Source organism: Henckelia pumila, chromosome 3 (assembly GCF_033568475.1).
Source record: "Henckelia pumila isolate YLH828 chromosome 3, ASM3356847v2, whole genome shotgun sequence".
Classification (NCBI taxonomy): domain Eukaryota; kingdom Viridiplantae; phylum Streptophyta; class Magnoliopsida; order Lamiales; family Gesneriaceae; genus Henckelia; species Henckelia pumila.
Window position 1 is genome coordinate 18,298,099 of NC_133122.1, and position 144,179 is coordinate 18,442,277.

A 144,179-nucleotide genomic window follows, 5' to 3' on the forward strand; every position below is an offset into this window, starting at 1 on the left:
GTTGCTCAAGGATTCAGACAAGAAGAAGGCATAGACTTTGAGGAATCTTTCGCGCCAGTTGCAAGACTAGAAGCAATCCGCATCTTTCTTGCTTATGCAGCCTTCAAGAATTTTAAAGTTTATCAAATGGATGTGAAGTCTGCATTCCTCAATGGTCTACTTCAAGAAGAGGTGTACGTTGAACAACCACCAGGTTTTGTCAATCCTACTCATCCTCAATATATCTATAAACTTGACAAAGCTCTCTATGGATTAAAACAAGCACCGCGTGCTTGGTATGACACTTTGCTAAAATTTTTACTGGAACATGATTTCCAAATTGGAACGGTCGATAAGACCCTGTTTAAATTTGTAAAAGGTGATCATGTGTTACTAGTACAAATTTATGTTGATGACATTATATTTGGGTCAACTAACCCCAAGTTGTGCTCAAAGTTCTCTAAACTGATGAAGGAGAAGTTTGAAATGAGCATGATGGGCGAGCTAAACTTCTTTCTTGGACTTCAAGTAAAGCAACTTGAAACTGGAATATTCATCAATCAGTCCAAGTATGCCAAGGAATTGGTAAAGAAGTTTGGAATGGAACAATGCTCAACTGTATCTACCCCCATGAGTACATCAATTAAGCTTGATAAAGATGAAGGGGGAATTCCGGTTGAGGTAACCATGTATCGAGGCCTTATTGGTTCACTGCTCTATTTGACTGCCAGTCGACCGGATATCATGTATTCAGTTTGTTTATGTGCTAGATTTCAAGCCGCACCTAAGCAATCTCATTTCATTGCTACCAAACGAATACTTAAATATATTAAAAGAACTACTAATGTGGGTCTTTGGTATCCCAAAGATTCAAATCTTAATCTTATTGGCTATTCAGATGCAGATTATGCAGGTTGTAGAATTGATCGCAAAAGTACAAGTGGCACATGTCAATTCCTTGGAGATAGACTAATTTCGTGGTCAAGTAAGAAGCAGACATCAATTGCTACCTCGACCGCCGAAGCAGAATACCTTGCTGCTGGCAGCTGTTGTGCTCAAATACTCTGGATTCAACAGCAGCTTAATGATTATGGGATTCGGTCGAGTGAAGCTCCAATCTACTGTGACAATACAAGTGCCATAGCCATCACTCACAATCCAGTGATGCACTCTCGAACAAAGCACATTGATGTCAGGCATCACTTTATCCGAGATCATGTCTTAAAGAAGGAAATTAGGCTGGAATACATCTCTACCGATCAGCAAGCAGCAAACATATTCACCAAGCCTCTACCGGACGCTAAGTTTTCATATTTTCGAAATATTCTTGGCTTAGTAGATTTAAGTTAGTATGCATGTGTTTAGGGGGAATGATTGTCAATATGACATTAATAGATTAGCTGTTACGTTGCCATTAATATTGGCATATCATCCGCCTTTAACTAGTCTCTGACAGACTTCGTACTAGCAGCTTGGTGCTTTGAACCAAATGACATTAATTGGGCGCCGTGATTATGCTCTTCAAAACTTTTTGAATTTCAAAAATACTTTTCATGACATCACCCTATGGCCCATAGGTTCCTATATATACTTCTTTACACTCGTATATCAATCTTTCACCTTTGCTAAAAACTTTCATATTGTATTAAACGCTCCATCGAATTACTCTCAAGCTTTTGCTTACTCTTTGCTCGAGTTCTTATCTATAGATATCATGTCGATCCAGAAGACTTGCCTCGCCATCAACTTTGATTCCGTTGTTAAGGCAAACAACGCAGGAATAACTGAGGTCTTCACCATGCTTGAAGCCTCTGGACTGAAGAAATTTCTGGAATGCAGCGCCATCTGCGATTTGCCTGTTTTGAAGGAGTTCTTCGCAACCGCTCAAATCGAGCATGGGACTATCAGATGCTTGATCAAGACAGAGGTCTACTCCTTCAATCAGAAGTTCTTCGCTAGCACATTTGATCTGCCCTCCAGGGGTTTGACAAAATGCACGGATCTTCCAGATGGTAACTGCTCTTATTGGTTGAAGGAGTTCTCAACTACTGATGCTCCGATCAAACTGCCGGCCCAGAAGACATCTCTCAAAGCTCCATTCAGGCTACTGACTAATATCGTGGCCAAGAATCTTCTGGCCAAGGCTGGATCTTACGACAAGGTGACGCTGGAGAAATTTCAATACATGGCTTGTATTGCCTCCAAGATCAACATAAACTGGTCAGACATTCTGTTCAATATTCTATGTGAAATGATCAGGGGGAAAGGGCAATCCGAGGGATTTGCTTTGCAAATCTGCCACATCTTGGGCGTCCTTGGAGTGGACTTTTCCAAGACTGAGCCTCTGCATCCCACCAAATGGCTCAACAAGTCTACGATTCTCAAATTCCTGAACAAGAAAGAGACTGCTGTCGACACCTTGCCCTCAACCGCAAAGGCTATTGCTATCCCTCAACCGCTTTCAACGGTTTCGGTCGTGGCCAAACCAGTCCATACCAAAAAGTCTGCCAAGCGTCAACTAATCATCGAATCTGACTCTGAAGATGAATCACGTGAGAATGTTCCACTGATTCAAGCTTTCAGCAGGTCATCCCCTTCGGTCTCCAAAGCAGCTGTGTCATCCACGCCTGCAGGCGAGAAGAAGAGGCAGCACAAGAAGCTAAAGTCTCTTTCTGGACTTGCTCCTACCCCGCCAACGGTCGAGACTACTACCGTTGTTGCTTCTACTGCTCCTCGTCCTACAAAAGGGGTGATAATCCGGGAAGGTGCCTCATCAGCTCCTGAGGTCACTCTAGCTGATCCCAAAGACAAAGGGAAAGGTGTGATGATCTACACACCCAAGGCTCAACCAGCAGCTACGATAGAACTCAATATGATCATCTCTCACGTACTCCGTACTGTCAAGCGTCATCTACAACGTTTTGACAGATGGCATCACTCCCGCACTCACTTGACACTCGCTCAAATATTTCCTAAATGGAAATCTCTAAACGTCATTGAGCAGAAGATGCTTCTATTTGCTGATACTGAAGACATCGTGGAGGCTCTGGGAAGACGACATCTCATAGACTTGAAGCTTCGAGGAAGCCTGCTATCACTGCTAATTAATGAGCGTGTCAAGAATTTCAAATCCAAGAGTCCTACCGCTGCCGATGACTTTGTGATTTTGACTGGACTACAGGATAGTCTACGTCAAATCACTCAACTACTTCAGCACTTCCAAGCTCTCAACAATGTCAAAACACCAGCTTCAGCAGCCTGTTTGCAAGCTTATGTGCTGGAAGAACAAGTAATGATGAAAACCTTTCTCACTCAAGATCAGGGTGAAGAAGATGTCTATGCTCTTCCTTCTTCAGATGGGATTCTGACCGATCTCATCACTGCTGACCTCTTTCAATCATATGCTCTAAGATCGAGTGTAGCAGCATCTTCATCGGTCGACCCCTCCTCAACCGCAGTCCAAGCAGTTACTCAACCGGAAGCAGTTGTGATTGCTCGCTCCTCTCCCGTGACGACCGCTCTCACTTCTCCCGGTCATTCACAAAATGTTTTAGAAGTGGTTGCACAAGAGACACCTGTCACCTCTGTGACAAAGGCTCCTTGCAGTAGTGAAGCAACAGTGCCCCCAACGGAGATATCAAGCACTATTGTATCACCTGCATCTCCAGAACAGCAAGTGACTGATGCTGATCCAGCACTTCAACCGTCTCCATCTACTGAAAAGTTTATGGAAGATCTCATTATGGATGAACCAAGTGCTGATCCTGGTACTCCACCAACCATATTGACTGCAGTCGAAACTATTATATCTCCAACTGTACCATTATTGGAAGGTCCATCGGGTAGCTCTCCAGCAAGTTCACCCGCACCACATCATCGTGAGTCTAGCCCTGTTTCACCAAGAAATGACTCAGAAGGGCAAATGATTCAGACTGATGATTCTTTAATTGAAGCCATGGCCGCAGCTCTAGATCATACCTTGATAAATCGGCTTCATGAGCTCATGCAAACGGTTAGGTCCTTCTCTCAAGACATAACAAACTCTTCCTTATCGGTCGATAATTCACGCCAGACGATGATTCGGCATTTCGAGACCGTGTCTCGAGACCTCGCTCGTCTGTCCACAGAGATCACTAATCATCATCGCACTCAAATCAACACGCTCTCTACCGTCTCCGAACAAGTTATCCGATCCGAAAATCGCCTTCATAAGCAGTTGAATGATCGGATGGACACTATGCAAGCCACTCTACTTGCTCAAATCGATGCAAAAATAGACACTATGCAAGCCTGCCTTGGCACTCAACTCACTGAGGTCATCCTTCGGCTCAACCAAGGTGATGCCAAAAAGGGGGAAGAAGAGCAACGTAGAGCAGCAGAGGCAAGAAGACGTGAAGAAGAGTCCAGAAGAAAAGAAGAAGCCGACAGAAGAAGAAGAGAAGGCGATAGGTCAGGAGGAGCCAGTTGGTTCAAAAGATGAACAACTTATCTCTTCTTTACTTATCGCAGCCGCTTTCATATTGTACTTAATGAAATTCATTCTCTCAATGAAGTTCATTTTTATGCTTTCATATTGTTCTTGGAGCACTTAAGTTTTGTCATCACCAAAAAGGGGGAAATTGTTGAATCCGATATTTTGGTGATAACAAACAACAACTCATTGTATAGGAATGTGCTGCCAACCATTGTATTTCAGGAACCTACTACAACTTCTACCGAAAGCTTGTCAACCGCCTTTGCTCTCGACCGGCTGAAGTCACAAGCCTATCAACTGGCTATCAAAACCAGCAGAGGATAAATCTATCTACCGAAAGCTTGTCAACCGCCTTTGCTCTCGACCGGCTGAAGTCACAAGCCTATCAACTGGCTATCAAAACCAGCAGAGGATAAATCTATCTACCGGAAGCTTGTCAACCGCCTTTATCTCTCGACCGGTTGAAGTCACAAGCTTATCGACTGGTTATTCAAACCAGCAGAGGACAAATATCTCTACCGGTAGAATGCCAACTGCCTATCTAGATATCTCGAGACAAGTACCTGTGACAAGATGTTCTTTGCAGGATCTTTTATTAAAAGCAGAACCGGCGTTTCAGAAGATTTGTTGACTCCTGCAAATCAAGACAACAGGTTGTACCAAAATGGCAAAAACACAGAATGACTGCAGATAAAGCATTCGACCGTTTATTCCAGTTTTGGATCCTGGAAGTTGTCTGCAGTGTACGATCCTCATGCAGAATCATCAATGCATTTATGAGCATTAAATGTGCATTCAATGCAGCATCAGAACGTTCAAAATAAAGACGTTGATGATTGACCTATATAAAGGGAAGATTGCTCAAACAACAATATGCAGTGAGACAAGACAACGAAGAGAGACAAGCAACTCAGAAAAATTTCAATCACTTGACTAATATCAGAAGTCCTCATCTGATATACTTGAGCACACTTACAAGATCATTCATCTGCTGCTCAAATAAACTCTCGCCTACAGTTCACATATCTGATCGTCAAGGATCATCCTAGGGTTTTCAAGCCTCTCGACCGCTCTGCAGTCTGAGAAGCTCAACTCAACTATACTCAGTGTTGAAGAGACTTGAAGCTGCTCTGAAAGCTTCCACCAGTCTGATAAGAACTGAGAATCTTATCTGTGTAAATCTAGGAGTTTCGGATTAGGCATTGGATAAGTCCTAAGTCTGAAGTGGGTGTATTACAAGACGTTGTAATAACCAAAGTCTTCTAATGAATTCCTTCCTAAGTGGAAGAAGGGGAGACGTAGAAGGATTAAGCCTTCGAACTTCCATAAAATCGTGCTTTAGCATTTACTGCAACTTATCTCACATCCTGCTCATACATTGCATTATAAACTTTGCATCACTAAAACCTTTGAACTATTTCCGCACTATTTAAGTTGTTCAAAACATTTTAGAAGTTGAGAAAACTGATTAAGTGAACTAAACCTCACTTGATCTTTCTAAAGAAGTAGAAGAAAAGTTTCAGAGTGTATTCACCCCCCCCTCTACCCTCTGAACCGATCCCAACAATTTTAATAAAGATAGGTTTTTAGGATAATTAAAATATATAAATAAGGGTTTTTAAATTCAAAATATATAACTTAAACTCTAACTAACAATTAAAATCTGATAATAAATTTACAATCCCGAAATACATAATTAAGGGAATTTTAAAAATACTAAAAAGTCAATATTTTGGCTTATTTTGAATAAAAATGGACTCCTAAAATTATATAAAATTAAATACTAAAAATTTTGAGATAATAAAACTCAAAATAATATTTTAGGGCTCTAAAAAGGCTCATGATATTAATTGGCTAGAAAGTTGTCATCTCGTCCGTCCACGGTCCCGTCTACGCGATAAAATAATTAAAATACTAAAAATCATAAAAATCACTAATTATGGGTTAAATGCTTAAAAATAAATTAAATCATGCACAAATAATTCACATAATTATTTAACCCATAAATCTAAAATTTAAATAATTAAATATCCTAATTATGCATGCGGATTTACGTATTTAAAATATCGGGTGTTACAACAAGAGTTATTAATAGTCTAAAACCAATAAAAATTAATCTCTCTATTATCTTCATATATTATAATTTTCAAAAATAAGTTTAAAAGATCTGGATTGAGAGAATATAGGTATTTGACAATCGTCATTTTGAACTACTCTCTCCTAATTATATAGTCCTACTTTTTTCACACAGATTAAAAAAAATCATTGGAAAAACAAATTTTATACAAACTTCTTATTTTATCCCTATTTAATGTATTAAAAAATAACTGTACAATTTTAAAGATGCAGTTAATAAGAATATATTAATAAAATAATGTAAAAAAAATCGTTCTTGACGAGTTCTTGGAGTGTGGTTCGAGAAGTTGCATCTTTTGAGGCTTTGATGTGTTATTGAGGTTTTTATGAATGTTTTATTTAAACTTTAAAGCATGAGAAGTATAAATTTTTAATTCTATGTCTTGAGGTTGCGTAGAGAAAAATCTTTGAACTTGAGTTGTTTTGATCGAAGGCTTGTAAAGTTTTGATCTAATCATTTTCAAATCTTGAAGTTTTTCAAGTTTCAATCAAAAATTTCAATTATGTAGTTGATTTATGTCAAAAAAGATGTACAAGGATCGAAGAGAGCAAAATAGGGTGCTAGAGTCGTAGCAGCAGCGCCGCAGAATGGGTGATGTTGTATGTGACTTTGTGATGACAATACAAGACGGAAATATCGAGTAGGGGTTTGGGGTTTTTTGGTTCAGGTCGAATCGGGTTGACCCGTAAGCTAACCCGAAAAAACTAATCGGGTTATGATTGGGTTGTTGACCCGAGATGACCCGAATAATTTAATATTATTATTTTTATATAAACATAAGAAATATTTGCTACATTTTTATACATTGTATGTTTGAAATTTTTTATTGTGTATTAATATAATAGATTTTAGTCATTTAATCTTTCTTTTGTACTATTTTTATTTTTTTAGTAAGTATACTTTAAATATTCTACAACTTTCGAATTTAAATTATATATAAGCTTATATTTATTATTATGTGATTAAATTAAATATTATTATTATTGTGTGTTTTGAATTTTTATTTAATTATTTTGTTAAAAATTAAAAAATAATAATAAAATTGTGTTGATCGGGTTAGTCGGGGTTAGCCAAGTTCGGGTTTGGGTTGGCTATTTTCAGGTTGGTTCGGGTTCGAGTCGGGTTCGGTTGAGAAATTTTTAAAAATTATTTTCGTCAACCAGATCCAGACTTACCCGACTCACCCGAAAATGACACCCCTAGTGGATAATCTTTCCAAAATTTATGCTTATAAGAATAAGAGGACGGTCACCCTGGGATGAGCTCCGGGGATGATCTTTCTGACATAGGTGCTCAAGAGAATGTGGAAACGACACCCCTGTGATGAGCTCCGGGATAACCTTTTCAAAATAGGTGCTCATAACGACGGTTGTCACAAATATACATATCTAATTACTCTTAGCCTCACTACTTGAATGATGTAGGTAATGACGATGTTATTAATGTGTTTGGAGTCCAACCTGAAGAGAAGCAGACGATCGGGTTGACGAGCACATGAGCACCATGGTTTATGAACAGTTTAATTGTACACGATTGTTTTTGTTTTGAGGAAAGAAAAATAAGTTTTATTTTATGATTTTCAAAGTACTTAGGTTTTAAATAGATTCATTCGGTGGTGATGCACAATTACTCTTTTTTATTTTTATTGAAACTCAATTACTCTTTTATGAAAGATTTTTATTCCACAAATTATTAAAGCATGTATCTTTACTATCTTTACTATATTATAAAGGATGAGCATCCTATACTAACTGTTTTTTGGTATTGAAAAACACACCACATTTTGTGCCAAATTTACCCCCACATATTGTAATGGTATAATTCAAAACACTGGGCTTATTAGTAATATTAATATCTCTCCAACAGCAACTTCTCACACCCATTTCTGTCGACCGCTTCCACACGTTCATTATTTCAAACGATTAGCTCCTCCGTAGGTAATTACAATTACGGTGCAATTCTTTTGCATATTTGTGCTTTCGTAGATCTTTTATTCTTTGTGGTTTCTTCTGCATATTTGTGGCTTCTTAAGCAGAGATCTATCTCGGTAAGAACCTTTTGTGGTTTCTTAAGTTCGAATGTGCGGAACGATTTTGTGTTGTCTTAATTGAAACATTTATCATGCATGATTAATAAAAAAATCTAATGTTTTGGTAACACCATTATCCACATGTATGGAACCTTGACCGGTTCTCTTGAAGATGATTTTTGAATACCATAATTTGTTACCTGAATTCAACATTTAGCATTTTATGGAATGTCTTTAACTTTATAAACTTTGAAGTGGTGAAAATTCGAAGTCACGTTGTTAGTGATCTCTTTTTTGAAATATCAAAGACTGTTATTTTAGCATGATTAGGAATTGCAAAATTAATTTTGGCTGGTATTTAAGATAATTAATTTAACATGTTCTGTGAGCTGTTTGGTGATCGCGAGGTTGGAATTACCTTTTGGCTGATAGTTCATCAAACAACATGATTTTCTTCCAAGTTTTACTATTATTTTTTTTTTATCAAAGTGATTTTAAAATACCATCTTAAGTCTTACTTATCGTCCAAAAAATTTCTCTTAACCTGTTTGAGAAAATAGGCATCAGAAAACTTTTTTAATAGCTAGCAGATTTCATTGTATCAACTTTCATTTCCTATCTTTATGTGAACTTTTTCCCAATTGAATATTTCATTTCATTTTATTTTATTTTACTAATTTTCAGCGATTCTAGGATGAAAATGAAGCAACAATTCCGCAATTGAAGCAGAAATAGCGCTGAGAATCAATAAGAATTGATCCAGAATCAAAGCAGCAAAGATCTTCTAATGATACCATATTATAAGATGAAAGACTCTTCTTCATCGATAGAGCATATGACAAAATATGAATACAAAGTTAGATTTTATTCTCTGTTAACTATATTGCTATACTTAATTTGGACCACTAACAGGTAAATAGACCACAAGTGCTATCGTTAGTCTGTATATAAATATTCATGCTCTAATTGATACATGTTTTTTTTAGTACAAATTGCATCGAATATCGAAATTACATCATATTGCAACAATAAATAGTGAAATTTACCCGCACAACCGACTGAAGTTATAATATGCTTACTACACTGAAGTTAATCTTCAATCTTCTTTTGGTTGATAGTCTTTTTATGTTGGTGTAGCTTATATATGTGTTTACAATAAATATATTATTCCATGTTTTAGTGTATATTGATATGCCTTTGAAGTTATGTGATTATCTACCAAATATTTATTGATGATATTGTAGATGTGTGTTTTTATTGGAAGCTTAATTTATGAGGTAATTATGCCAAATTTTTTGCATAATATTATTTTATCATGATATATCATTTCATTTATTGAAAAAAAAAAAACAAAAGTTTTTTCATCATAATTAAACCCAACAGTTTTATATTAAAATATAAATGTATCAGTATTACTCACATACCATACATAATAAGATTTAGTTTTTTCGATATTTTTCTTCATGTTTTTTTTTTTTGAAAAAACACCAATATTTTTATTCATGTTGTATGAAGTACGTTTCTATAGATTTTCAATTTTGAAAATAAACTACTAACAATAATTTGATTTTATTTTTTCAATAAAATCAAATACATTGAAAAAAAATGTCTATTGCACATAAAATATATAATATTCATGTTTTGTGTCACACATTCAACGCGTGTGCCACGTCCACTAGTATTAATAATGTTTTCGCGTTTTGAAATGTTACAACTGTATTTCAAACAAGGCTCAATTCGATTTATTGTTCACTTTCCTGTTTACTCGCTTATTACTGCACTAAACTTTTCGCAGTGTTTACTTTTCTTATATTATTTATGTTAAGTCTCCGAGGGTAAATTTTGGATAACTCTTGAATTGATTTCAATGAAGATGGTTACTTTGAATAAGAGGCCAGAAAGACTACGTGATCTAACTCATCAACATACAGGTAATACGTGATTTTTGTTGGAAAATGGGGGCACTCTGTAAACTCGCAGAAAGTCGAGTTTCCGATTAAATATGAATTTTAGGGCTAAATTGAACGGAAGAACTTCGTGTCAAGATTGAATTTTAAAAATAAAATATTCAGTATTTATAATAGATTTTTGTTGTAATCCTTTATTATTCAAAAAATAAAGCGTTTATTTTATTTTTTCTATCTTTATATAATATAATAATTTTTTTATATAAATCATGCAACATATGCCAAAAGGTAATAATAAGTATTAAAGAGAGATCAAGATACAATATTAAAAGTGACGATTGTTGTCGAAGATAAACTTCTCATCAAGATAAACTACAACAATCTTTTGGTGTCACTTGGGCTCCCTGCTGCTCGTCACTTGGGCTCACTTGCTGCTGCTATGCAAACATAGAGCCATAAGTTAAAAGAAAATATCAAACCACAACTCATTAAATATAAAGTTCTTGAATGCATATCACACAATTTCTTTTGCTCTTTCTTCTTCCTAAAAAAGATTATTGAAATAATCTTAAGTTAAGGTGAAACCAAGAAGATGAAAAAATCGAAAGCAGAACATTGACAGAGGAGGTAGTCCTCTTCCACGCCTTCTTCTATAAGAGAAATAATTTTCTCTACCTGAATTACTCATATCTGTAAACATAACAAATATTCTCGAGTTAAAAAATCACGCAGATTATTATCTTCACCTTTTTATATGTTATTTTAAAATCAAAAGGAGCTAAATGAGTTTGTCATCTGACAAAAGTTTGTCTAGAAACATCATGAACATGAATTTTGCAGATCTACAATCAATTTTAATAATAATTTTTTGATTAAATAAATCATCTTGGAATTTCAAAACACATCTAACGATAGCAAAAATTTATTTAGCTACCGTAGCATAATTCTTTTGAGCATTATCCATTTTCCATAATGAAATCGAACAAGATATTATTGTCTTGTTTCAAGATTTATTTGTTTAAGAATTCCTCCAAAACCTATATTAGAAGCATCCGTTTCTATAGTTTTTATTTCCCATTGGGGATTTACTTACATAAGACAATGAATATTTTTAACATTTTCTTTAATCCTTGGAACAACTTTAGCATGATCTATAGTCCAAGGAGAATGATTTTTTTTAAGTGTATCATATAAAATAGTATAGTCATTTGTAAGGTTCTGAATATAAGGAAAAATCAATAAAAGTCGAAGTCGACTCGAGTGAAGAATCGAATGGTGAAAGATATACACCAAAGTTTCTTATAACTAACTGATGGATACGTTTCCAAGACATCCATAATTCAGCGAAAGATACGGTCTTATACATTCGGAACAAGGGAACCTTTTCATCTTCACTCATCTTAAACTAGGACATAGATCATACAAAAGCTAAGATTTTTTTTATTTAAAACATGAGTAAAGATTAGCATATAAAATATTTACATTTTGCAGCTCCGGTTGTATTATTCCCAACTCATCAGCATCTTCCAAATAGTTTCCTCTATCTGTTTCTTCGAAACAGAAACACTGGCCCCTTCATCGAGTAGCACTCGGTAGACTTCCCATTCGCGGTCGCCAATCATATGCCTCCCTATTTCAGCCTATATAAACAGAAGAACTTCACTTGTTTAACATATAATCGATTCTTTGCGCAGTAATGTATTGTAGAAAGGATGAAGCGAATTTACCGAAAATATGGGTCGATCGAGCATCTTTAGAGCGAGAGTTATGTCGTAAAAAACTAGGGGGCGACCCTTGCCAGATAACTCGACTGGATTAGCAACTACTAGCTCGGTGTCAGGGCCACGGCTGATCAATGATACCCTGAGAGGTCTACTGAGTTCTATTTGAAGACGAGACTGCAATGCCTCGTGTTTGCTCGGGTCGATTATCTTCTTGCCATCGGATTGCATGAGGAATAAGTCCAGCTCACAATCTGTTTTCCCTTTCGTAGTGAATCGCCCGTAAGATACCTGGTATGAATAACAAAACGATTATTAAGAACAGTGAAATAATTGGTTGATGAAAAATGTTTTAGAGAAGAAAATTGAGTAACTGAATGTTTTTTTTTTTTTTGTTTTTTGAGAGGAAGTACCTGAATGTTATAATCCTTCAAAGTTCGCATAACGTCGTATAAAAGGCCTTTGTGATCCTGGCAAACTATTTGGACAAGCGTATGAGAAGGGCTCAACAAATTATCGAACGTAATCGACGGGCGCTTGAAAGATGCAGCATTGTTCGAGTGTTCCTCGAGTGTTTTGATATTGAACATGTCTTCGGTTGTTGGGTCCAAAAGAAACGAGGGTCCCTGAGAGCATGCGGTGATTTCAGAACCCACCATTTCTATGTCACAACTTATCATGGCATCCCCAAGAACATCTCCTAGATAGGCTCGGGTATCGTCTTTTCTCTTCTTTGTATGTAGAAGTTCCCTGAAAAGATCATTATTGATAGGAAAGACAAGTTTTTTAGCAGAAGAAGTTGATCAAGTTCAACTCAAGCAACAAAACTCGGCGAAGTATACAGATATAATCGAAAAAAAAAACTACGTGCTTGGTGAAAAAATGGAGATAATGCGAACCTCGTGTCGGTTATGAAGAACAGATCCATCACTCTCCCATCTGGAGTGGTTGACACTTTTACTTTCTTGATCGTCAGCTCAAGCTCGCAAAGAACCTTAGTAACATCTGTCAAAAAATATGTCTAAATATTAACAAATGGATCGAACACGAGTACATCAAACAAGTGCGGCCTCATCCCCTTCTGCCTTTCGACGCTTTAAGAAATCTAATTTGATGTCAATAGAACCAATGATATTAAAAACAAAACTCCCATCAATGAAAGCCGAAAGAATGAACCTACCAACAAAGAACCGATAGTCCTTGTTTCTATTGGCATAACCTCTCCCATTAACAAAGAGATGTTTAGTTCGAATCTCCCCTTTCACACTTACAAAATTAAAAGACTACCAACAAGAAGACTTGCATGGTACATCTACACTATATATGTTTCAAACAAGAGACCTCCCATGCACTAGCATATGATCCCGAGTTTAGAATTGATTTTATTACATGTATAATTGTCATGATATGAATTTCCTGTCTTTTTCTCAAACTTTGATCTTCCTGAGCCAGCTTAGCTAACATCATAATATTGTAAATCATGCAGGGAGTTTATGGAATAGAGCTTACCATGCAAGAGGCCTCTTCTGTCATAGCAACAGAACTTCAAGAGGAAAACATCAGGAGGCTTCCGGGGTTGCGAATCCGACATGTAAAACAAAATCCCAGAAACTGAAGAACAAGATGGGCATGCCCCCATCAATCTGCTCTTCAACAAATCCCATCTGGTACTACCTTTGCCTACCACCCACAACACTATATAGCACCATTTTCCATCAGTAGATACATCTGAAACAAAACCATTCACAACATCAGACAATTCCCACCACGTTTGGAGACCCAACAGGGGACGAGGGGAGTCGCAAGATTTTCGGGTCTATTATCCAAAATCCAAAGAATTTCATGTTCACCCCAAAAAGAAAAATATATAGAAAAAGTTCTCAAGAACCCAGAATTGAACTCCTGGAGCAAGCATTTAGTATAATAAACATCTGTGCACATATATGAATTCTGAAAGTAGAAAAAGCCTAAAACTGAAACACATATATACCAATTCTCACGACAGTGAGTCCAAAGAAGAGAATTATGCGGCAAATATCGCAACCCAGACCAGTCTTATCCGGACAATTCACAGTAATCACACTGGGCTCTCCTTCTTGCTCCGAATGTTTTATCATCACCACATCATCATACAATATGCCCATCTCCCCTGTCTATTCTCTTTCACCTCTTCTTCTTCTTCAAAATTTCTGTCAAAAAGAATGAATCTTTGTGTATATGCAAACAAAAACAATTTGGGTTGGCACTACATTTTCAAGTTTCAACCACAAAATGGAACTTTGTCCCAGCATATGTATCCAGAGATTTCCTTCGTTGCTTGTAAAAACACAGTGGGCTCTCTCCCCAGCAAGTCCTTTTAAGCTGTTTTTATACATTTATCTTTGTTACAGCAACAGGTCTGAAAGTGAAACTGCTGAATAAATTAATTAATTAATTAATAAATATGCGGTCCTTTATTTATCTTTAAATTTCAACTTTTTTTCCAAAAAAAAAAAGTATATATATATCAACTTTTTTTTGAAAATAAATTGCTTTTTATGGAAAAGTTTTATATATATTTGCTAAATACACTTATAAAATATAATAAGGTAGGTGAGAGGGTGGGGGTGTTATTTGGTGAATCAGCAACTCGGGAAAATCGTGTGAAAATAGAGAATAATATAATCGTTTTTTAAATATCAGCGCATCTCTTTTCTAAATTCTAAAAGTAATGATAATTTGATTATTTTTATTTTAACTTAAAAAGTGTTGGGAACAAAAAAAGTTCCATTTTTTGTCCAACGAGAGTATTATTAAATATAAATGTGGAACTATACTTTATTATTATCATTATCATTTCCCGAAGAAAAAAAAAAAGCAATCTAGTTTTTTTGAAAGAAATGGAAAAATTCATTGATTGAAGTAGATTTTATTGTAGATTAACAGTCACGTTCTCATTAAATTTTTCTCTGTGTGTTTCAAAACAGACAAGAATGATATGGTGATCTCAACCTCACGGGGAAAATTTGGATCTTTAAGTCGTTATACACTTTAATTTAAATATAATAGCTTTTATTTTAACACGGAAACAAAATGAAGTATTTTCTCGCACATATTTTATCTCCATCTATTTTGAAACTCTAATAAAATTAATATTTCAAATGTAAAAACCTCTAAAATGATGAATAGCATTATGACATTTAATTTCATAATAATTCGTTTATTTGAGGAATGATGATAAAGTTTGGTAGAATGTTTGTGTTTCCTGATTGGCTAATACAAAAAGAGCAAATATATTAGGAATATACTTAAAGTCATCATATCGTTTACGGAGAAATTGGAGCTAGCATATCGCGAGAAGATGCTCACACCAGTATCTGGTGATTCATCCAGCCGCCACCGGGTTGTACTCTATTGAAAAAAGGTTGTACCCTTGGAAGTCCGTGTCTTATTTTTCCATGTTTAATTTTTTAAAGATTTATTTGAAAGTCGGTCTACTAATTTTTATTACGATGGAGTGTTTGTAAAAATGATGTTTTTTTAAAAATGATTAAATCTATAGATTATAAAAAATAAAAAATATGTTGGCGTTGTTTTGAAACAAAAGTGAAAAATTAAAAATTAAAAATTAAATTTGGGTAGTATTTGATAAATAAGTGATTTTAAAATTAATTTTTTTTTTTTACTAGAATCACTTTTCTAGAATCATATAATCATCATATGACTAATTTTTTTATTTAAATTAAGTTAACATATAAGTTAACATATAATCTGAGTTTAAAAAACATACAAGAGTGATTTTTTTAAGCCAAAAAATCTAACAATCATTTTTTTAATGATTGGAAATACTACCTAAAATTGATTGAAATTATTTTTTAAAAATTTTACATTTATTAGTAATTATTTATAACTAGTAAGTTTGATTTACGCAATAATATTTTTTTTATATAATTACTGAAAATAAAATAATAGCTTTTAGTTTGAAGATGATCTCGAAAATTGTATAATACAAGATCGTGTGCGCGTCATAATCCTATATATATATATATATATATATATATATATATATATATATGTATATATATATATATGTATATATATATATATATGTATATATATATATGTATAATATAATAGTATTTTATACAATATTATTATTGAAAAAAACACAATAACTACATTAGCCATTTCTTATGTAATATTGTCTTCGTTGTTTTGTTTTGTTTTTTATTTTTTGCTAAAATAGCTATAAGAAAAAATGCATATTGTTGGTATATGTAATTGTCTTCTAAACAATTTTAATTATATGCGTTGTATTAGGATTTAGGTTCATGGTGACCGCAAAATAAATTTGAAAAGTACTTACATGATAAGATTTGTACACGATACATTTCATTTCGATAATTTTGAAATGCGTGCATAATTTTTAGTTTATTTAGTTTGTATTTTTATGTAATAATGAAGCCAAGTTGTGTAATGTCACTATGCGTAAAACACTACAAGATGTAGTGCAGTATGTCCCTACTCGTAAGTCGTAACGACTAGCTTATGTCCCCACCAATCATATTTATTTTTTTATTTGGATAAAGTTGAAAATACAAGAGGATGGCAAAAATAATATTCATTCATCTTTCATTTTAATATTTAATATATATATATATATATATATATATATATATATATATATATATTCATATTTAAATGGAGCCAATACTAAATTAATATGGTGCCCAACTAGGCAGCACTTCTTAATTTGTTTTTTTCCTACATGCCACTGAGGGAAAGTTAACAAATCGAACCCATTTAATTATCTAGGTAAAATATTTCACTCACGGTTAGATTCGAACGATGAGACAAACAAAACGATTAATAATTACGTTCATCGTTTTTATAGAGCTTGAGTTAAATGTTTAATGAAACAAAAAAAATAATAAGTTAATGTTTTATCTTACCTATCAAACAATGTCAACTTGTACAAGTTAACCATTTCACAGAAAAGGGTTAGATTATTTATCAATAATTAATTTTGTTATGTTATATATTTGGGTTTTAATTTATATTAAGCACAAATTAGCTAACTGATTCAAATATATAAATTTAATTATTTTAATTTTAAAAATATAAAAGTCACTCGATCCTCCATACAAATGAAAATAAAACCCCACTTGCTTATTCTTGTTTATTTGTCTGTTTATTTTCGAAACGTTAATTGGAAAAGAGAAAAGGTTGATGTGAAATATGGGTGTGGAGTGGGGTTTCTATTAGGTTCCAAGAGGCATGCATGGATTCATTAATTTGGCGACTTTCCTAACTCTTGTGGTGTCGGTTTACTAATTAGCCGTACTGATTATCATAGTTGATGATAATTAAATAGAGAAGTATCTATAAAATACTATGGTTAAATTAATTGGATCTCACATATAATAAAATTAATTGGATCTCGCATTTAATAATTTAAAATTTAAAAATTTACACAAAAAAAATTGATCAGAGACGATTGATTAATAATTGTTTTTAGTGATAGATCCTTTGTATCTTCCACAAGGAGACCAAATATAATGCGAATAGCCCACCAAATATAAGATTTGTCAAAGGTTGCTTTCATTTTTCCCCCAAATTGCAAGAGTGCGACTCTTATAGATCGCAAATAATTATTGGGTATTTGTGATGTAAGACCATGACGCAATTCTCCAGCATTATGATACATATAGGCAATATTTTATTTCTTTTGGTTTGATTTCTATATTAAACGACTCGGATGATCATGCCGCTCAGAATGTGTGCAGATCATGTTACACTTGGAGAAGATCTCCGGATGTAGCATAGTCCTTTCTATGATTCAAGGGCTTAGCTTCACTTTATATGTAATGCATACGATGGAGCACAGTGTCATAGTATCAACTCATTTTTATGCAGTTCGATGTGATGTATAAGTTATTGTGTTAGTGCGAAAGTTTATCCAGTTATCACTTAAGAGTAGTTGATTGTGAGTTTTATCGTCATAAAAAATATATTTCATTTCAATTTTAAAAAAAAAAATTGTAAAAAATATAATCAAATGATATCTTTAATTTCTCTCAAAATAATGATAGTATTATATTATAAAAGTACAATAAACTATATTTTATAGTTATAAAAATATCTCACGGAACATTATAAAGGATTACATATATTATGAACACAAAATTTTTATAAGATGATCTCATGCATTAATTTATAATACGGATTTCTTATTTAAGTATAACAATGAACCAAGTCGTATTAAACTCGTCATGCGGGACATGTTTAGAGTCTTTAGATCCAGTCAAACGAGTTCGATGTGTATATATAAATATATATAAGTTTTCTGATGTAGGAATCAAACCAAAAAATTAAATATTACATATATATAATATAAATATAAAATATATAAGTATTCCCACATTATTAATTATATAATTATATTTTTTAAATTATATAATCGATATTTTATCCATAATTTTAATTTATAATATTTTTGTATTAAAATAATTTTATTTAATTGTGATATGTTTAATATGATATATTCTATGAAAATATATCATTATAAATTTTTTTGTTATTGATTATCAATTGAACACAAATAGATAGATTTTAAATTGTGATAAAAAAAAATTGTCCTCAATATTATTAATATAAATTTGGAAAATAAATGTAATGATATGTTAATTTTAAATTTTTTAAATTTTTTATTGAATAAATCTAAAATTTTATAAATTTATGTTGGGTTCAATAGATCTAATTTGAATTGGACTCGTTAAATTTAGGAGACGAGCTTCGTTCGTTTTGGTATTGTCCAAAAGATTACATGCGAAGGCTATATTGCATCGTCACTAGGGGTGCAAATGAACTGAATTTGTTCATGAGCTTTACAAGTCTGCTCGATAAATATTTGATTCGTATTCGAGCTTATCGAACTCGAGCCGAATTCGAACATGTTCGAACTTTTTTTCGAGCCGAGCTCGAGCCGAAATTATACTGTTCGATAGTTCGCGAATAGTTCGCGAACCTTAATATTTAATTAATATAATATAATTATATAATAAATATATATACATTTCGAACTTTTTTTTGAACATTTCGAATATTTCGAACCATAATATCCGAATAGTTCACGAATAGGTTCGAATATTTCGAGTCGAACTCGAACTCGAACTTTATTTCGAGCCGAGCTCGAGCCAAAATATTTGAAATTATCGAACTTCGAATCGAGCTCGAACTCGAATATACTCTTATCGAGCCGAATTCGAGCCTTAAAATTTAATCATTTTTCGGCTCGATTCGATTCGTTTGCACCCCTAATCGTCACCTTCTTCAAAAAAAAAAATTTAAAAAAAAAACCATCTTGTGTAGAATTAATATAATTTTAAATTCTGTATTTTTAAAAAGCAGACACAATATAGGTTGATGCATCCCTTGATCCCATAATCGAATAGGTTAGGTATTAATGTTGTATATAATAGATACATGTAACGCCAAATATCTGTTTAACTTATTGTGCAAAGAACCCCTAAAAAAAAGGTTTGTTTAGCTTTCAAATGATAAAATAAAATGTAAATAGTGAGAAGTCATTTTCACCTTTAACGAGTAGAGAGGCTTTTTTTTTTTTTTTTTTTTTTTGGGGGGGAAAGACTCCAGAGTCTTTCTTGAGAGTGTGTGTGTGGTAAAATGAAGATTATGTTTCGGAATAAATATTTAATGATCTATTTTTATTTTCAAATAAATATTATATCGAGAAAATAAAAACAAGAACGTCTCAAATTTTGTTTTACGAAGAATTTGCCTTGAGCCATATCCTTAACTCATACGTTTATCACACTTCACCTAAAATTAGGTTCGATTAACGACAATGAATTTTGAAATAACGAAACCAAATTTTCAAAAAGGATAATTTGTTCGTTATCAAAATCATAACCAAACCAACACGAGCGAAACCGACTAATCAATGTTTCTATTTTTTTCTTTAAAAAAATATTTCTATTTTTTTAAATATATATATCTATACATCTATACTATATTATAATGATCGATGGTGTTAGAGTAACCGTTTTTTGTTATTTTAATAGTTGTACGAAATTACCCTACTATTATTCACTAAAAATAACATATCACTACCACACTTTCTCACATTCTTCTTAATATTCTTTTCTTAACTACCTCTTTTGTAATAATTAAAAATAAACCACATCAATATATGTATATATATATATATATGTAAATACATAGGATCGATTTATATATTATATCACACAAACAAAAGTGTGTGCTTGGATGCTAGTGTATATATATTATCAAAGTAACTCTGAATATCAGACCTCGACCGAGAGACGAATCTAGCATGACTAAAAAAAATTCGATTTTGTTTTACTATATACGAAGTTATGAAAAAATCAATATACAACTAAATAACCCTCCAAAGAATTGAAAAGAACACTTTTGCAATCTACCAAGTTAAAATATTAAACTAATAAAAAATAACTTATAGACTCATGAGGTCATAACACCCAATATTTATAACCTAACTAGCACTTATCTTAGAGTTACAATTCTTTATGTATTGCTAATACACCCATGTTCAAAGCCCTCTGTCTCCCAACTTTCTTTTTCTTCTCTTCTATGACATTAATCTTCGAATCCACTCATGTTCCAATATTTTATCTGTCTTTTGCAACGGTTCACCAGATTTGAAATCCTAGATCCGCCCCTATTTCATCCCGAATATGTGATCTAGATGGAGTAAAAAAAACATCGGGGGTATGACAAAAAAATGTGAAAAAGAACATCAATGAAAATGGAAGTGAGACCTAGATGGAGTATAAAATACCTAGATGGACTAGAGAAGACCGATACAAAGCAAATGATAAGCTCCTAACGAAAGTGATGAAATCCTAATTGTAATTATAAATTTATAATTAATCATTTAATCACATTAATAGTCGCTAATTACGAATCAAATTCAATCAATGCACGTGCTTCATAAACCTGTTCTCGTGTCTGGTGGGCTGATCAATCATTTAGGTCCAAAAATTCCATGAAACAAAAGTTTCCAAGCATATTAAATTAGGTAACTTTTTGCCGAACTCCATAATTGCATTATTAAGGAAGTACAGGCATTTTGAAGATTCAACACAACACAAACTAATTGACATCGACCTTTTTTTTCAAGTACTTGTAATATTTTCGATTCATATCTTCATCGGAGAGATTAAATACACGAACAGAAGTATCGATTTAATCTTGCTTGTGATCGTTCATGCCTTCCGGCTCGTGTGCTGGATCTGAAGGGGCCTGGTTGGGTTCACCGGTAACCTTTTGAACAAAGAAGGGATGGTTATTGACGAGGACAAAGAAAAGGTGAAACTTAAAGTTACAAGGGACTAAATATGAACCACCTAACAGCAGAAGGAATTAACGATACCCATAGCTAAAAAAAAGAAGTTAATTATCCCAAATTCAGTTAGCTTGCAGTAGGAAGTGGTACCTGATATGCACATGATGAATAACAAGTATCTAAAATCCTAAATTTATAGTGTTAATTTTCATGCTGGCTGAAGTCCATGATATTTGCTGTTCTTTTAAAGTTTTATAAGGACCGTCATCCCGTTGCAAGCATTTGTGTGCTTGTAATTATTTTACGGAAAATTTGTCTTTGAGTTAATTCAATTAATATAAAAATTGGCCAACTGTTAACAGAGTAGAGACAATTCGATAATTATTAACATCACCCAAAGGTGAAACATGGATTCGGAGGTAAAATAACAATTATCAAAATGCACAGGGATGATAATTCAATCAATTAAAAGCCATACTACCGACCATTACCATGCTTACAGATTATAGATATAGATTATTATAGATTTTAGATTTTAACCTGAGAATTCTAAGATTTTGTAATTTAAACTGCTTAAACTAGCCAATGTCAAAAAGCACAGAGAGGTAGGGGAAGCAAATAAAGGATATCTGAAGTGCTTTGCAATAGCATGGAAAAGGTTTGAGAAACACAGGAAACATATTGCTTTGGAAGTATACTGCTTGCTGAAATTCTTCCAGCACATTTTCCTCATCAAAATCCTTTTTAGTCAAACTTTCACACAAGAAAACCAAGTAAATGAATTTAATTATGCAAATTATTCTTTTCAAAAACACGATATGTTTCTTTTGACCTTTGTTTAAAGAACTCCAGTAATCTAATTAAACTCAACTATCATCTAGATTCCAGCACCTTGCGACAGTTCCTTAATTCATCAAATCATTTACATTTCTACTATAGTAGAGAACTTTTTAATGCAAATGATTACCATAAAGTCTGTCAGAAATTGTAATGCATTCTCGAAAAATTTATATGTTCTTTGTTTCCAAAACTAGAATTTAAGATTACTTCTGGAGTGAGAGTTGATTAGTTAATACTGCGAATGGGCTAATCACATATAGTTTGAATAAATATCGCTTGCATTTTCAAATCCATGCCACCAAACATTTAAAAAATAAAAACTTAACGGACTAAAACATATGTAGACCTCATTTATGACCAGTGCATTTTCTTCATGCAGTCATCACAATTCCTTCATAACTTGCAAAGGGGTTACCGACTAACGGTAAAGAGGTCAGTCTTCACACTCACTAAAACAATGACACGACACAATCGAATGGAAAAATAACCTCTCACATTACACCAACTGTAATTTTTTTACTCTGTTAAGGACAAGTGTACATAGAATTTTTCTACACCCGGCTATATCAGATTAAACTACCGCGGATCATTAGATGGGAAGCCATTGGTTCCAATTATTTAGCCAGCAATCAACCTATGTAGTGATTTCAATTTGTTATAAAAAGCTTCATTCTTTTCAAAACAGCATAACCTTAGACAACTGGCATACATCACGCATCTAGAAATTTCATAGGCACGTACATTACCAAACCAATATCAGAAAGCATAAACGGTTCGCACATATTTCGACTTTTGTGCATTATCCTTATCATATTTCAAGGAAATTTTAGCCCCCAAAAAAACTTTTTTTTTTGTATCTGAACAAACTTTTCCAGCCATGGGAATTATCTCAAATTGAAATTAGTAAATGATATGCTTCATTAATCGCTGGGATACCCAAAAATAACAAAAGCAATACTACGCAAAAAAAGAAAATAAAAATAAAAAAATAAAAAAATCGAAAGCGATGACTTACTGAATTATTAGCTTTGACGTTAGCAGAAGGCTTAAAAGGGCAAGCAGGGGGAGCCCTCTCCGGCTTCCGATATTCCCACCCGAACAATCTATATACCTTCGCCTGAAATAATTGTTCAACAGAAAATCATCATCAAGATACGACTAAAAATCTCTCTATCTCCACAAAAAAAAACCCCCGCAATCAATTTATTCAGATCTCGGAATCGTACAAACCATGATGTAATCGAACAGGATGGGTAACAAATTGACGATCGGGACGAGAAACAGTGGCAACAAACACGCCAAACAAACCTGCCAAAATTTTGAAGAAATTATAGGATTAGAAACAATATAATTAAATCCAAACGACGGAGAGATTTGGAAATTCACCATCTTTCACTTTTCCGTCGGATGGGTTTGATTCTTTGGGGAAGTCAGCGTGTAGACGACGATGTTCCCGGTGTCGCGACTTTATATGTTCCTTTTGATCAACAGATTGGGCTGGGCTATTCGGCCCATCTAAATTTCTATTCGAGATTTTTTGTCGTTTTTTTTTTCCTTTTAAATAGTGAAAATTATTTGGTACACGACTGTTGAAAAAATATTCAATTGCACACTAATTATTGAAAATGGTTTGATTATATATACGATCAAACACAAAATTCAAAATTTTCATTTACTTAATTTGTTTTAAGTCCAATATTATTATCGAATTCAACTAAATACATTTTTCATTTTAAAATTATTTTATTGATTAAAATTATAAAAAAATAAATTCAAAATTTTATTATGCTGTAATAAATAAAAAAATTGTATATCATGCATCCGATATTCAACATGGAATTTGTATATCATAAATGAAAATACACACACATATATCATTTTTAAAAAATCGGTAGTATGTGGAGATTGAAACATCAACATGACATTACGTTAATATTACTTATTGTTTCGATTTACAAACTTTCTGACAAATTACATGATTTTGTTAAATATGTTTTTAATCAAATATATAAATATAAAAAATATTTATTTTTAAATATGTTTAGAAATATAACATAATAAATTATACTTTAGTTCATATATTTTGATTTATCGATAAATTGCAACTTTATAAATACTAGAGACAACACACGCGTTATGTGTGAAATTATATTTTTCCATGAAATATTTTATTTAATCATGATTTATAAATATCAATAAAACGTGGAGTAAGGTATTGTATTTTGTAAATAGAGTACTAATTATGTGACAAAATTAGTAAACAATTTATCAAATGCAGTTATTATACTACTCTTTGTAAATAGAGTATTGTGATTATGTGACAAAATTATGCTTTGGTTTGAAGAAGAAAACCGTTTTCATTTTCTTTTCTCCACTTAATTGACATTTTTTTGTATTTGTTTTAAAATTTGATGGTTGTCATAAGGCCACTTCTTTCCATTTCTTCACGTAATAAGAAGGTATTATAGAGAATTTTTTTTAAAAAAAAGCCACGCTATCTTACCAATTAAAGTGGCGTTCAGATTTAATATAATAGTAAGAGATAATATTTTTTATATAATGAGTACATATCTTTATAATAATATATAATTTAAATATATAATAAATTTATGCTTATAATGTTAATCGATAAAATAGTTTTTAAAATAAAATGTGTATCTATTCAAATTTAACTATAGTATTGAACTTAGAATTAATATAAGTAAAATGTAAAATTGACTTTATAATTCGATCAAGTATTAATGAAATTATTTCAATAGTTCATGTCTCAATTTAACATTTTATCAATAGTTTTTCTATCAAACTAATTTTAATATTTTTAAAAATATTAATTATATTATATATCTTATGCAATTAACATTAAAAGTAAATATCATGTAAGACGAGTATATTCAATTTATATCTATAAAGAAAATTAATATTTTAGGTTAAATAAACAGAATATTCATCTAAAAAAAATTCACCAACGAGACCGTATCATAATAATTTTATATAATATTAATATTTGAATATATCACGGTAGTCATTTAGGTGTTCGTTTTTCTTACATGATGTGTGATGTTTGTTACATAGTTTTAATTTATTAGTTTTAAAAAAATATTCTTTAAAAATAATTAAATCATGTGAGTACGTGAAACCATGTTTTTGAAGCTTAAATGAAAGTTAAAATTGTATTCCTATCTATACATACAATATTTTAAACAGAAACTCATTTGTGACGATTTCACATATAAATTTGCACACACACACACACACACATATATATATATATATATATATTATTTAACTTGACTTATAAAAATATAAATATATAATATTTTATGTTAAAAATATTATTTGATATTAAAAATTTGAGGGGGACTGACTCGTCTTATATTGATATAGACCGCGAATGCGTTTTATATGAGACATACTCGTATATTAATAAAATTATTTTGAGTTAATATAAACTCTTTAATTCATTGTATCATCGGTAAATTAACATAAAAATTAATTAGCACAAACTACAATTGTATTCTTATGTATCAATAAGTTAAAAAAATTCAGAAAAATTAACTTATCTGTAAGCATGTGTATACTTATAATGTATATTTTATATGTTTTTTTAAGCAAACACAATCAAATTACTATATTAAAATGATCAAAACGATCACAAACGAATGAGAGAAGGATCACCACATAAGTTGGTGCCTCGACCCATAAACTAGAGTTAGAACAACAATGTGCATTCCTAGCAACAACATGAGCAATTTCATTAGCTTTTCATGGCACAAACCGCATTATAAACTCACGATATGCATTAATGATATTGACATTGAAACACAATAAAAGCGAATTCAGACAAATCATTTATTGAAGATCCCAACGCATCAATCACAATATTTTATATGTTTTTTAAATTACCAAATAATATTATTTCACACTTATCTAATACAAAATTTTAATATTTAACTCATCTTTCGCCTAAAAAAGTTTATATACATATATGCATGTATATTAAAGGTGTAAAAAATGAACTCAAATTGTCAATCCGATACAACTCAATCAAAAATATTGAGTTTGGGTCAGATCGCGTTAGACCGAAAGCTGACCCGATATGACTTTAAAGATTAATCGGGTTTGGAACAAGTTCGATTGAATTAATTTTTTTAATTATTTTTATATTGTTGTGAAAAAGTAAAAATTTACGATAAAAATTAAATACTTCAAAACTCAAAATATATCAAACTCTACACTTTATAATATTTTTCTCTCAACTCAATTGTGTTTTTCATCACAAATGAAGACCTATTTATAGATCCATATTTGAGATTAGTCCAAAAATTAATACATCATTATCTACATCATCACACACTAATTTATCATATTTTACAACTCAATATTCAATATTCAACATTCAATATTTAATATTCAACATAATAATAATATATTTTTCAACACTCCCCCTTGTGATGATGATAGTGATATGATGACTGTATTCATTACGTGTTTTATACTGCCTCGTTAAAAACCTTACTAGGAAAAACCCAGTGGGATAAAAACCATAGTAAGAAAAAAAGAGTGCAGCCACGTAAACTCTCCCTCATGTTAACATGAGTGATTCTTCACATATTCCGTAGATTGTGCATCCCAATTTTGTATATATGCTTTTTAAATATCGTCGTGGGAAGTGCCTTTGTGAAGAGATCTGATGAGTTTTCACTTGATTGAATTTAACAGATATCAATATCTTTATTCTTCTCAAGCTATTGAGTGTAGGAAAATAATTTTGGGGGGATATGTTTGGTTCTGTCACTTTTGATGTATCCTTCTTTCATTTGAGCAATACATGCAGCATTATCTTCATATAGTGTCACAGGCTTCTTGTCTACTGTCAATCCACACGATATTTGAATATGTTTGGTCATTGACTTTAACCATACACATTCACGACTTGCTACATGTAATGCAATAATCTCGGCGTGATTTGATGAAGTTGTTACGAGTGTTTGTTTCTGTGAACGCCAGGAAATTGCGGTGCCTCCACGAGTAAATACATATACGGTTTGGGAACGTGCCTTATGTGGATCAGATAAATATCCAGCATCAGCATAACCAATGATACTTTGATTGGTGTTTTTTGAGTACAAAAATACCAAATCTGTCGTTCCTCGTAGATAACGGAATATATGTTTAATTCCGTTCCAGTGCCTATTTGTTGGATATGAACTGAATCTTGCCAATAAATTTACAGCAAAAGATATATCAGGTCTAGTGCAATTTGCAAGATACATAAGGGCACCAATGACACTTAGATATGGTACTTCTGAACCAAGAATAACTTCATCATCTTCACATGGACGAAATGGATCCTTTTCTATGTTTAATGATCTTACAACCATTGGAGTACTTAATGGATTTGATTTATCCATATTAAAACGTTTAAGGATCTTTTCTGTATAATTTGCATGGTGAACAAAAAATCCACATTCCTTTTGTTCGATTTGCAAACCCAGACAATACTTGGTTTTTCCAAGATCCTTCATTTCGAATTCTTCCTTTAAGTACATCATAACTTCTTGAATTTCTTTATTCGTTCCAATGATGTTTAAATCATCAACATATACAGCAATAATTATACATCCGGATGTTGTTTTCTTGATGAAAACACAAGGACATATTGGATCATTTACATATCCCTTTTTCATCAAGTGCTCACTTAGCCGATTAAACCACATTCGGCCGGATTGATTTAACCCATATAATGATCTTTGCAATTTTACAGAATAAAATTCTCTGGGTTTTGAACTTTGTGCTTCAGGCATCTTTAATCCTTCAGGGATTTTCATGTATATATCACTATCAAGTGATCCGTATAAGTAAGCTGTAACAATATCCATAAGACACATTTCCAAATTTTCAGACACTGCCAAACTAATCAAATATCGAAACATAATTGCATCCATAACAGGAGAATACGTTTCTTCATAATCAATTTCAGGTCTTTGAGAAAAACCTTGTGCAACAAGTCTAGCTTTATATCTGACTATTTCATTTTTCTCATTTTGCTTTCGAATAAAAATCCATTTGTATCCAACAGGTTTTACACCTTCAGGTGTGAGGACTATAGGTCCAAAAACATTACGTTTATTCAGCGAATCCAATTCAACCTGGATGACATCTTTCCATTTGGCCCAATCATGACGAGTTTTACATTCACCAAAAGATTTTGGTTCATGATCCTCATTTTCATTTATGATGTCACAAACCACATTATAAGAAAATATCTAATCAATATCTTCTATGTCTTTTCGGTTCCATATTTTTCCAGTATTAATATAATTGATAGAGATTTCACGATTCTCGTCAGTTTGTGATTCTGACAGAATATTTTCATCATCATGTGTTTCTTCTGGAACATCATTTTCTATTTATTGATCATCGTGCTTCTTTATGCCTTTTTTTTCCGAGGATTTTTATCCTTGGAACCGACTGGCCTTCCACGCTTCAAGCGTTTTATGACATCATGAGTGTCTTTAATTTGTTTCTTTGGAATTTCAATTCGAGCAGATGCATTTACATCATGTATATATGATTTTGTTATCCCTTTTGTGTCTGCAAATGCATATGACATTTGATTTGCAATTTTTTGCAAGTGCACAATTTGTTGTACATCTTTCTCACATTGTTTGGTCATTGGATCCAAATATAACAATGATGGTACATACCATGTGATTTCTTTTTCGATGTGTTTCTTTTCTCCCCCTAACACTGGGAAGATTTCTTCATTAAAATGACAATCAGCAAAGCGTGCTGTAAACATATCGCCTGTCTGAGGCTCAAGATATCGAATGATTGATGGACAATCATAACCGATATAAATACCAATTTTTATTTGAGGACCCATTTTTTATCGTTGAGGTGGTGCAATAGGCACATACACCATACATCCAAAAATTCTCAGATGATAAATATTTGGTTCTTTACCAAATGCAAGCTGCAATGGGGAGAATTTATAATATGCACTTGGTCTGATGTGAATTAATGCCGCAGCATGTAAAATTGCATGTCCCCATATAGAAATAGGGAGTTTTGTTCTCATAATCATTGGTCTAGCAATCATTTGTAGACGTTTAATCAATGATTCAGCTAATCCATTCTGTGTATGAACATGAGCAACAAGATGTTCAACAGTAATTCCCATTGACATACAATAATCATTGAAAGTTTGGGAAGTAAATTCTCCAGCATTATCAATTCTTATTTTCTTGATTGTATAATCAGAAAATTGATTCCGCAATTTTATTATTTGAGCCATTAATCTTGCAAATGCCACATTTCGAGTTGACAATAAGCATACATGTGACCATCTGCTAGAAGCATTGATCAATACCATAAAATATCGAAATGGTCTACATGGTGGATGAATTGGCTCACAAATATCACCCTGAATGCGTTCAAGAAATATGAGTGATTCTGTTTGGATTTTAGCTGGCGATGGTCTTATAATAAGTTTTCCAAGAGAACATGCTTTACATTGAAACTTATTATTCTGAAAGATCTTCTGGTCTTTCAACGGATGACCATGCGTATTTTCAATAATTTTTCGCATCATTATTGAACCAGGATGTCCCAATCGATCATGTCAATTGGTTAATATTGAAGAACTATTAACCACCATATTTGATTCGATTGACCTTATATGTGTATAATGCAATCCAGTAGGGAGCATTGATAATTTTTCAACCACATATTTCTTTCCTGATTTATATGTGGTAAGACATATATATTTCTGATTTCCATCAGTTATCGTCTCAGTATCATACCCATGAGAATATATGTCATTAAAACTCAACAAATTTCTTTTTGATCCTGGTGAATATAAAGCATCATTTATTAAAAATTTTGTACTATTAGGTAACAAAAAATTTGCTTTTCCACAACCTTCAATCAAGTCTACAGGACCTGATATTGTATTCACCATTATTTTTGTTGGTTTTATATCCAAGAAATATCTTTCATCTCGCAGAATAGTGTGCGTTGTACCACTATCCGGTATACAAATTTCTATGATATTATTTCCATGTTTGCTCATAGCATTTTCCATATCAAACTTCACAAAAATGCAATAAAGAAAAATTAAGTACAATACAAATGCAAAATATAACATGCTTTATAATACAAGAATGTATGAAAAATACAAATTTGTTACAATCTAGTTCCACCAATCTTTTAATCAATGTCTTCGAAATCATTCAAAAAATCTGCAGCATTGAAACTAGTTGAACCAATTAAATGATCACTATCTTCAACAAAATTGGTCTCTTTTCCTTTTCCCTTTGTCGATTCTTTATAGAGCTTACATAGGTGCTCAGGGGTTCGACAAATATGTGACCAATGTCCTGGAGTGCCACATCTATAACAAACACTCTCAGATCTTTTTGAGTGATTTTCATTTTTACTCGTATTTTCATGCTGCCTTTTAGGTGGGTGGTTCGTGACGTTCTTTTGAGATGAGTTATTGAAATAACTATCTCGATTATTTTCATATCCACGGCCACGACCACGACCGCGATAATTTTTACGTCCACGTCCACGCCCACTTCCTCGACCTCGTCCACGACCAAAATCTGGTCTATGCCTTTGATTTTGGTTTTCATTTTTTATTACGACATTTTCTTCAGGAAATGCCGTTGATCCAGTGGGTCGGGATTGATGATTTCTTATTAACAATTCGTTGTTTTTTTCCGCCACAAGAAGACATGCAATGAGTTCAGAATATCTTGTAAAACCACGCACTCTATATTGTTGCTGTAGAGTTATATTTGATGCGTGAAAAGTGAAAAACGTTTTCTTAAGCATTTCCATCTCTGTGACTTCAAGTCCACAGAATTTTAATTGCGAGACTATTCGATACATCGCAGAATTATAATCACTGACTTTTTTAAAGTCTTGGAATCTCAACGTATTCCATTCATCACGTGCGGTCGGAAGTATCACTTCCTTTATATGCTCAAATCTTTCTTTCAACCCTTTCCATAAAATCATTGGGTCTTTTTCTGTGAGATACTCACATTTCAACCGTTCATCAAGATGTCGGCGTAAGAAAATCATTGTCTTTGCTTTATCTTGTGAGGTTGATATATTAATTTTTTTAATGGTATTACTTAGACCCAATGACTCAAGATGCATCTCTACATCGAGAGTCCATGGCATATAATTCTTTCCAGTGATATCGAGCGCCACGAATTCAATCTTTGCCAAATTTGACATGGTGGTACTAGAAAAATAACAATGCATTTTATTAGTTAATTTTCATTAATATGACAATACAAAATAATGGAAGAACGAAGATTACAAGTGCGTGTACAAATAGAGAAAAAGTATGTGGTGGAAAATTGCTGGTGAGTACAAGACTCGTGAGCATGATGATCATAATCGTTATGAAAAATAGCCTTATAAATGTCATCATCTTCATCGTCGAAAAATCGAGGAGAAATTATTTTGAGAGAAAGAATGAATTTTGGTGTGATTGAAAATGAGTTTGAGTGAACATATTTATAGGCAAAAAACTAGCCGTTTTGTTACCGTTTGTGACCGTTGGGGGTAAGAAAAAATCGAGTATGTGATAAATAAAAATTCGTGATAATCATGTGATGCATATAATGATAATCATAATTAAATAATTATGTATATCATATCACATTATTATAAGATCGGTGTCGTAGATAGTCTTTTATATAATATTGTGAAATTATACCAATATAGTTAGTATAAAGTCAGGTATAGTATATCATATCACATTATTATAAGATCGGTGTCGTAGACAACCTTTTATATAATAACATGAAATTATACAAATATGATTATATTGTTTAAGAACCTTAGAGACTTTTATACTTGTCGTATCCCTTACCGGGAGTGTGGGATGTCGTCTTAACATCCCCCAGGATTTATAACAAGTTTTGAAAAAAACTTATTTTTTTTTCATAACATGATATTATATATTAATATATACACAATAAAAATATATAAACAATAAAATAAAAATTCTTACTTGTTGAATATTTTTGATTTCTTCTTGTATTTTGGAGCGTCGAAAATTATAGAGAACCTTCGAACGATCGTGCTGATAACGTGTTGTGAAAAAATAAAAATTTACGGTAAAAAGTAAATACTCCAAAACTCAAAATATATCAAACTTTACACTTTATAATATTTTTCTCTCAACTCAATTGTGTTTTTCATCATAAATGAAGACCTATTTATAGATCCACATTTGAGATTAGTTCAAAAATTAATACATCATTATCTACATCATCATACACTAATTTTTCACATTTTACAACTTAATATTCAATATTCAACATTCAATATTCAATATTCAACATAATAATAATATATTTTTTAACATATATATAGTTTTAAAAAATTTATTACATTTATATATCGTATGTTTGAACAAAATTGATTGTAGATTGATGCAAAATATTTTCACAACTTAATATTTATTTGTAAATTTGTGATTTTTAAATTTTTTTCGACTTTCAAATTTAAAATTATGTATAAGCGAGATTTTTCTTATTATAAGTTTAAAGTAAAATATAACTATTATTATTCTATGTTTCGAAATTTTATTAATTATTTCATTAAATAAATTCGGATTGATTCGAAGTAATTGAATTAAATGGGTTCCGATTCAGGTTTGGGCTGGTTAAAAAAGTATGATTACTTTGTGAAGTATTTAAAATAAAGGGATGTTGACTATTTATTTTAAAAAACAGGGAGTTGACTCATTTGAATTAAAATTAAACCTAATAAATAAATAAATTAAAATAATTAACAATGTCCGCAAAAGAAACGGGAAACCTATAAAAACCTGCAATCTTCTTCATTTTTCTCTTCATCTGGATGCTAGTCCTTGAGCTGTGAAAAAAACCTAATCTATTTCAAACATCTTATATTGCTCATTCATCTGTATTTGAAACAAAATTTTATCAAAGTACAAGCGCAAGTAAGTTTTCTCCATTCTTGTTTTTCAAGAGAGTTTTGTCCATTATTGTTGAATGTAAGCATTTATTTGATTTAAGTCGTTATTCTTTTCATTTAGCAAGTGCAAATAAAAAAAATGATGTGTTGGAATCTGGGTCGATTCAAGGAACCCAAGATTTGGGTAGCTTGGGTTGACCCAAGCCCTGGGTTTACCCAAAGCTTGGGTCGACCCAAGCCTTGGGTTGACCCAAGCTCTAGGTTTACCCAGGGCTTGGGTCAACCCAAGCTACCCAAACTTTGGGGGTTCCTTGTGTAACACCCGGTATTTTTAATTACGTAAATCCGCCTGCATAATTAGGATATTTAATTATTTAAATTTATGATTTATGGGTTAAATAATTATGTGAATTATTTATGCATGATTTAAGTTATTTTTAAGCATTTAACCCATAATTAGTGATTTTTATGATTTTTAGTATTTTTATTATTTAATCGCGTAGACGGGACCGTGGACGGACGAGATGACAACTTTCTACCCAAATTATTTTATGAGCCTTTTTGGAGCCTTAAAATATTATTTTGAGTTTTATTATCTCAAAATTTTAAGTATTTAATTTTATTTAATTTTAGGGGTCATTTTTATCCAAAAAATTAGTCAAAATATTGACTTTTTAGTATTTTTAAAATTCCCCTAAATTATTATTTCGAGATTTTTATTTAGGTGATCAGTTTTTTTAAATGTTTATTTAAGAGTTTAAGTTGTATATTATTTATTTAAAACCTTTTTATTTTAATTATCTAACCTATATCTTAATTAATACAAAATAAAACCTAATATCCCAAACCCTATTCTAGCCGATTGTTTTCCCTCCCATCAGCCGACATCCACCTTCATCTTCTTCTTCTCCATCTAGCCGTCATCCAAGGGAAGCCATAGCCAAGAGGTTCGAAGCTCCAAAAGGCCGTATTTTCGTCCCGTCGTCCCGGAACCGTCCCACGCTCGTGTTAAATCCATACCTACGGTGAAAGGCATGATTTTTCTTCCCTTTTTATCATTATATCAGTGTATAATATGTAGGCTATGGTAGGCATCGAAACCTTTAACCATTTTTCAGAAAACTTGTTGAAAGGTTGTGTTTGCACGCATGGTTCATGATTCACGAAAGTTTTGTTGGCATGGCTTGGTTCGGGGCTGGGGGTTCGGTCAGGTTAGTTCCGCCCGGACGTGGGCTACGTCCGGGCGGCGGCGCTCCGGCCAGGGGCGGCCGGAGCAGGCCGGCAGCAGCCATAGAACGGCTGCTGCACACGGCCGAGGTCAAGAGGGAGGCTAGGGTTCGGGTCTAGGGTTTCTGATGGTTCCGGGTCGGGTCTTGGGTCCGGGTCGGGTCTAAAATAATATGGGTTAAGTTAAGTGGGTCCGGGTCCGGGTTATTTTAATTGGGCTCGGGTATTTTTATTTTTAAGTTTTTAAGTTAATTAGGAATTAAATGGACTAATTAAATTCCCAAAAATTTAATTAGTACCATTTAATTTATTTGGGCTCCATTAAATTATTTTGGGTTAATTTATTTATTTTTGGGCTTTTAATAATTTTTATTTAAATTTTTAAGTTGGCCAGAAATTTTTATGGGCTTGGGAGCCCATGAAAGTTATTGGGCCAGTTATTGGGCTTTTGGGCCCATTGGGCCAGGGATAGTGTTATTGGGCCTAAGCTAGTGTTAATGGGCCAAGTTTTAAGTTAAAGGGCTTGAGTGTAGGGCCAGCAGTCCAGAACCATCCATGAGAAAATTGCATGTGTCCTGATTATATATTTAATTATTTTTATGCATTTAAGTTATTTTAATATTTATATGTTGGTAAGAAAATTAAATTAAATATATATGAAGGACACACAATTTATTTAAGTACATGCATTCATGAAATCCATTTTTATGCTATGATTTAATTTCTATGGTTGAGCAAATAAAATATTTTAGGTGGAAATTGAAGTAGTGTGGCCATTTATGTATGGGCAGTTTCTGCCATTTATGTATGGGCAGTTTTCTGCCATTTATGTATGGGTGGTTCGCCACCAGCCTCGTACGATGGTTTCTTAGACTGATCAGTCGCACTATGGGTCACACTTACGGATAGGACCATTCGATGTTAAGAAAATAAATGCTCAACAACTCAAGTATGTATGTTATGTATTATGTTATTTATGTTTATTCAAGTAAGTTATGTTATGTAATTTTTAAGCATGCTCATTCATGTATATGTATGTATTAGTATTAAATTGATTTAAATTATTTTAAACCCTTGTTAGTATACATGTTGGGCCTCTAGGCTCACTACACTGATATGGTGCAGGTGAGTACGTAGAGGAGCAGGTTACTCCTACCGGTGGTGAGGATGTATGAGCAGCGCTGCAGTAGCCCCGTGACCGTGACAGCTTCTGAGTCACCATTCTTGAGTTTTATGATACATTTTATTATTTTTAGTGGTCGAGATTTATTGGTATATTTTATTAAGTGTTTTTAGTGCATGCACACTTTTAATTATTTTATTTACGTAGTACATTTTTAAATTCTAGGGTTGACTCAGATGTTTATTTAATTTAAAGAATGCATTTTATTTAAGTTTTTAAATTGTTTATTTATTTAGTCATGAATTTATTTTAAGTATTTTATTTAGTGCATATATGTATGGGCATATATGTACATATATTATATTTAGTAGTTAAAAAAAAAAAAAAGAAATTTCCGCATATTTATTTATTAGAGAGTTAGGGTCGTTTCAGTTGGTATCAAAGCACGGTCCTTGGAGGGGTCACTACTGCTATGCGAGCTCAGAAATCCACGCTACCGGTCTGTAAGTTTTAATGTTTATAGTATGATTTAAATTTCTAGAATTTAAGTTAGCCTTAATTTTAAACACTTAGTTATGCAAGGCGATTTACGTAAATAAATATGTGGTGGTGCAGAATGCCTCCCAGACAGGTGAATCGACGTGGGAGACCTCCACATCCGCCTCCACCTCCACCGCCACCTCAGCAGCACCCCATGACAGCACTGGAGCAGGCCAGTGCCACGATGATGGCGGGTATTACTGCCTTGCTGGAGCAGCAGGCGGCCCGTCCCAGACTGTCCCACGAGGAGGACGTCGCAGAGAGGTTCCAGAAGAAGGGGCCTAAGGAGTTTGTGGGGACCACCGATCCTTTGGTGGCTGAGGGATGGATTCGCTCTCTTGAGTCCATCTTCGATTATATGGGGATCACAGACACCGACAGGGTGAGCTGTGCTACGTATATGATGAGAGGTGATGCAGCCCTTTGGTGGGAGGGTGCAGTTAGAGGAGTCCATCTACCTACACTGACGTGGGCTGAGTTCAGGCGTATCTTCTACGCCAAGTATTTCACTGAGGATGTGCGCAGTCGCATGATCCGGGAGTTCATGAGTCTCCGTCAGGGGGACAGATCTGTTGTGGAGTACGTGAGCCAGTTTGAGAGGGGCTGTCACTTTGTGCCCATGATTGCTGATAGTCCGCAGGAGAAGCTGCGACAGTTTGTGGAGGGCCTGAAGGCTGAGATCAGGCATGACGTGCGTATGGCAGACGTCTTTACATATGAGTCTGCAGTCAGCAGGGTCTTGCGTTCCGAGGAGGGACGGAGGGAGATACAGAGAGAGCAGCAGGGTAAGAGGCAGTTTGTGCAGACAGGGTATCAGCGACCATCTTCGCAGCCACCTGCGAAGAAACAGTCTACCGGGCCATCTAAGGGCCCGAATCAGCAGAGGCCTCAGGGGAAGCCACAACAGCAGACTAGGGGCGGGGCCCCTACTCCAGGGAGATATCCAGTGTGTCCGAAGTGCCAGAAGATGCATTCCGGGCAGTGTCTATTGGGAGCAGGAGTCTGCTATCGTTGCAAGGAGCCAGGGCATCAGATTGCCAACTGCCCGCAGAGGCAGAATGTCAGTGGGAGAGTTTATGTGATGCAGGCTGAGGAGGCAGACCCAGATACCTCCTTGATCACCGGTATACCTAACCCCTAGAACTTTTTCAATACTTTGCTTTTGTTTATTATGATTATATCTGAATGCCTGTTGCATGAGTTTAATTATCAGCATGCTAGAATAAGAATTTTGTTTCTTTGTGATTAGAATTAAGGATTTTAGTGTTTTAACCTTGGGAGCATAGTGGTGTGAATTGTTGGGAATCTTCTGCGTGCAGGGAGAATTCTAGTTGGAGGCAACTCCACGTTTGCGTTGCTAGATTCAGGAGCCACGCATTCGTTTATCTCCCGGGATTTTATCAGACGGATAGGCATTACACCAGAGGTTGTAGACAGTGGTTACGATGTTACCATGCCATCCGGACAGATTATCACTACCACTAGTGTCATCAGGGATCTGGCATTGGAGTTGCAGGGACACTCCATTCGAGCAGATCTAGTGGTTCTTCCATTGACTGGGTTTGACTTGATTTTGGGTATGGACTGGCTATCAGTTAATAGAGCTTCGATTGATTTCCGACGTAGGACAGTGTCAGTGAAGCCAGCAGGAGGTGAGATGTTTACTTTCTTTGCATCTCAGTCTAGCAGCATTCCTCAGATGATATCACTTGTTCGTGCGAGGAAACTGTTGCGCCATGGATGTCAGGGTTTTCTTGCTAGTGTGGTCACTACCTCAGATGTTTCTAGCAGATCTTTATCAGATATAGAGGTGGTACGTGACTATCCAGATGTTTTTCCTGACGATGTTGCAGGAGTTCCACCAGTGAGAGAGGTGGAGTTCAGTATTGAGTTGTTGCCAGATACTGTGCCTATCTCTAAGGCACCGTATCGACTTGCTCCTACAGAGATGAGAGAGTTGAAGGAGCAGATTCAGGAGCTGTTGGAGAAGGGCTTTGTTCGCCCTAGCTTTTCTCCATGGGGAGCTCCAGTGTTGTTTGTGAAGAAGAAGGACGGCAGCATGAGATTGTGCATTGACTACCGAGAGCTCAACAGAGTCACAGTGAAGAATAAGTATCCGCTACCGAGGATAGAGGATTTATTCGATCAGTTGCAGGGAGCTTCGGTATTCTCCAAGATCGATCTGCGATCTGGTTACCATCAGCTGAGAGTCAGAGATTCAGACGTGTCTAAGACTGCCTTTAGGACACGGTATGGACACTATGAGTTTTTGGTGATGACCTTTGGGTTGACCAATGCTCCAGCAGTTTTTATGGATCTCATGCATCGTGTCTTCCAGCCGTATCTAGATCAGTTTGTCATTGTATTCATTGATGACATATTGATCTACTCGAGGAGCATTGAGGAGCATACACAGCATTTGCATACAGCCTTGCAGACTTTGAGGGAGCATCGACTGTTTGCTAAGTTCAGTAAGTGTGAGTTTTGGTTGGAGCAGGTGGCGTTTCTAGGCCACATTATTTCTAGAGATGGGATTGCAGTGGATCAGTCCAAGGTGCAGGCAGTGAGGGATTGGGGGATTCCAAAGAATGCTTTGGAGATTCGTAGCTTCTTGGGTTTAGCAGGATACTATAGGAAGTTCATCAAGGGTTTTTCCTCTATTGCAGTACCCTTGACTTCCTTGACCAAGAAGAACGCGAAGTATAGTTGGAGTCCAGATTGTCAGAGGAGCTTTGATCAGCTGAAGGATGCACTTACTTCAGCACCTGTGTTAGCTATGACAGTGCCACATGAGGAGTTAGTGGTGTACACCGACGCGTCCAAGCTTGGTTTGGGCGCAGTACTTATGCAGAGTGGCAGAGTTATCGCATACGCGTCGCGACAGTTGAAGATTCATGAGCAGAACTATCCGACGCATGATTTGGAGCTTGCAGCAGTGGTATTCGCGTTGAAAATCTGGAGGCACTATCTTTACGGCGAGAAGTGCAAGATTTTCACCGACCACAAGAGCCTCAAATACTTCTTCACCCAGAAGGAGTTGAACATGAGGCAGCGCAGATGGCTTGAGCTTGTTAAGGACTACGACTGTGACATTAGCTACCATCCGGGTAAGGCTAATGTGGTAGCAGATGCTTTGAGTCGAAAGTCGTCAGTGGTATCATGTTTGACTGTACAGTTACCACTACAGACCGAGATTCAGAGGTTTGGTTTGGAGTGCTATCCGAGAGGCTATGCACCGAGCTTGTCAGTGTTGACGGTGCAGCCAGTTTTGAGAGATCGGATTAGAGAGGGACAGTCCACTGATGAGGAGCTACAGCGATGGAGACAGAGAGATGAGGCCAGAGGTAGTCTCTTGTATACAGTGGAGGATGGCATCGTTCAGTACCGTGGGAGGATGTGGGTACCGAACGTTGATCAGTTGAGAGCCGAGATTCTAGCAGAGGCTCATGCATCTCCGTACTCCATTCACCCCGGAAGTACGAAGATGTACCGAGACTTACAGTTATTGTATTGGTGGCCCGGGATGAAGAGTGACATCGGGAGAGTGGTGTCAGAGTGCCTGACTTGTCAGCAAGTCAAAGCAGAGCATCAACGTCCAGCAGGACTTCTTAGACCTCTCCCCATTCCGGAATGGAAGTGGGAGAATATTACGATGGACTTTGTAGTTGGCTTACCGAGGAGTACCAGAGGGTGTACAGCGATTTGGGTGATTGTGGATAGACTCACCAAGTCAGCTCATTTCTTGCCGGTAAGGACTACTTACACTTTGACACAGTATGCAGAGCTTTACGTCAGAGATATTGTTAGACTGCATGGCATACCAGTGTCTATCGTGTCAGACAGAGATCCGAGGTTCACCTCAGCGTTTTGGAAGAGTCTGCACACAGCTTTGGGGACTAGACTTTTGTTCAGTACAGCTTTTCATCCCCAGACAGATGGTCAGTCCGAGAGAGTGATCCAGGTTCTCGAGGATCTTCTGAGAGCTTGTGTTATCGATTTTCGAGGATCATGGGAGACTAGACTGCCTTTAGTGGAGTTTACCTATAACAACAGCTTTCAGTCGTCTATAGGTATGGCTCCATATGCAGCACTTTATGGGAGGAGATGCAGATCTCCGGTGCATTGGGATGAGGTTGGTGAGAGGATTTTGTTGGGTCCAGAGATTGTGCAGCAGACAGCTGACATAGTGACGCAGATTCGAGACAGGATGAGGACAGCGCAGAGTCGGCAGAAGAGTTATGCAGATGCCAGACGACGCGATTTGGAGTTCGCGGTGGGTGATCACGTATTCTTGAAGGTGTCACCTATGAAGAGAGTTGCGCGTTTTGGACGGAGAGGCAAGCTGAATCCGAGATACATAGGGCCATTCGAGATCTTGGAGCGAGTTGGCACGTTGGCCTATCGTTTAGCTCTACCTCCAGGGCTAGCGGCAGTGCACAACGTTTTCCATGTATCCATGCTTCGGAGATATGTCTCCAACCCGTCGCATGTGTTGGATTTCGAGCCCTTACAGCTGCCACCAGATCTTGTATACGAGGAGAGACCAGTGCGGATCTTGGCTAGGGAGGAGCGGAGGCTTAGGACGCGGGTCATACCGATGGTCAGAGTCCAGTGGCTGAATCACTCGGAGGAGGAAGCTACTTGGGAGACCGAGGCAGATATGAGGACTCGCTACCCGGAGTTGTTCGGGTAAGTACTTTAATTTCGAGGACGAAATTCAATTTAAGGAGGGGAGAATTGTAACACCCGGTATTTTTAATTACGTAAATCCGCCTGCATAATTAGGATATTTAATTATTTAAATTTATGATTTATGGGTTAAATAATTATGTGAATTATTTATGCATGATTTAAGTTATTTTTAAGCATTTAACCCATAATTAGTGATTTTTATGATTTTTAGTATTTTTATTATTTAATCGCGTAGACGGGACCGTGGACGGACGAGATGACAACTTTCTACCCAAATTATTTTATGAGCCTTTTTGGAGCCTTAAAATATTATTTTGAGTTTTATTATCTCAAAATTTTAAGTATTTAATTTTATTTAATTTTAGGGGTCATTTTTATCCAAAAAATTAGTCAAAATATTGACTTTTTAGTATTTTTAAAATTCCCCTAAATTATTATTTCGAGATTTTTATTTAGGTGATCAGTTTTTTTAAATGTTTATTTAAGAGTTTAAGTTGTATATTATTTATTTAAAACCTTTTTATTTTAATTATCTAACCTATATCTTAATTAATACAAAATAAAACCTAATATCCCAAACCCTATTCTAGCCGATTGTTTTCCCTCCCATCAGCCGACATCCACCTTCATCTTCTTCTTCTCCATCTAGCCGTCATCCAAGGGAAGCCATAGCCAAGAGGTTCGAAGCTCCAAAAGGCCGTATTTTCGTCCCGTCGTCCCGGAACCGTCCCACGCTCGTGTTAAATCCATACCTACGGTGAAAGGCATGATTTTTCTTCCCTTTTTATCATTATATCAGTGTATAATATGTAGGCTATGGTAGGCATCGAAACCTTTAACCATTTTTCAGAAAACTTGTTGAAAGGTTGTGTTTGCACGCATGGTTCATGATTCACGAAAGTTTTGTTGGCATGGCTTGGTTCGGGGCTGGGGGTTCGGTCAGGTTAGTTCCGCCCGGACGTGGGCTACGTCCGGGCGGCGGCGCTCCGGCCAGGGGCGGCCGGAGCAGGCCGGCAGCAGCCATAGAACGGCTGCTGCACACGGCCGAGGTCAAGAGGGAGGCTAGGGTTCGGGTCTAGGGTTTCTGATGGTTCCGGGTCGGGTCTTGGGTCCGGGTCGGGTCTAAAATAATATGGGTTAAGTTAAGTGGGTCCGGGTCCGGGTTATTTTAATTGGGCTCGGGTATTTTTATTTTTAAGTTTTTAAGTTAATTAGGAATTAAATGGACTAATTAAATTCCCAAAAATTTAATTAGTACCATTTAATTTATTTGGGCTCCATTAAATTATTTTGGGTTAATTTATTTATTTTTGGGCTTTTAATAATTTTTATTTAAATTTTTAAGTTGGCCAGAAATTTTTATGGGCTTGGGAGCCCATGAAAGTTATTGGGCCAGTTATTGGGCTTTTGGGCCCATTGGGCCAGGGATAGTGTTATTGGGCCTAAGCTAGTGTTAATGGGCCAAGTTTTAAGTTAAAGGGCTTGAGTGTAGGGCCAGCAGTCCAGAACCATCCATGAGAAAATTGCATGTGTCCTGATTATATATTTAATTATTTTTATGCATTTAAGTTATTTTAATATTTATATGTTGGTAAGAAAATTAAATTAAATATATGAAGGACACACAATTTATTTAAGTACATGCATTCATGAAATCCATTTTTATGCTATGATTTAATTTCTATGGTTGAGCAAATAAAATATTTTAGGTGGAAATTGAAGTAGTGTGGCCATTTATGTATGGGCAGTTTCTGCCATTTATGTATGGGCAGTTTTCTGCCATTTATGTATGGGTGGTTCGCCACCAGCCTCGTACGATGGTTTCTTAGACTGATCAGTCGCACTATGGGTCACACTTACGGATAGGACCATTCGATGTTAAGAAAATAAATGCTCAACAACTCAAGTATGTATGTTATGTATTATGTTATTTATGTTTATTCAAGTAAGTTATGTTATGTAATTTTTAAGCATGCTCATTCATGTATATGTATGTATTAGTATTAAATTGATTTAAATTATTTTAAACCCTTGTTAGTATACATGTTGGGCCTCTAGGCTCACTACACTGATATGGTGCAGGTGAGTACGTAGAGGAGCAGGTTACTCCTACCGGTGGTGAGGATGTATGAGCAGCGCTGCAGTAGCCCCGTGACCGTGACAGCTTCTGAGTCACCATTCTTGAGTTTTATGATACATTTTATTATTTTTAGTGGTCGAGATTTATTGGTATATTTTATTAAGTGTTTTTAGTGCATGCACACTTTTAATTATTTTATTTACGTAGTACATTTTTAAATTCTAGGGTTGACTCAGATGTTTATTTAATTTAAAGAATGCATTTTATTTAAGTTTTTAAATTGTTTATTTATTTAGTCATGAATTTATTTTAAGTATTTTATTTAGTGCATATATGTATGGGCATATATGTACATATATTATATTTAGTAGTTTAAAAAAAAAAAAAAAAAAAATTTTCCGCATATTTATTTATTAGAGAGTTAGGGTCGTTTCACCTTGGGTTGACCCAGGGTGATCCAAGCCTTGGGTCAACCCAATGAGTTTTGGGTCGACCATGGTTGACCCAAAATTCATGGCCAAAACTCTTTTGGTTAACTATAGGTAGTTCTTGTTATTTTGTACCCAGAACTCTTTTGGTTGACCATGGGTAGATCATAGACAGAGCATGTAGTGTTCTTGTTATTTTTTGTGATTAAAATAGTTTTATTCTTATAATTTATGTGAATTTTGTAGGTTATGCCTACGGTAATCGTTGTTCATTTCGATGGTAGATGGGAAGCGAGTGAAGAAAACGTATATAAATGGAATCCCGGATCGAATTCAAAGTTTGCTGTTATTCCAGTATATGATGATTTTTTTTCTTCTTGAAAATTTAAATCGTGAACTATATAGAGCTGAGAAAATAGAAGAGTCTGCCAACCTGAGGTTGAGTTACCTTCTAGAGTTGTCGTGCAACATTCAACCGATTTATATAAAGAATGATCAAGATTTGAAAGCATATCTATATTTTGGTTGTCCGAAAATGAGGCCAGTGGATTATATAACTCGAAAGATTATATATTAAAATCGTTAAACCAGTGGATTCAACTATTAAAAAATGTATCATTATATAAAATACTCGTGAAAATAGGATATACATATGTTATAACTTGAAAGATTATATATTAAAATCGTTCAATCAGTGGATTCAACTATTAAAACATGTATCATTATATAACATACTCGTGAAAATAACGGATACATATGTTATAACTTGCAAGATTATATATCAAAATCGTTAAACTAGTAGTTTCAGCGGTTAAAACATGTATCATTATATAAAATACTCGTGAAAATAGGATATACATATGTTATAACTTGAAAGATTATATATTAAAATTGTTAAACCAGTGGATTCAACTATTAAAACATGTATCATTATATAACATACTCGTAAAAATAACGGATACATATGTTATAACTTGAAAGATTATATATTAAAATCGTTAAACCAGTGGATTCAATTATTAAAACATGTATCATTATATAAAATACTCGTGAAAATAGGATATACATATGTTATAACTTGAAAGATTATATATTAAAATCGTTCAATCAGTGGATTCAACTATTAAAACATGTATCATTATATAACATATTCGTGAAAATAACGGATACATATGTTATAACTTGCAAGATTATATATCAAAATCGTTAAACTAGTAGCTTCAGCGGTTAAAACATACTTCTTAAATTATTGGATTCATATGTTAAAACATGTATCATTGTAGAACATAATTGTGAAATTAACGGATTCTTATGTTAAAACATATATCATTATAGAATACATTTGTGAAATTAGCGGATTCATGTGTTAAAACACGTACGGTTATATCACATACTTGTCAAATTAGCGGATTCATATGTTAAAATATGTACGATTATATAATATAGTTGTGAAATAATTGGATTCATATATTATGTATCATTATAGAACATACTTGTAATATTAACATATTTATATGTTAAAACATGTACGATTATATAACATATTTGTGAAATTAACGGATTCATATGTTAAAATATATATGATTCTATGTCAACATACTTGTAGCATTAGCGGATTCATATGTTAAAATATGTACGATTTTAGAACATATTTGTGAAATTAGTAAATTCATATGTAAAAACATGTACAATTATAGAACATGCTCGTGGATTGTTGAAATATGTACAATTATCAATGAACATTGGACAAAATGGTGTAATTATGAGTCAAAATTATATAATTATCGGTCAAACTTATATAATTATCGATAATCTTTTTATATCTCGAGTCAAGTATCAATCCGCGGATTATAGGTCAACATACTTGTGAAATTATTGGATTCATATGTTATAACATGTATGATTATGGATCAACATACTTGTGAAATAAGTGGATTCATATGTTAAAACATGTACAATCATATAACATACTTGTGAAATTAGTTGATTCATATGTTAAAACATGGACGATTATAGAACATACTCGTGACATTAGTGGATACATTGTTGAAACATGTACAATTATCAATGAACATTGGATAAAATTATGTAATTATGAGTCAAAATTATATAATTATCTGTCAAACTTATATAATTATCGACAATCTCTTTCAGACACGGATCTACTCATGTAGTTTTATTATCTGAGAGACAGTCTAATAAATATATATCAATGAGGTAGATCAACTATATTCATTTATATATGTATTAAAAATTTATATGGTCTAACGTGGTCTATCAAAAAATTTATGTGGTCTACCAAAAAAGTTTATATGTTCTCATTCAAAGCTTTGCAATAGTAGGTTAGACTCAATCACATGCTTACTTGGGTCTGACCATGTGCTTGGGCCGACTCAAACACATGCTTGGGTCTGACCAAGCTTGGTCAACAATTAGTCGTAATCGTCAATCATATAATATAATCGTGAAATTAGTTGATTGATGTGTTACAATATGTATAATCATATAACATAATCGTGAAATCAGTCGATTAATATTTTACATGTATAATCATATAACATAATCGTGAAATTGATCGATTAATATGTTACAATATTTATAATCATACAACATAATCTTGAAAAATAATGGATATATATGTTATACTAACTAATGTTATAGTTTGTGAAATAACTGGATTCATATATTAAAACATGTATGTTTATATAACATATTTGTGACATTAGCGGATTCATATGTTAAAACATGTACTATTATATAACATATTTGTGAAATTAGTGAATTCATATGTTAAAACATGTACGATTATATGTCAAAATACTTGTGAAATTATCGGATTCATGTGCTAAAACATGTACGATTATAGAACATACTTGTAAAATTAGTGAGTTCATATGTTAAAACATGTACGATTATCAATCAACATTAGTGGATAAAAACATGCATGTGAAATTTGCGGTTTCATACGTTAATAGGTACGAATATAAAACATACTCGTGAAATTAGTTGATAACTTGTTAAAAAATGTACACTTATCAATAAACATCAGACAAAATTGTGTACTTACGTGTCAAAATTATGTAATTATCGGTTAAACTTGTGAAATTAGTGGATCAATATGTTGCAACAGATACGGTTATATATCAAAATTATGTAAATATTGATCAAAATTGTAAAATTAACAGCGAAAAAATTATTTAACTGCCTAATTTTTCTTTACAAACAGAAATGTTAAAAATATAGATAAATGTATTACAAACAAATATGTATTATGGAATTGATAATCAGCATAGTCCCTTATGAATCGCATTCCGAATTTAATGAAACATGCTTTTATGAATCGCATTCCGAATTTAATAAAACATGCTTTTTTCGCAGCACGCAATTTTTCTTTCCGCAACGCGTAGATGTGCGCGGCGGAAACTTATTTCTACAGCGCGCAGCACGCTGCGGAAAGATGCAAGCCTGGGTCAATCTGCTTATTGCTCTGGGTCGACCCAAAAATCTTACCTGGATCAACCCAAACATAAATAAAATTTGGTTTTTAAAATTTAATAAATATTTTTTTTATTTTTTATTAATTAAATACAAGACCATATTAGTAAATTACACGTCCAATCCTTTTTTTTTTAAATAAAACAGATTCCAATCCCTTCTGCCTAAATTTCCCTTCAGGTTTGAATCGACCATTTTCGATAACACGTTGGATCAATCCTACCGGAGTCCACCCAATTTGGTGTACGCTGTGCTTGCAAACAACGCTGAGAACTGGCCAGCCGGACATAAATGTCAGATATCCCGAAACCCTAGATCCCAAATTATGTCGCACCGTTCGCAAATGTGGGATCCCGATTATCTGAATTATATATACTACCATGCTCAAAGAGGAATCGAAGGGGAAGAATGGGAGGAACCCGTTATAGCAGAGGAAGAATGGGAAGACGAGGAGGATAGCGAAGCAGAAGAAACCGACGATGGTGCTGAAATGGGAGACCGCGATGGCGTGTCGACGACGGGTCAGGGTTTACATGATGACCATCACGAAGCAGTGAATTTGAACGGTCAGGGTTCTCAGAATTCCGTTGGTGAAGGTGAAAGCAGTGGCCAAAGAAGGAATACTGCGGAGAGTAAGGGGGGTGAAGCGGCGTCTTTGGAGGGTGAATTTAATGGGGAGGAAAGCATCAAAGCAGTGTTGGATAAGGGTGAAATAGAGGGATTGCACTGTCCCATTTGCTTTGAGGCTTGGTCTATCGGGGGAGATCACCATGTTTGGTGTGTACTTTTACTCATTCGCAATTATCACCTATGTTTTTACTCAGTTTTGTTGCCCTCATTATTTTTTATTTTCTAATTTTTCTGTCAAAACATTAGTTGTTTGCCATGTGGGCATGTATACGGGTTGTTTTGTATCAAGAAGTGGTTGCTTCGTCGAGGCTCGAGCAAGGTATTTTTTTTTTGTATTACTTGAAGTTACCTGTTTTCTTTGGGATTTTATTTAGGATATTACTCAGTTGAATCATTTTTTTTATTGTGTTTATTTTCTTGATTTTTTCAATACTGCAGTGTCCTCAATGTAAAAAGAAATGTGGGATAAAGGACATAAGGCTACTCTACACAGCTCAAATTGTTGCTATCGATGGAGAGCTAAAAATGGTGGTACTCTGGCCTTGGCTGCAAAGCAACTATCATCCATTGAAGTCTTAGATAGTTAAATAACTTAACTTTGATTTTTGTTTGGTTTTATTCTAAATATGCAGAAAGTTCGATCTCTTGAAGTTAAATGTGCTTCTATCGAGCAAAAGGTGAGAGGAAACTTGAATAGTTTTATCTTTTTCTTCTTTTTTTTCTTTTTTTTTTCTCTGGTATCCCCAGTTATTGTTATCAACCGTTGCCAAGACAGTGTGACAAAGGAAAATAGAGAAGTGGGCTTAGCATGGTAATTGAAAAGAGAAGTGAATAAGCTGAAATTCTGCCTGGAAATTCAAGTTATTATCGTCATCACTGTGTTTTCCTGGTTGTTATCAATATCTAATTGCAGAATTCAGACTTATCGAAGAAGGAAACTGAATGGAAGCAGAGAGAAGCCGATTTGTGCAATCAAGTGCAACAACTCAAAAAGGTACCTATTTGCCTGAGATAGCAAATTTGTTCTCTCTCAAGTCTTACCAATTACCTCTGTTGCCTGAATGTTGCATATCTGGATAGCTGGGAAACTATAATATTACCTTACCTAGATCTGTAAAGTTATATTCTCTGGAGTACGTTGACATAATGACATTCAAACTGCAAAGTGGGACCCATGATTTTATTAGGAAAGAAAGGTCACAGATGGTTCTTACTTGATTCTCTTCTGATCTACTGTATCATTTGATCAATATAATTTGCTTATTTCAAAGCTTTTTATGCATTAAAAAGATTGGTTTTTGAAATTTTTTGGATGTGATTTAATTTAACTCTTGGTTAATTTATTATCAGAAGCTTTTTATATAACTTATTATTTATACCAATCAAATTTCTTTCCGTAAAAAACATGTCTTCGTCCACAGCTTCATGCCTCAATATCTAACACTTTTTTTTGTCACGAACTTTTTATTCATGTGAGACACTGAATTATTTGGCTGACTTCATTCCTTATCTTAGTTCTCCATATTTTATGACTGACTTTATTGCTTAATCTCAAACTTTGCTCTTGGAGAGGACACACGACTTAGAGAATTTACTTACAGAAGTGGAAAACAGGGCATCACGGCCATCAGCGTCCAATTGGAACTGTCAAGGAGAATCCCCTTTTGGTAATCTTGCATCATATAATTTGATAGTTTATGCCATTTTCTGCTTTTAGATTTTTGATCCGTGAGGGCAGAATTCCATTCTACTTCCCCTGCAGGACTTAATTTTGGGCGCAAGTTTCCCTTGCAAGGATGTTCAAGTAAATTTATAATGGAGGTTTGAACTCGTCGAGAACTCTTTTATTTCTATATTAATATAATATAATATTAATATAATATAAACATACTACTAAACAAACTATATGTTGAAGGACTTTGTTACTCCAGTAATAAAGTCAAAATTGGTACCCGGTGAACATTTGTATTTGAAATGACGATTTTGCCTGAAGAAGGTTTTTATATTAGCCTAGATTTTGTTTTCTTTCATTTTTTTCTTCTCCTTTTCTAAGAACTGTTTTAACTTCTACTAATATTTCTGGTGAAGTTCACCTCAGCAATACAATTTGTTTTTTTTCCCCCATTGGTAATTCGACATTATCTTGCTCGAAGGAAAGTATTGGAAATATTTTTTGATTTGTAGGAATCACATGTGATATTACGGAGATTACAATAAATATGGTATTGATGAGTCGAGGCTACTTCTTCCAATCAATTTCTCACAATAATTTCTCACTTATATAATATTATTCTTCTCTTGTTTCTTTACTTTTATAGCATTATTAAAATTTGAACATGGTAAAAGAAGGGGTCGACCTGCTTAAAATTTTTCGACAAAATCCATTACATGCTTCCCCTAGTGCATATCGTTTGTCCTTTTTTATTATCACATGATTGCCATTCCTTGCAATTTACAATTTAAAGTGTTTATGCAATATATTTCATCGCATGGCATCGTTACGATTTGTTATTCTGGGTCTGTTTCTCATATCTACTGAACATGGCGGTAATCAATCTTCCACAAGCACACGATCATGAATCGCATTCATATCTATATATCGTTTAATGTTCAGTTTGATGGGGAGTGTTGGAAGGTTATTGTTGATCTGCATTAATCATACTTGATATTATTAAAATTATGAAATTTTTACTTAATATAATATTATTACTTGGTTACATTGGTATATTATATAATTTTGTATGTCAAAAGTATGATGGTACTCATAAAATAAAAGAGAAATAAGCTTTCACATTTTGACTTGTGCATAATGTTGGCCTTTTGGCCAATCCACACTTCTTTTTTTCTTCTTGTTCCCCCCTTTTTTTGTGTCGGATCTATTATTATTATATTTTTATTATTCAAAATGTATTGGATATTAGGTTCCTAATCAAGATTTGTATTTTTGTAGAAAGACCATGAAGTTGTTGGTGCTCGTCTCTTTGACATTAATTCTTCCAGTAAAATATGTGTAATTGCTCGAAGGCTGTCAGGATTGGGAGGATTGCATGTATTAACAAAAGTAAGGTTCTTTTTTTTTCGGAAATTGACGAAAAACAAAATTTTCATTGTCTTCTGGAAATTGAATTTCTTCTCTAGAATATATTTTGCTATTTGCAAGTAACTTCGGGTAGTTGAGTCAATAATCGGTCTATAAGACACAGAGCACGTTGGCCAAAGTATGGACTAAATTTCAAGTTGCCCCTTAACTTTTCAGATGAGCTTATGTGATTATGACATGGAGGACATCCTGCTCCCTTCGGGCACAAAAGCTGTCAAGGACTTGCAGGTTTCTCCTCATTCTGGACTTGTGCTTTTAGCTTCCTTGGGGAAGAAACTATCCATCCTTAGGTAGAAGCCTCTCCATCATCTTTCAACCCAGTAAAACGATTATTGTACTATCCATGTTTCTATTCTGAATGATATTTTCATCTATTTTGATTTGTCTTTTCAGCACAGAAAGCAATAATACCATTCTCACCTATAATTTACCGGTAATAACATTCGCCATTTTGCTTGTTACTTTCAGTTTATTATTAAATTGTTTTTTTTCTCTGTTATAATATTCTGCCCGTTGAAATGCTGATTGATTTTGAATCCTCAGACAGCTGCCTGGTCTTGTTCATGGGATGTGTGCAGTCAACATTATGTCTATGCGGGCTTGCAGGTTCTTAAATTTTTCTGGTGTCTCTATCTGCTACCTTGCTATTTTGCATAATCCAATTCACTTTTTATATCTCACAGAATGGCACCGTGTTGCAATTTGACATGCGCCTCACCTCAAGACATGTGGAATCCTTGACTGGATTGACAGGAAACCCAATTCACACAGTACATTCCCTTTCACCTGACCCAAGTCTCAAATTTGGTGTCAAAAGTGTTCTCACCGCATCTTCACTTGGCTTGTGTCATTGGAACTTTGGTTCATATGAAGAAAGGTATCTTTTTTAAGTGAATTTGTAGGTTGCTAACTCGGCGCGTTTCCCTTTTGTTGAACATCTGACGCCCCATTAATTATAGAATTATATTGGAAAATATATCCTTGAGATGCTACTGATTCTTGTGAACAGATCAGTTTCTGGATGTACGTAGGTTATAGATTCTGGAGAAGTATTTGATTGTTTGAGATTCTGTTTTAAAGTGTTTGATCCCTCTTACGTAGCGTTTTGCTTATCATGAAATTTCTAGAGTATTTGTATATCAACACATAATTTGCTCTTTTATTTCTGTAGTCATCTATTACATATGAGATCGAGTTCTTACACTGTAATGCCCCAATTGATTGGATTCAATCACAAATTTTATAATTTCCCCCACCTTTCTGTAGGCCATATTTAATTCCTGAATCCAAGGAGCACGGAGTTTGTATATCTCTTACTTATTGTTCTGCTACGGACGATGTCGTCGCATCCTTTCGTCCCAGAGTTGAGGTGTCCGGTGACCTTGACATGTCTCAACCAGTACTCACTGCATCTTCTTCTTTTGCCAACGGACAAGGAGTACGGGGAAGTCATGTCCATTTCAAGAAAACAGGTTCGACCTACCAAAAATTAGGGGTAACTTGTGCCAATGTGAGTGATATTCGACTGCCTAAATCTGCAATCATAGATGCGGTCTCTGAGAACCCCATGTTTGCATCTGGGGATGAAGAGACAGGTGAACTCGTGCTGCAAAATTTACCATCCTTCAATGCTGTCGAACATCTCAAGCCTAGAAAATGTCCTGTTCGTGATATCAGGTTCACCCGTGCCTTAGGTTCAGGTTTTCTTAGCTGTTTGAGTGAGGATTCGTTGCAGATATTCATTTCCAAACCGTCCTAGAGGATTATGATAACTTTTGCCGATTTTGTGTTTATGCCTTTGAGATAAATGTGCTTCATATGTAGCTATAAACTGGTTCATTTATTTATGGCTTTAGTTTATTTTTCGGATTTTTCAAGATTTTTACCATTTGTGAGCATGAATTTCTTGGTGGAGTTTGTGCTATTGTTAGAGCAGGACCCTAATACGAAATCTAAATCTCTAAAATTTACATGGATACGGTTCATAAAAATACATGGACGTCATATAATGAAATTAAACATGTAATGAATTTTGTTGGATCCTTGTTGTATTAAATATTAATGCAAAAGTTTCGTTTCTTTGTTGCGACTTGCGACATAGTAAGGTTGGTTTCTTGGACTTGTCATCTTTTTTGAGGAATTTTCTTAGGTTGACGATGATTTCATTTCGTTGATTGTTTGGAATGATTAAAATTTAAGTGAATTTCATTTTATTAATGCGAACGTCTCGTTACATTCGCAGAAATTTCTAATTGACAAGACATTTTACGAATGGTTGAGTTATCCCTTATTCCATTCGGTGGCTTGAAAATTATAATGAGTACTTAGGTGTTCGTGCCGTGTATTTGTATAATTTTTTTTTTAAATAAAAAAAGAAGGTAAACGTAAATAACTTATTTCGTTTGAAAGATTTTCGATTTTATCGGTCAAAAAATTTACAATACTAATTAATTTGTAATATCAAATATTTGATGACCAAAAGCATTTATTTTTTTTAAAAAAAACATTCGTATTCGGTGATATATTCCATAAATTAAACAGAAACCATTGTGCTACTAAATTTTTTATTTATATATTTTTTTTTAACCCTGGAGTCATATCCTTGATGAGTTCTTGTGTTTTGAAATTGCAATTTTAATGACATAATTTATTTCCATTTAAATATGGGTAATAACTAGGGCTGGATCGGATCGAGATCCGTCCTATGATCTTCTTACCCAATGATCTCTAAAAAAAAATTAGGAGACTTTTTTTCTCCTGATCTTCTACCACATACATTTCGAGACCCGAATATTTTACATTTCGTTCAGGTTGGAGAGGATATCCGACATATTTAATGTTTTGTTAAAAAAATCCAATTTTTTTTTATTTTTTTTTAAAAAATACTAATTAGAAAATTATATTTCTAAAGAAAAAATAACTTTTCAAGTTAAAACATATAAATAATAACTTTTCAAGTAGGAGATCAGGAGAAAAAAAGTCTCAAAAATACTAATTAGAAAATTATATTTCTAAAGAAAAAATAACTTTTCAAGTTAAAACATATAAATAATAAAAACTTCAAGGTTTTTTCAAAAAAATAATGTCATATTGTGTATGGTGTAATTATTAATAAAATATTAGAGACACAAACGAGAAAATATCATCTCTTATTTCCATATAATTACTAGATGTTTTTTTGTTAAACATATGGGAAAATATAATCTCTTATTCTACATATGTTCTAATTAAATAATTATAGATATAAAGTAATTAAATTATTAACTAATTTTTAACAAATACACAAGAATAAAATATAATAGTGATTCTATTATTCGATCATTAAAAAAATACACAATTTTGATTTTTTAAAATATTTTTTATTTTTTATGTGAATTAAGTTCACAATTAATTGCTATATAGGCTAAAGCTCAATAACATTTAGCTCAATATATTATTAAAATCATTAATAAAATATATTATAATATTATTTTGGGACAGGTAGGAAATCTTGTCGGGAAAATTTTTTATTCCCCATCTCTCTCTCGATATAAATCGGAATAGAAAAAATCCCAAAACTTCAAATTAAAAAAATGTCGGATCGTAACGTTTTCGGGACGGAATTGAAATTTTTCTAGTGTTTGTTTGTTTGTTTGAACTTACCCTATGAAACAATCTATTAACCTATACTCCATATTTATAGATGCCAATTGCCAACTACACACGTCTACACCCCCGAACAGTAATTTTTTCTTGCCAACCTAAACATAATTATCTTTCCCTTCACTCCATTTCAACATTGCTCAAATGTTCATTTACACGAAAAGGCCCTCAATTTACATGTGCAGCAAGCAATTCATTTTTTTTTTTTTGTTTCTTGTTTAGAAATAGAAGTGTCTACATAGGATAATAATATGAATACAAAATCATAAGAAAATGAGCGAGGTACATGAAGGTTGAGTTTGGATAAAAAAAATCAGCAACTTAAAAACGTGTTTAAAATAAATTCAGTTTTTAAAAATGTTTTTATTAAAAAAGTAGAAACAATTTTGATGTTTTGGATAAATGGTGAAGGTGAACACTATTTTTCTTCTTATTATTAAAAAAGAATTAAACGCAAAACAAAATGCTAGAAATTCTAGCTTCAATTTTTTTTTCCTCGAAATAGCCTTGTAACCAAGCATGATACACACACACAAATATATATATATACATATATATCTATTATATTTACTACTATTATGTAAGAGACCCTAAGTTGATATTTTGGTATGACAAATAAAAATATAAAATAAATATAAAAAACACACACATAATAAACCACTTTCCTCCACTATCTCAAATATTTTTTTTCATTTAGTTATTTCTCTCATTTTTGCTCCCAAATTTTGTATCTAATATATAGTACATTCATTTTATTTAAAAATTAATAATAGTTTATGTTTATTTATCTATTTTCAAATTTTAAATTATTTAAAAAAACTAATGGAATGAAAAATACCTAATATAAGTAATGATGGTTATCATTCTTGACCCAAAAAAAATATTTTTTTTACTATATATTGATTTAGATTTTTTAAATTAAAATTACGTATAATAAAAAAAAATTTCGTCACACACATAGTGTGTACAAATATGCTAATATATAATATGTTTTAAAGAAACCAACTTTTGTTTAAAAAAATGTTTTTTCTCCGTTGGCTTCTACAACCAAATAAGACGCTAGTTGGCACTTATTTGTCTAAATTTTTTTTTTTTTCCCTTTTTCATTTGTTCCAAAAATATAATCTAAAATTTTTAGATTTAGCAGCAACTTTTCTTACTATTTTTTATTATTATCATTGTAGTCTTTCTCTGTTTCAGAGAATGTTTGGTTAAATTTATTAGAAAGAGCTTATAAGTTTTTAGAATTTAAAATTGTTTTACGAGCTTATAAGCTGTTAAAACTTATTTTAAAATAAAGTGTTGAAGTATTTGAGTGAACTTATTTAAACAAATTAAATATGTTGATATGTTTGATATTATAAGATATTTTTATTGTCAAAATTATCAAAAAAAGTATAATTCTATGAAAATAATGTTTCGAGTTATAAATATACAAAAATAGTTTTAGAATAAACCTATATTAAAAAAATAAAACTATTTTAATTTAGAAAAATTTATGTGATTTGGAATTTATTTTTAAAATAATACTTAATATTTAATTGATGGATTATATGATGTAGATTTATGAAAATATTCAAGAATATTTTAGATATATAGAATGTTAAAATAATATTTTTTTTAAAAAAACGTAAGGTGAGTTTTATTTTTTTTAAAAATAACTTATAAGCCGTCAAACAGATTATTTTGACAGCTTATAAGCTGAAATTTTTTTTTTACAAAACAAAATTTAAGAGCTTATAAGCTCCACCACATACCTTCTAAATTTTAGACAATGTGCTCCAATCATTTGAATAAATTAAATAAAAATAAAATAGGAAGTTTTAAGTTTTACTTTCAATTATTTTCTGGAAGAAGTATTAATTATATATTATATATTATATAAATAAATACGTACGTATGTTTGTCTTTTGAAAAAAAAAATTTCACATTTGATCCAATACAGCATCTATATGGATTCCATGGATAAATGGCACTAAAGACGAGACACTGCCTGCGATATATGTGGTGTGCCCAGGCCAATTGGACGATAATATCCCAATGAAATACAACTATGATCTCTCTACTTTGAGACCAGTCCAAAAATTCCATATTTAAACCCTTTTCGAGCATGAAATTACTCTCAAATTCACATAAGTAATCACCAAAAATCAATCTGTCTAGACAAACGATTCTCTCAACTTTTTTATTTTTATTTTCAGAAGTTGTTCCGCCGAATTCCGATTTCTTGTTTTCTCCAAGCCTAACGAGAAAGAGAGTCCTTTGTTAAACTTCTTGAAGGTAACATCTTTCTTGATTTATTAAAAAGATTTTATTTAAATGAGGTTATATGTTGCTTTTATAATTCTCTGTCACTGAAAATTATGGAATCCCAATTATTTTATACCTCAAAGGGAATGTGGATTTGGTTGTTGACTGCGTATCGCCGTGCTTGTGCGTGTGTGCGTGTTTTCTCAATTGTTTTCTCGAGGCCGGTTTCGAAATCACGTTGTTAAAGTCTTTCATTTGTAAGTTTGTAACTCCATGTTCTTTATTTGACATAAAGTTTGAATCTTTGATTGAACGTGTTTATTGTCTTTAGAAATTCACAGGTACCCATTCATTTTTACCTCGAAAGGTAGGTGAGTTTATCGGTTATATCTGGAAGTTTTCATGAGTGCCCGATGAGAATACGTTTATTTAAGCATTCTAAACTTTTTTTTTTTTTTTTGAGGGAAGCATTCTAAACTTTTATTGAATTTTAATCGGCCCACGATTTGAATATTCAGCACGTCTAATCGTCTCCGTGTTTTTTCCCTTCTTCTTCCAGTTTCTTGACTTTAAGCGGCTGCGGCTAAAGAACATAGTTTTGTTTGTATTTCTTTTTTGACAAGCAGTCGAAAATGGAGATCGATGAAGCAATGAGAGGAATCGATGATAGAAGGTTGAAGACAAAGTACAACAACGCCATCTATGTTATCCAAAGAGCTCTTGCTCTCTACTCGTATACCCAATTTCCTTTTACTTTTAAATTTGGAATCTGTAACGAATTTTCTTGTGTATCACTGTTTCTTACTGGGAAGGAATGATTTTTTGGACGTGTGGATGAATGGACTTCAATTTTTATACGTTGAAGTGGGTTTTATGTATCAGTCCTTTGGAGGTTTAGCTGTTAGACATTGGTACTGATTTGATGGTGGCTTTGTCAAAACGCTGTGTGATATTGATACGCTTCCAGCAATTATCAGGCGCATTATTTTTATTTAAAAGAAGAACACTGTTTTGAGAAATCGGATTTTTTGTGTTTGAGGTCATCTCATGTTTGGTATGATAACTGGGAGTGCCCAACTGCTGTTGACTCTATTTTTCATATATATTCAAATGTTTTTCTATTATATGTGCCTAAAGGAAATAAGCATGCTAAAAATCAAAATTGGTAAAGTGACTCCGTTTTATTCTGTTTAAAGTTCATTTCACTGAAGCATTGTAACGGTCTGGTTTGTGTCTCCTACGACACAGAATGTAGGAGCACAAAACACGAGTCAATAGTTAGAATATTGTTTTTTAGACTGGAGATAGTGTCGTTTGTTTAGCTTATCATCGGTGTACCGAATATACAAAGAATCGTCTTGTTCCTTGCGAGCTTGATCAGTTTTGGGAATCACAAGTTCTTGTTAACCGAGTTTGTTGTAGTGAAACGGTTCAGTTATGAAACAATCATATCTTTATTCACTAGCAAGCCAAGTGAAACTAAAGAATAAAAGGGTCCCAAATGAGAATTTTCTTTAATTGGTAGTTTAAAATCATAATTTAATTTTCAAAGAAAGCTAAGCACTAAGGTATTGCATTTAACAGTGTGGAAGAGGTTGCCTTCAGCTTCAATGGAGGAAAAGATTCTACTGTAAGTTGTTTTACACTCTTGTGCCATTTCTGCCAACCAACTTCTTAAATCTTTTGCTTACTTAATGCTATAAATAAAAACATCATATTTATGTTTGCAGGTTTTGTTGCACCTTCTTAGGGCAGGCTACTTTTTGCACAAGGCTGGAAAGAATATGTCCACTGGAGACAGCGGAGATGCTGAAATCACATTTCCAATACGGACAATTTATTTTGAAAGCCCGTCCGCTTTTCACGAAATAAACTCATTCACCTATGACACTGCGCTAGCGTATGTGATTATTTCCTTTTTTTAATATGATCAACGTTATCTTTTCTTCGGCTTTTCTGGTTGATCCTTGTCTCTCCTTCATGTTAATGTCTATGTTACACTCAATTTATCATATGAATTACATACTGTTGGATGTAGATTTATTCTTTCAACTAGATTCTGAGGAGAACTAATGATTGATGATTTTGGTTCTACTTTGGCAGTTACAAATTGCAAATGGACATAATTCGCCAAGACTTCAAGACTGGTTTGGATGCTCTTTTAAAAGCTAAGCCTGTTAGAGCTATTTTTCTCGGTGTCCGAATTGGTGATCCTACTGCGGTAGATACAGAACTTCTTTATTATCAGATTTCAAAACCTAAACACTAACAAGTTAAAAGTACGGGAATAGAGATTACACTTTCTTATTATAATTTCAGATAGGGCAAGATCAGTTCTCCCCTAGCTCACCTGGATGGCCGTCTTTCATGAGAGTGAATCCCATCTTAGATTGGTCATACAGGTCCGTTTCCTAAATTGAAGTTGTATATATGCTTTTGAGATCATTGTGCATCTGTATTTTCTCAACAAGTCACAAGAGTTTTTAAAGTGGTGTTTCTGTCCTATTGAATCGGTGGTCTTACCTTTCACTATTTATATGACAGAGATGTTTGGGCTTTTCTCTTGGCCTGCAAGGTCCAATACTGCTGCCTGTATGATAAAGGGTAAATTACGCCAAATCCCTTTCCAGAAGCTCATTATGAAATGTGTGATTCTTGAAATTTTTGCTGTCAAACATTCTCAAAGTTTTACCTGTGTTTCGTTCCGTAATTCTTTGCTGCTGGTCTGAGATTTAATTTTTAACTTCCCTTATTTTGTGTCATATGGTATTCGATGTCGATATAATTGGTGACATGGTGTATTGTTATGAAATGCTGCAGCTACACTTCAATTGGTAGCATTCATGACACTGTTCCTAATGCACAGTTGTGCCATGGAAAGTCGAGCAATAGTGAAGAAAGATTCAAACCTGCCTATCTGCTCCAGGATGGAAGATTGGAAAGAGCAGGGAGAGTTAAAAAATTTACTTGTCAGCCATTATCTGCTGTTAGCAATGGCTTGAAATGTGAAAATTCACATTGGAAAAGCATGTTCACAGCCTCAGTTATTGCTGTGGGAGATGAAATTCTGTAAGTTATTGTCGATAATATTTTTTTCATTTTTCAAAACCACATATTATGATATTTGTGATCCCCTTTTTGTGGTCCAGAAGGTCGTCATTAGGTAGGTTTTATAATATTTGTCGAAAGTCAAGTAGGCTGAACCCACACTTGCTTTCTCCTACTTGTCTGCACATTGCTCATGCTCTCCCACTGCTACCATTTGATGATAATTTATGCTCAATGAGTCAATGAAATCAGAAATATGTTCTGTTCTTTAAATTTATTTCCCCCTTCCAACACGACGCTTATTTTTTTAAGAACCCCAGCGTCACGTTGGATACTATTAATTGCGTTCAGTTGTTGAACAAAGTATTGATTGGCAACCTTCTTTCTGGCCATTTTAAAGGAACAAATATAAAAAACCAGTGCTACACTATCGTCTTTCGTCTCTCTGCTTACGAGTCTCCTTGGAGATTCTTTTTGCTTCATGATTGGACTCTTATGATACATGTGTGACTGGTAAAACTTAAGTCTTTTGGTGTAGTGGTCCTTTTGATGTGAGAAATTTTGATTTAAAAAAGCGAGCTTACATTTCATTCCTATAAGTAAAATATGTTTTGACTGAATTTCTAGATTTACCTTGACTACCAATTTGATTACTGTCATTTTGTAAATAATATTTTCTGTTGGCTCCATAGCTCAGGTTTGGCTCTGTTGAGGATCGTTTGGGTACAGTATTGTGTCGAAAGCTTCATTCCATAGGTTGGGCTGTTTCACATGTTGCTGTCATCCGAAATGATGTAAATTCTTGTTAATTTCAACATTTATTATTGATGCATGTTAAGCTTTGAATACTTCTGTTGTTGACATTTTCGTTTGTATTTCTAGAATAGATAGGAGACATCCGATATGAATAGAATCTCTGTTTGATTTTTATTAATATTAGTACAAAGTCATAAACGCATTCATCGGTTATTCGACTTAGCTGACTGGTAGTACATATTAAATTGCAAATGCTGAACAAAGTAATTGTCACAATTAAATTGGAAAATGTAGAGAATCATTCTTGATGGGATATAACTATGTCTTGAATTCTATTTGAACGGCTTTGCACCCCCCTTTTTTATGTTAGTGCACATATGATGCTGAAAATTTATGATGCTGAAAATTGTTCGGTCATGTTCTGTATCTCTATTATTTATGTAAGAAACGAGATTCATTTTCTAAATATAGAGGGTACGATTGAAGTATAAAACATCCTTTTTGACCAATCTTTTTAAATATAGATTGATAACCAAATTTGCACACCTAGTCTCCCACACCAATTAATTATCTTGTGATGTTCTGCGTCCTATTACATTTCCCTTCACAGTTCTAAAAAAATATTGAGATCTAAACAAATGTGAAGATTCCCTTATGTTGACCTAATGCTGGTTTGACTTATTGCCACTGTTCTAGATTGATTCTGTTGCCGATGAGGTTGAGAGATGGAAGTCTACTAATGATATGGTAAGCATTTTGCATTGGAGATTTGTGTGCCTTTGGTTTGTATTGAGGTGGGGTAGCAGTAGCATGCGGGGGTGGTTCCAGAATGGGGACAGGATCACAAGAAGAGGCCGATTGTCCTCCAAAATTGAGCATTTTTCTAAAATTCCATTTATCTAAGTCTCATGCCCAACTTTGCTTGATCAGCCACTGACAATGTGTTTCGTGAAAGCATTCAGATTTGTGATTCAACTTAATCTTCTTCTTCTTCTTCTTTTTTTTTTTTTTTTAATAAAGTGATTCAACGTTCAATGTCATAAAGTAATTGTTGCTGCAGGTTTTCATATATGGAGGGTTTGGTCCCTTACTTTCAGATGTCACCGTTGCTGGTGTTGCTAAAGCATTTGGTGTCCGTACGGTACATTTTTTCCACTGTTAAGATTTTCAACTCATCGGATTTACGCGTGAAATTTAATGTATTTTTCTCACCTTTCTTTGCATCATAATGTCTTGAAGGCCCCTGATGAAGAATTTGAAGAATATTTAAGGCATCTAATAGGTGAAAACTGCACTGGAGATAGAAATGAGGTAATATAGTTATGCAGCTCCATCAAACTTCGTGAGAAGTGATGAGCACAGTACTTCTTGTCCATGTTCTCACTATTAACCTCATCTGTTTTCATCTTCCAGATGGCTCAGTTACCTGAAGGCATCACCGAGTTGGTGCATCACGAGAAGTTGAAAGTGCCATTGGTACGTTGAATCTTGTTGAATAGATACCGTAACTCTCATTACTAGATTGTTTTGAGTATCATGATGCCATCCATGACCATATACATTAGTGAACTCGATTTATTTTAGCTTGGGAAATATCTTGTTTTCACTACTTTTATCTGGTTAGTAGTTTGCTACATCTAATTTTTAACCTACTCTTTCCAAATTCAATTGCTCCTCCATATGCTCTCGTAGGTAAAGTGCCAAAACGTGATTATTCTTACTGCGACAAATGTGGTCGAGCTGGAACGCGAATGGGATTGTTTGATTGAATTGATGGCATCTAATGGGCTTTCAGTCGCAGAAAAGTTTTTGTCAAAGAAACTGGCAACAGCTCTTTCTGACGTGAGTATCTTTTCTCTCTTCTTGAAGGAGGATCAAAGTTGATTCTTCGACCTTTAACTCGAACCTGTGATCATTGATGACTGAAATCGTATTATTGTGTGATAACAAGTACCCTGTCCTGTATCCTAGATTTGAATAATCTAGTTGCTTTTGTTACTACGAATTTTCGCTGTTTTGGTACAACGATGCACTGTCTCCCAACATTCTTGATTCGATGACATTCTAGTTACCTCAGCATGACTGGCAAATAATCTCTGATGCAGGTGGAAATTTCTCAACCACTTTCTAAAATTTGTTTGGAATTTCCCGATCAATACGTCGGTAAGAACCATTTACTTGCAACTTACATCTTATCTTCTCCACGCAACTTCTGGATTTTTTTTTTGCTGATATCATTTCCGGGTTCTGAGGACTTGAAGGGGCATATCGTGAATCAAGAGAAGGCCCTCTGATCATCACCTTTGAAGGAAAGGTAAGGATTTCAATTTGAGTTCAAAATACCGAATCCTTTTACGAAACAGATCATACAGTAAACGATATATTCAAAAAATACCACCGTATCATCATCATCATTTGCAGGATGAAGCAAGAATCATGGCAGCTGTAGAAGCAATGCGCGGGAAGTTTAAACCAGGGGTGCTGTCTGAAATTGACCGAGTAACAGACTGACTTTTATTCGGGTTGCACACAGTGGAAACTTCGAGATGAACCTCCGTACTATAGCAGGAAAGTAAATACGGTCACCGGGGTTAACTCATGTAGGGAAGTTTTGCATGATCATCGTTAAAGGCTAAAGCAAGTGGCCTTGTAAAATGACTGGAAAAAGTGAATCCCTCATGTATTATTATGAGGAGAATTAAAGCTATTCATAAATATATACAACATATAGACCAATTGATATGTGTACTGTATTTATATTATGGTGCAACATTTTCAAGAATATGCGAATCATTTTATAGACGTGAAATAATTCTTGGCAAGTTTGTGGTGTTAGCTGCAAACCAGTCCGCTGCGTACGCACATTAATTTATTTAGTTTTGAAATAGAAATATTATATTATTGTGTAAAAGACGCAGTAAAAAAAATTTCTTTAACTAAAAAATAATATAAAACTCAATTTTTTTTCCCTTAAAAGAATCACCCTCCCAAGAAGAGGTAATCAAGCAAACTTCGTGCAATTGAAAAATGATAGATATAAGTAGTAAGAGGTGTTTTTGTCTATCCATTAATTTGACTATGATGTCTATTCTAAGAAGTTAATGTATTATCGTATAGTAAGTATAATATAATATAGAAAATAAAATGATATTTTCAAATAATTTATATTAGATCAGTTTTGATCCCACGCACCCTAGGGCCTAGGGTGCTGGGATCCACGTGCATCTGTGCCCAAAACAATTTTGATTGTCTTGAAAGTTTCACGGTAGGGTCGTCTCGAAAATACGAATCCAACGATGTATCATATGATATAAATTTCAATCTCGATGGTCGGAGATTTGAAGATGATCAGAAATTAGATGAAATATACAATTTTTGACCATCTTCACACTCCCGACAATCGAGATTTAAATTTATATCATATGATATATGGTTGAATTTTTATTTTCGAGATGATCCTACCGTGAAAATTTCAAGACAATCTAAAATGTTTTGTGTATGGGTAAATTGGTATACGTGGATCCCCGCACTCTAGATGCGTGTGATCAAAATTCTATATTTGATATGCAACCGCTCTTTTATTAGAGTTGTAGGTAATCTTCTATCCCATTTATCTTATCTATCTTATCTTCATGATATATATATAAATTACTAACTTATATAGGAGTTTGACTTCTAGTAGGAATACGTTTTAATAATAAAATCTATAAATACGGTAGAGAATTAAGAATTCATTCTACTTACAAAAAAAACAAACAAACGAAGTCTATTCTTCTCATCATATTTTGATTACTAATCTACCATGGAGACGGAGCATCTCTTTTATAGTCAGATGCATTTTGCGATGCTGAAAATCGACGATGAAGCTAAGAGACGAGTGATTAACGCGCCAGCGATCAATAAATCGAGTTCCAAGAAGTTCAAGATCCTGGGTGAATATGGGAGAGCAGACGAGTATGAAGCGCCGTTCACTGCGATCGGCAAGGGAACTTACGGCACGGTTTACCTAGCCCGGGAGAAGAAAACCGGCGAAATCGTGGCGATGAAGAAACAAGTCCACGGATTATCATCGTTGAGAGAAATCGACATTCTACAATCTCTCGTCGGTCGGCCGTGGTTCGTCGAGTTCAAACAAGTTGTGGTGGATGAACGCAAGGACGACGATGATCATGTGTACGTGGTGATGGAGTTCGTCGAAAACGACCTCAAACGGTATATGGATGGAATGGCGTGGGCTTTCGCGGAAGACGAAGTCAGGTGCTTGATGAGACAGTTGCTAGAAGGGGTCTCCTTTCTTCACCGAAATGGGATCATGCACAGAGATTTGAAGCCCTCCAACATCCTTGTGAACGACAATTGGGGATTGAAAATATGCGACTTCGGATTGTCCAAACGTTTCGAAACAAAGTTTGGTAGCCATTCTCGTCGGGTAGGCTCTCTGTGGTACAAAGCCCCGGAACTGCTCGATCATGGAGTGGAGAGATATTCGTGTGCCGTGGATATGTGGTCCGTTGGGTGTATTATGGGAGAGATGTTGCTGGACCAAGTGCTTTTCAAAGGGACGTCGGAGGAGGAACAACTGCAGATGATATTAACAAAGCACGTGGATGAAGACAAGTTTTTGTTGGTTTCTGAAGAGGGGATTCATCTACTTAAAAGTATGTTAGATTTGGATCCCCATAGTAGAATAACGGCAGATCAAGCTCTCAATCATGAATGGTTCAGATAAAGATTTTAGAGTTTTTTTTTTAATTTTTATATTATGTAACTCTATATATATGGGTTAGTCAGGTAGAAGATTGAAATTACAAGTTCATGTTATGATGTTTAGCTGATAATATTGAACTAGATTTATCTAAAATTAATGACATCATTCCATTCTATTAGACTCGATTATTACTTACCTTGTGTATATGTGTGGATCATCAAAATTAGTTTCTGAAATTAGTTTTTATTTTTTATAACATATGGCTCCATGTTCAAGTTGTCTTTGTAGTTAGATATATGCAACTGGTTCGTTGGAGTGAATGAACTGGAGAAACTTAATTTGCAAAATAATTGGAGATAATGGAATCTCAGATATATATATGTATATGTTGATTAATTACAACATTGGATTAGGGTTGGGGTGGTGGTGACATGTTACTGGCCATGCATATATAATGAATTAAAACGAACGTTAATATATACTTCATTTAAATAAGATGTATTAATAAATAAATGATACAGCTTTTAAGAATAGTAAATTATGGTTTTATTTGTAAATTATATATTTTTAATATCAAAATTCAAAAATTTAAATGGTGAAAACCAAACTGAATCATTGAGTACTCTTAGGCCATCTCCAACCCTGCGCTAAAAGCACCATTTTAGCGCATGGAAAATGCTCCAACGGGGGCGCCAAATTCTGCGCCATTTTGGCGCCCCCAAAGGCCTGCGCCAAATTTGGTGCATTCATTTTATTTTTTTTAATTTTTTTAATTACCTTTTATTTGTTTTTTTAAATATTTAAATATTAATTAAATATTTTTGGTATTATTTTAATAACTAAATATTAGGGAAAAAAATATAATCATTTAATATAATAAATAAATAAGTATTTTTAATTTAATTTTATTTAATTTTTAACATTTAAATAATTATTAAATAATTATTTTATAATTAATTTATTTTGTAATACAAGTGCAAATAATTAAACTACAAATATAAATTGGACTACAAATATCAAATTCGAATACATAAAGGAATACTACTAGTTGAAAATTAAAATACAAATACAAACTGAAATACATAATCAATCTAGAAGTACGTAATTGAAATACATGATGAAAACACACATGCAAATTAGAACACATAATTCAAAATACAATTAAAATGACATCATTGAAACACAAAGACCAATTGATATGTGTACTGTATTTATATTATGGTGCAACATTTTCAAGAATATGCCAATCATTTTAATTTATTTAGTTTTTGAAATTGAAATATTATATTATTGCGTAAAAGACGCAATAAAAAAAATTCTTTAACTAAAAAATAATATAAAACTCAATTTTTTCCCTTAAAAGAATCACCCTCCCAAAAAGAGGTAATCAAGCAAACGTCGTATATATACTTTAGCACAAGTTGCCCTTGATTTAAAATCCTAGAATTACTAGAAATATGATTGATAAATATTGAATATTTATCTGTATCACAGGCAAAAGTTCTGTTGCATGCATAAGTACATCTAAAAATAAATAAAAATTTTAAATTGAAAAATGATATATATAAGTAATAAGAAATATTTTTGTCTATCCATTAATTTGACTATGATGATTATTCTAAGAAGTTAATGTATTATTATATAGTAAGTATAATATAATATAGATAATAAAATGAATATTTTCAAATAATTTATAGAATAATGCTAGAGGAACAACCAATATATCGTACAACAATATTTACAACAATTATGTCGTGATATTTTGCTATTATTTCGTGAGATTTTGATATGATATCGTGAGATTTTGAATTCAATGTATCGTGAGATTTGATAAATTAAAATTTTGTATTGAATTTTTTGTGGTGTAAAAATTATTGTACAAATTTGGTTGTACATTTTTAGATAATAATCTTCTCTCCCATTTATCTTATCTTCATGATATATATGAAAAAATTGTTTTTTTGGTTCTTTGTGTTTCTCACTTTACGATGAATGGTGTTATTGTTCAGATTTGGATAGTTTGAAGTTGTTCTTAAACATCACAATCGAAAGGTAAAAGTGGACTATTATTTGAATGAGACTATAACTCGAGATGGTTTGTATCGAGTTTTCTTAAATCACATACTTATTTGCTTGTTTGCTTTTATGTGTTTTTTTTATGAATTGTTGAATGAGTCCTTGAGGTCAATGAATGTTATATCGATGTATATGTTGCATTCATCTTGTGAGACTTGTTCTTTGATTTTAAAATGAACGAAAACGTTCGAATAGACGATTTGAGGAATTATGTAGGTAATCTATATTTTCATATTTTAGTTTTAGTTCGTTATTTTTATTTTATTTTTTGGAAATTTTAGTTTTTTTTTCGATGTGGCGCTGATGTGACACCAATGCATTGCTGATGTGGAGCTGACGTGTACAATGCCACGTAAGCATTTTCGAATAAAAAGGACAGAAATTGCCAAAAATAAGAACATGCAACACTAAAATTGAAATATGAAAATAAAGAAGACTAAAATCGTAAAATGATAAAGATGTCAGACCACAGTTTTTCATATATAATAACTAATTTATATAGGAGTTTGACTTCTAGTAGGAATGCGTTTTTATAATAAAATCTATAAATACGGTAGAGAAGAATTCATTCATCATACGTACAAAAACAAACAAACGAACGAAGTCTATAATTCTCATCATATTTTCATTAATAATCTATCATGGAGACGGGGCATCTCTTTTATAGTCAGATGCATTTTGCAATGCTGAAAATAGACGACGAATCTAAGAGACGAGTGATTAACGCGACAGCGATCAACAAATCGAGTGCCAAAAAATTCAACATCTTGGGTGAATATGGGAGAGCGGACGAGTATGAAGCCTTCACTGCCATCGGCAAGGGAACTTACGGCACGGTTTACCTAGCCCGGGAGAAGAAAACGGGCGAAATCGTGGCGATGAAGAAACAAGTTCATGGATTATCATCGAGATCATCGTTGAAAGAAATCGACATTCTACAATCTCTCGTGGGTCGCCCCTGGTTTGTGGAGTTCAAGCAAGTGGTGGTGGATGGATACAATTATAAGGATGTTTACGTGGTGATGGAGTACGTCGAAAACGACCTCAGAGGGTTCATGGACGGAATTAGTACAGAGGGTAAATTCATGGAATATTGGGAAGTCAAGTATTTGATGAAACAGTTGCTAGAGGGGGTCTGCTTTCTTCACCGTAATGGGATCATGCACAGAGATTTGAAGCCATCTAACATCCTTCTGAGTGGCAACGGCGAGCTGAAAATATGCGATTTCGGGTTGTCCAAACGGTTCGAAAGAGAGTTTGATAGCCATTCTCATCATGTGGGAACTTTGTGGTATATGGCCCCCGAGCTGCTGACTACTGAGGCGACGGTGTATTCTTGCGCTGTGGATATGTGGTCTGTGGGGTGTATTATGGGAGAAATGTTGCTGAACCAAGTGGTTTCGCAAGGGAATTCCGAGAATGAACAGCTGCGGAAAATAACCAAGGCACTGACCAAGAACCAATTGTTTGATAGATTTTGTTTGATTATTTCACCCAAGGGACTTCATCTGCTGAAAAGGCTTTTGACTTACGATCCTCAAAGCAGAATCACGGCCGCTGAAGCTCTCGATCATGATTGGTTCAGAGAAATTTGAATTTAATTACCTTTTCTTTTTATCATGTTATATAAGCTGCTTATGCAATTCTCTTGTGATGAGTTTGTTGGTGTAGAAGATTGAAATCTCAAATTTCATGTGATAAAAGTTTAGCTAGCTATCATTGTTGAATATCAGTTGTAATTAATATATTGGAAAAAAATTGTTAATTTTAGTTCTACATGTTTGTCACTTTGCGATTTTGATCATCTATATTTTCAAATTTCAATTTTAGTCGTCTATCTTTAGTATTATTATTTTATTTTTGCAATTTTAATTCTTTTTCTAATGTGGCGCTGATGTGACACCAATACAGTGCTGATGTGGAACTGACGTGTATGATGCCACGTAATCATTTTTGAATAAAAATGACTGAAATTACCAAAAATCGAATCATGCAATACTAAAATTAGGCCTGTAAACGAGCCAAACCGAGCCGAACTATAGCAAAATTTTAGTATTCGAGTTCGAGCTCGAGTTCGAATTGAGATATTCGAAGTTCGGCTCGAAGCTCGAATTTTTTTTTATTTTCGGCTCGAGTTCGATTCGTTAGAGAGTTCGAGTTCGATTCGAATATATTATATAATATTATCTATATATAATATAATATTATTTATAATATAAATATAATATTTTATTTAATATATATTATATATTATATAAAATATTATATATTTATATTATATAAAGGCTCGCGAACTTTCGAACATAAGATTTTAGGCTCGAGTTCGGTTCGTATAATAGTTCGAGTTCGGCTAGAGTTAGAAAAATTTGAATCCGAATCGAATATTTTTTCGAGCCGGCTCGAAAAGTTCGCGAACCGGATCGGCTCATTTACAGCTCTAATTAAAACTGAAATATGAAAATATAGATGACCGAAATCACAAAGTGAAAAACATAAAGTACCAAAATTGCTAGGTTAAGCGTGCAAGGGTAAGATCGGATCTTAACGGGTAATACTGTCTCACCTGAAAAGGGATATGAGACAACACCAAAAGTAAGAGACGCTCCTCCCTAGACTCACGATCTTAACAACCCGACTCATCTTCGCTAACACTAGTATAATGAAATAAAGTTGCACCTTGGCTAAAACCAATAATGTTTGTCTTAGTGATAAACGTTTGATCCTGACAACAAAATTTTTAAAACTATTTCCAGTTTTGTTCTCTAAAATATTAAATAAAATATAAAATTATTAAAAATATTTTCCAATTTTTTAATGTAAATATTTCGTCGTGAATTTTTAGTATATTTAATGTTATTAAATTGACATTATGATTATATATGTATCTTACTTCGAATTTTAATATAATATTGTTAACATATGTTCTAAAAAATAGTTACAAATTTTAACCAAGGTATATTCATTTAGATGAATAACAAATTTTTTGAGTTTTGGAAAAAAAAATTAATAATGCATTCATTAAAATTTTGAGAAAAAAATAATATATGAATTTTTAGATATCTTTTTTTCTATTTTTTTAATGATAACAGTTTCATTTAACCAAAATATCGAATGCATTGGTATAGAATTCGATTTAATGACAAAATATTGGTATTTTCATTTCAACGTTATCTCAAATGACATAAATATTTTTTATATAATAATTCATTTAAAATTAAATATATCTATAACATTATTAGAAATATATTGTGAGAATATATATTTTATTTAATTATTTGTATTTTTATTTTTGAGATAAATATAAATGTATATAATTATTTATTTATTAAACATAATTGAATAGTTTTATTATAAATAAATTATTTGTCTATATTTTATTATTATTATTATTTTTAAGGGATTTGTTGATATTTTATTACTACACGCTCATCCATATTTTTATACTAATTTCTAGGTTTTGCAATCGCAGGGCAACTTGTGCAACAAGATAATTTACCCAAGTTTTATTGATTACTAGAATCTAACTTGTGATGCGGAGTGATATTTTATATAATTTTTGCAACCTTTTAGACGAAAATGTCCCTTCTTATCTTCAAGATTAATCCAATAACAAATTTGGTAGTTATATTAGATTTAGGAGTCATCTTCTAGCTAGGATTTCCTTTATGTGTTTTAAAATCTATAAATAGTTCTTTCATTCTAAAACAAAAAAAGTGTGGACAAATTCCCAAGCTATATTCAATATTGTTTCATCATATAATTTACCATGGTGACCGTGGATTATCAAATGCACTTCCCCAAGCCAAAAACACCGTTAATCACCATAGATTATCAAATGCACTTCCCCAAGCCAAAAATCGCATATGAATCCAAGGGAGGGATCGAATTCGGGAGAGCAGATGAGTACGAACTTTTGCAGGAGATCGGTCGAGGAAGCTACGGCAGAGTTTACCTAGCCCGGGAGAAGAAAACCGGCAAAATCGTGGCGATGAAGAAACAAGTCCACGGATTCTCAAGATCATCGTTGAGAGAAATCGACATTCTACAATCTCTCGTCGGTCGGCCGTGGTTTGTTGAGTTCAAGCAAGTGGTGGTGGATGAATACAAGGATGTTTACGTGGTGATGGAATACGTCGAAAACGACCTCAGAGGGTTCATGGACGGAATTAGTACAGAGGGTAAATTCATGGAATATTGGGAAGTCAAGTACTTGATGAGACAGTTGCTAGAGGGGGTCTCCTTTCTTCACCGAAACGGGATCATGCACAGAGATTTGAAGCCCTCCAACATCCTTCTGAGTGGCAACGGGGAGCTGAAAATATGCGATTTCGGGTTGTCGAAACGGTTCGAAAGAGAGTTTGATAGCCATTCTCATCATGTGGGAACTTTGTGGTATATGGCCCCCGAGCTGCTGACTACTGAGGCGACGGTGTATTCTTGCGCGGTGGATATGTGGTCTGTGGGGTGTATTATGGGAGAAATGTTGCTGAACCAAGTGGTTTTACAAGGGAATTCGGAGAATGAACAGCTGCGGAAAATAACCAAGGCACTGACCAAGAACGAATTGTTTGATAGATTTTGTTTGATTATTTCACCCAAGGGACTTCATCTGCTGAAAAGGTTTTTGACTTACGATCCTCAAAGCAGAATCACGGCCGCTGAAGCTCTCGATCATGATTGGTTCAAAGAAATTTGAATTTAATTACCTTTTCTTTTTATATATGTTATGCTTATATATGCAATTCACTTGTGATGAGTTTGTTGGTGTAAATCGCAAAATTCATGTGATCAAATTTTAGCTATCATTGTTGGATATAATTAAGTTGTAATTAATTTTTTATATAGTGTCATATAAACTCTCTCACACTACCACTGTCTATAAATATTTGGTTAGAAATTTATACAAACTAAAATTAGGTGAAAAGCTAGTGATTGATGACAAGTGAATTATCAAATAAAATAAGTTTATATATAGGCCTGTGAAATAATGCTTGGCATGTCTTTGTCTTTAGCAAACAGTTCCTCTATATTATTTAGTTTTTGAACATCTAAATAAAAATAAAAAAATTATTTAATTTCAAATTAATGATGCAATACAAATATTTTCATCTCTTATTATAAAAACACAGTTTTTCTCAAATATGGAAAGTTCTAGGCCAAATTAATTATTAGTTAAAAAAGAAAATTATAGCTGTAATTATTGGACAATAAATTATCATCAATTTAAATAAGACAGCCGTAAACCATGTACATTAAATTACCATCAATTAAGTAAAGCTGTCTATACAAATTGTGCAATGTTATAAATATATTATTATTATAGATGATTATCTTATTTAATATGTGATCAATATAAATATGTAAAGATAATATTTGTACAGATTTGTATCTTGTAATTTTTCCCTATAAATAGGGGTGATTGAGTTCAATGAAATTTGCACCTGAGTATTGACTCATATGATTATCTCTTCTCTCATGAATTCTCTCTATTCATGTCTCTATTCATCTCTCTTATTCTTTTATGATTTATAACACGTTATCAGCACGATGTTGTAACCAACTGAGAATGAAAATAATTCTCATTTTATTGATGCTATTGGAATAGCACAATCAATTTTATGAGAGATGTTCATTGGTGCTCTAGAAGTAGCACAATGAAATAATTGATATATCGGTGCCCATGAAATATCATGAATATGTTGATGGCTATAAAGTAGCACAACATAATTTTATATTGAGAATTCGAAGAAATTCATGATCATGATATAATGAATTGAGAATATTGAGAGATTCATGATTACAATTTTGATATTTGAAAAGATATTCATGAATTCATGATATAATATATTGAATATTGAGATATTCAAGATTAAGATCTGACATAAGATCAAATATATTAAGAATCTAAAGAGATTCCTAGTTATAATATAATATATTAAGAATCTGAATAGATTCATGATAAAGATGAGATATATGATTTCGTATATTGAGAAAGTGAAGAAATTATGATTGATATCTGATATGATATCAAATATCTATAAATATCATTGAAGAAATTGTTCTCATGTCATAATATATCAATATTGAAATATTGATAAAAAAGATACAAGATTTGATAATATTCTTGAAGAATATTAATATAAGATCCAAAATTTGGAAATATTCTCGAAGAATATAATGTAATGCCCTTTTGGTTGTTGAGATCTTATTAATTGAGAAATTTAATACAATTTCTCAAAGAATATCGATATATGATCTAAAATTGTCAATATCCATAAGAAAAGATTATTAAATATATATGTAATATATATATCAAAAGATATTGACTTGATATCGATTCAAATCATATATTTGTTTTTAATGCTCTAGAAGAAGAATGATATATTATTTGTCACTATTTTTATGAATAGCGACTTGATGTTCAATGATGAACTGCATAAGCTATTGATTGACGATTATGAATTTGCGGTAGTAAGATCGCAACACTATCAATCGAAAAAGAAAAATAAACGTTAAACCCAATGAATTGGATCATCATCTATATTGGGCAACGACGACGATAGATTGATGGTAGCCTATGCATTATGATATTAATGGGTTAATATATGACTAACTTCAAGCCATTTTATTTATTTATTGAACTAATTTATTTTTGACAAATTATGTTTAAACTAAATTTTGAAAAACTCTAGCATGTGTTTTGATTCACATAAATTATTTTGATGATATAAAATAATAACTACATATTTTGTGAATCTATTAGTCAATATATTGCATGAGATATTGATTATGCAATTTGGTGATAAAATTTTTGATTTGAGAAATTTTATATTTTAAGGATATATTGGGTTGTTACATCTTTATTCCGTAAAATTTTGATTATGGATTTTAAATTCCTCAATTTTGATTGTGGATATAAATTTTGAATTTTTTCAATCATTTGATTAAGCTATCATTTTTTAAATGAATGATAGATTATTTTTATCACATGTTATTATCTTACATGTAGGAACATGAATTTAATGTAAAACGATATTCGTGATAAATTGAATGTTATTGTTGAAGGTAAACGATATACTTGATGCATAAAGGTATTTGAAAAGGTACGTCTGATATTTTATTCTTTAATTATAATATCTTATTTATAGTATTTTGTTCAAGGAAAGACAATTATGAAAGTTGTCTGATTATGTGGTCCATTCTTTTAAGTGAATGTGATAGTGCCAATGAACACAGTTGATACACCGTAGTTTAATTCTTCAAGGAAGAATATGTCATTCCGTATGAAGCAATATATGAATTTGGCAAAAACTATTGAGATATACGTCATAATCAAGTATTGTACTAAACGTACATCGGTATCTCGTATCACTATCGTACCTGAAGTACGTAAAAGATTTATTGATATATATCAAGCAAGATATAAAAGTTTGTGGAGAACATTGATATCTACCCAAATAATATGTTTCATCGGATATTGATTGGATGTTTGAAAGATCTAGAAGATCGTTTGAGTGACGATGAAAATAATGACGTGCTTGATATTATAAAATAGTGATAAACATTGACGTATATGGATTTTTGAATCTAGTAGATATTGATTTGGTTTAAATAGTATATTACAAATCAATATTTCTAGAAGAGCTAAAGAGCTCCAAAAGTATCATTGATACAAATACTTTCAGAGTTTGATATAATGGATTTAATTGAGCATTCAAATTATATAAATAGTTGAAAAACTATTGATAGTGCACAAAGTTGTTAATGAACAAGCCAAAAGTTCCTGGATCGATAAATATGGATATTTTTGAATCAAAGATCCAGAAGATTTTATGAATTTTTATTGGCTTATCAAATTTGATATCACTATCATAAAAGCTCAAATTGATAGAAGTCCCCATTTTATCTGGAATGAATAAATAACGTGGGTCCACAAAGCACAACATGATGTTTGCGAAAATACGTATTGAGAAAAATTTCCAGAATATGTATCAAGACAAGCTTGATCAAAAGAGGATATACATATCAATTTTATGATTATAAATATGTTGGTTTAGTTGATTTATTTTGCCTCCAATCAACTATTAAACCATGAGAATAAATGCGTCATATTTGGGGATATCTGAATGATATATTATAAATATTATGTCAAATGATTATGTACTGAAAGTTAATGTTTGTGCGAGAAATGCACTACAATAAATCTCTTGAAGGGATTGTAAATATGTTGGAAATATATTGAATCTTATGATCAATTATATATCTTGAGAAATGAGATTTTATGACGCGATATTCTCATTTATTATTCTTGTAAAACAATGTTTCCAACATTGAGGGGAGGAAATAGAAGCTACAAGAATATTTGAGATCGATCCCAATGAAATATAAAGTGAACATGATGTTCAAAGTTTAAATCTCAAATACATTATTTGATCTTGTGTATAAGATCGTTTAGCTTCATTTATGTTCGAGTTGAATAATTTAAATCGTCTTTAGTGATGAAGAACCCCTTTAAAGAAAATGTGTGAATATCTCAATGTGAAAGGAATAATGGAGGTTGGTCGTTATGAAATAAATTAATGTCCTGCATAACCATATGTTGCGCTGATTGATTTGATTGACTAGGTGACCGTAAAATTTTAAAAATGTTTTCCAATTTTTTAATGTAAATATTTTGTCGTGAATTTTTAGTATATTTAATGTTATTAAATTGAAATTATGATTATGTATCTTACTTCGAATTTTAATATAATATTTGTTAACATATGTTCTAAAAAATAGTTACAATGTAACCAAGATTTATTCATTTAGATGAATAACAAATTTTTCGAGTTTTGGAAAAAAAAATAATAATAATGCATTCATTAAAATTTTGAGAAATAAAATGTCGGGGATCGGTTGTGTGTGTAGAAGAGGGGGGGGGGGGTGAATACACACTTTACGCACTGGGTAAACCTTCGGATTAACGCAATAGCTTGCAAACTACGTTATTCAGGTAAACCACATAGGCAAGCCCCGTGTGACAGGCTAGTTCAAAAAGGTGTTGGTAGGGGGAATCGAACTCCTGACCTCTGGCCAAGAGTTCATCTACTCCACCAACTTAGACACCTCCTTAGGGGCAACTTTTGTAATTTATTGTTATGAGGTTAAGAAAATGTTAATCTTCTTAACTAGAATTTTCTCAACTTTCTACATGAATAAGAGCTATTAAAAATTACTGCGAAAAACGACTCTCATTAAACTAGATGACAATAGTGAAAATATGATGTGATGCAGTTATGTAAATGTGCACAAAGTTGTTTATGGATGTACTTCGGAGCTCAATCTCTTACGTCACCCCTTCTTTCTCACGGAAATGATACACTAGAAGACTTTGGTCATTACAATATCTTGTAATACACCTAATCCAAGTTAAGACATAATTATCACTGCCTAAAGTGAAACTCCTAAATTTACACTGATAAGATTTCTAAGTTTTTAACAAACTTCTTTGGTTGATGATGATGAATGCCTAAGTTTCTGAAAGCTTAGAATCTCAAATTCTTGGAATGTAATTAGTGTTCTTCAATCAACAGCTTGGATTTGAGTAACCTGGAAAGATCTCTTAGAAGATCAGATGTGCTTCTGCTTGAGCGAAGGGTTGAATGAGCAATAAAGTGTTGAAACAGTTTGAGTGCTCGTCTGTTTTTTATAATGCGATGGCGTATATCTTTTCTGCTTCGTATATATAGTTCGAATATTTATATCTCAATCTTCAACGTTTCTTTTTCTTTTTGTCAACGGTAAGAAACATCTTTTCAGACAGATATAGAGCAGACAATATTTCTCTTTTTGTGGAGTGAAGTCTGCTCGTCTTCAAAATATCTGTACTTGAAGTTTCTTTAATCACGTCCATTCAATATGTCTGCATCATAAATGCTATTAATGGTCTTTCGAGCTTTATCAGACGGCTCCTTAAATGCTTTGTCTTTTCGCATTTAAGTTGTCTTGTCAAGGATCCGTTACTAAGCATTTGTGCCTTTATGAAATCGGTAGACATCCTTGAGACTTGTATTCTGGTTGACATCAATTCTGATAATATATGTCTAAGATCGGTTGACGTCTGAGAGTCAGTTGATATCTGTGAATCGGTTGATATCCATGAGTCGACTGATATCTTTGAATCAGTTGATATCTTCAAGTCGGTTGACATGCTTAGATGGGTTGATATTTTTCGGTAGGCGTTTTCCTTTTTGTACATGTAAATGGCGGTCATATATACTACAACAATGATATATTGTTTTGTTATCATCAAAAGTAAGCATTCAACATAAAATAATATATGAATTTTTAGATTTTTTTCTATTTTTTTTATCATAACAGTTTCATTTAACCAAAATATCAAATGTACGTAATGGTAAAGAAGTCGATTTAATGACAAAATATTGTTACTCTCATTTGAACGTTATCTCAAATAACATAAATATTTTTTTATATAATAATTTATTTAAAATTTAATATATCTTTAACATTATTATAAATATATTGTCAAAATATTTTATTTAATTATTTGTATTTTATTTTTGAGATAAATATAAATGTATATAATTATTTATTTAATCATAATTGAATAATTTTATTATATAGAAAATATTTGTCGATATTTTGTTATTTTAAGGGGATTTGTCGATATATTTTTATAGTACTCATCCATATTTATACTAATTTCTAGGATTTGCAATCCCAGGGCAACTTGTGCAACAAGATTTACCCAAGTTTTATTAATTACTAGAATCTAACTCGTGTGATGCATGGATTGATATTTTATATAATTAATTATCAAAATTAATTAGTAAGTATAAACATTTGAATAATTATTTAAAATTATCCGTAGTTTTTTTTTTAAAAAAATCATAAGTCATCTTGATTTTATTTTTATACAGGAGAGAGATACATGCACGCGAGGTTTTATCTCTATGCTTTGCGACCTTTTAGACGACGATTAATTAACCGTACGTGAAAATGTCCCTTCTTATCTTGAAGATTAATCCAATAACAAATTTGGTAGTTATATTAGATTTAGGAGTCATCTTCTAGCTAGGATTTTCTTTAATGTGTTTTCAAATCTATAAATAACCAATATATATATAATTCTTTCATTCTTCTAAAACCAAATTATTAATTAAGAACCAAAAAGCTAGTGTGGATCGACAATCCCTTGCTACGTTTCCTATATATAATATTCTTTCTTTCATCATATAATTTTATCATGTTGACCATCGATTATCAAACCCACTTCCCCAAGCCAAAAACACCGTTAATCACCATAGATTATCAAATGCACTTTTTCAAGCCAAAAATCGCGTGCAGGAGAGCAGATGAGTACGAACTTTTGCACGAGATCGGTCGAGAAAGCTACGGGAGAGTTTACCAAGCCCGCGAGAAGAAAACAGGCCAGATCGTGGCCATCAAGAAACAAGAAGTCCATGCATCTTCTTTGAGAGAAATCGACATTCTCCGGTCCCTTGTCGGTTGCCCGTGGTTCGTCGAGTTCAAACAAGTTGTGGTGGATGGACGCAAGGACCTCAGACGAAATATGGATGGAATGGCGTGGGCTTTTGCGGAAGCCAAAGTCAGGTGCTTGATGAGACAGTTGCTAGAAAGGGGTCTCCTTTCTTCATCGAAACGGGATCATGCACAGAGATTTGAAGCCTTCAAACATACTTGTGAACGACAACTGGGGATTGAAAATATGCGAATTTGGATTGTCCAAACGTTTCGAAACAAAGTTTGGTAGCCATTCTCGTCGCGTAGGCTCTCTATGGTACAAGGCCCCGGAGCTGCTCGATCGTGGAGTGGAGAGATATTCATCTGCCATGGATATGTGGTCCGTTGGGTGTATTATGGGAGAGATGTTGCTGGACCAAGTGCTTTCAAAGGGACGTCGGAGGATGAACAGCTACAGATGATATTAACAAAGCACGTGGATGAAGACAAGTTTTTGTTGGTTTCTGAAGAGGGGATTCATCTGCTTAAAACCATGTTAGATTTGGATCCCCACAGTAGAATAACAGCAGACCAAGCTCTCCATCATGAATGGTTCATATAAAGTACCGGATGCCATGCATATACTCACGCATGATACCATATTTTAGAGTTTTTTTTTATGTTATATATGTAACTCTAGATATGTGGGTTAGTCTATCAGGTAGAAGAATATTGAGATTATAAGTTCATGTTATGATGTTTAGCTGATAATATTGAACAAGATTTATATAAAATGACATATTTTGGACTGTCATTCCATTCTATGAGACTCGATTACGTACCATGTGTATATATGTGGAATTATTTTTTATTTTATTATTTTTTACAACATATGGCTCCATGTTCAAGTTGTCTTTAATTTGTGATTAGATGCAACTGGTTCGTTGGGGTGAACTGTTAAACTTTGCATAAGTAATAATTGTTAAAGGCTAAAAAGCAATTTCCCTTACAAAATGAATGGAGATGATGGAATCTCAGATATGTGTATACGTTGATTACAACATTGGGTTTGGCCATGTTACTGGCGGCCATAATGAATTAAAACGAACGTTAATATATACTTCATTTAAATAAATTGTATTAATAAATCAATTATACAGCTTTTAAGAATAGTTAATTATGGTTTTAATTGTAAATTATATATTTTTAATACCAAAATTCAAAAATCTAAATGGTGAAAACCAAACTGAATCAATGAACACTCTTACATCTCACTTTACAAGTTTCAATCTTATGCCATGTGGATTCTGAAATTGATTATTTTGTTTAGTAGCGCTCCCTATTACACTTGTGTTCGTGAGATGTTTTGGGTTCCATGATGATTAGTTTTAAATAGTTTGTGGGAGAACTTAAAAAGTTGAGAAGTGCTTTTTAAAAAAATATGCTGAGGAGTGCTGAGAAGTGCATCCCAAAAACTCTTCCAAATTACCATATATGAAAAGCAAAGTTGTTTTTATATTGTTGCAAGTTTAAATGTATTTCTGTACCTGTCTTAATATGCCCTAGCTTAGCTTGGCGCTTATTGTGTTCAAAGTTTATGTTTAGTTTAGTGTTAGAGTATTCGATCAAGAGTAGATTTATACAAATAAAATAGATGATTTATATGCCACATGATCGATCACGTTCACAATAAATATTCATCAATCAACTGTTACTAGGAACGAGTACGTAATTTCATAATCATTCTAAATTGGGAAAACTGCAATTTTGGTCCTTTATGTTTGTCGCTTTGCGATTTCGGTCTTCTATGTTTTCATATTTCAAGTTTAGTCCTGCATGTTTTGATTTTTGGCAATTTCAGTCCTTTTTATTCGAAAATGCTTACGTGGCACATTACACGTCAGCTCCACATCAGCACTGCATTGGTGCCACATCAGCGCCACATCAGAAAAATGATTAAAATTGCCAAAAAATAAAGATAGCTGACTAAAACTTAAATCTAAAAATATAGAGGACCAAAATCGCAAAATGACAAGCATACAGGACTAAAAAAGCAATTTTCCCTTCTAAATTTTACCTGTGTTTCATTCCATAATTCTTTGGTGTTGGTCTGAGATTTAATTTTTAACTTCCCTTATTTTGTGTCATATGGTATTCTATGTCGATATAATAGGTGACATGGTGTATTGTTATGTAATGCTGCAGCTACACTTCAATTGGTAGCATTCATGACACTGTTCCTAATGCACAATGCCATGGAAAGTCGAGCAATAGTGAAGAAAGATTCAAACCTGACTATCTGCTCCAGGATGGAAGATTGGAAAGAGCAGGGAGAGTTAAAAAAAATTTACTTGTCAGCCATTATCTGCTGTTAGCAATGGCTTGCAATGTGAAAATTCACATTGGAAAAGCATGTTCATAGCCTCAGTTATTGCCGTGGGAGATGGAATTCTGTAAGGCTCCGCTTAGATTGAAGTATCTGAAGGTTTTCATATATGGATGGTTTGGTCCCTTACTTTCAGATGTCACCATTGGTGTTGCTAAAGCATTTGGTGTCCGTACGGTACATTTTTTCTAATGTTAAGATTTTCAACTCGTCGAATTTACGCGTGAAACTTAATGTGTTTTTCTCACTTTTCATTGCATCATAATTTCTTGAAGGCCCCTGATGAAGAATTTGAAGAATATTTAAGGCATCTGATAGATGAAAACTGCACTCGAGATAGAAATGAGGTAATATAGTTATGCAGGTCCATGAAACTTCGTGAAAAGTGATGGGCACAGTTCCTCTTCTTGTCCACGTTCTCACTATTAACGTTGTCTGTTTTCATCTTCCAGATGGCTTAGTTACCTGAAGGCATCACCGAGTTGGTGCATCACGAGAAGTTGAGAGTGTGCACCATTGGTACGTTGAATCTTGTTGAATAAATAAATACCGTAACTCTCATTACTAGATTTTTTTGAGTATCATGATTCCATCCATTACCATATTCGATCCGGTGGATATGTGGTTTGTGGCCGTAAAAGAGCTGGAACACCAAATCTTAACAGATAATACTATCTCTGTTGGGGACATGGCCGACAGTAGGAAAATGATAAGACTGATCTCGAAAGAGGTATGAGACAACAACAACAGTAAGACACGCTCCTCTTTAGACTCATGATCTTAACAACCCGACCCATTTGCGCTATCACAAGTATAGGAAAATAAAGTTGCACCTTTGCTGATAGCTATAGCTTTTGGCCTAGCTAGTGGTAAGCGCTTGATCCTAAAAACTGGTATCAGAACCAAGGTCATGAGTTCGAGTCTCCCATCAAGCCTACATGTAATTATACTTCTTGGGTTGGGGTTGGGGTGGGGGGGAAGGGGGTTGGGTGGGTGTGAGGAATGTGAGGTTAAGCGTGCAAGGGTAAGACCGAATCTTAACGGGTAATACTGTCTCTATCGGAAAGGGATATATATGAGACATCACCAACAGTAAGACATGCCCCCCCCCCCCCCCCCCCTAGACTCATGATCTTAACAACCCGACTCATCTGCGCTACCACAAGTATATATAATGAAATAAAGTTTACACATTGGCTAAAACCTAAAATTTTTGGCTTAGTGATAAACGCTTGATTGACAAAAAAATTTTAAAAATATTTCCAGTTTTGTTCTCTAAAATATTAAATAAAATATAAAAATTTTAAAAAAATGTTTTCCAATTTTTTAATGTAAATATTTCGTCGTGAATTTTCAGTATATTTAATGTTATTAAATTGATATTATGATTATGTATCTTACTTCGAATTTTAATATAATATTTGTTATCATATGTTCTAAAAAATAGTTACAAATTTTAACCAATATTTATTCATTTAGATGAATAACAAATTTTTGAGTTTTTGGGAAAAAAAAAATTAATGATGCATTCATTAAAATTTTGAGAAATAAAATAATATATGAATTTTTAGATATCTTTTTTCTATTTTTTTTTATTCTATTCAAGTTGTACGTCTTTGTAAATTAGATATTGCAACTGGTTCGTTGGAGTGAACTGGATAAACTTTGCATAAATGATAATTGTTAAACACTACAAGAAAAACACAAAAAGACAACAGATTTTTTTCGTTGTCGTAGGGGGTGAAAAACCGTTGTAAGTGATGGTGTTGTCAAAACTCTGCCCCTACGACAACGGATTTTATCCGTTGTCATTGCCAACGACATCTGATAAAATCCGTTATCGTAGGCATAAATCCATTGTCTTTGAGGAAAACGACAACGGATAGGAGCGTAGTTTTGACAACACCATTAATTACAACAGTTTTTCAATCCCTTCTGTTGTCTTTTTCTATATAAAAAACAAAAAAAAATAAATATTTTCATATAAATTTTAATATTATAAATAAACCAAAATTTAAAATTTCATAAATAAAATTTAATATACAATTTTTTAGTATTACAAATCAAATTAAAATTCTAATTCAATGCTCACTACAAATGATATCGACATGGTGGTCCGACCCTTTGCATCCTTGATGGTGTAATTAGCTCCAGCTCACATCAGCTACTCTTTGATCTTCGGTTTATTACCCTCTGAAGCAGACATCAATAACAAAAGTTAAATAAACTTGAAAAACAAAGTCTACTAGTTATCATTTTGATATAATATTGAACGAACACCTATCTCTCTTTCACGAAATGTAATTAAACCACTCACTTGATTATTGACGTCTTTAGCAGTCTTTATAGCAAGACGTGCATGCCGGGGACGCACCTAACCACACAAAGACAAGTCAGGTCAAATAAATTCAGAAAAATTATTATGTGCAAGTCATTTGTATACCTCAGCATCTAAATGACTTCATTCAATTGCCTCTGATAGCCTTATTAGTGCCTCCAGTTGCCTCACGATCATCCAATACGCAACTCTACTACCAAGAGCTGCATCGCCTCTGCGAAGTGAGAAATATGATTCCACCAAGCATTGTCTAGCTTCAGAGGTTAGCTGCATGATAATATAACCTGACATTTTGGCATAAACTTATCTTGAATTTGAAAATTACATTTCTGCTATGCAGGGAAGAACAAACCTTTGGTTTCAAAGTCTTTGCATATGAGATGTAGTGTTTCAACTGTCCGGTAGTAAATGGAGGAGCAAGTGAATTTTCGTGCTTTTGATGAACTCTCACGATATGATGAGCAATGTGGAAATCAGTTTCGTCATCAAGTTCATAAATCATAACATATACAAGGTCGACATATATCTGCACACAGTATATTCCTCTCTATGTTGATACTCTGTTGGAGAGGGTTCACAGGGCGGAGCCACAACGAGTGGAGTGATTACTTTTGACGACCAACCTGTGATAAATATGATCAAATCGATACTTGAATACATTATTGTCCCCTTCCCAAAGGAAAAGGCAAAAAACGAAAAATAACATCAATAACACACGTGTCAAGTATGATAGCATAGGGCATTGCCCTCCATCTAAGATAAATGCTAACACATCAAAACTACACAAAATCTAGAGTTTTGTATGTAACCTTCATGCGCCTATAACTGCATATATAATCATGGAAGAGGATTCGCCTCTTCGAATCGCCATTTAAGATTATCATCTGCTAACAAGATGAATCACCAGGAGATCTCAGAGTATGTTTTACTACATAAAATCAAAAGTAACATAATTATTTATCCATATTAAGGCGATCTTATTCTCACTCAAGATACAGAGCTCCAAATTTTGGAGAAGGGTTGAGTGTCATTGGGGGCGGAGTGGACAGGGGTAGACTCGAAGGCTTCCTTCCTGCGGTTGCATTTCTCTCCTCTGCAGAGAATGAGATTACACATCACAAAACGACGTTTAAACAATATTTTTAAATACCTTCTTTTAGAAAAAAAAAATAAAGCAGACGTGTGATAAACCAGCTCTAATGTAAGTTAGATACAATATTAAAAATAAAGAAGACCTGTGATAAACCCACTAGACTCAAATAGTAATGTTGAATCACAATCGATACAATAAAAGCCATAATTTTCAACTCATGTAACCAGCAATGACCAATATTAACAAAAAATAGTATACATATCAGCAAAAATCACATCATAAAAACCACATCATCCTTTCAAAAAAGAAAGGGAACCAAATTATCAACAATAAATCATCATCTCATCAAACCTTAGTTAAAAATTAAAAAAAAAAGGAATGTACTTACAGATATCAACCGAGCAGTTATTGTTTCTGTATTGAACTGCAACCTAACAACACATGACACTCTAGGTGACACAATATCCTTAAAATTAAGATTAGAAAACCTAAAAGAATTCAAAGGGGTTGGAAATAAGGTTAAAGAAATACCAATATATTTTCCTTTGGCCACATTAGTATAGTCGTGCTTCATTGAGTGGAATTCTCCATCATTTAGTTCAGGAACTTCAGCTTCAATAATTGCTGCCTGGGAAAGCAAAATGAAATTCATGTGTTTTCCTATTCAAACATATGATGCTAACGAGGCAGACTGTATTGGATTTGGAGAACTTTTATAGGCATTCCCTAATAAAGAGGAAACTACCAAAATAAATATACACTCAAGAAATTCAAGATATTGGCGAAAAAAACTCCGTACCAACCAAATATGACGTTGGAGTTTTTAGCATGTTAGCGTTAGTAAATAGATAATAAGAAACAAGTCTAGTGGTATTAAAACTCTTACTTTCAAATCTCAAAAAAAAAAAAAAAAGGTTCTTTGTTTCATGAGACATGTCTTATGAGATTCATGAATTGATTCCCCATAATGATGCAAAAAAATCCAATTTTAAATGAAACGAGAATTATCAACTCAGAATAAATGCGAAAATGCAGCTGTGAATTAATTTTTTATTTGTTATCAATAAGGGGAGAAACTGACTGATTCTGATTAACTCAATGGTGACAAAACTAATTTGACTTCTTGATAAGATGTAAAATACAAACTACAATTTCGACAAACTACAATTGTGATTAGAAAATAAACCTCAAGAAAAAAAACTAAATGGAAGCAGCAAAGAGAAAGTCAAAAGGTTGATCTCTTTACTAAGTTAACCATAACAACTAGAAAAACTCATACCGCCAACTGTCTCAACGTGTCAAGTAAATTGGAACGTTCCTTGAAAAGAGCTTGAAACTGTACGTCCTTGTATGCTCGAAAATTCCAAGAGCATGATCTGCTCAGAGTCTTCAACAAGCCAATGGTCAATCCAGCACAAAGGATTCCAATCAGGGTAATGCGCAGACTCCCATGGAAAGCAAACTGAGTCACAAGAGCTATGGTCGAAACTCGCATAATTCAACCCCCACTCAACCAAATTTCGCCACTAAAATTCGTAATTTTAGAAATCAAACAAACTCAACCCCAAATCGTAAACTCAGGCACACCCACACAATTTTGAAATCAAACAAGTACATAAAATTTTTGATTTTTATTTGAAATCGAAAGGGAACATAATTGCTGATAATTTCTGATCCTTGATTTCTCGGCATCGGAGCTGTGCTGGATCGAATGCGATGGACTGAGGCATAGGGTTTGGAGTTTTCATTTTTTTTCTTTTGTTCTTTCTTTGTGTTTCGGTAGCCTCTTGTTTATTTTATACGTTTTTTTTTTCTTTAACAAAACAAACAAACAAAAAAAGAAAAGAAAAGTCTAACTAAAATGTGGACTTAAACTATTATAAAAAAAAATAGAAAAAGACAACGGTAAAAACAAACCGTTGTCGTAGAGCTTAAAAAACGCACATAGACAACAATTTTAAAACTGTTGTCGTAGACCCTATCAAAAACACGCACATAGACAACGGTTAATTAAATCCGTTGTCGTAGGCCATAAAAAGCCCGCTCATAGACAACAGATTAAAACTGTGGGCTAGGGTTGGGGTGGTGGTGACATGTTACTGGTCATAATGAATTAAAACGAACGTTAATATATACTTCATTTAAATAAGATGTATTAATAAATCAATTATACAGCTTTAATTTTAAGAATAGTTAATTATGGTTTTAATTGTAAATTATATATTTTTAATGCCAAAATTCAAATATCTAGCTAAATGGTGAAAACCAAACTGAATCCATGAACACTTTTACATCTCACTTTACAAGTTTCAATCTTATGCCATGTGGATTCTGAAATTGATTCTTTTGTTTAGCACAACTTCCTATTACACTTGTATTCATGAGATGTTTTGGGTTCCATGATGTTTAGTTTTAGAGCGATATATGGAAAGCAGAGATGTTTTTATATTGTCATAAGTTTAAATGTATTTTTGTACCTGTCTCTTTATATGCCCTCCGCTTGGAGCTTATTGTGTTCAAAGTGAACATACCCCATGTTGTAACCTGTCTAAAGATGAACATACCCCATGTTGTACCTGTTTTGTGTAGTATAAATAAGATCTAGAAAGAGAGGGGCTCCTCCAAAATTTCTAGATAATGGTCATGATATTGAATCATGGTTGGTATTACGGAAGTGCTTGGAAGCGTGGGGATGTGGGGAAGACATGCTCCTGAGTAATAGGCGATGTATGCTTAGAGTTGACTCAGTCTTAAAATCTCTGGCGGCTTTATGACCATCTCTACTATGTCTTGCTAGCTTTCCAGGCCATCTATCTGTCTTTGGGCCCTTGCTACCCTTACTTGGGCAATTTGAGCTTGGACCCCCATTCCTACCCGACTTCCCGGAAGAATTCTCGAGGCTACTTCTCTAACACATCCATTTTCGACCAGCACCCTTCACTTCCTAGGAAACAATACCTCGATCCTTATTCTTTTTTAGATGACAAATTATGTCTTGACTCCAAAACTTTAAAATAACCTTGAAATCTCGGGATATCATATTAGATAATAGATTTGTCATGAAAAATGTACAAAATATGGATTTACCTTTATGATCGATTTGAGTTCATGGCCGAAAAGTTCCATGAACTTCAAATCCACTTCAATGGATGTTGACTTTTTTAAAATCTTAAAAACATAAGCAGAGCCAACTCGATCAAGAGTTGTAGTTGAGAGGCGAGAAATGACGAGAAGGCCGAAACTTGCATTCTCGTAAAAACAAAACAAAATAAAAGACAAAGATATCCCAACATATATGTAATATTGACTACTAGCACCTAGATGAGTTTCATTTCAATGAATATAGTTCAAACTTAAGATACATGTGTCGGTTTCTTTTGGGCAATTAAATGAAAGATAACAAGAAATAATAAAAAAAAACATAAGTTTCGTTTGGATAAGTACTTTAAAAACGTTTTTAGTATGAAAAACTTAAAGTATTTGTTTGGACAAGATTTTTTTAAATGTTTTTGAAAAGTAATTTTTTTTAAAAAAATGATCTCTGAGTATAGTTTTTAAAGAATAAATGAGATGTGTGTTTTTTTATGTTTTTAGAATTGAAAATTTGATAAAATAAAAACATATTACTTTTTAATTGTAAAAATATTTTTATGAAATAGTAGTCAAAACACATATTTATTCTTAAAAATTTTGGTAAAACATTTTATAAAAATATTTAAAAAAACGTGTTTTATATAAGTAGTTGTTCAAAAAGAGTCATGATCGTCAAGAATGTTTGTTTTTTTCTTAATTCAATCCGCATTGAGCTTTATTGCATAATAATAAATAGCAACGGTGCATACGCATTTGTGTGTGTAAAATAAAAACTATCATGTATATGAATTTTGATGCTTAACAGGTTAGGTTAATTAGAAAAAAAAAAAAAAAGAACTGGAATCGACAAAATGTGTTATTGGAGATGTGAGGATAGTAAGTACGAAACATGGAGAAAAAAAATTGAAGAGAAGAGATATTTTGGGTATATTGAAAAATAGATCATGATACCAAGTTAGTTATTCTAATGTTTTTACACTAAATAAATAGTAAAAGATGATAATAATAATAATAATAATAATAATAATAACATAAAAAAGAAAATAAAAAATGATAAAATTGATTGGATGGGCTGGACATTTTTTAACCTAATCTAAAATAAAAGAGAACAAAATTTGATGGGGTGCTCCGAGAAAACCATTGCATCCTATTTATAACGAAAGAACAACACAGTGAAATTCGAATTATTGGGGAAAAATTTGGGAGCCATGTTTTGGATCAGGTATGGTTTTCTTCTGGTAATCCTCGTTGCTATTCCAATTCCCCTCATAATCTCGATCAAGACAAATTCTTTTTTTCTTTTTAGGAGTGGTGTTCATAGTTTTTTAACTAGGCTTGAACAAAGGCTTGAGCAAAACTCGAGAAAGGAAATTCTTTGTGCCCCTCGAGTTCGGCGGTATTTATCCGATAAATTATTTAAGAAAATAAAGCTATTTTTCATACTTGATTGATGGGTTTTGTGTTTATAGATTTTCTAAGATCCCTTTCTTGGAAAACATTCGTATTGATGGCACAAGTAAATCCTCTTTTTCTTATTGACTTATTTATCTGCAATTATGCGTTGCATGAGCTCCCTAATTCTTTTCGAAACCTCATTTTGATTTTGATTTTGATTTTGATTTTGATTTGGAGACAGGATCGAACGAGCTTGGTATAACTGAATATGTAGGTCTAAATTATGTTGTACATTTTCTTTAGACCTAAAACTTGATTTTGTATTTGCTATTTGAAATGAGAGATGCGTTATTTCCATTTGCTTGCGTGGAAAACCCCAATAGCTTAATGTTTAATTTCGTTTTGGCAGTTGATCTTTTATATCTGCCACTTTCTTAACTCCACCCACCGCAATATTTTATGGTGTTTCACTTTTTTTTTAAAAAAAATAATTTATTTGCAATGTTCCTCTTCTTAAGATATGTTTTACTCATTTCAGCTCTTAAAACCGGTGGCCAAACAACCCTCATAGTTTACATGGTGTACGATCTTGTATGGTAGGTCGTGTTCTGAATCTTCTGCTTGCTGTCTGATTACTACCAAAAATATATGTACATTTACAGTTTTATATTATATATATATATATATGATCGTTGAATGATAATCACTTGATGAAATCTAATATATGGAGTTTTTTTCTGGGTGCCAGTGACTTTAGAGAAGAAGCAATCGACAGGTTCGTGTACTTTTTTGCACTTTTTCATTGCGATTTTGTCATACTTATTGCCTTATAACCTTTATCAATTACTAATGGAAGCATGATCTATGAGCACTTTGATTTTTTGGGCTTCCATGATATCTGATTGATTGCTGTTTCGACCTGATTTTTGCTTTCTGTATATTTTGGTGATGATGTTTTGAATGATTATAATCTCTAGGGTCTAACAAAAAGGGCCCAAAGTGCTTGTAAACTAGAATTTTGTGAGCATTTGCTAGCTTTGCTAGGGCAAGGATAAAAAGGAGTTTATTTGCATTGGTCGCCTCAGAGTGCTAATGTTTTGTTGAAGTTACTGTAACTCTCTGTCAATGTTCTGCTTTCGATTTTTCATCTTCTTGGTTTCACCTTAACTTAAGATTATTTCAATAATATTTTTTAGGAAGTAGAAAGAGCATGAGAAATTTCGTGGTATGAATTCAAGAACTTTATATTTAATGTGTGGTTTGATATTTTCTTTTAACTTATGACTCTATGTTTGCGTAGCAGCAGCAAGTGAGCCCAAGTGACACCAATTGGTGTAGTTTATCTTGATGAGAAGTTTATCTTCGACAACAATCATCACTTATAATATTGTATCTTGATCTATTTTTAATACTTATTATTATCTCTTGGCATATGTTGCATGATTTTTATATAAAAAATTGTTATATTATATTAAAATAGAAAAAAGAAAAGAAACGCTTTATTTTTTAAATAATAAAGGATTACGACAAAAATCTATTATAAATACTGAATATTTTATTTTTAAAATTCAATCATGACACGAAGTTCTTCAGTTCAATTTAACCCCCTCAAATTCATATTTAATCGAAAACTCGACTTTCTGCGAGTGAACAGCAGGCCCCATTTTCCAACATATATCACGTATTACCTGTATGTTGATGAGTTACATCACTTAGTTTTTGTGGCCTCTTATTCAAAGCAACCGTCATCATTGAAATCAATTCAAGAGTTATACAAAATTTTTCTCTTGGAAAGGTAAATTTAACATAAATAATATAAGAAAAGTACAAAATGAGAAAAGTTTAGTGCAATAATAAATGACTAAACAAGAAAGTGAACAATAAATTAAATCGAGATTTGTTTGAAATATAGTTGTAGCATTTCAAAACGCGAGAACATTAATTTATCGTTCACTTTCTTGTTTAGTCATTTATTATTGCACTAAACTTTTCTCAGTGTTTACTTTTCTTATATTATTTATGTTAAATTTACCTTTCCAAGAGCAAAATTTTGTATAACTCTTGAATTGATTTCAATGATGACGGTTGCTTTGAATAAGAGGCCACAAAAACTAAGTGATGTAACTCATCAACATACAGGTAATACGTGATATATGTTGGAAAATGGGTCCTGCTGTTCACTCGCAGAAAGTCGAGTTTTCGATTAAATATGAATTTGAGGGGGTTAAATTGAACTGAAGAACTTTGTGTCATGATTGAATTTTAAAAATAAAATATTCAGTATTTATAATAAATTTTTGTCGTAATCCTTTATTATTTAAAAAATAAAGCGTTTCTTTTCTTTTTTCTATTTTAATATAATATAACAATTTTTTATATAAAAATCATGCAACATATGCCAAGAGATAATAATAAGTATTAAAAATAGATCAAGATACAATATTATAAGTGATGATTGTTGTCGAAGATAAACTTCTCATCAAGATAAACTACACCAATTGGTGTCACTTGGGCTCACTTGCTGCTGCTACGCAAACATAGAGCCATAAGTTAAAAGAAAATATCAAACCACACATTAAATATAAAGTTCTTGAATGCATACCACGCAATTTCTCTTGCTCTTTCTTCTTCCTAAAAAAGATTATTGAAATAATCTTAAGTTAAGGTGAAACCAAGAAGATGAAAAATCGAAAGCAGAACATTGACAGAGAGTTACAGTAACTTCAACAAAACATTAGCACTCTGAGGCGACCAATGCAAATAAACTCCTTTTTATCCTTGCCCTAGCAAAGCTAGCAAATGCTCACAAAATTCTAGTTTACAAGCACTTTGGGCCCTTTTTGTTAGACCCTAGAGATTATAATCATTCAAAAAATCATCACCAAAATATACAAAAAGCAAAAATCAGGTCGAAACAGCAATCAATCAGATATCATGGAAGCCCAAAAAATCAAAGTGCTCATAGATCATGCTTCCATTAGTAATTGATAAAGGTTATAAAGTGTTGGTCCCAGGTGCGGCATCACGAGATAGAAACTATGAAAATTGAAGAATAAAATAGACACCAAGATTTACGTGGAAAACCCCCAAAAATTATTAGGGTAAAAACCACGGGCAAGATCAAAAGATTCCACTATAATATTTGGAGAATTACAACCTCTTTCTGTGTTTCCAAAGAGACACTCACTCTCTTATACAGGAGAAAACCTATCTCACAAATATATATAGAAATAATTAAGGAAAGAGGAGAACTCAAGAATCTGAGAAATGAACTTGAGATGGGATGATTTCGAATGCTGGGAATGCATCTATTTATAGATGCCAAAATCTGAACCTCAGGTATGAATACACGTGAAGGAAAATCAGAATGAAATTGCCTTCAGCTACACGAATTTTCTTCAGCTGCACATGGAATTTGACTAAATGCATATGAATGCATTAATTATGCCACTTGCCAACATTTTTCCCACTTGGAGATTTGATTGAAAATCAAACACATCACCACACATCCTTTCAAACTTGTCATTCCTGCTGCTTACGTTTCTGCTAGGCCACTTGAGGATCTACACCACTCAAACTTATCTGTGTTCACTGGCTTGGTCAGAAAATCAGATATGTTATCCTTCGTATGGATCTTTAGCATGTCCACACTTCCTTCCTCTACTACTTCTCGTACAAAATGATATTGAACTCCAATGTGTTTAGTCCTGGAATGAAAGGCTGGATTCCTTGCAATGTGCAAGGCACTCTGACTGTCACAAAACAGAGGAATCTTTTCTTGTTTGTGCCCAAGCTCCTCCAATAACCTTTTAATCCATATTGCCTCCTTGAAAGCTTGAGTAGCTGCCATGTATTCTGCTTCCGTTGTAGATAACGCCACAACTGTTTGCAGTTTTGAAACCCAGCTGACTGCACCTCCTGCAACTGTAAACACATAACCAGTAGTAGATTTTCTCTTATCTGGATTACCTGCGTAGTCTGAATCCACATAGCCCCTGAGTGTAAAATCTGATCCTCCAAAACATAATGCAGCTTCCGAGGTACCCCTAATGTATCTAAGGATCCTCTTAACTGTGCTCCAATGCTCTTGTCCAGGATTCGCCATATATCGACTGACTGCTCCCACTGCTTGTGAAATGTCTGGTCTTGTACAAATCATAGCGAACATTAAACTTCCCACTGCTGATGCATACGGTACTCGAGATATCTCCATCTTCTCTGCTTCACTGCTAGGACACATCTCAAAAGATAACTTGAAGTTAATAGGAAGAGGGGTTGAAACTGACTTACTATCTTGCATGTTGAAGCGCTGAAAGACTTTCTTCAAATAATTTTTCTGGGAAAGCCAAATCTTCCTATTGCTTCTGTCTCGGTGAACTTGCATCCCTAGAATCTTGTTTGCTGGTCCCAAGTCCTTCATATCAAATTTCCTAGCCAACTGTGCCTTCAATTCTTGGACCCGATCTTTTTTGGGGCCTGCTACCAACATGTCGTCCACGTACAACAGCAAAATGATATAATCATCATTACCAAACCTCTTGAAATACGTACAAGGGTCTGCACTGAGTCTGTTGTACCCAAGGCTCATGATATAGGAATCAAATCTCTTGTACCAACACCTCGGCGCCTGTTTGATACCGTACAGAGATTTGTTCAACCTGCAAACCAAGTTCTCTTTGCCTTTTTCTGCAAAACCTTCGGGCTGGAGCATATAGATTTCTTCTTCAAGATCTCCATGAAGAAATGCCGTTTTCACATCTAGCTGTTCCAGATGTAGGTCAAACACCGCACACAATGTCAATACTACTCTGACTGTTGAATGTCAAACCACAGGAGAAAATATCTCATTGAAGTCAATACCTTCTTTCTGAGCATACCCATTGACAACCAATCTCGCACGATACCGCTCCACTTGGTTATTGCCATCACGCTTGATCTTATAGACCCATCTGTTACCGATAGCTTTCCTCCCTCATGGTAGTGTAACAAGATCCCAAGTTTTGTTTCTGTCCAATGCTTCCAATTCTTCCTGCATCGCTGTCATCCACAGGGATACATCCGAGCTTTGAGTAGCCTCATGGAAACTCGATGGCTCACCATCCTCTGTTAATAGACAATATGCAATGTTGCTTTCAGTGACATAATCTGAAAGCCAACCTGGTGGTCTTCTCTCTCGAGTTGACTGTCTCACTTTGGAAACCTTTGACTCAACTGGTTCTTGTTCCTCGTGCTCTGGTACTGCTTTACAAGAAACTTGATCTTCGTCTGTCTTATTTTCCACCTGAATGATAGTAGTTTCTGAATTCAGTGTGCCTTTGTCTCCCTTCATTTTATCTTTCTCGAAGATAACATCTCTGCTGATGATAAGCTTGTGGACAGTAGGATCCTACAAGAGAAACCCCTTTACTCCATCAGCATAGCCCAAGAAGATACACTTTCTGGATTTGGAATCCAACTTTGATCTTTCTTGTTCATTTTACAACACGTACACCGGACTTCCAAATGTATGTAACCGAGAATAATCAGCTGGCTTGCCAATCCACACCTCCATTAGAGTCTTCAAATCAATCGCCACTGAAGGAGAACGATTGATGATATAAGAAGCGGTTTTGATTGCTTTTGCCCAAAATGACTTTGGTAGACCCGCAGTACTCAACATGGTCCTTGTTCTGTCCAACAAAGTTCTGTTCATCCGCTCTGCCACTCCATTCTGTTGAGGCGTGTAAGCCGTCGTGAACTGTCTTTTGATGCCCTCATGCTGACAGAATGCATCAAATTCATCACTGGTATATTCTCCTCCATTGTCAGTCCTCAAACACTTGATTTTCTTATCAGAATCAAGTTCAACCCGCGCTTTGAAAACTTTGAAGACTTCGAAAACATCTGACTTCTTCTTGATTGAATACACCCAACATCTCCTAGAGAAATCATCAATAAACGAGACAAAATATCTCGCTCCTCCTAGGGATACCACCGGTGCTTGCCAAACATCAGAATGAATCAACTCCAATATGCCTTTGCTTTTGGCAGTAGATGTGCCAAATTTTAATCTGTGTTGTTTACTGGTAACACAATGCTCACAAAAGGGTAGAGTCACTTTTGTAAGCCCCGGCAACAGCTTCCGTTCAGAGAGAATCTTCATTCCTCGTTCTGACATATGTCCAAGATTTCTATGCCACAACACTGTTGATTCTTCTCCCGAACCAATTGATGCAACAGCTAGTTCCGCCTCTTTGTGTGTTTCCCCCAACAATACATACAGATTTGCAGCAACCTTTTCCGCCTTCATAACCACAAGCGCGCCTTTCACAATTTTCATGATCCCTTTCTCAATACGAGTTTTGCACCCAATATCATCCAATTTCCCCAAAGACAAAAGATTCTTTGTCAGGCCCTTCACATGTCGTACCTCCTGTATGGTGCGGATAGTACCATCAAACATTTTAATTTTAATGGTACCGACCCCAGCGATTTCCAAGGCATGATCATTTCCCATGAATACAGATCCTCCTGAGACTGGTTCATACTGATCGAACCATTCTCTCCTTGACGTCATATGTCACGTCGCTCCTGATCCATAATCCATGCATCACAAAATTTGTGTCTGCCTTCTGCAACCGTTGCTGCTTCACTGAATAATATTTCACCACTGCCTGAAGTACTGGCCACATTTCCTTGAGATCCCTTATCGATGCTCTTCGTACACTCTCTCTTGAAGTGCCCTTTACCGCCACATTTAAAGCAGTAAATATTCTTCTTCTTACTTCTTAACTTGGATCTACCATATCTGTAGCTCCCACTGGAGTCACGCTCCGTCAATCTTCCTCTCGTCATCGGTAAAGCCTCTGCTTGCTTCGATGTTGCCAACCTATCTTCCTTGTTCCTTCGACGACTCTCTTCTCCAAGAACCGCAGTTAAGACATCGTCAAAATTTAAATTATCCGAAAGAACATTGTTGGTAACATTGATGATGAGCTGATCGTATGAATCTGGTAGACTCTGAAGAAGAAGCTCCGCACATTCTTTTTCCTCTATTTTATGCCCCATAGACGTGAGCCGAGAAAATAGAGTATTCAGTGTATTGATATGGTCGGTCATCAATGAGGATTATGCCATCCGAAGAGTATAAAGCTTTCTCTTTAGGAAAATTTTGTTATGTAGTGACTTGACCTCTTACAATTTTGTCAGAGTATCCCAAATAACTTTTGCGCTTTTTATTTCAGAGATGCTTGACAAAACTTCATCCGCTATAGCCAAGTGCAAATTGGCAACAGCGTTGTGATTCATCTCGTTCCACTTTTGATCGTCCGTGACATCCGCCGGTCTATCTCCAATAGCTGCCAAGCAACGCTCCTTTGTTAGAATTGCTTGCACCTTCAATTTCCACAGCAAAAAATTGCTCCCGTTGAAATTTTCTATCTCATATTTTGCCGTCATCTTGACTACAAGAATCCTGCCTTATAAAATCTTCAAAAAATCTTTTTTGATGTGGAAGATCAGTCAAAGCTGCGATCACAGAGCATACTCAGAATTTTAAGAAATTTTATGCCAAGGCTCTGATACCACTTGTTGGTCCCAGGTGCGGCATCACGATATAGAAACTATGAAAATTGAAGAATAAAATAGACACCAAGATTTACGTGGAAAACCCCCAAAAATTATTAGGGTAAAAACCACGGGCAAGATCAAAAGATTCCATTATAATATTTGGAGAATTACAACCTCTTTCTGTGTTTCCAAAGAGACACTCACTCTCTTATACAGGAGAAAACCTATCTCACAAATATATATAGAAATAATTAAGGAAAGAGGAGAACTCAAGAATCTGAGAAATGAACTTGAGATGGGATGATTTCGAATGCTGGGAATGCATCTATTTATAGATGCCAAAATCTGAACCTCAGGTGTGAATACGCGTGAAGGAAAATCAGAATGAAATTGCCTTCAGCTACACGAATTTTCTTCAGCTGCACATGGAATTTGACTAAATGCATATGAATGCATTAATTATGCCACTTGCCAACATAAAGCAATAAGTAAGACAAAATCGCAATGAAAAAGTGCAAAAAAGTATACGAACCTGTCGATTGCTTCTTCTCTAAAGTCACTGGCACCCAGAAAAAAAGCTCCATATATTAGATTTCATCAAGTGATTATCATTCAACGATCATATATATATATATATATATATATATATAATATAAAACTGTAAATGTACATATATTTTTGGTAGTAATCAGACAGCAAGCAGAAGATTCAGAACACGACCTACCATACAAGATCGTACACCATGTAAACTATGAGGCTGTTTGGCCACCGGTTTTAAGAGCTGAAATGAGTAAAACATATCTTAAGAAGAGGAGCATTGCAAATAAATTATTTTTTTAAAAAAAAAGTGAAAAACCATAAAATATTGCGGTGGGTGGAGTTAAGAAAGTGACAGACATAAAAGATCAACCGCCAAAACGAAATTAAACATTCAGCTACTGGGGTTTTCCACGCAAGCAAATGGAAATAACGCATCTCTCATTTCAAATAGCAAATACAAAATCAAGTTTTAGGTCTAAAGAAAATGTACAACAGAATTTAGACCTACATATTCAGTTATACCAAGCTAGTTTGATCCCGTTTCCAAATCAAAATCAAAATCAAAATCAAAATCAAAATCAAAATAAAATGGGGTTTCGAAAAGAATTAGGGAGCTCATGCAACGCATAATTGCAGATAAATAAGTCAATAAGAAAAAGAGGATTTACTTGTGCCATCAATACGAATGTTTTCCAAGAAAGGGATCTTAGGAAATCAATAAACACAAAACCCATCAATCAATAAATCGCAGTATGAAAAATAGCTTTATTTTCTTAAATAAGTTATCGGATAAATACCGCCGAACTCGAGGGGCACGAAGAATTTCCTTTCTCGAGTTTTGCTCAAGCCTTTGTTCAAGCCTAGTTAAAAAACTATGAACACCACTCCTAAAAAGAAAAAAAGAATTCATCTTGATCGAGATTATGAGGGGAATTGGAATAGCAACGAGGATTACCAGAAGAAAACCATACCTGATCCAAAACATGGCTCCCAAATTTTTCCCCAATAATTCGAATTTCACTGTGTTGTTCTTTCGTTATAAATAGGATGCAATGGTTTTCTCGGAGCACCCCATCAAATTTTGTTCTCTTTTATTTTAGATTAGGTTAAAAAATGTCCAGCCCATCCAATCAATTTTATCATTTTTTCTTTTCTTTTTTATGTTATTATTATTATTATTATTATTATTATTATTATTATTATTATTATTATTATTATTATTATTATTATTATTATTATTATCATCTTTTACTATTTATTTAGTGTAAAAATATTAGAATAACTAACTTGGTATCATGATCTATTTTTCAATATACCCAAAATATCTCTTCTCTTCAATTTTTTTTTCTTCATGTTTCGTACTTACTATCCTCACATCTCCAATAACACTTTTTGTCGATTCCAGTTCTTTTTTTTTTTTTTCTAATTAACCTAACCTGTTAAGCATCAAAATTCATATACATGATAGTTTTTATTTTACACACACAAATGCGTATGCACCGTTGCTAGTTATTATTATGCAATAAAGCTCAATGCGGATTGAATTAAGAAAAAAACAAACATTCTTGACGATCATGAATCTTTTTGAACAACTAATTATATAAAACACGTTTTTTTAAATATTTTTATAAAATGTTTTACCAAAATTTTTAAGAATAAATATGTATTTTGACAACTATTTCATAAAAATATTTTTACAATTAACAAAAGTAATATGTTTTTATTTTATCAAAGTTTTCAATTCTAAAAACATAAAAAAACACACATCTCATTTATTCTTTAAAAACTATACTCAGAGATCATTTTTTTAAAAAAATTACTTTTAAAAAACATTTAAAAAAATCTTGTCCAAACAAATACTTTAAGTTTTTCATACTAAAAACGTTTTTAAAGTACTTATCCAAACGAAACTTATGTTTTTTTTTTTTATTATTTCATGTTATCTTTCATTTAATTGCCCAAAAGAAACCGACACATGTATCTTAAGTTTGAACTATAGTCATTGAAATGAAACTCATCTAGGTGCTAGTAGCCAATATTACATATATGTTGGGATATCTTTGTCTTTTATTTTGTTTTGTTTTTACGAGAATGCAAGTTTCGGCCTTCTCGTCATTTCTCGCCTCTCAACTACAACTCTTGATCGAGTTGGCTCTGCTTATGTTTTTAAGAGTTTAAAAAAGTCAACATCCATTCAAGTGGATTTGAAGTTCATGGAACTTTTCGGCCATGAACTCAAATCGATCATAAAGGTAAATCCATATTTTGTACATTTTTCATGACAAATCTATTATCTAATATGATATCCCGAGATTTCAAGGTTATTTTAAAGTTTTGGAGTCAAGACATAATCTGTCATCTAAAAAAGAATAAGGATCGAGGTATTGTTTCCTAGGAAGTGAAGGGTGCTGGTCGAAAATGGATGTGTTAGAGAAGTAGCCTCGAGAATTCTTCCGGGAAGTCGGGTAGGAATGGGGGTCCAAGCTCAAATTGCCCAAGTAAGGGTAGCAAGGGCCCAAAGACAGATAGATGGCCTGGAAAGCTAGCAAGACATAGTAGAGATGGTCATAAAGCCGCCAGAGATTTTAAGACTGAGTCAACTCTAAGCAGACATCGCCTATTACTCAGGAGCACGTCTTCCCCACATCCCCACGCTTCCAAGCACTTCCGTAATACCAACCATGATTCATTATCATGACCATTATCTAGATATTTTGGAGGAGCCCCTCTCTTTCTAGATCTTATTTATACTACACAAAATAGGTACAACATGGGGTATGTTCATCTTTAGACAGGTTACAATATGGGGTATGTTCACTTTGAACACAATAAGCTCCAAGAGGAGGGCATATAAAGAGACAGGTACAAAAATACATTTAAACTTGTGACAATATAAAAACATCTTTGCTTTCCATATATCGCTCTAAAACTAAACATCATGGAACCCAAAACATCTCATGAATACAAGTGTAATAGGAAGTTGTGCTAAACAAAAGAATCAATTTCAGAATCCACATGGCATAAGATTGAAACTTGTAAAGTGAGATGTAAAAGTGTTCATGGATTCAGTTTGGTTTTCTCCATTTGCTAGATATTTGAATTTTGGTATTAAAAATATATAATTTACAATTAAAACCATAATTAACTATTCTTAAAATTAAAGCTGTATAATTGATTTATTAATACATCTTATTTAAATGAAGTATATATTAACGTTCGTTTTAATTCATTATGACCAGACATGTCACCACCACCCCAACCCTAGCCCATAGTTGTAATCCGTTGTCTATGAGCGGGCTTTTTATGGCCTACGACAACGGATTTAATTAACCGTTGTCTATGTGCGTGTTTTTGGTAGGGTCTACGACAACAGTTTTAAAATTGTTGTCTATGTGCGTTTTTTAAGCTCTACGACAACGGTTTGTTTTTACCGTTTTCTTTTTCTATTTTTTTTTATAATTGTTTAAGTCCACATTTTTGTTAGACTTTTCTTTTCTTTTTTTGTTTGTTTGTTTTGTTAAAGAAAAAAAAAACGTATAAAATAAACAAGAGGCTACCCAAACACAAAGAAAGAACAAAAGAAAAAAAATGAAAACTCCAAACCCTATGCCTCAGTCCATCGCATTCGATCCAGCACAGCTCCGATGCCGAGAAATCAAGGATTAGAAATTATCAGCAATTATGTTCCCTTTCGATTTCAAATAAAAATCAAAAATTTTTTGTACTTGTTTGATTTCGAAATTGTGTGGGTGTGCCTGAGTTTACGATTTGGGGTTGAGTTTGTTTGATTTCTAAAATTACGAATTTTAGTGGCGAAATTTGGTTGAGTGGGGGTTGAATTATGGGAGTTTCGACCATCTTTCTTGTGACTCAGTTTGCTTTCCATGGGAGTCTGCGCATTACCCTTATTGGAATCCTGTGTGCTGGATTGACCATTGGCTTGTTCAAGACTCTGAGCAGATCATGCTCTTGGAATTTTCGAGCATACAAGGACATACAGTTTCAAGCTCTTTTCAAGGAACGTTCCAATTTACTTGACACGTTGAGACAGTTGGATGTATGAGTTTTCCTAGTTGTTATGGTTAACTTAGTAAAGAGATCAACCTTTTGACTTTCTCTTTGCTGCTTCCATTTAGTTTTTTTCTTGAGGTTTATTTTCTAATCACAATTGTAGTTTGTTGAAATTGTAGTTTGTATTTTACATCTTATCAAGAAGTCAAATTAGTTTTGTCACCATTGAGTTAATCAGAATCAGTCAGTTTCTCCCCTTACTGATAACAAATAAAAAATTAATTCACAGCTGCATTTTCGCATTTATTCTGAGTTGATAATTCTCGTTTCATTTAAAATTGGATTTTTTTGCATCATTATGGGGAATCAATTCATGAATCTCATAAGACATGTCTCATGAAACAAAGAACCTTTTTTTTTTTTTTTTGAGATTTGAAAGTAAGAGTTTTAATACCACTAGACTTGTTTCTTATTATCTATTTACTAACGCTAACATGCTAAAAACTCCAACGTCATATTTGGTTGGTACGGAGTTTTTTTTTGCCAATATCATGAATTTCTTGAGTGTATATTTATTTTGGTAGTTTCCTCTTTATTAGGGAATGCCTATAAAAGTTCTCCAAATCCAATACAGTCTGCCTCGTTAGCATCATATGTTTGAATAGGAAAACACATGAATTTCATTTTGCTTTCCCAGGCAGCAATTAGCTGAAGTTTCTGAACTAAATGATGGAGAATTCCACTCAATGAAGCACGACTATACTAATGTGGCCCAAGGAAAATATAGTGGTATTTCTTTAACCTTATTTCCAACCCCTTTGAATTCTTTTAGCTTTTCTAATCTTAATTTTAAGTATATTGAGTCACCTAGAGTGTCATGTGTTGTTAGGTTGCAGTTCAATACAGAAAAAATAACTGCTCGGTTGATATCTTTAAGTACATTCCTTTTTTTTTAATTTTTAACTAAGGTTTGATGAGATGATGATTTATTGTTGATAATTTGGTTCCCTTTCTTTTTTGAAAGGATGATGTGGTTATTATGATGTGATTTTTGCTGATATGTATACTATTTTTTGTTAATATTGGTCATTGCTGGTTACATGAGTTGAAAATTATGGCTTTTATTGTATCGATTGTGATTCAACATTACTGTTTGAGTCTAGTGGGTTTATCACATGTCTTCTTTATTTTTAATATTGTATCTACCTTACATTAGAGCTGGTTTATCACAGGTCTGCTTTATTTTTTTTCTAAAAGAGGGTATTTAAAATATTGTTTAAACGTCGTTTTGTGATGTGTAATCTCATTCTCTGCAGAGGAGAGAAATGCAGCCGCAGGAAGGACGCCTTCGAGTCTACCCCTGTCCACTCCGCCCCCAGTGACACTCAACCCTTCTCCAAGATTTGGAGCTCTGTATCTTGAGTGAGAATAAGATCGCCTTAATATGGTTAAATAATTCTGTTACTTTTGATTTTATGTAGTAAAACATACTCTGAGATCTCCTGGTGATTCATCTTGTTAGCAGATGATAATCTTAAATGGCGATTCGAAGAGGCGAATCCTCTTCCATGATTATATATGCAGTTATAGGCCCATGAAGGTTACATACAAAACTCTAGATTTTGTGTAGTTTTGATGTGTTAGTATTTATCTTAATTGGAGGGCAATGCCCTATGCTATCATACTTGGCACGTGTGTTATTGATGTTATTTCTCGTTTTTTGCCTTTTCCTTTGGGAAGGGGACAATAATGTATTCAAGTATCAATTTGATCATATTTATCATAGGTTGGTCATCAAAAGTAATCACTCCACTCGTTGTGGCTCCGCCCTGTGAACCCTCTCCAACAGAGTATCAACATAGAGAGGAATATACTGTGTACAGATATAGGTCGACCTTGTATATGTTATGATTTATGAACTTGATGACGAAACTGATTTCCACATTGCTCATCATATCGTGAGAGTTCATCAAAAGCACGAAAATTCACTTGCTCCTCCATTTACTACCGGATAGTTGAAACGCTACATCTCATATGCAAAGACTTTGAAACCAAAGGTTTGTTCTTCCCTGCATAGCAGAAATGTAAATTTTAAATTCAAGATAAGTTTATGCCAAAATGTCAGGTTATATTATCATGCAGCTAACCTCTGAAGCTAGACAATGCTTGGTGGAATCATATTTCTCACTTCGCAGAGGCGATGCGGCTCTTGGTAGTAGAGTTGCGTATTGGATGATCGTGAGGCAACTGGAGGCACTAATAAGGCTATCAGAGGCAATTGAATGAAGTCATTTAGATGCTGAGGTATACAAATGACTTGCACATAATAATTTTTCTGAATTTATTTGACCTGACTTGTCTTTGTGTGGTTAGGTGCGTCTTCGGCACGCACGTCTTGCTATAAAGACTGCTAAAGACGTCAATAATCAAGTGAGTGGTTAATTACATTTTGTGAAAGAGAGATAGGTGTTTGTTCAATATTATATCAAAATGATAACTAGTAGATTTTGTTTTTCAAGTTTATTTAACTTTTGTTATTGATGTATGCTTCAGAGGGTGATAAACCGAAGATCGAAGAGTAGTTGATGTGAGCTGGAGCTAATTACACCATCAAGGATGCAAAGGGTCGGACCACCATGTCGATATCATTTGTAGTGAGCATTGAATTAGAATTTTAATTTGATTTGTAATACTAAAAAATTGTATATTAAATTTTATTTATGAAATTTTAAATTTTGGTTTATTTATAATATTAAAATTTATATGAAAATATTTATAATTTTTTGTTTTTTATATAGAAAAAGACAACGAAAGGGATTGAAAAACTGTTGTAATTAATGGTGTTGTCAAAACTGCGCTCCTATCCGTTGTCGTTTTCCTCAAAGACAACGGATTTATGCCTACGACAACGGATTTTATCAGTTGTCGTTGGCAACGACAACGGATAAAATCCGTTGTTGTAGGGGCACAGTTTTGACAACACCATCAGTTATAACGGTTTTTCAGCCCCTACGACAACGGATAAAATCTGTTGTCTTTTTGTGTTTTTCTTGTAGTGTTTAACAATTATCATTTATGCAAAGTTTATCCAGTTCACTCCAACGAACCAGTTGCAATATCTAATTTACAAAGACGTACAACTTGAATAGAATAAAAAAATAGATATCTAAAAATTCATATATTATTTTATTTCTCAAAATTTTAATGAATGCATCATTAATTTTTTTTTCCCAAAAACTCAAAAATTTGTTATTCATCTAAATGAATAAATATTGGTTAAAATTTGTAACTATTTTTCAGAACATATGATAACAAATATTATATTAAAATTCGAAGTAAGATACATAATCATAATATCAATTTAATAACATTAAATATACTGAAAATTCACGATGAAATATTTACATTAAAAAATTGGAAAACATTTTTTTAAAATTTTTATATTTTATTTAATATTTTAGAGAACAAAACTGGAAATATTTTTAAATTTTTTTTTGTCAATCAAGCATTTATCACTAAGTCAAAAATTTTAGGTTTTTGCCAATGTGCAAACTTTATTTCATTATATATACTTGTGGTAGCGCAGATGAGTCGGGTTGTTAAGATCATGAGTCTAGGGGGGCGTGTCTTACTGTTGGTGCTGTCTCATATATATCCCTTTCCGATAGAGACAGTATTACCCGTTAAGATTTGGTCTTACCCTTGCATGCTTAACCTAACATTCCTCACACCCACCCAACCCCCTTCCCCCCCACCCCAACCCCAACCCAAGAAGTATAATTACATGTAGGCTTGATGGAAGACTCGAACTCATGACTTTGGTTCTGATACCAGTTTTTAGGATCAAGCGCTTACCACTAGCTACGCCAAAAGCTATAGCTATCAGCCAAGGTGCAACTTTATTTTCTTATACGTGTGATAGCGCAAATGGGTCGGGTTGTTAAGATCATGAGTCTAAAGTGGAGCGTGTCTTACTGCTGTTGTTGTCTCATACCTCTTTCGAGATCAGTCTTATCATTTTCCTACTGTCAGCCATGTCCCCAACAGAGATAGTATTATCTGTTAAGATCTGGTGTTCCAGCTCTTTTACGGCCACAAACCACATATCCACCGGATCGAATATGGTAATGGATGGCATCATGATACTCAAAACAATCTAGTAATGAGAGTTACGGTATTTATTTATTCAACAAGATTCAACGTACCAATGGTGCACACTCTCAACTTCTCGTGATGCACCAACTCGGTGATGCCTTCAGGTAAATAAGCCATCTGGAAGATGAAAACAGACAACGTTAATAGTGAGAATGTGGACAAGAAGAGGAACTATGCCCATCACTTCTCACGAAGTTTCATGGACCTGCATAACTATATTACCTCATTTCTATCTCGAGTGCAGTTTTCACCTATCAGATGCCTTAAATATTTTTCAAATTCTTCATCAGGGGCCTTCAAGAAATTATGATGCAAAGAAAAGTGAGAAAAATACATTAAGTTTCACGCGTAAATTCGACGAGTTGAAAATCTTAACATTGGAAAAAATGTACCGTACGGACACCAAATGCTTTAGCAACACCAATGGTGACATCTAAAAGTAAGGGACCAAACGATCCATATATGAAAACCTTCATATACTTCAATCTAAGCGGAGCCTTACAGAATTTCATCTCCCACGGCAATAACTGAGGCTATGAACATGCTTTTCCAATGTGAATTTTCACATTGCAAGCCATTGCTAACAGCAGATAATGGCTGACAAGTAAATTTTTTTTTAACTCTCCCTGCTCTTTCCAATCTTCCATCCTGGAGCAGATAGTCAGGTTTGAATCTTTCTTCACTATTGCTCGACTTTCCATGGCATTGTGCATTAGGAACAGTGTCATGAATGCTACCAATTGAAGTGTAGCTGCAGCATTACATAACAATACACCATGTTACCTATTATATCGACATAGAATACCATATGACACAAAATAAGGGAAGTTAAAAATTAAATCTCAGACCAGCACCAAAGAATTATGGAATGAAACACAGGTACAATTTAGAAGGGAAAATTGCTTTTTTAGTCCTGTATGTTTGTCATTTTGCGATTTTGGTCCTCTATATTTTTAGATTTAAGTTTTAGTCCGCTATCTTAATTTTTTGGCAATTTTAATCATTTTTCTGATGTGGTGCTGATGTGGCACCTATGCAGTGCTGATGTGGAGCTGACGTGTAATGTGCCACGTAAGCATTTTCGAATAAAAAGGACTGAAATTGCCAAAAATCAAAACATGCAGGACTAAACTTGAAATATGAAAACATAGAAGACCGAAATCGCAAAGCGACAAACATAAAGGACCAAAATTGCAGTTTTCCCAATTTAGAATGATTATGAAATTATGTACTCGTTCCTAGTAACAGTTGATTGATGAATATTTATTGTGAACGTGATCGATCATGTGGCATATAAATCATCTATTTTAATTGTATAAATCTACTCTTGATCGACTACTCTAACACTAAACTTAACATAAACTTTGAACACAATAAGCGCCAAGCTGAGCTAGGGCATATTAAGACAGGTACAAAAATACATTTAAACTTGCAACAATATAAAAACAACTTTGCTTTTCATGTATGGTAATTTGGAAGAGTTTTTAGGATGCACTTCTCAGCACTCCTCAGCATTTTTTTTTAGAAAGCACTTCTCAACTTTTTAAGTTCTCCCACAAACTATTTAAAACTAATCATCATGGAACCCAAAACATCTCACGAACACAAGTGTAATAGGGAGCGCTACTAAACAAAAGAATCAATTTCAGAATCCACATGGCATAAGATTGAAACTTGTAAAGTGAGATGTAAGAGTGTTCATTGATTCAGTTTGGTTTTCACCATTTAGATTTTTGAATTTTGGTATTAAAAATATATAATTTACAATTAAAACCATAATTAACTATTCTTAAAAGCTGTATAATTGATTTATTAATACAACTTATTTAAATGAAGTATATATTAACGTTCGTTTTAATTCATTATGGCCGCCAGTAACATGGCCAAACCCAATGTTGTAATCAACGTATACACATATCTGAGATTTCATCATCTCCATTTATTTTGTAAGGGAAATTGCTTTTTAGCCTTTAACAATTATCACTTATGCAAAGTTTAACAGTTCACCCCAACGAACCAGTTGCATCTAATCACAAATTAAAGACAACTTGAACATGGAGCCATATGTTGTAAAAAATAATAAAATAAAAAATAATTCCACATATATACACATGGTACGTAATCGAGTCTCATAGAATGGAATGACAGTCCAAAATATGTCATTTTATATAAATCTTGTTCAATATTATCAGCTAAACATCATAACATGAACTTATAATCTCAATATTCTTCTACCTTATAGACTAACCCATATATCTAGAGTTACATATATAACATAAAAAAAACTCTAAAATATGGTATCATGCGTGAGTATATGCATGGCATCCGGTACTTTATCTGAATCATTCATGATGGAGAGCTTGGTCTGCTGTTATTCTACTGTGGGGATCCAAATCTAACATGGTTTTAAGCAGATGAATCCCCTCTTCAGAAACCAACAAAAACTTGTCTTCATCCACGTGCTTTGTTAATATCATCTGCAGCTGTTCATCCTCCGACGTCCCTTTGAAAAGCACTTGGTCCAGCAACATCTCTCCCATAATACACCCAACAGACCACATATCCATGGCAGATGAATATCTCTCCACTCCACGATCGAGCAGCTCCGGGGCCTTGTACCATAGAGAGCCTACGCGACGAGAATGGCTACCAAACTTTGTTTCGAAACGTTTGGACAATCCAAATTCGCATATTTTCAATCCCCAGTTGTCGTTCACAAGTATGTTTGAAGGCTTCAAATCTCTGTGCATGATCCCGTTTCGGTGAAGAAAGGAGACCTCTTCTAGCAACTGTCTCATCAAGCACCTGACTTCGGCTTTCGCGAAAGCCCACGCCATTCCATCTATATACCGTCTGAGGTCCTTGCGTCCATCCACCACAACTTGTTTGAACTCGAAGAACCACGGGCAACCGACAAGGGACCGGAGAATGTCGATTTCTCTCAAAGAAGATGCATGGACTTCTTGTTTCTTGATGGCCACGATCTGGCCTGTTTTCTTCTCGCGGGCTTGGTAAACTCTCCCGTAGCTTTCTCGACCGATCTCGTGCAAAAGTTCATACTTATCTGCTCTCCCGCACGCGATTTTTGGCTTGGGAAAGTGCATTTGATAATCTATGATGATTAACGGTGTTTTTGGCTTGGGGAAGTGGGTTTGATAATCGATGGTCAACATGGTAAAATTATATGATGAAAGAAAGAATATTATATATAGGAAACGTAGCAAGGGATTGTCGATCCACACTAGATTTTTGGTTCTTAATTAATAATTTGGTTTTAGAAGAATGAAAGAATTATATATATATTGGTTATTTATAGATTTGAAAACACATTAAAGAAAATCCTAGCTAGAAGATGACTCCTATATCTAATATAACTACCAAATTTGTTATTGGATTAATCTTCAAGATAAGAAGGGACATTTTCACGTACGGTTAATTAATCGTCGTCTAAAAGGTCGCAAAGCATAGAGATAAAACCTCGCGTGCATGTATCTCTCTCCTGTATAAAAATAAAATCAAGATGACTTATGATTTTTTTTATAAAAAAAACTACGGATAATTTTAAATAATTATTCAAATGTTTATACTTACTAATTAATTTTGATAATTAATTATATAAAATATCAATCCATGCATCACACGAGTTAGATTCTAGTGTAATATGGATGAGTACTATAAAAATATATCGACAAATCCCCTTAAAAAATTATAATAACAAAATATCGACAAATATTTTCTTTATAATAAAATTATTCAATTATGTTTAAATTAAATAAATAATTATATACATTTATATTTATCTCAAAAATAAAAATACAAATAATTAAATAAAATATTTTGACAATATATTTATAATAATGTTATAGATATATTAAATTTTAAATAAATTATTATATAAAAAAATATTTATGTTATTTGAGATAACGTTCAAATGAGAGTAACAATATTTTTTCATTAAATCGACTTCTTTACCATTACGTACATTTGATATTTTGGTTAAATGAAACTGTTATGATAAAAAAATAGAAAAAAATCTAAAAAATTCATATATTATTTTATGTTGAATGCTTACTTTTGATGATAACAAAACAATATATCATTGTTGTAGTATATATGACCGCCATTTACATGTACAAAAAGAAAAACGCCTACCGGAAAATATCAACCCATCTAAGCATGTCAACCGACTTGAAGATATCAACTGATTCATAGATATCAGTCGACTCATGGATATCAACCGATTCACAGATATCAACTGACTCTCAGACGTCAACCGATCTTAGACATATATTATCAGAATTGATGTCAACCAAAATACAAGTCTCAAGGATTTCTACCGATTTCATAAAGGCACAAATGCTTAGTAACGGATCCTTGACAAGACAACTTAAATGCGAAAAGACAAAGCATTTAAGGAGCCGTCTGATAAAGCTCGAAAGACCATTAATAGCATTTATTATGCAGACATATTGAATGGACGTGATTAAAGAAACTTCAAGTACAGATATTTTGAAGACGAGCAGACTTCACTCCACAAAAAGAGAAATATTTCTGCTCTATATCTGTCTGAAAAGATGTTTCTTACCGTTGACAAAAAGAAAAAGAAACGTTGAAGATTGAGATATAAATATTCGAACTATATATACGAAGCAGAAAAGATATACGCCATCGCATTATAAAAAACAGACGAGCACTCAAACTGTTTCAACACTTTATTGCTCATTCAACCCTTCGCTCAAGCAGAAGCACATCTGATCTTCTAAGAGATCTTTCCAAGGGTTACTCAAATCCAAGCTGTTGATTGAAGAACACTAATTACATTCCAAGAATTTGAGATTCTAAGCTTTCAGAAGCTTAGGCATTCATCATCATCAACCAAAGAAGTTTGCTAAAAACTTAGAAATCTTATCAGTGTAAATTTAGGAGTTTCACTTTAGGCAGTGATAATTAAGTCTTAACTTGGATTAGGGGTATTACAAGACATTGTAATGACCAAAGTCTTCTAGTGTATCATTTCCGTGAGAAAGAAGGGGTGATGTAAGAGATTGAGCTCCGAACTACATCCATATACAACTTTGTGCACATTTACATTACTGCATCAAATCATATTTTCACTATTGTCATCTAGTTTAATGAGAGTCGTTTTTTGCACTAATTTTTAATAGCTCTTATTCATGTAGGAAGTTGAGAAAATTCTAGTTAAGAAGATTAACATTTTCTTAACCTCATAACAATAAATTACAAAAGTTGCCCCTAAGGGGGTGTCCAAGTTGGTGGAGTAGGTGAACTCTTGGCCAGAGGTCAGGAGTTTGATTTCCCCTACCAACACCTTCTTGGACTAGTCTGTCACACGGGGCTTGCCTATGCGGTTTACCTGACTAACGTAGTTTGCAAGCTATTGCATTAATCCGGGGGTTTACCCAATGCGTAAGTGTGTATTCACCCCCCCCCCTCTTCTACACACACAACCGATCCCCGACATTTTATTTCTCAAAATTTTAATGAATGCATTATTATTATTTTTTTTCCAAAACTCGAAAAAAAATTTATTCATCTAAATGAATAAATCTTAGTTACATTGTAACTATTTTTTAGAACATATGATAACAAATATTATATTAAAATTCGAAGTAAGATACATAATCATAATATCAATTTAATAACATTAAATATACTAAAAATTCACGACAAAATATTTACATTAAAAAATTGAAAAACATTTTTAAAATTTTACGATCACCTAGTCAATCAAATCAATCAGCGCAACATAGTTTGACGCACTAGAACTTCCTAAGAGATCACTCATCCTAGTAATGATATCACCCTTGCAAGCTTAATCCTATAAATTTTATATTTTATTTAATATTTCAGATAACAATGAGAACTATATATAAAGCTATCACAAAAACTCAAAATCATATATAACTGAAATTAAATGAAATGACATAACCAATACAGTTAATTATTTTTTATAACATGTTAAAATATATATTTATATTAAAGTTTTACTTAATATTAGTATAAATAATAACATAAGTCTACCGTTATAAAAAATTCAAGATGACACTATTTTTTAGTAAAAAGTTAGAAACGTAATATTATATATTAACATATAAGGCATCGTTTGACTCGAGTATAAATAGTCCATGTATAACTTATCTTATCCAATCACTCGTTCTTCTCATCATATTATTTATCTATCTATTAATTATTTATTTTACATCTATCAAATCATTAATAATTTATTTTATATCAATCAAATCATTAAATTTAAATTATTATATTACCCCTATAAATAATATTATTCATATTTTATTTATTTTTAAAAGAACAAAATTGTAATTTATTATTATTATATAAAATTTAATCAATCAAATCAAAATCAAATCAAATAACTATAATAATCTATCAATCAAATCAATTACTTTATTAACTATCATTTAAATTTTTTTTATTACATTTTATTATTATTTAGTAAAAAGTTGGAATCGTAAAGAAAATTAAGAAGGTATCTCAAGAGACTTAAAACAGTGTGCATGTTATAAATCATAAAATAATAAGAGATATGAATAGAGAGAATTCATGAGAGAAGAGATAATCATATGAGTCAATACTCAGGTGCAAATTTCATTGAACTCAATCACCCCTATTTATAGGGAAAAATTACAAGATACAAATCTGTACAAATATTATCTTTACATATTTATCTTGATCACATATTAAATAAGATAATCATTTATAATAATAATATATTTATAACACTCCCCCTTAGATGATTATTTGCACAAGCAATCAATTTTTCAAAATCTCCATTTGGCAAGATTGATGTTCGGGAACTTCATCGGGACTCAAATGCTGCCTCGTTAAAACCTTGACAGTAAAACCTCGTGGAAAAATCTGAACGAAGGAAAAAGAGTACAACAACATATGCTTTCTTTGGATGTCTTCCCGACGATAGATGCGCCTCGTTAAAACCTTATCAGGAAAAACTCAATGGGACAAAATCCTAATGAAGGAAAAAGAGTACGACATCTCGTGATACTTGTTAATTGCCTCATTAAAAACCTTGTTATGAAAAACCACGTGGGAAAAATCATAGACAAGAAAAAAAGAGTACAACTTTAATTGTTGCCCCTCTTGCAAGCATCACTTTTAATTATTAACTCTTAATATTTCAATCTTATGCACTTATTTGCCAAAAATTGATTTAGATGCTGATTTTGCCATAGGCATGGTACTTCAAGACCAAATATCTTTTCTTCTTCTTCAAGTTGGCAAAAACAATATTTTGAGCATCGAATCCTTCGATGATGTTTCAATATTTATCACCATCAAATCAGTGCATCCACGATAAGTGCAAATATTTTCTCATAATCCGCTTGAAATACTTTGAGAAACTTTGCTAATATTTGCTCATATTGCCACATATCATTGTTATTGAAAGTTCAACAAGTTGTAGTTCAAAATAATCATCATTTTGCGTAATAGAAAAACACACGAATGATTATATCATTTTGATCCCAAATAATTTGGGAAATCTCATATTTTAATATACTTGTTATTCTTCATGAATAACATAATCCAAATTGGATTCATTAAAAATAATTGATCGTTCACGCTTCTAGCGTTCTTTTTCATTTACTTGCAAGTAATATAAGATATGGTTCTGCAGGACATTAATTTATTTCATAACGACCAACCTCCATTATTCCTTTCACATATCTATTCACACATTTTCTTTAAAGGGGTTCTTCGTCACTAAAGACGATTTAAATTATTCAACTCGAACATAAATGAAGCTAAACGATCTTATACACAAGATCAAATAATGTATTTGAGATTTAAACTTTGAACATCATGTTCACTTTATATTTCATTGGGATCGATCTCAAATATTCTTGTAGCTTCTATTTCCTCCCCTCAATGTTGGAAACATTGTTTTACAAGAATAATAAATGAGAATATCGCGTCATAAAATCTCATTCCTCAAGATATATAATTGATCATAATATTCAATATATTTCCAACATATTTACAATCCCTTCAAGAGATTTATTGTAGTGCATTTCTCGCACAAACATTAACTTTCAGTACATAATCATTTGGCATAATATTTATAATATATCATTCAGATATCCCCAAATATGACGCATTTATTCTCATGGTTTAATAGTTGATTGGAGGCAAAATAAATCAACTAAACCAACATATTTATAATCATAAAATTGATATGTATATCCTCTTTTGATCAAGCTTGTCTTGATTACATATTCTGGAAATTTTTCTCAATACGTATTTTCGCAAACATCATGTTGTGCTTTGTGGACCCACGTTATTTATTCATTCCAGATAAAATGGGGACTTCTATCAATTTGAGCTTTTATGATAGTGATATCAAATTTGATAAGCAAATAAAAATTCATAAAATCTTCTGGATCTTTGATTCAAAAATATCCATATTTATCGATCCAGGAACTTTTGGCTTGTTCATTAACAACTTTTTGCACTATCAATAGTTTTTCAACTATTTATATAATTTGAATGCTCAATTCAATCCATTATGTCAAACTCTGAAAGTATTTGTATCAATGATACTTTTTGAGCTCTTTAGCTCTTCAAGAAATATTGATTTGTAATATACTATTTAAACCAAATCAATATCTACTAGATTCAAAAATCCATATACGTCAATGTTTATCACTATTTTATAATATCAAGCACGTCATTATTTTCATCGTCACTCAAACGATCTTCTAGATCTTTAAAACATCCAATCAATATCCGATGAAACATATGATTTGGGTAGACATCAACGTTCTCCACAAACTTTTATATCTTGCTTGATATATATCAATAAATCTTTTACGTACTTCAGGTACGATAGTGATACGAGATACCGATGTACGTTTAGTACAATCCTTGATTATGACGTATATCTCAATAGTTTGTGCCAAATTCATATATTGCTTCATACGGAATGACATATTCTTCCTTGAAGAATTAAACTACAGTGTATCAACTGTGTTCATTGGCACTATCACATTCACTTAAAATAATGGACCACATTAATCAGACAACTTTCATAATTGTCTTTCCTTGAACAAAATACTATAAATAAGATATTATAATTAAAGAATAAAATATCGGACGTACCTTTTCAAATACCTTTATGCATCAAGTATATTGTTTACCTTCAATAGTAACATTCAATTTATCACGAATATCGTTTTACATTAAATTCATGTTCCTACATGTAAGATAATAACGTGTGATAAAAATACTCTATCATTCATTTAAAAAATGATAGCTTAATCAAATGATTGAAAAAATTCAAAATTTATATCCACAATCAAAATTGAGGAATTTAAAATCCATAATCAAAATTTTACGGAATAAAGATGTAACAACCCAATATATCCTTAAAATATAAAATTTCTCAAATCAAAAATTTTATCACCAAATTGCATAATCAATATCTCATGCAATATATTGACTAATAGATTCACAAAATATGTAGTTCTTATTTTATATCATCAAAATAATTTATGTGAATCAAAACACATGCTAGAGTTTTTCAAAATTTAGTTTAAACATAATTTGTCAAAAATAAATTAGTTCAATAAATAAATAAAATGGCTTGAAGTTAGTCATATATTAACCCATTAATATCATAATGCATAGGCTACCATCAATCTATCGTCGTCGTTGCCCAATATAGATGATGATCCAATTCATTGGGTTTAACGTTTATTTTTGTTTTTTGATTGATAGTGTTGCGATCTTACTACCGCACATTCATAATCGTCAATCAATAGCTTATGCAGTTCATCATTGAACATCAAGTCGCTATTCATAAAAATAGTGACAAATAATATATCATGCTTCTTCTAGAGCATTAAAAACAAATATATGATTTGAATCGATATCAAGTCAATATCTTTTGATATATATATTACATATATATTTAATAATCTTTTCTTATGGATATTGAAAATTTTAGATCATATATCGATATTCTTTGAGAAATTATATTAAATTTCTCAATTAATAAGATCTCAACAACCAAAAGGGCATTACATTATATTCTTCGAGAATATTTCCAAATTTTGGATCTTATATTAATATTCTTCAAGAATATTATCAAATCTTGTATCTTTTTATCAATATTTCAATATTGATATATTATGACATGAGAACAATTTCTTCAATGATATTTATAGATATTTGATATCATATCAGATATCAATCATAATTTCTTCACTTTCTCAATATACGAAATCATATATCTCATCTTTATCATGAATCTATTCAGATTCTTAATATATTATATTATAACTAGGAATCTCTTTAGATTCTCAATATATTTGATCTTATGTCAGATCTTAATTTTGAATATCTCAATATTCAATATATTATATCATGAATTCATGAATATCTTTTCAAATATCAAAATTGTAATCATGAATCTCTCAATATTCTCAATTCATTATATCATGATCATGAATTTCTTCAAATTTTCAATATAAAATTATGTTGTGCTACTTTATAGCCATCAACATATTCATGATATTTCATGGGCACCGATATATCAATTATTTCATTGTACTACTTCTAGAGAACCAATGAACATCTCTCATAAAATTGATTGTGCTATTCCAATAGCATCAATAAAATGAGAATTATTTTCATTCTCAGTTGGTTACAACATCGTGCTGATAACGTGTTATAAATCATAAAAAAATAAGAGAGATGAATAGAGAAAATTCATGAGAGAAGAGATAATCATATGAGTCAATACTCAGGTGCAAATTTCATTGAACTCAATCACCCCTATTTATAGGGAAAAATTACAAGATACAAATCTGTACAAATATTATCTTTACATATTTATCTTGATCACATATTAAATAAGATAATCATCTATAATAATAATATATTTATAACAGTGCACAATTTGTATAGACAGCTTTACTTAATTGATGGTAATTTAATGTACATGGTTTACGGCTGTCTTATTTAAATTGATGATAATTTATTGTCCAATAATTACAACTATTATTTTCTTTTTTAACTAATAATTAATTTGGCCTAGAACTTTCCATATTTGAGAAAAACTGTGTTTTTATAATAAGAGATGAAAATATTTGTATTGCATCATTAATTTGAAATTAAATAATTTTTTTATTCTTATTTAGATGTTCAAAAACTAAATAATATAGAGGAACTGTTTGCTAAAGACAAAGACATGCCAAGCATTATTTCACAGGCCTATATATAAACTTATTTTATTTGATAATTCACTTGTCATCAATCACTAGCTTTTCACCTAATTTTAGTTTGTATAAATTTCTAACCAAATATTTATAGACAGTGGTAGTGTGAGAGAGTTTATATGACACTATATAAAAAATTAATTACAACTTAATTATATCCAACAATGATAGCTAAAATTTGATCACATGAATTTTGCGATTTACACCAACAAACTCATCACAAGTGAATTGCATATATAAGCATAACATATATAAAAAGAAAAGGTAATTAAATTCAAATTTCTTTGAACCAATCATGATCGAGAGCTTCAGCGGCCGTGATTCTGCTTTGAGGATCGTAAGTCAAAAACCTTTTCAGCAGATGAAGTCCCTTGGGTGAAATAATCAAACAAAATCTATCAAACAATTCGTTCTTGGTCAGTGCCTTGGTTATTTTCCGCAGCTGTTCATTCTCCGAATTCCCTTGTAAAACCACTTGGTTCAGCAACATTTCTCCCATAATACACCCCACAGACCACATATCCACCGCGCAAGAATACACCGTCGCCTCAGTAGTCAGCAGCTCGGGGGCCATATACCACAAAGTTCCCACATGATGAGAATGGCTATCAAACTCTCTTTCGAACCGTTTCGACAACCCGAAATCGCATATTTTCAGCTCCCCGTTGCCACTCAGAAGGATGTTGGAGGGCTTCAAATCTCTGTGCATGATCCCGTTTCGGTGAAGAAAGGAGACCCCCTCTAGCAACTGTCTCATCAAGTACTTGACTTCCCAATATTCCATGAATTTACCCTCTGTACTAATTCCGTCCATGAACCCTCTGAGGTCGTTTTCGACGTATTCCATCACCACGTAAACATCCTTGTATTCATCCACCACCACTTGCTTGAACTCAACAAACCACGGCCGACCGACGAGAGATTGTAGAATGTCGATTTCTCTCAACGATGATCTTGAGAATCCGTGGACTTGTTTCTTCATCGCCACGATTTTGCCGGTTTTCTTCTCCCGGGCTAGGTAAACTCTGCCGTAGCTTCCTCGACCGATCTCCTGCAAAAGTTCGTACTCATCTGCTCTCCCGAATTCGATCCCTCCCTTGGATTCATATGCGATTTTTGGCTTGGGGAAGTGCATTTGATAATCTATGGTGATTAACGGTGTTTTTGGCTTGGGGAAGTGCATTTGATAATCCACGGTCACCATGGTAAATTATATGATGAAACAATATTGAATATAGCTTGGGAATTTGTCCACACTTTTTTTGTTTTAGAATGAAAGAACTATTTATAGATTTTAAAACACATAAAGGAAATCCTAGCTAGAAGATGACTCCTAAATCTAATATAACTACCAAATTTGTTATTGGATTAATCTTGAAGATAAGAAGGGACATTTTCGTCTAAAAGGTTGCAAAAATTATATAAAATATCACTCCGCATCACAAGTTAGATTCTAGTAATCAATAAAACTTGGGTAAATTATCTTGTTGCACAAGTTGCCCTGCGATTGCAAAACCTAGAAATTAGTATAAAAATATGGATGAGCGTGTAGTAATAAAATATCAACAAATCCCTTAAAAATAATAATAATAATAAAATATAGACAAATAATTTATTTATAATAAAACTATTCAATTATGTTTAATAAATAAATAATTATATACATTTATATTTATCTCAAAAATAAAAATACAAATAATTAAATAAAATATATATTCTCACAATATATTTCTAATAATGTTATAGATATATTTAATTTTAAATGAATTATTATATAAAAAATATTTATGTCATTTGAGATAACGTTGAAATGAAAATACCAATATTTTGTCATTAAATCGAATTCTATACCAATGCATTCGATATTTTGGTTAAATGAAACTGTTATCATTAAAAAAATAGAAAAAAAGATATCTAAAAATTCATATATTATTTTTTTCTCAAAATTTTAATGAATGCATTATTAATTTTTTTTTCCAAAACTCAAAAAATTTGTTATTCATCTAAATGAATATACCTTGGTTAAAATTTGTAACTATTTTTTAGAACATATGTTAACAATATTATATTAAAATTCGAAGTAAGATACATATTGTGGGGACCCGAGTTCTAATCTCTAACTTCAATACACTAAACCAAATAATCATAATTAATAGCCAAGCATCAAAGACTAAATAAAATAAAAAAATTTTCTTTTTTTAAAAGTGGAGCACCTCGCTCGATCGGTGAAAAGAAACCGATCGAGCGAGCCCTGAAGCTCAACTTCTCGGGTTGGGAATATTTTGGCCTCGCTCGATCGGTCAATCTTCACCGATCGAGCGAGCCAAATTTGCTCACTTCTCTGCCTCAGAAATGAAGGCCTCGCTCGATCGGTCAATCTTCACCGATCGAGCGGGCTCATTGTGCAGAAAATAAACAGAAGATCTGTTGCTGTAAAAAACAAGTCCCTTCAATTCTTTTCCATCTAGTATCACCTCATGCATAATCTATACATACTCATAGGCTAACATGCTTTCTAACATGATATAGTTGAAGAAGAACAAGATCACCATATACTAAAATATAATCTCATGCTAGAATCACATATCATACAAGAATCATTGTTATACAAGAAGGATTAGGCTACAACATGTTGTCTTAAGGATTTACATACATCATCTCAAATCCTATGAACATCAACAAGACTACAACTTAATAACCAACAAGTCTTGATAAGAGTAGCTACAACATGATCATTTTCTTGCAGCTAACATATATACTTGACAACTAAACTCGGATCACCACTCTATTCTCTCATTCCTTGTTCTTCAAGCTCGCTTCTGCCCTGTTCCACTCCCGCCTATTGCCATGACACATACAACATAACAATAGCCGGATAACTCCGGTGAAAAATATATTTCCTAGTAAAAGCAACTAACATGCAAATCATGTCATATATATCAAACTCAGGATATAATTAAAAGACAATGCATGTTTTAAAAACAAATACTTTCGAATCATTTCTCATTTCGTCCATTGGGATCCCGAGAAGAAAATATCATAGCTAAACCACCGATACTCCCAATCGAGGTGGGGCTACTTATTCTACTTCTCTAGACTTTGAAGCCACCATACATGCAAATTGGATGCTAGGCTAACTCAACCACCTAGGCCATACACATATAGTTCCTCAAATCGTCTATTCGAACGTTTCAGTTCATTTTAAAATCAAAGAACAAGTCTCACAAGATGAATGCAACATATACATCGATATAACATTCATTGACCTCAAGGACTCATTCAACAATTCATAAAAAAACACATAAAAGCAAACAAGCAAATAAGTATGTGATTTAAGGGAACTCGATACAAACCATCTCGAGTTATAGTCTCATTCAAATAATAGTCCACTTTTACCTTTCGATTGTGATGTTTAAGAACAACTTCAAGATATCCAAATCTGAATAATAACACCATCATCTAGTTTAAAAATCTGCTCAAGCTACAGCCCAACTTCAAAGCAAAATGCTACCAACCTTGTGCTTTCTTCTATCGGTTTCGAAGTCGGACTTCTCGAATTGACGTCCCCTATTTATAATCTAAAATCACAGCATATGTACCATGGAAATATCAGCTTTAGCTCATGTCAATGGCATCTCAAACATAAGCAAGCAAAACAGCTTCAATTCACAAGTTTGACGGAGTAAAGGAAAAAATTCGGCAACCGAAACTCAACTATATCAAAGCTCACAAATATAAACAACATATATCAGCTGCATATCAACTCAAACCCATCATATCAGCAAGCATATGATTCGAATATTGACTGGGAAATCATAAGAAACTGATCCAACATCCATTCTTCAACCCAACTTCAATATAACAAAGTATAGAAGTTCAACAACATCATTTCATAATCACATCTGATCTCTGCCATTTTCGAACTATTAAACCATGAAGAATCAAAAGAAAACTTACATCAATTCGAAGGTATCGTTTCAAGGAGTCCGGAATACTTTTCGAAATCGAATTCGGATAACCGAAACTCAAGATATTGCAATTTAAAGATGAAAAATGAAACATGGAATTCTTGACTCTTCTCCCTCGGTTCTTCCTTCTGAATTTCTGATGAAATATGATGGTATACACGTGAAGACTTAGAATCAAAACAAGTGTCCACCAAAATTTCCACTATTTGCACTTTGGCCCCTCAAGTCTTCAATAAATGCAACTCAGTCCTCAAATTTTCAATTCATTCAATTTCAATCCTAATCAATTTAAGAATATTAGAATTTAAATCAAAACTCCAAATATTCTCAAATTAAATATTCTCGGATTAAAATTAAATAATTCCGGGCGTTACAATTCTCCCCCACTAAGACACGATTTCGTCCTCGAAATCTCAAGTACTAACAGCACATAAGATATATCAGATAACATAAAACTAAAGGAGAACTCACATCATTGAAACATCTCTGGAAATCGTTGCCTCATGTCTGATTTCGTCTCCCAAGTTGCTTCTTCAATACCATGACGACTCCACTGAACTTTCACAAGCGGAATAGTCTTTGTTTGAAGTTGCTTGTCCTTATGATCAAGAATCTGAATTGGCTTCTCAAAATAACTCAAGGTTTTGTCGAGTTCAGCTTCATCAGACTGAAGCACGTGAGATTCATCAATAAGATATTTCCGAAGCATCGATACATGAAAGACATCATGTATTCCAGATAAAGCCGGAGGTAGAGCTAATCGGTAGGCAAGATTGCCTATTTTCTCAAGAACTTCATACGGACCGATATAATGTGGAGACAACTTCCCTCGCTTGCCAAATCGTACAGTGCCTCTGAACGGAGAAATCTTCAGAAACACCCTATCCCCCTGTTCAAAAGACAAAGGTCGACGTCGAACATTAGCATATTTGGCTTGTCTGTCCCGAGATGTCTTCATTCTTCTCTGAATAAGCTTCACCTGTTCAGTCATATCTCTAATCATATCAGGCCCAATATCAGGTACCTCTGAAATATCATCCCAGAAAAGAGGTGATCGACACCTTCTACCATACAAAGCTTCAAATGGAGCCATTTCAATACTCGATTGATAACTGTTGTTGTACGAAAATTCACAAAGAGGTAATGAATCTTGCCAACTCGTGCCAAAATTAAGCACTATAGCTCTCAACATGTCTTCCAATGTCTGAATGGTACGCTCAGACTGTCCGTCTGTCTGTGGATGATAGGCTGTGCTCAAGTGTAACTGAGTACCCAAAGCACTCTGTAAACTGTGCCAGAAGTGAGATGTAAATCGAGGATCACGATCTGATACAATAGACTTCGGCACTCCATGTAATCTGACGACTTCTCGAACATAAATCTCTGTCATCTGGTCATGTCTATACGTCATACGATAAGGAATAAAACACGTTGATTTCGTCAATCTATCGATAATCACCCATATAGCATCGCAACCTCTGGAAGATCGAGGTAACTTCGTCACAAAATCCATGGAAATATGATCCCATTTCAATTCCGGCATTGATAAACTCTGTAACAAACCAGACAGTTTCTTACTTTCAGCCTTCACCTGTTGGAAATTAAGACATCGAGACACAAAATCAGTGATATCAGACTTCATTGGTTTCCACCAATATCGAGTCTTCAAATCGTTGTACATCTTCCTCCCACCAGGATGAATACTATAACGACTACAATGCGTCTCTTTCAGTAGTTGTTGTCGCACATCAGAAATATCAGGCACTACAAGGCGATTGTTTACATACAAAATATCATCTCGAACCTGGTATTCAGATACATGCCCTGATCGGACTTTCTCAATCGAATTCTGCACATTCTGATCAAGTTTCTGAGCTTCTTTAATTCGCAACAGTAACGCTGGTTCAACTTGAATTTGATAAAGTCGAAGAGGCGGACAATTCGTGTCAAATACTAATCCAGAAAGGCAACATTCTTCAATCAAATGGGATATACCAATCGTCGATAAAGACAAAGAACATACCTTTCGACTCAGTGCATCAGCAGCTGCATTCGATTTTCCCGGATAGTATCTAATCTCACAATCAAAATCTTTAAGCAAATCAAGTCATCTCCACTGTCTCATATTCAGTTCTGAGTGTGAAAACAAATATTTCAGACTCTTGTGATCAGAATAAATCTCAAACTGTTCCCCGTACAAATAATGTCGCCAAATATTTAAAGCAAATACGATGGCTGCCAATTCAAGGTCATGAATCGGGTATCTGGTTTCGTGAGGCTTCAACTGTCTCGAGGTATAAGCAATCACATGCCCTCGCTGCATCAATACACATCCCAAGCCTCGATGAGATGTATCACAATAAACAGTGAAACCACCAGTACCTGAAGGAATCGTCAAGACTGGTGCACTGGTCAATCGCTTCTTCAACTCAAGAAAACTGGATTCACAGGCTTCAGACCAGATAAATGGAGCATTCTTCTGAGTTAAATGAGTAATCGGCTTCGCAATACTAGGAAAATCTTTAATAAAACGGCGATAATACCCAGCCAAACCCATGAAACTACGAATTTCAGGAACAGATGTGGGTCTTGACCAACTGATTACTGCCTCAACTTTACTTGGATCAACAGATATATCATCTCCGGATATGATATGTCCAAGAAAAACAACCTGTTTCAGCCAAAACTCACATTTCGACAGTTTAGCATACAGTTTCTCAGATCTCAGAGTCTTCAACACAGTTCTCAAATGCTCAGAATGATCAATCAAATTTTTCGAATATATCAGAATATCATCAATAAATATAATAACGAAATCATCGAGATATTTCTGAAACACACGGTTCATCAAAGCCATAAACACAGCTGGAGCATTCGTCAGACCAAACGGCATAACTATAAACTCATAGTGGCCATACCTGATTCTGAAAGCAGTTTTCGGAATATTAGAATCTCTTACTCTCAACTGATGATAGCCAGATCTCAGATCGATCTTGGAATACACAGCAGAACCCTGCAACTGATCGAATAAATCATCAATACGAGGCAAAGGGTATTTGTTCTTTACCGTTGCCTTGTTTAGTTGCCGGTAGTCGATACAAAGTCTCATGGAACCGTCTTTCTTTCTGACAAATAATACTGAAGCTCCCCAAGGTGAAACACTAGGTCGAATGTATCCCTTGGCCAGTAAATCTTCCAACTGATCTTTCAACTCTTTCAATTCTACTGGTTCCATTCGATAAGGTTCTTTAGAAATCGGTGCAGTACTTGGCATCAGTTCTATATTGAAGTCAATCTCATGATACGGAGGTAATCCAGGAATGTCATCCGGAAAGACGTCCGCAAATTCACTAACCACTGGCAAATCTGCCAGGTTCGGGCTAGTTTTCAGAACATCAACTGTATAAACAATAAATCCCTCTGCTTCTTTCTGCAAAAGTCGAGTCATAGATAATACTGAAATCAGAGGAATCTTAGCACGAGAACCCTTACCATAAAATTTCCATTCTCCAGTCATCTCGGGTCTAAATCTCACTACCTTCTGGAAATAGTCTACGATAGCTCTGTACTTGTTTAGCATATCAATCCTAATTATGCAGTCAAAATCAGACAAACCAAGCACAAAACAATCTAGGTCTATCTTGTTACCGTCATACTGTAGCACACAATTCTTAACTATCTGTATAGCAATAAGACTTCTCCCCAAAGGTGAAGAAACAGATACTACAACAGGTAATGATTCAACAGGAAAAGCATGTAATGATGCAAATCGTGCAGAGATAAACGTATGGGATGCACCTGTATCTATCAATACATATGCAGGATAACCACAAATAAAACAGTTACCTGCAATCACATCATCCGGTGCTCCCTGTGCCTGTTCCTCCGTCAGTGCAAAGACATGAGCTTGTTGTCTCGGGGGTTGACTACCTGCCTGACTCCCTCCTGGCCTTGGCTGTTGCTGTGGATGGGATGGTTGAAAGGAATGGACAGAAGAGGCTTGCCTCGCAGGTTGAGCCACTGATCGGGATGACTCTGCACCTCGTGATTTTCCAGAACCTCTCTGAGGACACATCCTCGCAAAATGGCCAGGCTGATGGCATATATGGCAACTCCCAAATACACCTCGGCACTGATCCGTCGTATGACTTCCACCACAACTATTACAAACCACTCCAGACTTCGGTTTCGAACCACTTGAACTCGATGAACTGCTCCCTGATCTCTTAAACTATTTTTCCTCGAGCTTGCCAAAACTTCTTTTTACCACTGCTGCTACCACCAATTTCAAATCGAGAAGATTGTTGTGAGATTGGAGCTGGAGGTTGTGACTGTCTCGGAGGCTGAGCGATATACGAAGCTCCTCGCTGCTGTATCAAACCAGCTTCCGCTCCCTTAGCATTGTTCAAACCCTCAGCAAAAGTATTCGGTCGCTTTGTGTTTACTAGAGTAAAGACCTCCGGAGTCAGTCCATTAATGAACTGATCAGCCATTGCCTCGTCACTATCGACAACATGTGTAGCGAAGCGCAGTAAGGTAGAAAACTTGGCAGCATATTCTTCAATATTTAAGTTTCCCTGCTTCAGATTGGCAAATTCAGCACCCTTGTCCTTGCGGTAAGACACCGGGAAGAAGAGTTGGTAAAACTCAGTTTTGAAGACTGTCCAGGTGAGTACAGTTCCTCTACGCTCCAAGGCTTTCTTGGTAGTGAACCACCAACTCTTTGCAACCTCATGCAGTTGGTGCCCTATCAACCGAATTCTCCGCTCATCTCCATAATCAAGTGAGTCGAATAACATTTCCATATCATCAAGCCAGCCCTCACATTCAACTGCATTCTCAGTACCCTTTAACGTCGGCGGTTTGTAAGATTGAAAGCGTTTGAGCAAAGTTTCCATTGGAGTCGCTGTCATATCTGTCATATCTCGAGAAGTACTTCCCTGTTCATTACTTGGAATCGCAGCTTGAGGCACAGTCGGTGTTACTACTGTCTGTTCTGGCAGAGGAGTATGAACTGTCTGCTCTGGTATAAGAGTAGGAACCTGTGGTCTAAGAGGAGGTCATCCTGGTCGTCGAGACATATCTAATTATCAAAATGGTTAGGATACCATAATCATCAAATCTATCTCAGTCCTCCTCCGATCATCTTACCTCTGATCAAGACTCGGTTCTGATTTAATCGTAAATAAATAATCGAAGTACTCATACAAGACATGCTTCCAATCAATTCATATAATCAGGTAGCATGACATTAATAACAGAACACATGCTCTAATCGCGTCAGATAATCCAAGAAGCATGTGTCTTAACCAATCGTAACAACATACTTTCAACTAAAATTACCAAAATCAAATAATTAAGTACTTGAAAGTAAAGCATGCTAGCACTTAGAATATGTAACTCAATCATGTAAATTACTCAAATAAATAAATCATATCATGCTAACATACACAAGCAAGGAAGATAACTCGATCTACCTCACTCGCTATCTACCTCAGTCCAGAATTTTCTCGCTTTGATACCACCTGTTGTGGGGACCCGAGTTCTAATCTCTAACTTCAATACACTAAACCAAATAATCATAATTAATAGCCAAGCATCAAATACTAAATAAAATAAAAAAAAATTTTAAAAGTGGAGCACCTCGCTCGATCGGTGAAAAGCAACCGATCGAGCGAGCCCTGAAGCTCAACTTCTCGGGTTGGGAATATTTTGGCCTCGCTCGATCGGTCAATCTTCACCGATCGAGCGAGCCAAATTTGCTCACTTCTCTGCCTCAGAAATGAAGGCCTCGCTCGATCGGTCAATCTTCACCGATCGAGCGGGCTCATTGTGCAGAAAATAAACAGAAGATCTGTTGCTGTAAAAAACGAGTCCCTTCAATTCTTTTCCATCTAGTATCACCTCATGCATAATCTATACATACTCATAGGCTAACATGCTTTCTAACATGATATAGTTGAAGAAGAACAAGATCACCATATACTAAAATATAATCTCATGCTAGAATCACATATCATACAAGAATCATTGTTATACAAGAAGGATTAGGCTACAACATGTTGTCTTAAGGATTTACATACATCATCTCAAATCCTATGAACATCAACAAGACTACAACTTAATAACCAACAAGTCTTGATAAGAGTAGCTACAACATGATCATTTTCTTGCAGCTAACATATATACTTGACAACTAAACTCGGATCACCACTCTATTCTCTCATTCCTTGTTCTTCAAGCTCGCTTCTGCCCTGTTCCACTCCCGCCTATTGCCATGACACATACAACACAACAATAGCCGGATAACTCCGGTGAAAAATATATTTCCTAGTAAAAGCAACTAGCATGCAAATCATGTCATATATATCAAACTCAGGATATAATTAAAAGACAATGCATGTTTTAAAAACAAATACTTTCGAATCATTTCTCATTTCGTCCATTGGGATCCCGAGAAGAAAATATCATAGCTAAACCACCGACACTCCCAATCGAGGTGGGGCTACTTATTCTACTTCTCTAGACTTTGAAGCCACCATACATGCAAATCGGACGCTAGGCTAACTCAACCACCTAGGCCATACACATATAGTTCCTCAAATCGTCTATTCGAACGTTTCCGTTTATTTTAAAATCAAAGAACAAGTCTCACAAGATGAATGCAACATATACATCGATATAACATTCATTGACCTCAAGGACTCATTCAACAATTCATAAAAAAAACACATAAAAGCAAACAAGAAAATAAGTATATGATTTAAGGGAACTCGATACAAACCATCTCGAGTTATAGTCCCATTCAAATAATAGTCCACTTTTACCTTTCGATTGTGATGTTTAAGAACAACTTCAAGCTATCCAAATCTGAACAATAACACCATACATCGTAAAGTGAGAAACACAAAGAACCAAAAAAACAATTTTTCCATATATATCATGAAGATAAGATAAATGGGAGAGAAGATTATTATCTAAAAATGTACAACCAAATTTGTACAACAATTTTTACACCACAAAAAATTCAATACAAAATTTTAATTTATCAAATCTCACGATACATTGAATTCAAAATCTCACGATATCATATCAAAATCTCACGAAATAATAGCAAAATATCACGACATAATTGTTGTAAATATTGTTGTACGATATATTGGTTGTACCTCTAGCATTATTCTATAAATTATTTGAAAATATTCATTTTATTATCTATATTATATTATACTTACTATATAATAATACATTTATAACTTCTTAGAATAATCATCATAGTCAAATTAATGGATAGACAAAAATATCTCTTATTACTTATATATAGCATTTTTCAATTTAAAATTTTTATTTATTTTTAGATGTACTTATGCATGCAACAGAACTTTTGCCTGTGATACAGATAAATATTCAATATTTATCAATCATATTTATAGTAATTCTAGGATTTTAAATCAAGGGCAACTTGTGCTAAAGTATATATACGACGTTTGCTTGATTACCTCTTTTTGGGAGGGTGATTCTTTTAAGGGAAAAAATTGAGTTTTATATTATTTTTTAGTTAAAGAATTTTTTTTATTGCGTCTTTTACGCAATAATATAATATTTCAATTTCAAAAACTAAATAAATTAAAATGATTGGCATATTCTTGAAAATGTTGCACCATAATATAAATACAGTACACATATCAATTGGTCTTTGTGTTTTAATGATGTCGTTCTAATTGTATTTTGAATTATGTGTTCTAATTTGCATGTGTGTTTTCATCATGTATTTCAATTACGTACTTCTAGATTGATTATGTATTTCAGTTTGTATTTGTATTTTAATTTTCAACTAGTAGTATTCTTTTATGTATTCGAATTTGATATTTGTAGTCCAATTTATATTTGTAGTTTAATTATTTGCACTTGTACTACAAAATAAATTAATTATAAAATAATTATTTAATAATTATTTAAATGTTAAAAATTAAATAAAATTAAATTAAAAATATTTATTTATTTATTATATTAAATGATTATATTTTTTTCCCTAATATTTAGTTATTAAAATAATACCAAAAATATTTAATTAATATTTAAATATTTAAAAAAACAAATAAAAGGTAATTAAAAAAATTAAAAAAAATAAAATGAATGCACCAAATTTGGCGCAGGCCTTTGGGGCGCCAAAATGGCGCAGAATTTGGCGCCCCCGTTGGAGCATTTTCCATGCGCTAAAATGGTGCTTTTAGCGCAGGGTTGGAGATGGCCTAAGAGTACTCAATGATTCAGTTTGGTTTTCACCATTTAAATTTTTGAATTTTGATATTAAAAATATATAATTTACAAATAAAACCATAATTTACTATTCTTAAAAGCTGTATCATTTATTTATTAATACATCTTATTTAAATGAAGTATATATTAACGTTCGTTTTAATTCATTATATATGCATGGCCAGTAACATGTCACCACCACCCCAACCCTAATCCAATGTTGTAATTAATCAACATATACATATATATATCTGAGATTCCATTATCTCCAATTATTTTGCAAATTAAGTTTCTCCAGTTCATTCACTCCAACGAACCAGTTGCATATATCTAACTACAAAGACAACTTGAACATGGAGCCATATGTTATAAAAAATAAAAACTAATTTCAGAAACTAATTTTGATGATCCACACATATACACAAGGTAAGTAATAATCGAGTCTAATAGAATGGAATGATGTCATTAATTTTAGATAAATCTAGTTCAATATTATCAGCTAAACATCATAACATGAACTTGTAATTTCAATCTTCTACCTGACTAACCCATATATATAGAGTTACATAATATAAAAATTAAAAAAAAAACTCTAAAATCTTTATCTGAACCATTCATGATTGAGAGCTTGATCTGCCGTTATTCTACTATGGGGATCCAAATCTAACATACTTTTAAGTAGATGAATCCCCTCTTCAGAAACCAACAAAAACTTGTCTTCATCCACGTGCTTTGTTAATATCATCTGCAGTTGTTCCTCCTCCGACGTCCCTTTGAAAAGCACTTGGTCCAGCAACATCTCTCCCATAATACACCCAACGGACCACATATCCACGGCACACGAATATCTCTCCACTCCATGATCGAGCAGTTCCGGGGCTTTGTACCACAGAGAGCCTACCCGACGAGAATGGCTACCAAACTTTGTTTCGAAACGTTTGGACAATCCGAAGTCGCATATTTTCAATCCCCAATTGTCGTTCACAAGGATGTTGGAGGGCTTCAAATCTCTGTGCATGATCCCATTTCGGTGAAGAAAGGAGACCCCTTCTAGCAACTGTCTCATCAAGCACCTGACTTCGTCTTCCGCGAAAGCCCACGCCATTCCATCCATATACCGTTTGAGGTCGTTTTCGACGAACTCCATCACCACGTACACATGATCATCGTCGTCCTTGCGTTCATCCACCACAACTTGTTTGAACTCGACGAACCACGGCCGACCGACGAGAGATTGTAGAATGTCGATTTCTCTCAACGATGATAATCCGTGGACTTGTTTCTTCATCGCCACGATTTCGCCGGTTTTCTTCTCCCGGGCTAGGTAAACCGTGCCGTAAGTTCCCTTGCCGATCGCAGTGAACGGCGCTTCATACTCGTCTGCTCTCCCATATTCACCCAGGATCTTGAACTTCTTGGAACTCGATTTATTGATCGCTGGCGCGTTAATCACTCGTCTCTTAGCTTCATCGTCGATTTTCAGCATCGCAAAATGCATCTGACTATAAAAGAGATGCTCCGTCTCCATGGTAGATTAGTAATCAAAATATGATGAGAAGAATAGACTTCGTTTGTTTGTTTTTTTTGTAAGTAGAATGAATTCTTAATTCTCTACCGTATTTATAGATTTTATTATTAAAACGTATTCCTACTAGAAGTCAAACTCCTATATAAGTTAGTAATTTATATATATATCATGAAGATAAGATAGATAAGATAAATGGGATAGAAGATTACCTACAACTCTAATAAAAGAGCGGTTGCATATCAAATATAGAATTTTGATCACACGCATCTAGAGTGCGGGGATCCACGTATACCAATTTACCCATACACAAAACATTTTAGATTGTCTTGAAATTTTCACGGTAGGATCATCTCGAAAATAAAAATTCAACCATATATCATATGATATAAATTTAAATCTCGATTGTCGGGAGTGTGAAGATGGTCAAAAATTGTATATTTCATCTAATTTCTGATCATCTTCAAATCTCCGACCATCGAGATTGAAATTTATATCATATGATACATCGTTGGATTCGTATTTTCGAGACGACCCTACCGTGAAACTTTCAAGACAATCAAAATTGTTTTGGGCACAGATGCACGTGGATCCCAGCACCCTAGGCCCTAGGGTGCGTGGGATCAAAACTGATCTAATATAAATTATTTGAAAATATCATTTTATTTTCTATATTATATTATACTTACTATACGATAATACATTAACTTCTTAGAATAGACATCATAGTCAAATTAATGGATAGACAAAAACACCTCTTACTACTTATATCTATCATTTTTCAATTGCACGAAGTTTGCTTGATTACCTCTTCTTGGGAGGGTGATTCTTTTAAGGGAAAAAAAATTGAGTTTTATATTATTTTTTAGTTAAAGAAATTTTTTTTACTGCGTCTTTTACACAATAATATAATATTTCTATTTCAAAACTAAATAAATTAATGTGCGTACGCAGCGGACTGGTTTGCAGCTAACACCACAAACTTGCCAAGAATTATTTCACGTCTATAAAATGATTCGCATATTCTTGAAAATGTTGCACCATAATATAAATACAGTACACATATCAATTGGTCTATATGTTGTATATATTTATGAATAGCTTTAATTCTCCTCATAATAATACATGAGGGATTCACTTTTTCCAGTCATTTTACAAGGCCACTTGCTTTAGCCTTTAACGATGATCATGCAAAACTTCCCTACATGAGTTAACCCCGGTGACCGTATTTACTTTCCTGCTATAGTACGGAGGTTCATCTCGAAGTTTCCACTGTGTGCAACCCGAATAAAAGTCAGTCTGTTACTCGGTCAATTTCAGACAGCACCCCTGGTTTAAACTTCCCGCGCATTGCTTCTACAGCTGCCATGATTCTTGCTTCATCCTGCAAATGATGATGATGATACGGTGGTATTTTTTGAATATATCGTTTACTGTATGATCTGTTTCGTAAAAGGATTCGGTATTTTGAACTCAAATTGAAATCCTTACCTTTCCTTCAAAGGTGATGATCAGAGGGCCTTCTCTTGATTCACGATATGCCCCTTCAAGTCCTCAGAACCCGGAAATGATATCAGCAAAAAAAAAATCCAGAAGTTGCGTGGAGAAGATAAGATGTAAGTTGCAAGTAAATGGTTCTTACCGACGTATTGATCGGGAAATTCCAAACAAATTTTAGAAAGTGGTTGAGAAATTTCCACCTGCATCAGAGATTATTTGCCAGTCATGCTGAGGTAACTAGAATGTCATCGAATCAAGAATGTTGGGAGACAGTGCATCGTTGTACCAAAACAGCGAAAATTCGTAGTAACAAAAGCAACTAGATTATTCAAATCTAGGATACAGGACAGGGTACTTGTTATCACACAATAATACGATTTCAGTCATCAATGATCACAGGTTCGAGTTAAAGGTCGAAGAATCAACTTTGATCCTCCTTCAAGAAGAGAGAAAAGATACTCACGTCAGAAAGAGCTGTTGCCAGTTTCTTTGACAAAAACTTTTCTGCGACTGAAAGCCCATTAGATGCCATCAATTCAATCAAACAATCCCATTCGCGTTCCAGCTCGACCACATTTGTCGCAGTAAGAATAATCACGTTTTGGCACTTTACCTACGAGAGCATATGGAGGAGCAATTGAATTTGGAAAGAGTAGGTTAAAAATTAGATGTAGCAAACTACTAACCAGATAAAAGTAGTGAAAACAAGATATTTCCCAAGCTAAAATAAATCGAGTTCACTAATGTATATGGTCATGGATGGCATCATGATACTCAAAACAATCTAGTAATGAGAGTTACGGTATCTATTCAACAAGATTCAACGTACCAATGGCACTTTCAACTTCTCGTGATGCACCAACTCGGTGATGCCTTCAGGTAACTGAGCCATCTGGAAGATGAAAACAGATGAGGTTAATAGTGAGAACATGGACAAGAAGTACTGTGCTCATCACTTCTCACGAAGTTTGATGGAGCTGCATAACTATATTACCTCATTTCTATCTCCAGTGCAGTTTTCACCTATTAGATGCCTTAAATATTCTTCAAATTCTTCATCAGGGGCCTTCAAGACATTATGATGCAAAGAAAGGTGAGAAAAATACATTAAATTTCACGCGTAAATCCGATGAGTTGAAAATCTTAACAGTGGAAAAAATGTACCGTACGGACACCAAATGCTTTAGCAACACCAGCAACGGTGACATCTGAAAGTAAGGGACCAAACCCTCCATATATGAAAACCTGCAGCAACAATTACTTTATGACATTGAACGTTGAATCACTTTATTAAAAAAAAAAAAAGAAGAAGAAGAAGAAGAAGATTAAGTTGAATCACAAATCTGAATGCTTTCACGAAACACATTGTCAGTGGCTGATCAAGCAAAGTTGGGCATGAGACTTAGATAAATGGAATTTTAGAAAAATGCTCAATTTTGGAGGACAATCGGCCTCTTCTTGTGATCCTGTCCCCATTCTGGAACCACCCCCGCATGCTACTGCTACCCCACCTCAATACAAACCAAAGGCACACAAATCTCCAATGCAAAATGCTTACCATATCATTAGTAAACTTCCATCTCTCAACCTCATCGGCAACAGAATCAATCTAGAACAGTGGCAATAAGTCAAAACACCAGCATTAGGTCAATTAAACTCTTCATAAATCATGGTGCTCATGTGCTCGTCTGCTCTTCTTCAGGTCCGACTCCAAACTCATTAATAACATCGTCATTACCTACATCATTCAAGTAGTGAGGCTAAAGATTCAACAAAAAAATACATATGAAAAACATGTTGGTTTTGGAACTTAAAATAGAACATGCAATGAACATATCATAAAACTTTCGTATAAGAGTGATGAGATATGTATCTTTGTGGCAACCGTCGTTTTGAGCACGTATTTTGAAAAGATCGTCCCCGGAGCTCATCACAGGGGTGTCGTTTTCACATTCTCTTGAGCACGCATGTCAGAAGCATCATCCCTGAAGCTCATCCCAAGGTGTTCGTCCTCTTATTCTTAGGAGCATGAATTTTAGAAAGGTTATCCACGAAACTCATTCCAAGGTGTCAATCTCATTCTCGTCATTTCCGTCTTGTATTGCCATCACAATTCACAAAGTCACATACAACATCACCCATTCTGCGGCGTTACCGCTACGACTCTAGCACCCTTTTTTGCTCTTTTCTATCCTTGTACATCTTTTTCGACATAAATCAACTACATACTTAAAAAATTTGTTGAACATTTGAAAAACTTCAAGATTTGAAAAGAATTAGATCAAAACACCACAACTTTACAAGCTTTAGATCAAAACAACTCAAGTTCAAAGATTTTTCTCTACGCAAACTCAAGACTCAAAAATAAAAATTTTATACTTCTCATGCTTTAAAGTTTAAATAAAACAATCATGAAAACCTCAATAACACATCAAAGTCTCAAAAGATGCAACTTCTCGAACCATACTCCAATAACTCGTTAAGAATGATTTTTTTTACAATTCTTTACTAATATATCCTTATTAACTACACCTTGAAAAGTGTGCAATAATTTTTTAATACATTAAATATGGATAAAATATGAACTTTGTATAAAATTTGTTTTTCCAATGATTTTTCTTAATCTTTGTGAAAAAAGTAGAACTATATAATTGGGACGGAGGAAGTAGTTCATAATGACGGTTGTCAATGACCTATATTCTCTCAATCCTAATCTTTGAAACCTATTTTTGAAAATTATAATAGATAAAGAAAATAGAGAGATTAATGTGTATTGATTTTAGACTATTAATGACTTTTGTGGAGTTTAAAAGTTCAAAAATGAACATACCTCATGTTGTACCTATTTTGTGCGGTATAAATAGGATCTAGGAATCTTCGATTTCTTGATAGCGGTCACGATAATGAATCATGGTTGGTACTGCGGAAGTGCTTGGAAGTGTGAGGATGTGGGGAAAACGTGCTCTTGAGTAATAGATGATGTCTGCTTAGGGTTGACTCAGTCTTAAAATCTCCGCCAGTTTTCTAACCATCTCTATTATGTCTTGCTAGCTTTCTAGGCCATGTATCTGTCGTTGGGTCCTTACTACTCTTACCTGGTCAATTTGAGCTTGGACCCCCACTCCTACCCGACCTTTCTGAAAGAATTCTCGAGACTACTTCTCTAACACATCCATTTCCGACCTGCGCCTTTCATTTCCTAGGAAACAATACCCCGACCCCTGTTCTTTTTTCAGATGAGAGATTATGTCTTGACTCCAAAACTCTAAAATAACCTTGATATCTCATGATATCATATTAGATAATAATTTGTCGTGAAAAAAAGTACAAAATATGGATTTACCTTTATGATCGATTTTAATTCATGGTCGACAAGTTCCATGGACTTCAAATCCACTTCAATGGATGTGGACTATTTTTAACTCTTAACAAACATAAGCACTTCAAGAGTTGTAGTTGAGAGGCGATAAACGACGAGAGGGCCGAAACTTGGACTCTCGTTCAAAACAAAACAAAATAAAAGACAGAGATGTCCCAACACATATGTAATATTGGCGACTAGTACCTAGATGATTATTTCAATTACTATAGTTCAGACTTCAGATGCATGCATCGGTTTACTTTTGGAAAATTAAATGAAAGATAACATGAAATAATAAACAAAAATATAGATTTCGTTTGGATAAGTACTTTAAAAATATTTTTAGTCTGAAAAACTAAAAGTATTTGTTTGGACAAGATTTTTGTAACTGTTTTTGAAAAATAATTTTTTTTAAAAATAGTCTCCAAGTATAGTTTTTATAGAACAAATGAGATATCTTTTTTTAATGTTTTTAGAATTGAAAACTTTGATAAAATAAAAACATATTACTTTTGAATTGTAAAAATATTTTTATGAAATAGTTAACGATCAATTTTCACAATAAATATTCATCAATCCGCTGTTACTAAGAACAAGTACATAATTTCATAAAAAAATTCAAAGTACACCGGAACATACAACTTTCAAATGACAACCGAAGACACAACAAAACAGGGAAAAGGAAACAACAGGCATCCGCATTTTCTCATGGTTTCAGTACTATCGCTCAGCTTAAAGACAAAAAATAAGAGTAATCCCAGGAATCCTACGAAAAAGAATAATATTGTTACTATATCCTTCCAATCTTGTTTATTTGTCTGCAAACTGTATCGTTGTGGGGAGAAACGAATTTGCAGAAGTGCCATTAAGCTGCAGCCCGTGAACTCAAGCCTTAGGCTTCAGAATCTTGACGGTTTCCCAGGTGAAGTCTGTATCGTCACGACCAAAATGACCATAAGCAGCAGTCTTCTGGTACCTGAAGTTGCCACCTCTCTTCAAGTCAAGGTTAATGGCAATCATTCCGGGCCTGAAGTCGAAGCTCTCCTTGATAAGAGCAAGTATATCCTTGTCTGGAATCTTCCCCGTCTTGTAGGTGTCAACGAACACCGAAAGTGGTTCTGCTACACCGATTGCATAGGAAACTTGCACAATGCAACGGCGAGCAAGTCCTGAAGCCACCACACTCTTTGCTGCCTGCCTAACGACATAAGCACCGCTCCTGTCCACCTTGGTCGGATCCTTGCCGGAGAAAGCACCACCACCATGAGCACCCCAGCCACCATAGGTGTCGATGATGATTTTCCGACCAGTGAGTCCTGCATCGCCATGGGGCCCACCAATGACAAATCGGCCAGATGGGTTGAGATGGAAGATTGTGTTTTCATCAAGATACTGGGCAGGAATCACAGGTTTGATAACGTGCTCTTTCAAATCGCTTGCAATCTGGTCGTTTGTCACAGTTTCGTCATGTTGGGTTGAGATGAGGACAGTGTGGACTCTGAGAGGAACCATGGCACCACCATCATTCCTGTACTCAACAGTAACTTGTGTCTTACCATCAGGTCTCAACCATGGACAAGTCTTGTTCTTTCTGACTTCGGTAAGCTTGGCTCCAAGCTTGGTGGCGAGGACATGTGTGAGTGGCATGAGCTCTGGTGTTTCATCAGTGGCATAGCCAAACATGTGGCCTTGGTCACCAGCTCCGATTTCCTCTGGTTTCTTGGTGAGATGACCATGAACTCCCTGGGCAATGTCAGGACTCTGCTGTTCGATATTGACAAGGACCTTGCAATGGTCAGCATCGAGACCAACATCTGGAGATGTGAACCCAATGCCTCTGCAGGTATCCCGAACAATCTTTTCGTAGTTCACATTAGCCTTGGTAGTGATTTCACCAAAGACCATCACCATATTAGTCTTTGTGCATGTTTCACATGCAACTTTGCTTTCTGGATCCTGCTCTAGGCAAGCATCGAGAATTGCATCCGAGACTTGGTCGCAAAGCTTGTCAGGGTGACCTTCATTGACAGACTCAGAGGTGAACAAGAAGGTATCCATATAGAGCCTGAAAAACAATGGGAATCACAAATTAGCTTCTGCTATGCTTCAGTCAATTTGAATAACTATGAAACACGAATTCTTTCTTATTCCAAAGTGACTCCAATATGACTCTAAAGGGAACAACGAAACATTTAGCAGAAGTAAAAAAAAAACCTAGCGTTTGTTGCAACCCATAGCTATAATCATTATTACACACACGATAAAAAGAAAAATCATTTTACAGGCAATCTGCAGTAAACTTGGTGACAAATTGACAATCCTTTGGATCTTCATAAACCTATATCAGGTACTACAAGATCAACTCTGGATTCATAGATACTCAAAAACCAAAAAGGAAATCAAATCTGATCGAAATTCATAGATAAGAAGTACCTTTGCTGAATGGATGAACAGAGCATGTTAAATAGTAAATAGACGTTAATATCCAAGGAGATCATAGATTTGACAGCATACATTTCGAAAAATGAACTTCCCCGATAATTATACAACATTTGTCACATTAATTAGCAATACGCTTCATTAGATTATATGAAATACAGAAATCCTACCAGGCCAAAATCATGATAACAACATATATCAATTAAATGTCCCATCATTTACTGCCAGATTACGCTCATTATTAATCGAATAAAATATCTAGTCTAGCTATAAATGGCGCACAAGATCCGGATCTCAGAAGCAACGCCATCCTCAGATTTAAAGAAATCTACATTATACAAACAACGAATCGAAGGCAAAAAAATTGGGAATCAATCCGAAAGCACGACACCGTAGTTCATTAACATAGAAATGAGAAACGAGCTCAGATCTAACCAATAACAAAAAAAAAAGCATCAACAGCAGATCTAATCGAAAAGAATTCGCACCTTTTTGGGATAATAATTGAATCCTCAGATCTTCAAAGAGAGAGATATGAAAGCGCAAATGAAATGAGAATGGTTTTCGTGGGGGCAGACGAGGTGATATATATATGCGTCCGAAGACAAAGGGATGCGGCTGATTCGCTCTCACTTTCTCTCTCCCACTTTGCGGTTGGTTAAAAATTGACATTTCATTACTGTTCACAATAAATAACTATTATAGATATCATCATATTATATAATTTTATTCTATCTTTCAGGTTGCCTCAATAAAGTGATCTTTTTGGGTGAGTTGATGAAACTCCTCCAACAGAAGATGAGCTGTTGCTGACCTGAAACCACGAACAAGAGTGTTAAGGGGGCCGAAAGGTGTTCCGGCGTATCCCCTCCGACGCTCAAGTCAGATGCTAGGATAGCGAAATATAGAGAGTAGTGCGTGCACACGAGTGAAGAATTAGAATCCAAATAATGAAGGTAAACCTGGTATTTATAGGAGAGAGCTCCGCATTTAATGCCTACCTTCCTTATCAAGAACCCTAGAATCCCGGGATCACAATCCCGAATATCTAGGCTAAGATCTCACTCGAATCTTACCTTAAACATTGATCCTAGCATCCTAGCTAGCTCACCAAGGTGGCCGAACAAATCTACCAAGCTCACTTCCTAATCCCCTCAGGGCTGAGCTGAGCTCCCAAATTTCCGAACTGATCTGGGAATTATGGCGAGAGATCCTGGCCGAGCTCCCGAGCTGAGCTCCCTAGCTGAGCTCCCGACCTGAGCCGGGAATTATGGTGGGGAAGCTTAGCCGAGCTCCCGAGCTGAGCTCCCGACCCGAGCTGGGAATTATGGTGGGGAAGCTTGGCCGAGCTCCCGACCCAAGCTGGGAATTATAGCAAGGGGCTTGGCTTAGGTCCCAACCTCCCGAGCTGCCGAGGCTGAACTCCCTATCTCTATCGTAGCTTGTCAAATAATAGTCTTTGGAGCTTAGGGTCATCGATGAGCTGAGCTAATTGCCTCCCGGGGTATCACAAGTCCCCCCCCCCCCCCCTTGAAAGTCGAACTGAGGTCAAAGACTCGAAATTCGTTGTTTTTGTTTTGAGATGACCCTAAGAAAATGCCGAACTGAGGTGTACGACTGATGCTCAGCTGTCATTCTGACAAGACGTACTTTGTTCTGACATCCCAACGGTAAATTTTCAAATTCCAGAGAATCTGAGCCATCCATCTGTCCCAAAATCAACGATCCTGATTCCTCCGTGCTTTCTATAAATAGCCCCCCACTGTAAAAATTTCATTTTACCCTTCTCTGATTCTCGTTCTCCGATTTTCTCTCCTCTATTTCCTTTCCTGAGCTGTCTTGTTGCTTCAGATTTCTTTCCCTCCCCAGGATTCCGAGCTTCCTAAGTAAGTAAAACCTTCCATGGCCACTTCTTCCCGAGCTCACTCTGGGAGCTCAGATGAAGTATTCCGTGAGGTGGATCAATTTGATTCCCTCGCTCTTACTTCAGCAGGAGAGCCTAAAGGCAAGGATCATGCTGAACCCACTAACTCGGCTCAGGATGATGCCCTGGGTGATGACCCTGAGGCATCTGCAGTACCCTGGTATGAGCTGTACCCTTCCGAGTTAGATGCTTCGGATGAGGACAAAATAAGAGCTCTATCCCATGCCCCTGGGGATTACGAATTCATCATTCCTGACCTCGACGACCGAGCAAACAACCCCCCCGTGGGATATTATACTTTTTATGTAGATCAATTGGAGGGAGGTCTTAGGTTTCCCCTCCCTCCCTGTTCCAACAGCTCAGCAGATACTATGAGCTACACTTAGGGCAGTTCACCCCTAATTCTTTCCGAACTCTTTGTAGTTTTGTAGTACTTTTTAGGACTCTGGGTTTTGAGGTCAATTGTTTCACCATTTGCAATTTTTTGCTCCCTAAACGTTCTGAGGAGGGCCCTTTTTATTTTTCCTGCTGTCCCAATTGCAAGTTTTTCAAGGGCTCTCCTAGTTCAAACAAGAACTGGAAGAATAATTTCTTTTTTGTCCATCCTTCCGAGGACTGGGATATATGCTCGGTCTGGAGGGAGGCTCTCCCCCTTTTACCTGTTCCCGTCCCGGGCTTCCGACAAGGGAAATTGTTTACTGAAGCCCAAAGGGCTATAGGGGGAAGGTGCTTTGCTACTTCTGCCCTTCTGGCAGAAGATCTGCTCTGCCATCACGGGCTCAGCTCGGCTGATGTCTCGGTCCGAGGAAACTTAGGTATGGCCCTTCCCCCTCCCTTGCTCCAATTTATTAGTCCTATCACTATCATTATTTCCTTAACTGGCCTTCCTTCTTTCTTGTATAGAAAAAAGAGTCATGGACGCTGCCATGAAAAGAATGTTGGAGAAAAAGAAAACAACAGCTCAGCCAGGGAGCAAGGCTGGAGGAAGCTCTGCCAAACCCACAGCTGCCTCCTCCTGAGCTGCTGCTGATGTCTCCGAGCCTTCCACTTTTCTTTCCAAAGGCTCCAAGAGGCGTGCTACCTCCAGCCCCCGCCCCGAAGTAGTAGAGCTGGATTCGGGAAAATCTACGATTCCCGAGGTAGTGCCTCTTCGACAGTTCAGGTCGGAGAAGCCCCAAACCCCCGTGGTCTGATGCCGCTCCAATTTCTTTGACATGTATCATGTTGAACTTCGAATAGTGGGGGTAGGACCTACCCCAACAGCCGGCTCATTCCTTCGAGACATGCTTTCTCAAGCCGATGCTGACTATGTAAAGAACCTTGGTTGGGCTGAGCTCTTACAACGCTCCAATACTGCTTCTGCTGAGGTGACTTATACTTTATTCACTTTGTTTAGTACTTTATACTCAGCTCATAACATTTTCTCTTTTTCCTATGCTAGGCTGCCGCTCTGAATGCCGAAGTGTCCCTCCGAGCTTCTATTGCGCGGAAGCAACTTATCAAGGACACCAAAAGTTACGAGGCTCATGTTGCTGATCTGACCCAAAAACTGGAGGACACTAACCTCTCTTATGAAAAGAAGGTGGCCAATCTCCAAGCTCAGCTGGAGGAGATGAGGATGGGTTTCCAGGCCGAGAGGCTGAAGTATCAGAGTGACCTCCGAGTCTCTGAAGTGCAGAAGGAAGTCCTCAAAGGGGAACTCAAAGGATCACAGGTTCAGCTCGCCCAAGCCGTTCAAGAATTGGAAAAGTCCCGGACTGAGCTGACCAAAGGAATTGAGGGTTTTAAGGAAATCTTCCTGAAGTCAGATGAGTATATGGACGAAGTGGCTGTCCAAGCCTACAGCTATCTTGCCAAAGGATTCCAGGGCTGCACCGACCAATTCAGGGCGGCTGGCTATCCTCCTGAAGGGACCCCCTTAGACTTTCTTGACTTGGATGGGTTTGCCCTGGCTGTCACTTCCGGAGAGGCAGCAAAGGAGGATGAGGGCGAGGCTGAGAGGGGCGAGGGTGAGGGTGAAAATGAACATTAATTTTTTGTACTAGTGGATGTAAACACTTTTGATTTCCTTCTTCTATTATGAGTGCCCTTGTTTTATTATTACTATTATTTCTTAGCTGACCTCACCAAAGGGATTCTCAAAGTATTCCCAAATAATTGTCCTTGGAGATGAGCTTAGCTAAACTCCATGATACGAGACACCATAAACACTTAAAAATAAACCCGCACCCGAAGGGGGCCCTAGCTGATCTCCCTAAGGAGAGCAAAATTAACATTTCAAAATAAGCTAATACCCGAAAGTAAACTGGGCTGAGCTCCCTGAAGGGAGGCAAAATGAACATTTCAAAAATAAGCTAACACTCGAGGGTGAGCTGAGCTGAGCCCCCTGAAGGGAGGCAAAATGAACATTTCAAAAATAATCTAACACTCGAGGGTGGGGTGAGCTGAGCTGAGCCCCCTGAAGGGAGGTAAAATGAACATTTCAAAAATAAGCTAACACTCGAGGGTGAGCTGAGCTGAGCTCCCTGAAGGGAGGTAAAATGAATATTTCAAAAATAAGCTAACACTCGAGGGTGAGCTGAGCTGAGCTCCCTGAAGGGAGGTAAAATGAACATTTCAAAAATAAACTAACACCCGAGGGTGAGCTGAGCTGAGCTCCTTGAAGGGAGGTAAAATGAACATTTCAAAAATAAGCTAGCACCCGAGGGTGAGTTGAGCTCCTGCACCGAGCTGAACTCCTAAGCCGAACTAAGCTCCCGAGCCGAGCTGGCAAATATGCCAGGGATTCTTGGCCGAGCTCCCGACCTGACTTGACTTATATTACCCGAAAGCTTGAATGAGCTCCCGACCCGACCTGACTGATGTTACCCGAAAGCTTGAATGAGCTCCTGACCTGACCTGACTGATGTTGCCCAAGAGCTTGCATGAGCTCCCATCCTGACCTAACTGATGTTACCCGAGAGCTTAAATGAGCTCCCGACCTGACCTGACTGATGTTACCCAAAAGCTTGAATGAGCTCCCGACCTGACCTGACTGATGTTACCGAAAGCTTGAATGAGCTCCCGACCTGACCTGATTGATGTTGCCCGTGAGCTTGCATGAGCTCCCATCCTGACCTAACTGATGTTACCCGAGAGCTTAAATGAGCTCCCGACCTGACCTGCCTGATGTTACCCGAAAGCTTGAATGAGCTCCCGACCTGACCTGACTGATGTTGCCCGAGAGCTTGCATGAACTCCCGTCCTGACCTAACTGATGTTACCCGAGAGCTTAAATGAGCTCCCGACCTGACCTGGCTTATGTTCCAAGTACTAGATGTGTTTCAGTTAAAATGTGACTAAGGTGATGAGCTGAACCAAAGTCAAGGGCCTAAAAGGCGTGACTAAGGTTATGAGCTGAACCAAAGTTAGGGGCCTAAAAGGCGTGACTAAGGTGATGAGCTGAACCAAAGTCAGGGGCCTAAAAGGCGTGACTAAGGTGATGAGCTGAACCAAAGTCAGGGGCCTAAAAAGCGTGACTAAGGTTGTGAGACCTCAGTTCTAAACATCTACTAAACTCGGATTGAACAACAATAAGCATATAAGATCCAAGACTTGAAAGTAAAGCAACAAACACAAATAAATTTTTTTTTTAAAAGGCCTCGCTCGAGCGGCAAGGCACGCTCGCTCGAGCGAGAAAGTTTCTGTCCGACAATCAATAAAAAGCTCGCTCGAGCGGAAAGGCACCCTCGCTCGAGCGAGCAACGCTCTGGCTCACACACTAAAGAACGCTCGCTCCAGCAAGCACCAACTGCCGCTCGAGCGATACCAGTTCTGTGTCAAAAATAAACCAGCACTTTTTCAACTTTACAAAATGAAACCAATCCATTTTTCATCAAGTATTCATGCCCAAAACAACATTCAAACATACATGGTTCATAATACATATGACAACCACCTGCAATCCATGATACTAGCATATTTGATACGACAAAACAACGAGTTCGAAACTAAACATGCTATGAAACATAAACTAGATTGGCATGCTGATTCGACTTCTAAACCGAGTCTCATTTCTACTTCTTGCCCTCGAAGCTAACCATGCCTCTTTTGACTTGTTTCTGCCCCACCTGTTACCAAGTACACATACAAAACAAATCAACAGCCGGATAAACCGGTGAGAACGATATTCCCAGTAAAAACAACATAACAAGTAATACAACAATACACATGCTTTCAAGACAAAAACGAAATCAATAACAACATAATGAAATGCATGTCTTTAAAACGGGATATCAAAGCTGATAAACGAGGGATTACTGTTGTGCTTTTGGGATCCCGAGGATGAGATCATGTGACGACTCACCGACTCTCCCAATCGAGGTGGTGCCATATATCTCACTCCTCTAGACTTTGAGCAACCATAATGAGTATGCTAGCACTAGGTGATACGACTACGACCTAGGCCACTCAATCATAGTTTTCAAACGTCCAAACAAAAAGGGCGGTTCTGCCCACTGAAATCAACGTAGGCTCAAGATGAATGCATAACAAAAACATAAAACATAAGCCACATAGTCAAAAGAAAAATCAATCAACAAGACACAAGTTCCTCATTCTAGAACAAGTGTAGATGCAATATGTGATTTGAAAGGGAAACTCGAGAACCAACTGTCCCGAGTATGCTATCCCGCTACGATGACTGCTTTACCTTTCAATGCAGTAGTTCCAACTCTGAAAAAGCTACA

The 144,179-nt window shown here is 34.3% G+C and overlaps 11 protein-coding genes and 1 long non-coding RNA gene across 16 annotated transcripts; 6 read left to right on the forward strand and 6 right to left on the reverse strand.

Annotated features, from left to right (window-relative positions):
• Positions 1 to 11,761: 11,761 nt before the first annotated feature.
• LOC140891014 (ACT domain-containing protein ACR10-like) lies at positions 11,762 to 14,605 on the reverse strand. Its single transcript, XM_073299220.1, has 6 exons — positions 14,238 to 14,605; positions 13,757 to 13,975; positions 13,147 to 13,252; positions 12,661 to 12,997; positions 12,254 to 12,538; positions 11,762 to 12,166 (listed from the first exon to the last, which is right to left on the reverse strand). Exons 1-6 carry the CDS (start codon positions 14,389 to 14,391, stop codon positions 12,029 to 12,031), a joined length of 1,239 nt encoding a protein of 412 aa, XP_073155321.1. The 5' UTR covers positions 14,392 to 14,605; the 3' UTR covers positions 11,762 to 12,028.
• Positions 14,606 to 21,217: 6,612 nt separating this feature from the next.
• LOC140892202 (uncharacterized) lies at positions 21,218 to 23,875 on the reverse strand. Its single transcript, XM_073301011.1, has 4 exons — positions 23,802 to 23,875; positions 23,646 to 23,723; positions 23,431 to 23,532; positions 21,218 to 21,553 (listed from the first exon to the last, which is right to left on the reverse strand). Exons 1-4 carry the CDS (start codon positions 23,802 to 23,804, stop codon positions 21,476 to 21,478), a joined length of 261 nt encoding a protein of 86 aa, XP_073157112.1. The 5' UTR covers positions 23,805 to 23,875; the 3' UTR covers positions 21,218 to 21,475.
• A 23,245-nt stretch (positions 23,876 to 47,120) lies between these two features.
• On the forward strand, positions 47,121 to 52,545 carry LOC140887448 (uncharacterized). Its single transcript, XM_073294695.1, has 13 exons — positions 47,121 to 47,745; positions 47,845 to 47,917; positions 48,037 to 48,126; positions 48,231 to 48,275; positions 48,512 to 48,592; positions 49,169 to 49,265; positions 49,361 to 49,419; positions 50,549 to 50,659; positions 50,855 to 50,988; positions 51,092 to 51,131; positions 51,242 to 51,304; positions 51,382 to 51,575; positions 51,965 to 52,545. Exons 1-13 carry the CDS (start codon positions 47,294 to 47,296, stop codon positions 52,455 to 52,457), a joined length of 1,932 nt encoding a protein of 643 aa, XP_073150796.1. The 5' UTR covers positions 47,121 to 47,293; the 3' UTR covers positions 52,458 to 52,545.
• Positions 52,546 to 56,291: 3,746 nt separating this feature from the next.
• On the forward strand, positions 56,292 to 63,192 carry LOC140886843 (uncharacterized). 4 transcript variants are annotated; one of them, XM_073293724.1, is made up of 18 exons: positions 56,292 to 56,620; positions 56,734 to 56,847; positions 57,150 to 57,323; positions 58,175 to 58,220; positions 58,321 to 58,490; positions 58,694 to 58,811; positions 58,910 to 58,992; positions 59,135 to 59,194; positions 59,411 to 59,659; positions 60,336 to 60,432; positions 61,091 to 61,141; positions 61,455 to 61,535; positions 61,634 to 61,705; positions 61,808 to 61,870; positions 62,087 to 62,236; positions 62,500 to 62,557; positions 62,656 to 62,708; positions 62,816 to 63,192. In XM_073293724.1, the coding sequence occupies exons 3-18, from the start codon at positions 57,223 to 57,225 to the stop codon at positions 62,903 to 62,905; spliced, it is 1,542 nt and encodes a 513-aa protein (XP_073149825.1). In that variant the 5' UTR covers positions 56,292 to 56,620; positions 56,734 to 56,847; positions 57,150 to 57,222; the 3' UTR covers positions 62,906 to 63,192. The 4 variants fall into 4 exon arrangements, with proteins under 4 accessions (XP_073149825.1, XP_073149826.1, XP_073149824.1 ...); XM_073293725.1 differs by having other exon boundaries at positions 57,217 to 57,323; XM_073293723.1 differs by lacking the exon at positions 56,734 to 56,847 and having other exon boundaries at positions 56,293 to 56,620.
• A 1,004-nt stretch (positions 63,193 to 64,196) lies between these two features.
• Positions 64,197 to 65,123, forward strand: LOC140888172 (cyclin-dependent kinase G-2-like). The gene has a single exon (XM_073295860.1). It carries the CDS (start codon positions 64,197 to 64,199, stop codon positions 65,121 to 65,123), a length of 927 nt encoding a protein of 308 aa, XP_073151961.1.
• Positions 65,124 to 67,819: 2,696 nt separating this feature from the next.
• LOC140888173 (cyclin-dependent kinase G-1-like) lies at positions 67,820 to 68,773 on the forward strand. The gene has a single exon (XM_073295861.1). It carries the CDS (start codon positions 67,820 to 67,822, stop codon positions 68,771 to 68,773), a length of 954 nt encoding a protein of 317 aa, XP_073151962.1.
• Positions 68,774 to 70,944: 2,171 nt separating this feature from the next.
• On the forward strand, positions 70,945 to 71,874 carry LOC140888175 (cyclin-dependent kinase G-1-like). Its single transcript, XM_073295862.1, has one exon. It carries the CDS (start codon positions 70,945 to 70,947, stop codon positions 71,872 to 71,874), a length of 930 nt encoding a protein of 309 aa, XP_073151963.1.
• Positions 71,875 to 78,495: 6,621 nt separating this feature from the next.
• Positions 78,496 to 81,491, forward strand: LOC140888176 (uncharacterized). Its single transcript, XM_073295863.1, has 6 exons — positions 78,496 to 78,794; positions 78,972 to 79,256; positions 80,850 to 80,979; positions 81,067 to 81,207; positions 81,306 to 81,377; positions 81,483 to 81,491. The coding sequence occupies exons 1-6, from the start codon at positions 78,496 to 78,498 to the stop codon at positions 81,489 to 81,491; spliced, it is 936 nt and encodes a 311-aa protein (XP_073151964.1).
• A 9,819-nt stretch (positions 81,492 to 91,310) lies between these two features.
• LOC140892899 (uncharacterized) lies at positions 91,311 to 98,100 on the reverse strand. The gene is made up of 5 exons (XR_012152934.1): positions 98,009 to 98,100; positions 97,835 to 97,909; positions 97,222 to 97,278; positions 97,030 to 97,056; positions 91,311 to 91,473 (listed from the first exon to the last, which is right to left on the reverse strand). It is a non-coding gene; the product is annotated as an uncharacterized lncRNA (long non-coding RNA).
• An 18,650-nt stretch (positions 98,101 to 116,750) lies between these two features.
• LOC140888177 (cyclin-dependent kinase G-1-like) lies at positions 116,751 to 117,680 on the reverse strand. The gene has a single exon (XM_073295864.1). The coding sequence runs from the start codon at positions 117,678 to 117,680 to the stop codon at positions 116,751 to 116,753; it is 930 nt and encodes a 309-aa protein (XP_073151965.1).
• Positions 117,681 to 131,235: 13,555 nt separating this feature from the next.
• Positions 131,236 to 135,238, reverse strand: LOC140891535 (uncharacterized). 2 transcript variants are annotated; one of them, XM_073300061.1, is made up of 9 exons: positions 135,072 to 135,238; positions 133,287 to 134,949; positions 132,893 to 132,973; positions 132,723 to 132,794; positions 132,558 to 132,620; positions 132,192 to 132,341; positions 131,871 to 131,928; positions 131,720 to 131,772; positions 131,236 to 131,612 (listed from the first exon to the last, which is right to left on the reverse strand). In XM_073300061.1, exons 2-9 carry the CDS (start codon positions 133,287 to 133,289, stop codon positions 131,523 to 131,525), a joined length of 570 nt encoding a protein of 189 aa, XP_073156162.1. In that variant the 5' UTR covers positions 133,290 to 134,949; positions 135,072 to 135,238; the 3' UTR covers positions 131,236 to 131,522. The 2 variants fall into 2 exon arrangements, with proteins under 2 accessions (XP_073156162.1, XP_073156164.1); XM_073300063.1 differs by having other exon boundaries at positions 133,287 to 133,823; positions 134,559 to 135,238.
• A 468-nt stretch (positions 135,239 to 135,706) lies between these two features.
• LOC140886999 (S-adenosylmethionine synthase 1) lies at positions 135,707 to 138,151 on the reverse strand. Its single transcript, XM_073293981.1, has 2 exons — positions 138,017 to 138,151; positions 135,707 to 137,154 (listed from the first exon to the last, which is right to left on the reverse strand). Exon 2 carries the CDS (start codon positions 137,145 to 137,147, stop codon positions 135,975 to 135,977), a length of 1,173 nt encoding a protein of 390 aa, XP_073150082.1. The 5' UTR covers positions 137,148 to 137,154; positions 138,017 to 138,151; the 3' UTR covers positions 135,707 to 135,974.
• Positions 138,152 to 144,179: the final 6,028 nt, after the last annotated feature.

Bases quoted from the DNA above. Each gene is read 5' to 3' on its own strand.
- LOC140886999 (XM_073293981.1), bottom strand. From the start codon at position 137,147: ATGGATACCTTCTTGTTCACCTCTGAGTCTGTCAATGAAGGTCACCCT.
- LOC140888173 (XM_073295861.1), top strand. From the start codon at position 67,820: ATGGAGACGGGGCATCTCTTTTATAGTCAGATGCATTTTGCAATGCTG.
- LOC140891535 (XM_073300061.1), bottom strand. The intron at 132,621-132,722 runs GTAATATAGTTA...TTCATCTTCCAG, and splicing joins GCACTGGAGATAGAAATGAG to ATGGCTCAGTTACCTGAAGG. The intron at 131,773-131,870 runs GTAAGAACCATT...GAGGACTTGAAG, and splicing joins ATTTCCCGATCAATACGTCG to GGGCATATCGTGAATCAAGA.
- LOC140888175 (XM_073295862.1), top strand. From the start codon at position 70,945: ATGGTGACCGTGGATTATCAAATGCACTTCCCCAAGCCAAAAACACCG.
- LOC140891014 (XM_073299220.1), bottom strand. From the start codon at position 14,391: ATGGGCATATTGTATGATGATGTGGTGATGATAAAACATTCGGAGCAA. The intron at 13,976-14,237 runs GTATATATGTGT...GTTTTGTTTCAG, and splicing joins ACTCACTGTCGTGAGAATTG to ATGTATCTACTGATGGAAAA. The intron at 12,998-13,146 runs GTTCGCATTATC...TGATCTTTTCAG, and splicing joins TTCTTCATAACCGACACGAG to GGAACTTCTACATACAAAGA.
- LOC140892202 (XM_073301011.1), bottom strand. The intron at 23,533-23,645 runs GTTTGTACGATT...CAATTATTTCAG, and splicing joins TCCTGTTCGATTACATCATG to GCGAAGGTATATAGATTGTT. The intron at 21,554-23,430 runs GTAAGTCATCGC...TTTGTTCAAAAG, and splicing joins ACGTCAAAGCTAATAATTCA to GTTACCGGTGAACCCAACCA.
- LOC140887448 (XM_073294695.1), top strand. From the start codon at position 47,294: ATGTCGCACCGTTCGCAAATGTGGGATCCCGATTATCTGAATTATATA. The intron at 50,660-50,854 runs GTAAGGTTCTTT...TTAACTTTTCAG, and splicing joins GATTGCATGTATTAACAAAA to ATGAGCTTATGTGATTATGA. The intron at 51,576-51,964 runs GTATCTTTTTTA...ACCTTTCTGTAG, and splicing joins TTTGGTTCATATGAAGAAAG to GCCATATTTAATTCCTGAAT.
- LOC140888176 (XM_073295863.1), top strand. From the start codon at position 78,496: ATGCACTTTTTCAAGCCAAAAATCGCGTGCAGGAGAGCAGATGAGTAC. The intron at 80,980-81,066 runs GTTAAAAAAAAT...GCATGTTCATAG, and splicing joins GATTGGAAAGAGCAGGGAGA to CCTCAGTTATTGCCGTGGGA. The intron at 81,208-81,305 runs GTACATTTTTTC...AATTTCTTGAAG, and splicing joins AAGCATTTGGTGTCCGTACG to GCCCCTGATGAAGAATTTGA.
- LOC140886843 (XM_073293724.1), top strand. From the start codon at position 57,223: ATGGAGATCGATGAAGCAATGAGAGGAATCGATGATAGAAGGTTGAAG. The intron at 61,142-61,454 runs GTAAGCATTTTG...TTGTTGCTGCAG, and splicing joins GGAAGTCTACTAATGATATG to GTTTTCATATATGGAGGGTT. The intron at 62,709-62,815 runs GTAAGGATTTCA...CATCATTTGCAG, and splicing joins TCATCACCTTTGAAGGAAAG to GATGAAGCAAGAATCATGGC.
- LOC140888177 (XM_073295864.1), bottom strand. From the start codon at position 117,680: ATGGTGACCGTGGATTATCAAATGCACTTCCCCAAGCCAAAAACACCG.
- LOC140888172 (XM_073295860.1), top strand. From the start codon at position 64,197: ATGGAGACGGAGCATCTCTTTTATAGTCAGATGCATTTTGCGATGCTG.